This window comes from Tamandua tetradactyla, chromosome 1 (assembly GCF_023851605.1).
Source record: "Tamandua tetradactyla isolate mTamTet1 chromosome 1, mTamTet1.pri, whole genome shotgun sequence".
NCBI classification, from domain to species: domain Eukaryota; kingdom Metazoa; phylum Chordata; class Mammalia; order Pilosa; family Myrmecophagidae; genus Tamandua; species Tamandua tetradactyla.
The window spans coordinates 218123816-218267994 of NC_135327.1; the positions used below are offsets into that span (position 1 = coordinate 218123816).

At 38.3% G+C, this 144179-nt stretch overlaps 1 protein-coding gene and 1 pseudogene across 4 annotated transcripts; one reads left to right on the forward strand and one right to left on the reverse strand.

Annotated features, from left to right (window-relative positions):
* The first annotated feature begins 5263 nt into the window (after positions 1-5263).
* On the forward strand, positions 5264-120125 carry ITGB1 (integrin subunit beta 1). 4 transcript variants are annotated; one of them, XM_077152124.1, is made up of 17 exons: positions 5264-5288; positions 89050-89116; positions 94300-94385; positions 97162-97384; positions 100302-100472; positions 101335-101573; positions 104627-104782; positions 105592-105687; positions 105991-106080; positions 107498-107638; positions 107801-108000; positions 110411-110649; positions 110876-111098; positions 111707-111939; positions 113578-113744; positions 114578-114658; positions 118885-120125. In XM_077152124.1, the coding sequence occupies exons 2-16, from the start codon at positions 89050-89052 to the stop codon at positions 114650-114652; spliced, it is 2406 nt and encodes an 801-aa protein (XP_077008239.1). In that variant the 5' UTR covers positions 5264-5288; the 3' UTR covers positions 114653-114658; positions 118885-120125. The 4 variants fall into 4 exon arrangements, with proteins under 4 accessions (XP_077008239.1, XP_077008236.1, XP_077008240.1 ...); XM_077152121.1 differs by lacking the exon at positions 5264-5288 and adding an exon at positions 67110-67220; XM_077152123.1 differs by lacking the exon at positions 5264-5288 and adding an exon at positions 87052-87284.
* Positions 30342-30779, reverse strand: LOC143688130 (ubiquitin-conjugating enzyme E2 D3 pseudogene; annotated as a pseudogene).
* Positions 120126-144179: the final 24054 nt, after the last annotated feature.

Here is a 144179-nt window from a genome sequence, read left to right on the forward strand (position 1 = left end):
CAGCAAGAAATCTAATGTTCCAATGTTTCATAGGTTGGTATGCTGGTTTGAAAGGATTATGCACCCTAGAAGAGCCATGCTTTAATCCTGATCCATCTTGTGGTGGCAGGTTCTTTTCATCCCTATTCAATGCTGTAGGCTGAAAACTTGATTAGGTTATCTCCATAAGGATGTGACTTGTCCAATTGTGGGTATTAACCTTGGATTAGAGGGAGATGTGACCCCACCCATTCCAGGTAGGCTCTTGATTAGTTTAATGGAATCCTTTAAAAGAGGAAGCATTTTGGAGGGTGCATGGGTAGTTCAGTGGTTAGAATGCCCACCTTTCATGCAGGAGACCTGGGTTCAATTCCCGGACCATGGACGCCCCGCCTCCCCACCAAAAAGAAGCATTTTGGGAAAGTCTTGAGATTCCAAGAGAGTAAAGCCATGAGGTGAGAGCCTCATGCAGCCAGAGACCTTTGGAGATGAAGAAGGAAAATGCCCCAGGGAGGGAGGTGGGGAGTTTCATGAAACAAGAAGCCTGAAGAGAAAGCCTGCAGATGCTGCCATGTTCACATGTGCACTTCCAGTTGACAGAAAAACCCTGAACTTCATCGGCCTTTCTTGAGTGAAGTGAACCTTGGTGCCTTAATTTGGACATTTTTATAGATATACTTTAATTGGGACATTTTCATGGCCTTAGAACTGTAACTTAGCAACTTAATAAATTCCCCTTTTTAAAAGTCACTCCATTTCTGGTACGTCGCATTCTGGCAGCTAGCAAACTACAACAGTTGGGGAATACCATCCAGCAGCCCAAGTCTGACACTTTCAATGGAAAAAAAAAAACATGTTTTACATTTGGGACTTAAGGAAAATGATTTCTGATAAATTTGAGAAGAATCAAAGAAAAGCAATAACCTCTGATGTGCTTTTCACCCTCTTGTCTTGAGTATATTGTTTTGTGACATCGTGTCCAAGCTTTACTAAATAGACCTTCTCGCTCAGAGTCCCTGTGGTTCTGAGGTGCTACAATTAGGGGTTGCTCTGCAGATGCTGCCAGACAATAAAAAAGGTCAGAAGTCACAGACGTGATTTTGACCCTTTGTCTTCTTCATTTGCTAAACCATGTGTGAAACGGGTGAGAAGGAAGATTCATTATAACCGAACTAATTCACACACAATGAAACTGACAGCACAAGACATTTTAACGGATTCTTTCCCAAGGTGCTACATTAGAAACTTGTCCTGAAAACATTCAGATTTCCATAAGAGGAATTTTATGGGCCCTGTATCTTAACATGCTGGCATATGGACAGTTGGCTTCAGGTCACTGTCCCCCAGCTCCCCACCCACCCCCCGCCCACTCCAGCTATGGGACATGGAAAGGAGGAAAACCACTTGACTCTCTAAGCATTCAGCAAGGGTCGGAGGGCTGATCTGCCTTCCCACGGCCTGCTGGGAGGACAGAATGGAATGAGGTTTGGGTTCTTGCTTTTGGAAGCTGCAGAGGTGATGTCATTAACACTCGGGCAGACGTCAGCAGTAATAACTGCGGGCTCCTTTTGAGTATTCTGCAGCTGATTCATTATCTGACAAGTTCCTCAGGCAGTTCTAAATCTTATCTTAAAATTTCCTGCCACTACTATCATGAAATTTTTTGAAAGCTTGGTTGAAAACCAATCTTCTTTATATTTTTAATAGTACTATCTTAAAACTAATATCACTACATCCTGTGATGCTTTGAGCTGAGTTCCGATCATTTCAGTAGACATGCAATTATAAAAAGCCACTTGTTACAACTTGCATTTAGATTGTCTTTAAACAATCAAGCTGGAAGCCTTTCTCTACTGCTTTTTGTTCAATTAGCCCTCACAATTGTTCTAAATTAGTAGCATTGCATAAGAATCTTGTCAGCATCACTTGGACAACAAAAAAATGGAGGAAACTGGAGAACCAAGCCTGCGATGTTACCACTGGGATAACCTGAAACCTCTACTGGTAATCTCCAATCTTTTGAAAAAACCAGAAATGAGGAGTGTGCAGGGATGCTGAGTGTTTGGGAAAGAGAGGATGAGTGAGTGAGGCTTGGAAAGAGCCCACATTGAAAATCCAGCTGCAGCAGCAGCAGCGGCAGCCACCAACAAAACAGCAGTGCTGTTGGTGAGCTAAGTAAGCACTGCCTTCATAGAAACCATACCATCGGCCATCTTGGGAAAGAGAAAAACGATGGGTTTACCTGCTTTAAAAAGAAAAAGAAAGCCAACTCTTCCCAGAAGAGGCTAGCAGTAGATTTTCTGACTTTTGGCTGGTGCTGAGTGGAATGATGGGTTTGGGAGAGGAGGAGGGACCGGGTTCAGCTGTGGTGCTTTGTTGTAAAAGGCAGCTTGGCCTTTGCTAGTCTGAAGAAAGATGGAGCCTGGATTTCAGGCTCACTTTCGGTGAACCTTTGCCACACAGTACAGTCCACGTGCAGGCTAGAAGGAGGGGGAGGGATTCTCTTCAGTCTGAGAATGAGTGTGTGAGAGTGAGGTGGCATCCACATCCTCGACTTCAAGTCATTGCAGTTTCTTTTTTTTTTCCTAGAAACAAAAAAATGGGGTGTGTGGGGGTAAGACGTTGCATTTCATAAAACTGACTGAAATTCTGTCTACTGATGCAGTACAAGAGATGTTAAAAAAAAAAGGGGGGGGAAGATGCTCTTGAAGTTTTTTGGATTTCATTTCGTTTAGTTTCTAAATTATTATCTTTTAGGGATAACATTGACAAATGGTCAGAGCTCCCATCCTGATATTTTCATCGAGGCATCTTTCCTAAATATGGTTCAACTATGAATGTAGAATGTGGGTGGGGGGAGAGAAAAAGAAAACTCTGGAGTTCAAGGATATAGAAAAAATTAGAACACAATTGTTACAAATAAAGACTGCCGACTTCAAAAACAAAAGCCGCAACCCAAACAAAACAAAAGTTTAATGCTTAGAATTGGCAGCACAAAAGGAGATCTCTCTCCTGACTTTGTATGATGCATGGCAGTCTGAATGCTCACAGAAAATGGTGCCAAAGAGTTTAGGAAACAAATATAAAATAAAAGAAAATGTGCATATGCATAAGCAAAACAGCAAGTTTCAGGTAAGTATTTTGGATTGCAAACAAAGATAAATTTAATGTTCAAACCATCTGATAAAATAGCCATTTGGAAACCAAAAAAAAAAAAAAACAAGAACCTTGTAAACATCTAGTTTCTTGCTATTCAATAGGATTAATTTCAGTAATTTTGCTACCAAGTTGTCCCGCTGGCAACACAAAGCCATGGGGCCAACACCAGGCATGGATGGGAGAACAAATATACCAATGAAGGACTGGTCTTTATAAGTGTGCAACTGAATGAGGGCAAAAGGTACCCTGCTCCTTAGCTGGGGAGTCACCAAAGACACCCAGTGGAAAATAAATCCATCAAGTGGCCTGGGGAGAAAACTACCTGGAAAGCCTGCCCTACTCCCTGTAATTTCCTAAGGATTCTGTCGTGGTGTTTTTCATTGCACATTACACAGTGTGCCTCAGAATCCCCAATACCTTTCTGCAGGCGAGAAAGGACAGGCAGCAGTCAGACCCACAGTTGTTTAAATAACTATAAATGAGCCGGTTTAGTCATTTAAACAGAGAGCTGTGCTAAAGAATGTCATAATATCTGTCAGAACACCAGTTTGTGGTTTTCAAAAAGGACAGATGGGTGCGGGCTGAAAACATGGCATAGCCTCTCAGAAAGAACTGACATGGCCAGGCAGGCGGCACAACCACAAGTCCTGATGATTATCAGTTGCCTGGCCACTCCCTACAATATGAGCCAGTGTCTGTCCTCTAAGAGAATATCTGAAAATAAAGCAGCATTTAGTGTACGGCTTGAGAGTTCCCTCCGCACGGGACGGCTGCGGCAGTGTGCCAGGAGGACCACCCGTCAAGGATGGGAGGCCCCAGCCCAGCTCTGCCACTGGCTCACTTTCTGGGAGACAAGGGCACGTCCGGCAAATGCTCTGGGTCTCTGGGTCCTCATTCCTAACAGCAAGAACAATAGGAGCCCATCTGCCTTGCAGAATGGAGGAGAGGATGAAGAAATCCAATCCAAAAGTATGCACTGGGCTCACAGTGTCCCCAGAAGCATAGGTGAGTAGGTGGGGGTGGGGGGCGAGACGGAAGTGGGTAAGAAGTAGGGTCTGGCCTGGACCATTTCACAATCTATTTGGGAGGAGAGAGGGCATGTGAAATAATGGCAAACCATGTGACAGTATCTGGGCAAGCACTCAGCTATGAACTATAACCTACAATTCCTCCAGGACTTGACAGCAAGGGAGGGTGCCAGGGATCCTGAAGGGGGAGGAGGGTTTGGTTTGGCAAAGGAGGGAAGAAGGACAGATATTCCTCGCGAGAGCAGGTAGGTTGATGGAAACCTGAAGACAGCAATGAGCAGGGCTTGTTCATGAGGTAGGCAGAAAGCTCAAGAAGAGCCGTGCAAAGTTAAATACAAACGAAAAAAAAAGAAGAGCCATGGGAAATGATTGTAGAGGTCGGATGAAACCAGAAAGAGGCAACAATGAGACCAGACAGAGGAGGTGATCCAGGAACAAAAAGAAACTTTATTTTCTCTTTATTTCCTTATTTCTCATCCACAGGGTTCCAGGAGGTTTTCAAGGTGTGTAAGGAAGGTCAGTCTGGCAGTAGCATGAAAGCTGTTCAGATGACCCGCTGTGTCCAATTCGTCAAAAGTGTTTGAACCAGAGTGACTACGAGAACGTCTTCTCTGTTTGAAAGATGAATTTTACACTGATACATTTTTTTTTTTTTGCTTTTCTCTATTGGGGAGTCACGTCAAGAGCATTCTGAATGCAGTTGACTTTTAATAACTACTGTGATATTTTTACACTGTGCAGTTACTCACGAAGCCTGTATTTTGAGTGTAGTTTTCTTGATTCTTCTCATTTAGATAGGACATCCATTTCTGCTCTACATTTAGCAATAAATGTTCGACATTGGGTCCCCTTAATTGTTTTTTACACGTGAAGCTCTGAAGCTGGGAAGGCAGAAGTGGTTGTAGAGTTCATCCATCCTTATTTGAATCAATGCATTAGTTTTCTGAACTTTAGCTGTCGGTTCTTAGCCGCAAGGTGAAATTCCAGCTAAATACACTAGATGGCAGGCAATAACTACATTCTGCTCATTCCATTCTATATTAAAACAACAACAAAAAAACGAAAGCCTCAATATGGAAAACTAAGCACAGCGACCCACAGTCTTTTGTCCCCTGACCTCAGGTAAGAAAACTCAAATTTTTATGCCCAGCATCTGTCTGCACCGCACTGAAAAAGTGGGGGGCATATTTTCAGACTATTAAGACGGTAGTCTCCTTTTTTCTTTTTTTGTTTGCTTGTTTTCATGGGATTTTTTGTTGTTATTGTTTAATTGATTTTCTCTTTAGTGTTTTGTCCAAGGTAGAAAAGAAACCCAGAAATGTGGAGGGAACAGATAATGAAAGTGGAGATGATGGCATTATGAAGTGAGATTATACTGACTATAATGCACTAATTTTTTGTTTTTACAAGGTAGGGGTAGGTACATTGGGGATGAAAAAGGCAGTGGGACTTGGAACTAGAAAGTGTAAGGTATGATTAGGATGACTAGCAATGGCTAAAAGCCACACAGCATGATCACCAAAGAACCCTTGACAGGATCCCAGAAATCTCCTGGCAGTCCAGGGCTCAGAAACGCTACTAAAAGTTACTTTAAACATCTACTTTATGCCTCTGTATAGGACCATACTTAAATCAGATTAGTAGGGAAAAGCCCAAATTACACTTCAAACCTGCCTCCAATATTGAATTGCTTTGCATCGTGGATTATTATTTGTTTTAAATAACAAATCCACTGAGTGCCTATTTTGTGCACCATGCTCTACAGTGAGTTCCCTTATATTGAAGTAATAGAAATGTAATAACTATCATCTCCACCCTAAAGGAGTCTAAAACCTATGAAGCCCGTGAGACTTCTGCATATTTTTAATATTCTAACAATAGTCAATGTCCTTCTATTCATTCTCCAGTTATATTTCGAAAGTATCATAGTTTTATTTGAGCATGAAATTTGGGTGATATTCCGTTAACAATTCCCCTGATAAAGTCTCTGATATTTTTACACATCTAGTTTGAAATGTCACCAAGAAAGCTATCCATTTAAAGCTAGTTAGATCCTATTCCAAAGATTTCTTATTTCTGCACATTTCCTTAAATCTCTGGTCATTCCGAATAACCTGGAGGTTTTGAATGGCCATCTTCGCTAGGAAAAAACTGATGGATTTATTTAGAGTTATGTTTCTGCAAGATAGGCCATTGTATAGGTTTGCTCTCTCCCCGGAACTTCCTCTCCTCGTCGCGCTCTCCATATTTAAAGTGGGATGAACTGTTCCTTTGCGTAACAGCAGGCAGCGTTGGGTCCTAATAAACGAATCGCCGAGGGGCAGCATAGCGTGGTGGGCGCCCACTGCCCCTGCCATCCGCCCCATTCAGTGGCGCCTCGCTTGCTTGCTCTGTTTAAGTGCAGCCCAGCTCCTCGCAGTTTTGGGGACAATCACACGTGGTAGCGAAGCAGGGCTTCGGAGAACAGCCGCGGGACTACAGCGAGGGAGACCGCGCCGGCTGCGAGGCGGAGCCAGGCGGGCTGCTGGGCGGAGCTAGGCGGCGTTCCCGGGCTAAGCTGCCACGTCTCCCAGGCCGCGGCCACCCCCCTTCCCCCTTTCTGGGTCCCGGGGTCCGGCGAGGGAGGGAGGGGAGACCACTCTGTGAAGATCACGTCTTCCCTTAGGGGCTGAGTAAAAGCACCCTGAGGATGCAACCGCCTTAATCATTGCCTTTCACCATTTTCAGGACAGAAACTATAGCGGCCGCCAGGGGTATAAGGTTTTTGTTAGTGAAATTTCACTTTCCGGTGTTCCCGGGGAAGCCAGGCTTCTGTGTGAGCCCCATGACCATATATAGGTAGAAAACTGCAGGACGGGGGGATAAAAAAAAAAAAAAAAAAAAAAAAAAAGAGGACCCGAGGAGCAGCCTGAGTCAGTTGCCTTAAGGATGAGTGATTTTTGCAAGGGTGAGGATGAAATGCGCCTTCAACATACTTTGTTGCTAGCAGGGTTGAGTCTGCAGATGAATCAAGAGACAAATCAGAAAAAGGAAGTGTCGCAAATGCCAGCACACTCACGGAAATCCGAAGGCATAAGAGGTGTTAAACAGTTATTAAAATTCTGGAAGACTGATGAAAGACAGGCATTCCTCAAGCTGGAGGGATTTTTTTTTAAATAACTTACTGTCTGTTTCTATATTTACTTATTTTTTATTTCAAGAAAACAAAAAAAATATGCCGATAGAAACAAACTACCTTAGGATCTAGCACAAAATCTCTGAATCAGAAGCATTGTAGGTTAAAGAAATGCGAATATGGGTTCTAGGCATGAGGTGACCTTGCTGACAAGTCGAAATTATTATGTATGTGTACGATCATAGTTTTGATGTTTGTGACATATTAGTCACTGGCAGACTGAAAAATAGAATAATCAAGAATTTTAACTAGACAGATTTTAAGAGGAGGAAAAGCATGTTTAAAAAGAAGAGTTTCCTAGACTCTTGGATGAATATTTGGAAAAAGAGTTGGGAGCTTTTACGTCTATTTTTGACCCTTCCATTTTGCCAGTTTGAGTATAGCTCTTTCTACCTCATTTTTCCACTAATAAAATAGTAATCATATCTATAGCTACTTAGGTGTTGGTATTCTATTAACATTTTCTGTCGTCATGCCCATAAAGCATTTTGAATCTCTTGGAAGAAATGGATTATCATTTCTAAAAATTTTTCTGTCTCAGCCTATTATCATCTGATAATCAACATTATAAAGCTGTAACATGGAAAATTTAAACATTACAAAACAACCAAAGTGAGCCATAAGCATACTCTTGAATTTCATTTAAAATAACAACAAAAAAAGTAACTATTTTGTGCAAATTAACCAGGGGAGCACCTCTTTGGCAATGCTCTTTAAAACTATCTGAGCAAAATGATGTAAGAAACCAAATAATTACACAGTGAGTTTTTCCTTGTGTAACAGAGGGGAAATACATTTTTCCTCCAAAAAAAGAGTATTTTTCCACGAAATAGACTATCTTTAACTTTTTAATAGATATTCACATTATCCTTATGGAAAATTCAAACAATACAGGAATGCAGAAAGAAAAGCCCGAACAACCCTAAAAACCCACACTTCCCAGATATAATATCCTGCCAGGCCTCTTTCTTAGAATACACACACACATGCAATCATAATATAGATCAGCTTCTGCAATGTGCTTTCTTCACTTAAGGAATGTTGTGTAATTTTACAGATTAATGTGTATAGATCAACCTTATTCTTTTTATTAGCTGCAGCCATGGACTGAAATATAACAATTTATTTAACCCATGGCTTCTAGATGAACTCTATGGTGTTTTCCTATTACAGAAAACCCTGCAGTGAACAGCAGTGAATTTTTGCGTACATGAGCAAGGATTCCCATTAAATAAGTGCTTATACGAGGAATTTTCTGAGTCAAAATCTTACTTTTTTTTTTTTCAAAGTCTTACACTTCTAAAACATTGGTTTAGGTTTTCAAATTGTCCCCCTCCCCCCCCAAAAAAAAATCCTTAGCAGTGTAGGGGTCCACAACAGCCTGAGTGTCCAATGTATGTTGGTGGTAAGGTTTTTGCCAATGTAGTTATTAGAGTAGGTTTTGACATTTTAACCATTATGTTATTATGACCAGAAACAACCTCCTATCCCCTGCAAAAAATGACTCATTTAATCCAAACAATCAGTTCCCCTTCCCTTGGGCTTTCCACCGCAGAGGAATGAATGAGAAACAGTGCCCACTTTATTAACTACACAAGTACACAAGGATATGGAGAGGAGGTAGCATGGTATCGAGCATTTGAGGTAGAGGAGGTGCCGCCCACCCTGCTCAAGCCCAAAGCTAATCTCGCGATTCTCACACACCTTCTAACTGGTCCTGATGCAATGCGGAGCATGCTAGGTACCCCATGCAGAGAGGAAGCGGTCCAGGTCAGATGCAACAAAGAGGAAAGGTGGGCGGGGCGAGGTGGAGCCAATCGTGGGCTCATCCCTCTTACCACCCAGCGTTTCTGCCCACAAATATATATGAAGCAAATTCTCCCTCCCTGGAGGAGAGGCTAAGAAAGGCCAACGGGGCAGGGGGGGGGGGGGTGGAAATAAGTGGCAGAAATTTCCCCTCCCCTACTGTTGTTCCTGTCCATCTTCTCTTCATTATTTAAGTTTTCATGTGTTATTTTTTTCCCTTTATTCACTGGACAGTTCTGTATTATGTAATTCTACTTGTGGTAATTATTTCCTTTTAACAAGGAAATTTGAAACTGTATTTCTCTATGAGAATCAAAGTTCAAACTAGAACAATGCTCACACCTCACTACACCAGTTGGAACCTTTTGGAAACCTTTATTTTTCTCCCCCTCTGTGCTGGTTTGAAATTGCCATGTGCCCAGAAAAGCCATGCTCTTTAACTCTGATTCAGTATTGCTGGGTGGGATCTTTTGATTAAGTTGTTTCCATGGAGATGTGACCCACCCTGTGCTGGTTTGAAAGGATGTATGTCCCCTAGAAAAGCCATGTTTTAATCTAAATCCCCATTTCATAAAGGCAGAATAATCCCTATTCAATACTGTATGTTTGAAACTGTAATCAGATCATCTCCCTGGAGATGTGATTTAATCAAAAGTCGTTGTTAAACTGGTTTAGGTGATGACATGTCTCCACCCATTTGGGTGGGTCTTGATAAGTTTCTGGAATCCTATAAAAGAGGAAACATTTTGGAGCATGAAAGATGCAGAGAGAGCAGAGCAGAATGACATAACCATGAGAAGCAGAGTCCACCAGTCAGCGACCTTTGGAGATGAAGAAGGAACATGCCTCCCAGGGAGCTTCCTGAAACAAGAAGCCGGGAGAAGATGCTAGCAGATGATGCCGTGCTCGCCATATGCCCTCCCAGATGAGAGGGGAACTCTGACTGTGTTCACCATCTGCCTTTCCAGATGAGAGAGAAACCCTGACCATGTTCACCATGTGCCTTCTAATTTGAGAGAGGAACCCTGAACTTCACTGGCCTTCTTGAACCAAGGTGTGTTTCCCTGGATGCTTTAGATTGGACATTTCTATAGACTTGTTTTAACTGGGACATTTTCTTGCCTTAAAACTATAAACTAGCAACTTATTAAATTCCCCTTTTTAAAAGCCATTCTGTTTCAGGTATATTGCATTCCAGCAGCTAGCAAACTAGAACACACCCAAACCTTTTGATTAGGTGGTTTCCATGGAGATATGTCTTCACCCATTCAGGGGGTGTTGCTTATGGGAACCATTTTGGAAACAGCTTCAGTGCCGACAGTGCCCACACAGCCAGAGACCTCTGGACATGCAGAAGGAAAACACCCCTGGGGAAGCCTTACGAAACAAGAAGCCAGGAGAGAAAACTAGCAGACGTCACCATGTGCCTTCTCAGCTGACAGAAGTGTCCAGAAACCAAAGACTCCAGCAAACGCCAGTCACGTAATTTCCCAGATGACACGGGTGTTCCAGAAGGCATCAGCATTTCTTGAGGGAAGGTAATCTCTTGTTGGTGCCTTAATTTGGACATTTTCATGGTCTTAAAACTGTAAACTTGCAACTTAATAAATTCTCTTTTTGAAAGCCATTCTATTTCTGGTATATTGCATTCCAGAAGCGTTAACAAACTAATACATCCTCCTTGCCTCATTTCCTCAGTTTTATTTAAGAGTCAGTCTAATTTTCCAGATTCTTTAGTGGTTAGCTTCTTACAATGTGCTTCTCCTTTTGCATAATTATTTTCCAATCGCATTACAGTTCATTCATCAAGTCATTTATGTTTAATTCGAAGTTTTACTTGATTTTTACTACTAATTATATATATAATCTGTTTCTCATAATCTTTACTCTAATTAAGTTTTTATTTGGGTGGAATATTTTCATAAGCAGTTATCTAAAAAGCATACATGATATACTTTTACATTCAGAATCTTAGAATATCTAAGATTCTGATCCTTCTCACTAAGAGCATTATAAATACTACTTCATTGTCTTTTATCATCCATTTTTGAAAATTGTAAGTCTGATGGTCTGCATTTTTTCAACTTTAAGGAATTTGTTTTGTTTTGTTTTTCTACCTGGATGATCATAAATTGCTCTCATCCTTGTAACTGACCTAATTTTGCACGGGTATATTTAAATGTTAGGAGATTATCCCCAACGGCTCTCTCACATTTCTGCATGTCTTACAACATGTTTTTGTTCTATATCCTTTTTTTTTTTTCTTTTGGGTGCATGGGCCAGGAATTGAAACTGGGTCTCCCATGGCAGGCGAGCATTCTACCACTGAACCACCTGTGCACCCTTATAACATGTTTTGAAGGACGTTTGTATAGGAAGCAGTCTTAGAAGAAAGAGATGGTATTTCTTTCCCGGGCAGAGAGCAGAATTGTTTGCTGACCAGTATAGTAAAGATAATGTCTCCCTCTGAAGATTGGGCTAGTTTTTCTTGTAGCCTTTTTAAAAAATTGGGGTCTCCTCAGATTGGGGTTCCTTACTATGCTGCAAACTCACTCTGTGTGCAGCATCCACCTGTGTCATCTCCACAAGATCTGGTTGTCAAGAGGAATTGCCGCAAGCATGCATCTCATGCTGACTAGAGTGCCATGAGTAAGGAGTCCTTTGTCTCTGATCCAAGACTTTCATGTCTTCTGCCAAGATTCATGCAATATTCACCTGTAAGTAGGATAAATCTCACTCTTCATAGTTCTTGACATTAGAAATGACTTCAAAAAAATGATGCCGTCATTTCTTGGTGAATATTTTCAATCTGAAGACACAAACCTTTCCTCAGCTCTGAGGAATTATCTTCTATTATTTCATTGATTATTCATTCCCCATTTAGAACACTGACTATTTTAAAATTAGACTTCAAAATCTGTTCTCCAAGATTCTTATCTTTTCTCATGGTCTCTCTCTCCCTCTCTGTCTCACTCTGCCAAGACCATTCAATTTGTGTTAGTGTATCATGTATTATTCACTTGTTATTTAACTTTTATTGTGGCAATTATGGTTTACATTTTTTTCAAGAAATTATTTCTTCTTTATAGAGTGTTCCTTTCTCATGAAAGCCCAACTTTCTTATTAATACAGCATCTTCTCAAATGGCATTGTGAATATGAATTAGAATATTTTCTTCTAAAGTTTCTCTTCATTCTCATTTCAGAGAGATACATTTGCTCTGAATGTTCAGCTTAGTGCCCTCCTTTCAATCAGATGATTTTATTTATATAGTTAGGGATTTTTATTGTTACTGTCTAGTTTAATCAGTATTATTAGCTGGAGAGAGTCTCTTTGTCAATTGCTCCTCTCTGGCTTTAGGGTTTCCTAGGAGGAAATGGTCTGAGAATTGACAGGATGATTGAGTGTTCACATATGTAGTAGTTAGGTTCAGGTGTCAGCTTGGCCAGGTGATGGTGCCATGTTATTCTGTTGTTGTGACTTAAATCATTAACATGGGAATTTCATATATGGCTGATTACATCTGTGTTAAGCTAAGAAGAGTGTTTCCACAATCAGTGACATTTTAATTTGATCAGCTGGAGGTATAAAAGAAAGAGTCAGAAGAGAGAGAAGGAATTCAGCCCAGCCCAGCCTATCCACACCAGCTCAGAGCTTAGAGCCAATATAGATCCAGATGTTTGGAGATGCAGAGAGGAAATGCCCCAGGGAAAGCCATTTAAAACCAGAAACCAGGAGAGGAGGCCAACAGACATCACCATGTGCCTTCCTATGTGACAGAGGACCCCAGATGAAATGTAACTAAATAAATCCTTTTTATAAAAGCCAATCCATTTCTGATGTATTGCATTCCAGCAGCTTTAGCCAACTGAAACACCATGGGTGGTAAAGGGCAGGTGGAGGTGTGCCAGGGGAAATTTTTCCAACATGTCCATTCCACTCAATCAAATGGCACATGGATTTGGCCATGTGGTGGTTTGAAGCTGTTTTGTACTCCATACAAACATGTTCTTAAAATTAATTCATTCCCGTGGGTGTGAACCTATTGTAAATAGAAATTCTTGGTGAGGTTACATCAGTTAAGGTAGGGCCCACCTCAGTCAGGCTGGAGTCCTTTTTAAGGGGAATGAAATTCAGACTGAGAGAGAATGTCACAGAGAGAGCAGCTAGAAGTTGAACATCAATGGAACCCGGAAGAGAAGAAAGAGACCAGGGAATGCCACCAAGTGCCTTGCCATGTCACAGGCTAGCCCCAGAGTACCACAGTTGTCAGGGAGAAAGCATCGCCCTAATGGCGACTTAATTTGGACTTCTTTCTTAGCCTGAAAACTGTAAGCTAATATATTCCCATTGTTTGCCCCAACCCATTTTACGGTAATTGCTTGAGTAGCCCAAGAAAACTAAAACAGACCTCTGCCTCTGGAAGATGGTAGGTTTGGGCCAATGGACCACCCCCGCAAGCAAGGTTTCTGGCAAAGGAACCTCTCACCCAGGAGAGGGGAGCAATACCAGACTCTGCTGGACAACCTCAGTTTTAGTTTTCTCTTGCCACATAACAAATTACCACAAACTTATGACTTAAAACAACAAAGATTTATGATCTCATAGTTTCCATGGGTCACAAGTCCAGTCATGGCTTAGCTGGATCCTCTGCTCAGGTATCACAAGGCTGCAATCAAGCTCTGAGCCTCGATAAGCAGTTCTCATATGGGCTCTGAGTCTTTTTTTGGGGATTGAATCATGTATCCCACAAAAGATTTGCTAAAATCTTAATCTGTGCTCCTGTGGGTGTAAACCCATTTGTAAATATGACCTTTTGAAGATATTAGTCAAGTTATGGCCTTGCCCACCTCTTGATTTTGAACTTTTAGCATCCAAATTGCTAATAAGTTCTTGTTTAAGCCACTCCATTGTGCGGTATTTGTCATAGGAGCTCTGACAAACTAACACATCTTCCAAGCCTACTCAGTTTGTTGGCAGAATTTAGTTCCTGCAGCTAATGTTAGAAGTCCCTGTTTTCTTGCCGGGGACCTGTCTCAGTTCCTAAAAGCCACTTGCAGGTCCTGCAGCATTGTCCCCATTGCAGTTCATAGTAGGCCTACTTGCCATCTTCTAGGTCAGTAGGCATACATCTTGCTGGCTTCCAATCTCTTTCCAGTCTACTACAAGAAAATCTTATATAATGTAATATAATCACGGCAAGACTATATCCTCTTACCATCTGTGCTATGATGTAACCTGATCAAGAAAGTAACCATCCCAGCATAATCATGGGTTCTTCCCATACTTAAGGGGTAGAGTTAGGGGACAAGAATTAACCAAATCCTATGCAGTAGGGGCAGGGACTCTTAGGAGCCATCTTAGAACTCTGCTTACTGCAATCTCTGTGGAAGCCAAAAACCTCATCTATATGTAATAACACTCTCCAATTTCTAATAATGGGACAAAATTTTCCTCTCTATGTTAGTTGAGTCACTTTAGTTAAGAACTACACAGGGGATGGGGAGGAGGCAGAGTGTCAAAAGTATGCGTTTAAGATATTACACATTGAAATATTCAAATTATTTCAGCTTTCCACCTTAACGGCTTCATCAGCATTTATTAAACACCAGGTAGTACTTTAAGTATTGTTTTACCTTAAAAAAAATGCTCTTTAAACAACTCATCTAATGTGAAAATATAAATAAAACTACTTTATAAATTTGAGAAAGTGAGCTTTTTAAATGAAGAAATTATCTTTTAAGTTAATGTCTTTGTCTCACCATGGATCAACCATGTGACATTTTCACATAAATGTGGGGAATCTGGACAACCATTGATGTGGAATTAGGGTGTAACAGGGCTTTTTTGATTCAATAGAGTTTGACCTGAGAACCCATATATTCAATATTGGTATTAGGAGATGTTTTGGTCTGTTAATGCTGCTGGAATGCAATATACTGAAAAGTGAAACAGCTTTTAAAAGGGGAATTTTATTATGGGTTTACAATTCTAAGGCCATTAAAATGTCCAAATAAAGGCATCCAGAGAAAGATAGCTTGATTCAAGAAAAGCCAGTGGATCCAAAATACCTCTGTCACCTGAGAAGGCACATGGCTGGCATCTGCAAGTTTTTGGCTTGTCATATCCAACAGCCTCCTTGGGGGTGTTTTCTTTCTGCACTTACAAATATCTGGGTCCCCTGTTGGCTCTGTCTGCTATTTCCAAAATGATTTCCTCTTAAAGGGTCCCAGTAAGTGACCCACCTTGAATAGGTGGAGATGCATCTCCATGGAAACTGGCTAATCAAAAGGTCCCACCTGGAACTGGGTGGATCACATCTCCATTGAAAGAACTTAATAAAAAAGCTCCCTCCCAACAATATTGATTAGTATTAAAGAAAATGACATTTTGAGGGTTCACAACAGTTTCAAACTTGCACAGAAGGTCAGTGGCTCAATCTGCATAAGAAGAACATGGTCTTTGGAGCAGAAAGGACCTGTTATCCCCTCGATTTTTGCTTCCTGGAATCTTTTTTTAATCAAAATTACAATCATTTTAATGAAAAAAAAAATCAGTGTTCTTCTTTATGCATTAGCACCATGCCCCCAACAAATAGACCCAGTTCTAGGTTGCTTCCTGTGCTGTGGGCTTCATGAGGGCACAATCTGCTGATTCATGGTGGGATCCATGGCACAATATCTGGTATGTAACAGATGCTCAACAATGTTTGTTGAAGAAATGAATGAGTGAGTGAATAAATGAGAGCAAGTCATGTTTCTGGGCCCATAAGTCCAGAACTGTAGTAAATTCACATAGGTAAGTTGCCCTATACCTCTAGCCCAGTGACTTTCCCTGGGGATCACTAATCCCACTTAACCCTGGCACATTGTTCACTCCTGGGGGTGGGTGGGAGGGGTTTGAAGATGGGGCTGCTGGTACAGTCATTTAGTCACCAAACCAAGGCTCAAGTCATTATCACCAAATTTCCCAGGCTGTTGTCCTGAGTCACTTACAACCTGCTTTTGTTTCCTTTTAATTTGTAGGGAGACAGAAGTACTTTTTTTTTTATTTTCACCACTTCTAATTTCCAATATATAACATTCATTATGCTATACCAACCAATACTAGTAAACACCAGAGATTTGTTTCTGACATTCCGACATTCTGATTAGCAGGGAGTAGGTTATTGATCTTGATATACAGAAAACAGAATCAACTCTAGTTGTCTCCTCTGGAATGAGAGCTTTAGGTTAGACCACCAGCTGACCATCCTGCAACTGATACCAGATTAAAACGCTATAGCTAAACCTAAGAATGTTTTTTTCTTTTTTGTGAAAAATAACAAAATATACAAAACATCAGTAAATTTCTAAGCACATCGCAACAATGAGTTGTAGAACAGATTTCAGAGTTTGGTGTGGTTTACAATTCCACAATTTTAGGTTTTTACTTCTAGTTGCTCTAAGACACTGGAGACTAAAAGAAATATCAATATAATGATTCAGCAATCTTACTCATTTGTTCAACCCTACCTTCTCAGTATAGCTCCACTATAATTTTTTATCTCTCTTCCACTTTTTAGGGGTACTTGGGCAAAGTCCATTCTAATTTTTTCATGTTGAAAGGGGCTGTCGATAATATGGGATGGGGGATGGAACTACTTGATGTTCTGGAGAGGCTGATCCCTCTGCATTTCAGGACTTATCTGTTCTGGGGATCCGTCTGGAGGTTGTAGGTTTCTGGAAAATTACCCTAGTGCATGGAACCCTTGTAGAATCTTATATAATGCCCTAGGTGTTCTTTAGGATTGGCAGGGATGGTTTTGGTTTTGGTTTGGCAAGCTATGATAGGTAGCAATGTCTAACTGAGGCTTGCATAAGAGTGACCTCCAGAGTAGCCTCTCAACTGTATTTGAACTCTCTCTGCCACTGATGCCTTATTTGTTCTTTTCCCCCTGTTGGTCAGGGCAGCATTGTTGATCCCATGGTGGCAGGGCCAGGCTCATCCCTGGGAGTCATCTCCCATGCCACAAGAGAGACTTTCAACCCTGGATGTCATGTCCCACATAGCAGGGAGGACAATCGTTTCACTTGCAGAGTTGGGCTTAGAGAGAGTGAGGCCACATCTGAGCAACAAAAGAGATCCTCTGGAGGTGACTCTTAGGCATACCTCTAGGTAGGCTAAGCTTCTCTGCCACCTACATAAGCTTCACAAGAGTAAGCCTCAAGATCAGGTCTTGTCCTATTGATTTGATGCTCCTAAAGTCTGAAACAGTATCAGGGATTTCCCTGATGGTAGAGTTTAATAGTTCCATATTTTTTCTCCCATCCCTCAAGGGACTTTGCCAATACTTTTGGCAAATTATTTGCTTAATATACTCTAGCATGTATCCAGGCATTACATTAGGCTATACAGGATTAAAGGACCTCATTCTTATTCTGGGCTCCCTGTGTTGTTTTTTTTTTTTAATGTTTATTTTTACTTTTTATTTTTATTTTTTGTATTTTTCCCCTGTGTTTTGATTCTTTAAATGAGCTATCTAGACAGGTTGACTTAGAGTATGCACTACAGAAAATTTAGGTTCTGGACAAACTTGAACTTTCTTTCTTTGGTCTCAAAGAGTAGATGAGGTGCTAAAATACAGATAATGTCTTCCTTCACCCTGTATTCCAAATTACCTTAATCTTGACCTGATCAGCTTCATTCTTATCTCTAAATATCAGATTATACATATATCAAACAGCCTCTCAAAATCCAGAAATAACAATTGCTCCTCTGGACTGCCTATGACTGCTATAAGAGCTTACAATGTAGGCCTCTGTTTTCTTATGAATATTTTTAAAATGAGACCATACAACATTTGCTTTTTTGTTTCTGGTTTATTTTGCTTCACCAAATGTCCCACAGGTTCATTCACAATGTTGAATGCTTCACAATTGCATTCCTTTAGTAGCAGCACAATATTCAATCATATGTATACACCATCATTTGCCAATCTGCTTCTCAGTCAGGGCTTCCTTCAGCCACCTCCATTCGTTGGGGATCATGTATAATATCCAAAGTCAACTGTCCTTCAACACTCTCAATTTTAGATAATTTCATTATTCCTAAAAAAAAAGATAGCAAATAAACATACCCTCACCAAACAGAAAATCCAAACCTCCCCTTAACTCTTGTCCTTCCCTCCATTATTTACCTCTGGTGTTGCTGTGGTACTGTTGATGTTTTCCTATTAAACATAGCCCATAGCATGCAATAGCAATTTTCCCCCTATACCCAGAACTTACACACTATTGTACAAGATTCATATTTGCAGTAGTTCATGCAAAAACTTATTTACATTTGTAGTGTTAATCAGTGGGGACATATGGGTCTATGCATTTCAATCATGGTTGAAATGAAGTTCACCTTCAATATGGTAATATTACTTATAGACCCACTACTGACCTGCCTTCACTTCTATCTATTCCCTTACATTTAAGTTCAACCTCATTAGCTAAGCATTCACCCATCTCTAGCTTCTGTGTATCTCTAGGTCCCCTATATTCTGTATTATAATCCTCTGATTTTACCTTTACCATGGTCATAAAAGTGGAATCATACAGTATCTATCCCTTTGTGTCTGGCTTATTTCACTCAGAATTATGTCATCAAGGCTCATCCATCTTGTTATGTGCTTCAGGACATCATTTTGTCTTACTGCTGCATAATATTTCATCATATGTATATATTACATTTTGTTAACCCACTCATCTGTTGATGGGCCCTTGGACTCTTTCCATCCTTTGGTGATTGTGAATAGTACTGCTATGAACATCATTGTGAAAATGTCTATTTGTGTCACTGCTTTCAGCTCTTCTGGGTATATAGTAGTGGTATTGCCAGATCATAGGGCAACGTGATATTTAGTTTCCTAGTGGACTGCCAAACTGTCTTCTATAGTGGCTGTACCATTACACATTCCCACCAGCAGTGCATAAATGTCCCAATTTCTCCACATCCTCTCCAACATTTGTAGTTTCCTATTTGTTTAATAGGAGCCATTCCTATAGGTGTGAGGTGGTATCTCATTGTAGTCTTGATCTGTATTTCCCTCATTGCTAATGAAAATGAGCATCTCTTCATATGCTTTTTAGCCATTTTTATTTGTTCTTCAGAAAATGCCTATTCATATCTTTAGCCCATTTTATTTTGGGGCTGTTTTTTTCTTTTGTTGTTGAGTTGTATGATTTTTTTTATGTATAGAGGATATTGAACCTTTATCTGATGTGTGATTTCCACATATTTTCTCCAATTGAGTTGGCTGCCTCTTCACCTTTTTCACAAAGTCTTTTGAGGCACAAAAGCGTTTGATTTCGAGGAGTTTCCATTTTGTCTTTTTTATGTTTTGTTTTTCATTTGTTGCTTGTGCCTTAGGTGTAAAGTTTAGGAAGCTATCTCTTATTACCAGGTCTTGAAGATGTTTCCCTACATTTTCTTCAGAACTGACAGAGCCAACAGAATGGATAGAGTCCGAGGGAAGCTGTTGTAGAAGCCTTATGAGAAAGCTAGCATACATTGTCATGTGTCTTTCCATTAGAGAAAGAAACCCAAAATGTCACTGGCCTTCTTGAGCCAAGGTAATTTTCCCTAGATGCCTTAATTTGGACACTCTTATAGCCTTGCCTTAGTTTGGATATTTTCATGGCCTTAGAATTGTAAACTTGCAACTCATTAAATTCTCTATTTTAAAAGCCATTCCATTTCTGGTATAGTGCATTTGGCAGTTTGAAGACTAGAACACCCCCCCACCCCATCTTTTTTTTTCAGCCAAAGATCACCCTTTAATATTTCTTGTAGGGCTTGTCTCTTGTTGACAAATTCTCTCAGCATTTGTTGCCTATGAAAATTTTAATCCCTCCCTTAGTTTTGAAGGACAATTTGGTTGGGTAAAGAATTCTTGGCTGGAAGTCTTTCTCCTTCAGGATCTTCAATATATCATACCACTGCCTTCTCACCTCCATAGTGCCAGTTGAGTAGTCTGAACTCAGTCTCATGCCATTTCCCTTGTATGTAGTAGATTGTTTTTCTCTTGATGCTTTCAGGATTTTCTGCTTCTCTTCAACATTTGACAGACTGATTAGCATGTGTCTTATGGTAGGCCTATTTGTATTTATTTTATTTGAAGCTTGTTGGACTTCTTTGATTTGCATTATTTATGTCTTTTATAAGGATTGGGAAGTTTTCCCCCATTATATCCTCAACTAATCTTCCTAGCCCTTTACTCTTCTCTTCTCCTTCTGGGACACCAATGATTCTTATATTTATGTGTTTTGTTTGTCCATCATTTCCCTGACAGCCAAATCAAATTTTTCCATCTTTTTTGCCATTTGCTCTTTTGTGTTCAAAATCATTTGTCCTGTCCTCTAGTTTGCTTAGTTTTTCTTCTGCCTCTTCAAATCTGCTGTTGTGTGTCTCTAGTATCTTTTTTTATTTGGTCTACAGCATCTTTAGTCTGTGATATCTGCTATTTTTATATTTATTCTTTCAAATTCCTCTTTATGTTTTTCTAGTGTCTTCTTGTTCTCCTGTATGTCATTAGCCATCCTACTGATTTTATTTAGTAGAGTTATTGAATATCTTTAATTACTTTTCCTGAGTCTGTATCTCCTCTGGGGTTTTAATTTGGTCATTAGGCTGGGCTATGTCTGTCTGCATCTTCATATGCTTAGTGATCTTCTCTTGTCTTCGAGACATGTAAATATCTTGATAGGGTTACTTTGGAAGTTGATTTCCTTCAGTAGTCTAAAGCTTTGTATTTGTGGGCTGGATGTGGAGCAGGATGCAGGGCGTGGGGCAGGCACAACAATGTTTTGACGGGTCACAGTGCAGGTATAGGCACTGGTTGGGGTCATTACACTGGTACCTTTGAGCATGGAGTGCAGGTTGTGGGATTGTGGAGCTGTAGTATGAGGGCTATGGGGATGGGTTGCAGCTCTAGCAGGCCTTGGAGTACCGGAGCAGCATGCAGCATGGGGGACACAGAGGCAGGGCATAATGAGAGGTAGATTGTGGTGGCTGTACAGATGAACAGGGGCTGGTGTGCAGGCAGGATGTGGGTTGGTGCATGGAGTTTGTGGATTGTAGATATCAGGGTGTGAGGTACAAGGCACAGAGGTCAAGGCACAGGGACAGCAGGGCACAGGTGTGTCCTTACACAGGGGGCAGTGTCCAGGGAGGCCAAGATCCAGATAGGTGAGTGTGTAGGGGCAGGGCACAGGTCACGGGGGTTTTGGGGCATGGATCAGGGGTGGGTGATGTTGGGTGGGTGGGGATGGTACAAGTGCTCAGGTGCAAGGGGGGTTGCAGCAGGGGTGCACATGTGTGCAAGGCAGGGGCTATGTAGCACAAATGCACATGTGAGCACCTGCCAGGTGTGGGAGCAGGGCACTTATGCCGGGGGGTGGGGCAAGGGTGTGCACTTGTGTGGGGCAGGGGTCAAAATGTCAGTACACGGATGTGTGGGGACCCAGCAGGGAGGATGTGGCTCTGTACAGGTGTGGGTCTGGGGGCTGGAGCCCTGGTGTACATGTGTGTAGAGCTCAGGGGGCAGCTGGGCGGGGTTGCACCTGTGTGGGCTAGGGGTGAGTGTGGCCCAGATATGTAGGTCAGAGCTTGCCCTGAACTGGTGGGGGGGCGTTGGTGGATGTGTGCATGTGCATGTGTGCTGATCTGTGGGGGCTTTGGATGCTGATGTACGTGTACACAGAGCCTGGGGTTGGGGGAGGTGGTCTTGCACAACTATCTGGGCCGGGGGCCAGTGTGGCCCAGGCACAAAGGTGAGTGCCTGCAGCTGGATGCATGGGCGACTATCTGCAGGAGTCAGGGAGGGAGAGAGCAGTTGAGAGGCTGAGTGTTGGTGTGCTGGTCTTGGGAAGGATGGGGCGAAACAGGAGAGGTGAGTTGAGCTGGAGCAGGTGTATGTGTGTGTGCAGGGTGGGGTGTGGAGCGGGACTCATAGGGGGACAAGGGTCTGGGTAGGGGCACTTGGAGCATGGTGGGTGGGTGGATGACAGCGTTCAGATGTGTGGGGGTATGGGAGGTGTCATGGGTCATGGGGTGGGGCGGCACACATGAGTATAGTGCATCCAAGGACCATGGCTTGGCTTACTTCCTTGTCCCCATCTCCCTGTCCTTGCACTCCTGACAGCTCCTGGCTTCCCAAGAAACAAGTCTTGATAAGCAAAAGGCAATGTTCTCTAGTACTTTGCTACTTATGCTAAGTGTTGTCCATGAACCAGCAAAATTGACCTCACCTGGGAACTTCTAGAAATGCAAAATCGCAGGTTCCTACCAGACTTATGGAATTATAATCTGCATTTCAAAAAGATGCCCAGGGGATTTGTCTACATATCAAAGTGTGAGATTGCTGCCCCAGTGCAAATACCATGGAGAATATACAGCTTGGTCATCTCTAGAAGAAAATCCAGGGTTTAGGAGTTGCTACTTTTCCCCCACGCCAGTATGTGCATCCCAATATCTGACCCATTAGGACAGGGGTGCTCCAGGCATCTGCTGTGTTCTCGTTCCTTCTTGCTCTCTTTTCTCCCCTCTCCTTTTCTAAAACTCTTACGCTGTTCAGCAACTCTGCCTTTATTCATGATTATAATGAGAAACTTCTCTGCTGTTTTCAGATTGAAGTTGCATTTGTTTCCTTGAAAGAGAGTGATTTTAATCAAGGGAGTTGTTTAATGCACCTTATTACTGCTGTGAGTTTTATCAGCCCTTTGTTGCTTCCTGGTAGGAGCTGCCCCAAGCCCTGGCATGCATTTTCTGGAAGCCAAAGAGCAAACAGCAATTCTTAGACTTGCGCTTCCTGGAATCTTAAAACAGAGATAGGGCTTATGGTGTTATAGTATGGTCCAGACCAAAGCTCAGGGGCAGAGAAGGGCAATGAGTTTTCAGAAATAAAGTTATCACCTTGAGGAGAATGGGTGTACAAACTGGTAATCCAGGCTAAAGACAGGTGCTCAGAATTTGTGGAGGAGAGCTACTGTGACACTGTATGTGGCTAAAGCTCAAAGTTCTAAATCCAGCCATTCTGGCAGGCACCAACAACAAGGCTGCTTGTTCCCTAGAAGCAAGGCTGGGCATGGCCAAAGTAGCTGGAGGGTGAACCGGAGCATAGAGTATCATGATGGCTCTGTCTAGAGTCTGCTGGCTGGCAAGGCCAAGGAAATATTGTTGTGGAGTTGAACAGCCACATCTGTCATGGTAGCATGACAAAAATTCAGCAAAGCTCTATTTGACAGCAAGAAACAATGGCCATGTGAAATTTTTCAGATACAGATACTGCCCTTTCTTGGGTATAGGGTGTGCTTTGGAAGGACAGTGAAGATCCTAGGGGTTCTTAGGTGAATCAAGAAGGAAAGGTAAGAGAACACAAAGGAATAGTTAGACATTGGACTCCCAGCTAACCTCGGAATTGAGAGTTTCCATTTACAGTGGAGTAATGTAACATCAACTCAAACAATCCTAATCTTAGAATGCTTAAATTTTTCTATTTCCTTCTGAATCTCTGATCTTTTTTATGCTCTTAAATTGTATTTGGAACTCTAAAAATATACTTTGTGAAGAAGAAGGGTATGGAAAGTGGCCCATCCATCTTAAAGCTATACAAAGAAGGTGTTAGTCAACACCATATCTAAAGAAAATTTTGGAAGGATATTTCATCCAAAAGGTCTCCATAGAGCAATGGATTGAGGCAAAAATACATTCAGCATGTAATATATAATAACTATGTGTCTTTGCTTTCATATAGTTCGTCAAGATCTCACTGCCTTGGGAATATCCATCTTGGTGATATGGCAAGGAGATATTACAAAGTCTGAGTTGCTTTGCTTTTGTGTTAATGTTACTGGATTCTCATATTGATCTGCTCTCTCTTTTTTAATCATTTAAAAACTATTTAGATACAATCTTAAACTGTGTGCTGGTTTGAATCTGTGGTGGACCCCAGAAAAGCCTTGTCCTTTAATCCTTATTCAATATTGCCGTATGGGGACTCACAAGATTGTGGGTATTATCTTTTGATCAGAAGAGATATGACTCCACCCATTCCAGATAGGTCTTGATTACTTCACTGGAATCCTTCAAAAGAGGAAGCAATTTGAAGAAAGCTTGAGAATAAGAAGAGCAGCAGAGACCCAAGAACTACAGAGCCTACCAGCCAGCAACCTTTGGAGATGAAGGAAACACCTCTGGGGGAGCTTCATGAAACAAGAAGCCTAGAGAGGAAGCTAGAAGATGTTATGTTCACCACGTGCCTTCCCAGTTGAGAGAGTCAGCCTGAATGTCATCAGCCTTCTTGAACCAAGGTATCTTTCCCTGGATGCCTTAGATTGGACAGTTCTATAGACTTGCTTTAATTTGGACATTTTCATGACTTTGTAACTGTAAACTTGTAACTTATTAAATTCCCCTTTTTAAAAGCCATTCCAGTTCTGGTATATCACATTCTGGCAGCTAGCAAACTAGAACAAACAGGTTTTTAATTTCATATCTATTATTGGGCAAAAATATCTCCAAACTTAATAACAGCTACTTTATTATTTCCCCTCCACAGTAGGGAAAATATGGTGTTGATCCCTAGAATTTATTAACCCTCCATCTATTCACAGTTCAGTTTGCATTCCTCTGCTTCTTAATCAAATTTCCCTTGCAAATGCAAGGTTTTAAAACTTGAAATTTATATCCCCATTGGAAAAGTTTTATTAGTTTTAATTTTTTTATCTACATGCCTTGGTAAGGTTACTCCTCTTTTAGAACAAAAAGCACAAAACAGGTGTCAATAATTTATTTAAGATTGATTCCTTGAAGCAATCAATCAAAATAACTAAATAGAGTACACCTATATAAAACTCTGAAATGTCGTTGCTTTGACAGAGATTTTATTTTTTTAATGATACTTTTATAAAGCAATGGTAAGAATGACAAAAATCAGGGGTTTGCAACCAAAACCTGCAAACCAAATATGGCCAGCTTTCTGTTTTTGAAAATAGTTTTATTGGAACACAGCCATACTCGGTCATTTATATAGTGTCCTGACCACTTTTATAACACAATGGCAAAACTCAGTAGTGGCCACAAACAGCAAATAGCCTGCAAAGTCAAAAATGTTTACTATCTGGACAATTACAATAATAGTTTACTGATCCCTGATCTAGGGACTAAATACAGGAAAAAGAAAATTATTGCTCTCCTTTTCTGTAATAATCTTATAATCAGAATATTCTAACATATGAATATTCTGCACATAATTAGAAAACAGGTTTGGTTTGGTTTGCTAATGCTGCTGGAAATGCAATATACCAGAAATGGAACAGCTTCTATAAATGGAATTTATTAAGTCACAAGTTTACAGGTCTAAGGCTATTAAAATGTTCAAACTAAATCATCCAGAAAAAGATACCTTGACTCAAGAAATGGCCAATGATGTTTGGGTTTCTCTGTCAGCTGGGGAAGTCTGCTAGCTTTCTCTCCCAGCTTCCCCAAGGTATTTTCTTTCTACATCTCCAAAGGTCTCTCTCTGTGTCCGCAATCTGTCTTTTTCCAAAATGTTTCCCTCTTAAAGGACTCCTCAGGTAACTCCACCTTGAATGGGTGGGTCACATTTCCATGGAAGCAACTTAATCAAAAAGATCCCACCCAAGAATATTGAATTAGGATTAAAGAATATGGCTTTTCTGGGATACCCAACCATTTCAAAGTGTCACACAAGCCTTTAGCCTAGTGCTAATAAAAGTTTTCCAATTAAAAAGTCACCCTGTGGTCAATATTCTTTGCTGCTGGAAGGCAGGAAGTATGCGTTAGGATTCCCCTGTCTCTGAAAAAAAAAGAACGAATTCGCTGTGTGTAGATTTCTTAAGCATTATGATTTTCTTAATGACAAACAGTCATGATATATAAACAACAGATAACAAAATGACCCAGAACCTTTCTACAAGCTATTGGGTGAGTTTTCAGACCAAATTTACCTTAATTCCACTTTTACTTTGAGAAACTGATACTCTTTCCTCTTTGCAGCCTTGGGACACTGTCCTATAGAAGAAATGTTTAATCACTTCCTGTACAGGCCTCAGCCTGCACCTGTGGACCTAGTCAAGACTAATACTGGTTCTTTCCAGCTACACACACCAATAAATTCCTTTTTTCTTAAGTACTGCTTGAGTTCCTTGGCTGCTGTGGCAAATACCATACAATGAGTTAGCTTAAACAATGGGGATTTCTTGGCTTATAGTTTTAGAGACTAGAAGGCTTGCTTTCTCCCGAGGTAGGTAGTGTTCTGACTGACTGGCAATCCTTGAGTTGCTTGGCTTTCCCATCACATAGGGATGTGATCTCCTTCGTCTTTTCGGTTCTGTGGATTTCCTGCTTCCAGCTCCTCTCGGTGACTTTCTCTCTAAGGACCCCAGTAATGGGAGTGGGCCCATATTGATTCAGTTAGCCAGACTTTAAGAATAACATCTTCAAAGGGTCCTATTTATATTGGGTTCACACTCACAGAAATGTGGGTTAAGATTATGGACCTGTCATAATTCCACCTACCACCGGGATTTGAGGTAGGTTTCTGCCACTTACAATCATAATGGTTCTTTGTCTGTATGGTCTCTTCAGCTCCAACTCTCTAGGATTTTCACTCCCAGCAAGTTCATCTGAAAGGGGTACTGTGTGCGGTATTTAATGTTAGTTAGGCCTGTGTTAAAACCACAGTTCTGATATTTGTTCATTGTGTGTGGCTTTGAACTTCAGTTCCATCCTCTATAAAATGAAATAACACTGATTTCAATACCGCTGTGATGATGAAAGGAGATTATCTTTGTTAATCATCACACATAAAAGGGACAACGTATGTGGCCTTCATGTACCACCACCCCAGTCCTTCTCTGTCAATTGGGAACAACGGATTGAAAGTCCCCCTGTGCTGGTTTGAAAGGATATATGCCCCCTAAGAAAGTCATGTTTTAATATAAATCCCATTTCATAAAGGTAGAATAATCTCTATTCAATACTGTATGTTTGAAACTGTAATGAGATCATCTCCCTGGTTGATGTGATTTAGTTAAGAATGGTTGTTAAACTGGATTAGGGGATGACATGTCTCCACCCATTTGAGTGGGTCTTGATTAGTTTCTGAAGTCCTATAAAAGAGGAAACATTTTGGAGAATGAGAGACTCAGAGAGAGCAGAGAATGTTGCAGCACCACGAAGCAGAGAATCCACCAGTCAGTGACCTTTGGAGATGAAGGAAAACGCCTCCCGAGGAGCTTCATGAAATAGGAAGCCAGGAGAGAAAGCTAGCAGATGACACCGTACTCGCCATGTGCCCTTCCAGCTGAGAGAGAAGCCCTGACTGTGTTCACCATGTGCCTTCTCACTTGAGAGAGAAACCCTGAACTTCATCGGCCTTCTTGAACCAAGGTATCTTTCCCTGGATCCCTTTGATTGGACATTTCTATAGACTTGTTTTAATTGGGACATTTTCTCAGCTTGAGAACTGTAAACTTGCAACTCATTAAATTCTCCCTTTTACAAGCCATTCCATTTCTGGTATATTGCATTCCAGCAGCTAGCAAACCAGAACACCCCCTTTCCCCTAAGCCTCACTTCTTCCTACTCTCCTATGAGCATTCTCCTAGGATTGGTTCTCAAGGCAAACAGAACCAACAGAAGATACCTGTAAATATTATGAGATTTGAGAAAAGTGTCTCACACAACCATAGGGATGCATGAGTCCAAATTCCAAAGGGCAGGCTGCAAGCTGGAAACCAATGAAGGTTTTGGATGAATTCCTCAGGAGAAGCTGGCTGGCTGATGTAGAGATGAAAATCCTCTCTTCTGACTACTGAAGTCATCATCTCTTTTTAAAGCCTTCAGCTGATTGAATGAAAGACCTCTCATTGCTGAAGAAACTGTTCTTAGTTGATTGTAGATGTAGTCAGCCATAAATGCAACCAACTTACTGATGATTTAAGCCCATGTAATATCCTCATGGTAACAGGCCACTGCTTGCTTGACCAGACAACTGGGCACTTTTATCTGGCCAAGTTGACACATGACCTCAACAAATGAGTTCTCCTTTCAGAAGACTGCCCTGCCCACACACCCACTTTACTTAGCAGAAGAAGATGGCAATTCTCAATGCTCTTAGAGCCCTCTGCAATTAGCATTATTGCACTTAATCCAGTTTTTAAGAAAAATTGGAAAAGACAGAAAAGTACAAAATCGAATATAATAAATATAAAAACCAACCATATTCCCATCACCCAGAAATAAGTGGAATATGTATGTATATATTCCAAATTTGGAATTGGTCTCTCTATTTCTCTCTTTCTCATTCTACAAGTATCCATTACAATGCTTTTAGTTGCAAATAAGAGAAAACCAAGACTTAATATTCAATAGGCTTTAACAATAAGAAATACATTGATTCACATAAGTCCAGAAATAGAGAGGCTTTATAAGCAGAGAAATTCATCAAAAGTCAGTTTCCTGGACAGCAGCAGAGGACTGGGGCAGAGATAAATTAAATATTCCTTAAACGCCGTTATGCAATCAGCAACACCAACAGACTAGGTTTCTCTGTCCTGCTTTCTCCCAGTCTTGTCAGCTCAGCTCCAGGCCTGGCTCCAGGGTGGTTACCAGTTCTAAGTATCATGCACAGACTCAATAACATTAAATAAAGGCAGGATCTTTGTCCCCTTGGTTCTGATTTTAAGATAGAGGAAAACTTTTCCAGCAGCAGCCCTCCCCCCTTCATCTCCACCCCACCTCACCAGCCCAAACTGAATCACATACCCACTTCTCAACCTATCGCAAAGGCAATTCCTGGAGATCACTCCTGATCTGCCACCTAGCGCTGGGGCTGTGCTTGCACCTGCCTACCCTGAAACACATTTCTGGGCACAGGAGGACTGAAACCTCAATAAAATTGGAATCATATTAGGAAGGAGAAGGGAGGTATGGCTGTAGGAAATGGGTACGGGTGAGAAAACAATAGTTCTGCCTTCATAACTTTTTAACTTAACATATCATAAAAATTTCTCTATACCAATAGATAACTTTTGAAAACATAAGCTTAACTGAGAACATAATTGCAGGGAAGCATTATGGTTTACTTAACAAGTTCCCTATTGTTAGAGCTTTAGGCAATTCCAATATTCTACTCCTATAATACACCCAGTGTTTTGTCCTAAAACTGTCAAATTAATGTCCATAAGCCTGTTGCCTCTAGTAATTGTGTTTCTTTTTCTGAAAAACTTATGATCATTGCCAGTTAAAGATGACCGTATGTTTGCTGACATCATCAATGAATCAATAAATGATTACACAAGAAATGCTGAGCAAAATGTATGTATATATAAATGTTTGTGGGGTTTTTTTTGGTTTGTGCCACTTTACTGAAGAAAAATAAATCAGTTTCTAGCACAGCTATTAGTTGATCATTCATCCATTGACAACTTGCATCATTTACTCAGCACTATATTAAACAGTATATTGGAAGATAGATTAACTAATAGCTCCAAAGCTTCCTAACAATTTAAATGAAAATTACAAAATGTTTGCGACCCTATTTTGGAATACAAAGAGTGTTTGACTTCCAATTTCCATTCTCTGTAGAACAGGTAATTCCTTTATTGACATGCATAAAATGCATCAGATTTTCTCTTCACTGATGTTATAAATTCAATACCAATTTCCCAACCACATCAGTTATGAGCAAAAAGTGTATCATGTAACCTCAAATCTCTAACAGTGGAAGACTTGAACAAAAATGGGTGCTGCTACAGAGTAATGCTGTTTCCTTTGGTGTGACAACTGAACATCCATCTGACGACTTCTTAGCACGTTACAGCAGTGGGGAGCTGTTTGAGTCTCAAAACCAAGTTAGAGTGAAGACATTGGCCACATAATATACATGCTTCACTTAAAAAAAATTCTGAATCTTGGGCCACTTTCCTCATAACAACTTTACAGTAGTTATTGTTCTAAGCTTAAAGTACTTAAGCCTTCTCAGATAAGCATGTGAATGAATGGAAGGAGGTAAACAAAAAAACAGAATTAAAAAAGATGAAGTCTGACAGGGAAGCAGCCAGATAAGAAAGTCAAAACAGAAACAATAATTTAAAGTTCATTCAAGCTATAATGCAAGTTATTCTGACTTTAAGGTAGCATCACATGGCATATTTCTGAGTCCATTCCTGAGATAGTCTGTTGTACTTGTCTCTGTTTTATAGATCTGCACAATCTCTGGCAATAGGGATCATCTGGGTTCAGGTCATGTAGCAGTGAACAAATGCAAAAATGAACTGTGGAAATAATTAAAGGAGGAGACCACTGGGATCTTAGAATATCAAGAAAAATGCTGCCATTATTGTTAATATTTGGATAATAAATTCTTGTGTAAATACAACCCCAGGTGGCTTGAAATCTGTAGGAAAACAAATTGTCAAAAAGAATACGCCAGCTTGATATGGGATGTCATTAGGTCCCACAATTGCAGCTTGCCAATGAAACAGCTCATCCCCAACTGGACCTGCAGTGCATTGTGCTGGGAGGTCACGGGCCAAATCACTGAGTTCCTACACCTTATTAATTGTTTTGTGTGCCATAGTCTGTGCTTTCTGTCTGGGTCCGGTGTGCACCCAAAGGTCCAGCCAAAACTCTTGGTTATCAGGGTCATGGGGAAAGACTGTATCTTCATCTCATACCAGACGCAGGTGCCAGGGTGACCAGTGGGCCAGCCTGCCTTTCCCTAGCCATCCGCAAGGGGCTGACACCTGTATATGCATTTAACCTTTATTACCAACTCCTCTGTTGCCTTACCTCCCTCCCCCCACCCCCATTCCCTCGACTTTCAGAAGCTCGGCCAATTCATTTCAACAAATACTTGCTGGTAATTTTGCTGACAACTTACTGAATACTGTCTCTGCTTCCCAAGCCTACAGTTTAGTGGTTTTTTTCCATGAATCAACTCTCGGCAGAAAAAGATCTCCCTTAGACTACTAGAACTGCTGATTCATACATTTATTTAATATTTATTGAACACCTATTATGGGCCAGGATCCAGGGTATAATCCCTCATAGAATTTGGTAATGTCCTTAGGTGCTAAGAAAGAAATCCAAGCAGATCTTTCAAAGTGGTTCCTCCTGCTTTTGTTCGCAAGTCCTTCGTCACTTAGAAAGGAAACATCTGGTCCCCTGCCTTTTTTTCTGAATTGTTATGAGGGAATAAATCCATGTATGCTTTCTCTTCTTTGGCCTTGTCACTGATGTCACAGATAGTGTGGCTATTTCAACAAAGGGCTGGATAGAGCCAGAATAGATGATTTTATAAACTTTGTTTCCTGATGCAGTTTGTAGCTCTCAAACCAGGCAGGAAGTGCTGCCTACATTCAACTTTGCTGGCTGTGGCTGGAAATAAAATGGGACCATTCAAAGACTGCTGACCAAGCAACCATGTTCTCTCCCAGGGGCCCTGGCCCTACCAGGGCGTGAGAGCCCACGGAGTGCTGGCCTCTAAATTATGACTTTTGTTCCCTTTGGAATTTTTCAGGGTAGAATTTCATCCTTACAAATGGGAACTTAAAAGGAAGCCGTTCTGAAGTTGTCGCTGGATAAAAAAACACAAAGATATATACACATTTCATCTTTATTAAAATAAAATTATAAGAATCTTTCTACCCTTTTGTCTTTTGTCAAAACCAATACAATTAATAAGTTTTTCTTTTGGCTCGGACAAACACTGTTGGAAGAAAAGAGATGGTTGGAAGAAAAGAGTGTGATTCATAGAATTTTAGCATTAGAAGGATGTTCAAATCATTTTGTCCAATGGTGACTGGATTGTCCATCAAAACAACTGCCCACCCAGACCAGCCGAAATCAGATGGTCCGGGCAGCTGCCCCTGTGGGAAACACTGCTCCAAACCTCTCATTTTCGATGAGGAAATTTTGAGCCAATGAATTCAGAGATTTACCTAGAGTCACACGTCAGATTATATCAACCTGGATAACAAGCTATATTTACTCAAACATCCACTTCTTTCTTTAGTTTGTTACCCCCCAAACAACAACATCAACAAACAAACAAACAAACAAAACGCAGTGAGGCCCAAGTGGAGGCCCACTGAGAATCTTTTGAGTCCTTGGAAGGAGAAGCCAGACTCTGAACCTCAGAATCAGACAAGGTAGGATAGCCTGGGAGGGGTTCTGCAGAACTGCACCCGGAAGCCTCGGGAGGGAGAAAGCGGTAGTCCGAGCAGCAATGCTGCGTCCTTTCCCCTTCCTGGGAGGCGTCCCAGCCCCATAACCCCTCCTTTCCCGTCCTGGATGGGCAAGCACCGAAGACGCGCCTCAGCGTAGCAGTGGCATCGCTTTAGCACTCTCGAGTGGCGGCGACGCAGCCCCAACGAGTACGTGACTCAAGGGGAGGTAACAGTGACTCAGGACCGCACCTTCCTCCACGTGGAGCTCACTGCCCATTCTCGCACCCAAAGGTCGCGACAAACATGTAGATGCAAAGTCAGCCGCCGGCCGTGCAGAGAAGCTGGGTGCAGGAGGACACGCCTACCGCTGGCGCGCAGGCCAGTGGCCTCAGGCTGCTCCTTTCTCTTTAATGCTGGTAAAGACAGAAAGGTAGAATCCTTCCCTCCCCGCACCCCCAAGTGTATTATAGCTGTATAGTGAAAATACGGAGAGGTTAAATTTCTAAAAGTGTCCGTTTTTTTAAACGGCAGGTTAAATACAATTGAAAGGTGAGTGAGTTGCTATGACTGTGTTCTTCATTAAGATGCATTTATTCAGCAGATTTTTCTGGGAGTACCTTCTATTCTATGCCCTAAGCGCTGTTCCAGAGGCATTGGGGGACAAAACGTGCAAACATCCTTGCTCTCCTGGAGCTGACATTCTTACTACGGAAATCATAAATATCTGGGTAATAAATGAAACAAGTGCATAAATGAAGATTTTCTTTCCGTGGAGTAAGACTTTCTCCTTTTATTTAGGTCTGCTTATTTCGTTATTGAAAAGTACAGCAATTTAATCGAGGGGGGATTATCTGAAATAAGAAAGATTGTGGTATCCTAGCATATAGGAAGGACCAATTTGGTTTATAGCATATCAGACTGAGCTCCTTAAAAGCCATACATTATTGCAAAAAAGGGAAACTGGGAAAAGTCTATGACTGAGGGTCAAAATCCACAAACTATCACGTTCCACATTGCTTTTACTCTTGTGTTCTTTCTAAAGAATGACTGTTTTATGATTTTTAATAGTGATAATATTAGCAAGAGGAATAATTTATTTAACCTTAGTTATGTGCCAACGGCTGTACTAAATGTTTTATATGCATTTTTTAAAGGTAAATCCTCACCATAAACCTTTGAGGTAAGTCTTGTTATTCCCACTTTACAGGCATGATAATTGTAGCATAGAGAGCATAAGTACCATGTTGAAGATCACACAATTCCAAAAGCGAATTCAAACCCAGCCTGTCTGATTCCCAAAGACCTGCTATTAACCAATAAGCTCTGTATTTTCCCCCAAACATCCTTGTGAATCTTGTCATGCATTTTAAGTGGGAAAAGCAAAGCACAGTAGGTAAGAGCATGGGCCTTTGGCATGGGGCATGCCCCGTAGGCTTTCTGGCTGTGCTGCCCCATATCCCAATAGTACAGCTACATTGAGCTGCTTGGGGATTTGGGGTAATCTGTTTATGCACTTGGGGACAATTCCTGGCTCTTTAACTCTCAATCTGTGTTAACTGCTAACCATGGCCAAAAAGGTGGCAATGGTGGAATGGCAAAAAGTTCCTATGCAGGAACTTTTTATGAAGCCTCTCTTCTTATTTCAATCCCCCCAAATTCGGAAGTTTCAATGTTGGATCTCCTAGGAATAATGATAAATTGCGATCATTTGCAGGTGGGTTTTTTCCTTTACTCATCATCACCCATTATCAAATTGGGAGGCAGTAGAGTATCATGTTAACGATCAAGGGCTTTGATGCCAGGATGAGATTTAATTTCTTTTTGGTGTGCAAAATACAATGAAAATATCTCCATAATTCACATTGCTATAAAAGTTCCTAAATGCCAACTCTCAATTTCCACTTTAACGTTACGGGAAACAGTTGTTAGCTTGTGGAGTAGCATTTCTCAGGGCTTCTATTTCCTAATCTATAAAATCGGATTTACAATATTTATTTCACATAGTTGTGAAAAATCAGTTGAAATGATGTAAAGTGCTTAGCATGTTAGGTACCTGGAATATCATGAGTGCTGAAGAATTAGGAGCTCTCATTGCCGGCCTGTCCTTGAGCCATGGGTTCAGGCACCTAAGGAAGGCTTAGGAGACGTGGACACTCCGGTTCGTGGTTGAGCCCCATCGGGGTTAATTTTCTCATCCCCCTTTGGACAACTGAATTGCTGACTGGGAACATCTCCTGCTTGGGAGACAGATTCCACAACTGCCGCTTTATCAGAAAGGTTTTAAGTAGACTGTGACCAGCCCCTATCGAGCAGGGAGTCATTGAAAAAGTCCCGACATACATTCAGGACGCTCAGGCTGCCGTCCTGAGAATTGCATTTTGCTGACTATGACCTCAGAGCATCACTAAAAATAAGCAGAATAGACATAGAGCCATTTGTCAAAAAGAAGTCAGTGCATTATGATCAGGATTTCAATTGTGGCTCAGATGTTAAATCGCTCTCCCTGGATGCCCAGTCAAATCAGACTGAGCAAACACCATTAAAGAACATTTTACATAGCCGTGTAATCACTCCCTTGGTGTCGTTACCCATTTGACTTCAGGGGTGGGATGAGTAGAGAGCCCAGAGGGGCTGGGGGCGGGGGACGGGATGCCCTGTGATGATGCTCATCAGGGTAGTTCATATAACGTTCACTGCAGATTAATCAGAAAGAGCGGCTGAATCACAATGAGATTTTGCAGCCTCCGGGCAATAATTCAAAGGCTCAGTGAATACCACACTGTTTAAACCAGGGTGCTGACTTGAAACTGGGTGGGGCTCTCCCTCACCCCGGGTGATATTTACCTGATCCTGGCACAAACTGAAATTGAAGCACAAAAAAACTAATAGAGGAAGATGACAAATACCTCTAAGATATGTCTGATGACTTGAGCCCTGAGTAATATCCTTGAACTTATGAAGAAGGCTAGGCCTAATGGAAGTAACAGCCGAGGCATGTCTGAAACTCAGAGGGAGAATAAGCTCTCAGAATCCAGATTTATATTTAATTTAAGTTGATATCAAACTGCATCCAATAATAAGTACAAAAAACACATTCCCTAGGTTAGTTGTATTATAAACCAACAAATCCTAATGTAAATATTATTTTTCCTTTCATCTATGACATGGAAATCTAAAATACTGAAAAGTACCCGTGAAAGACAATTTCTCTAACAAATATCTAAAATTTAATGATAACAATAAAGTACCATTTATATTTTATTTCTAAAGCTGTATGGCCTTCTTTAAAAGGAGAAATTTTACAAGCAGAAAGCAGAGATAAATTTAATGAATTCTTACCAAGCGAATTTTCTTTTCATTCATAAATTAGAGTGAAATAAATACACCAAGGGCTAAATATTCATGTGAAGTAATAAAATCCTTTAGGACTCTTATTTAATATGGTAAGATATTGAGTCGTTTCTGAAACACTATATTACTATTTTGTTTTTAAACTATATACTTAAAAACAAAGTATATTACAAGATAACTGACCTAGTTTTTGCAAAAAGGAAAAAAAGAAATGGAGAAAGAGGCCTGTTTTGGATTACAAGAGACATAAAGGACAAAATAACCATAGGGAATTCAGTGGCTTTGTATGGCTCTGATTCAAACAAATATTAAAGACATTTTTGGAGATAATCAGGTCAATTCAATTATGGACTGAGTATTTGATAATGTTTATTTTGTTGGGTGCAATAACGACCTCATGGTTATGTAAAAAAATGCCCATTTTTAAAAATTTTTTATTACATGGGCAGGCTCCAGGCATCAAACCCGGGTCTCTGGCATGGCAGGTGAGAATTCTGCCACTGAGCCACCATTGCACCGTCCCAAAATGCCCATATTTTTAAAGATGGCGTACTGAAGAATGCAAGTGTGACATGGACATAATACAAAAAACAAGGGATAGATGAAGCAAGAATGGCAAAAGCATGGTAACTTGATAAATCTGGTGACCAATATAGAGAAGTTCACTGTAGTCTTCTCTGTGGGTTGAAATATGCTTGAAATTTAAAATAATAAGTAAATAAATCACATAAAGACAAGGATAATCTATCTCCTTGAACTAAAATAATAATAATAATAGACGTAAATGTGATTAAATTGTTTTCATTTCCAAGAATTGCCTTTAAAACACAGTGAGAAAAAATTAACTCTCTGTGTTTAAACATGTCTTCTCTGCATTATAACAAAAGAAATGTGATATAATGACCTGGAATTTACAATACTTGCAATATCAGAACCTCATTGTAATGAGTACAATTTCTCATTAACTATACAGAAACAGCTGTATTATCAAGAAATTTGGCTCATTAACAAGTTTATTTTACTTAATAGTGACATATCTAGTTGGCAGAACATGTTCTCCAATGCTTTTCCTTCAAGTAGAATAAATCAAACTACCCAATCAGTTTGTCTGGGTTAAATTTATTTTGTGCATCCATGGATCAAATTTATTTTACATATCCATGTATAAAAGAATGCAAAGGAGAAACTAGAAGCTAGCCTCCTAGATCTTACTTCTAATTTTACAACTTGGGAAAATCTCTTCTGTTGGGCTGGGGACAAAGCACCTTAACACTTTTCATAATTTCCATGTCCCTTCGTAGAAAGAAATCACCAGCAACTAGAAATGTCCTAGATTCTGCTTTTTTTTTTCTTGCTTATGCAACCCTTTGTTTTCAACCTGCATCTAGACCAAGTCATAACAACACACCTCAAGTCTTACTGGCTCTTTAAATGCACATTGCTTTTTCCTTGGTCCTTGCACACAGAAATATCTCCTTTCACCTCCCAGTTGTTTCACCTTTGCACCATCCTATATGTTTTCTTTTTTCTGCCTTCTGAGATTTGCCTGTTGCTTTCATTTCCTCTCTTTCGGAGTCTACCATACTCTTTTCCCTTCCTCTCCACCCTCGCTCAGGTATGCTTTTGCCACTCTAAGTGGGCTTTTGAATCTTCCTAATTGGGAAAGAGACTGGTTATCAGTCCTTGAAAGAAAACATTATTAGAAAACCTCTAAGGAGAAGAAAACTAGAATGATACTGCAGATTGTACTTTACAAGTGAAAACATGATAATATGCATTTTTAATAATCTTACAAAGATTTTTAAATAATTTTATAAATAACTATACACGCTTTGCACTAATAACCTGAACATGTTTGAGATCACATATTTGCTAGGAAAATACTACCTGCAACAAAATATATATTTTTTTAATTTAACAAAAGATTTTATAATGAAATTTAGAGCCAAAAGTTCTTCCAATTCTGTACTGGTAATGTAGCAAATTCAAAACCAAACTGAAAAAAGGCCTACCTGAAAATAATGGCAGTGTTGTGTTATTTTACAAACAGCATTAAGACTTAGAATTACAGAAAAAAGAAAAGAGAACTTTTTCAATGGATTTTAGAAAGTTCAGAATTTCAAAATGTAAGTGTAGGTATTTGACACTGTTACCTCTCAAGATCTAATCGAAATTGAATAGCAGCAGCAGCTATTTCCTTCCTACCTATTTTTACATAACATCCTGATTGACCAGCTGCAAGGTTTTTAATATGCTTGAGATGGTGGTGCTAATTTACATTGCAGCCCTGTTCTGATTAGTCATCCTGTTGAAAAAGCAGTGGCCTCAAATGTAGGTAGTCTTTATGCCAATATCATTAAGTATTTCTTGTAATGTCTGAAAAAAAAACTACATTCAGTTTTGCCAACCTAGTGTTAGCCAAAATATTTCTTTTTAATAACCTAAGTGAAAGATAGTTCTGAAAAATCAGAATGTCAAAGGAAGAGATAAAAAGTCAGTTAACATGGCCCTCGGGGCCTAATGTATGAATAGGCTAAAGTACTTAGTGGCAGATAAGAACACAGCCCATTTTTAAATATCTCCAGAGATGATTATTCACAACTTCAGTCACTAATTCTCTTATTAAATAATTCATTGTAAACCCTAACCAGACTCGAAGGGTGGGTTTAAAACTTTCTCCACTGAAAGGCAGCATAGCAGAACCTCACCTTGGCATAGTGTAGTAAACTTGATATTCATAAGGATATATGTCCTGGGCAGGTCTGAATCCTCATGTGTTCCAGGACAGCTAAAGCAGTAAATGGCCATCTATCTAGTGCCCCGGGTTTTCTGTGCACAGACACACAAAATAACCACCTGCTCAACTATTCCTAAAGATTTATCTCTCACCTGAGCGATTTTACACTGGCTGGAAGACTCACTTTTCCTTACTTCCCTCCCACACACCAACAATTGCACATTCGGATAATTATTATATTCTAAACTTCTCTCTTCTGTCTCAGAACTATCATTTTGAGACCTTTTCATTCTCATCTCCAGCACAAACAGTTGACTCCTTTTTTAGGAGAGGGAGATTTTTCACAGAAAAATAAGGTTTTTCACCTTTTATTCAAGGTGAAAACTTGTTTATTCAAGGTGAAAACTACTATTTTGGGGGACAAAAGCAGGACAATTCAATTAGGCTGTGCTGAGATGTGGCTGCAGTCAGAACTCTAAATTCTACACATGCCTCAGCAAAGGTTCAAATTATTCCAATTCCTGAATTTTCCAGAGTGCCAGTTTGAAAGGATTTATGTACTCTAGAAAAGCCATATTTTAATCCTAATTGATCTGTGGGAGCAACTGTTTCTTCAAATCCCTATTCAATAATGTAGGTTGGAAGCTTGATTAGGTTATCTCCATGGAGATGTGACTCAATTATGGGTATTAAACTTGAGTAGATGGAGACATGTCCCCAGCCATTCTACATGAGTCTTGATTAGTTTCCTGGAATCTTATAAAAGAAGTATTTTGGAGAAAACTTCAGAACGCTGCAGAACCACAAAGCAGAGAGTCCACCAGCCAGAGACTTTTGGAGATGAAGAAGGAAAACACCTCCTGGGGAGCGTCATGAAATAAGAGGCCTGGAGAGAAAGCTAGCAGATGCTGCTATGTTCACCATGTGCCCTTCCAGTTGAGAGAGAAATACTGAAAGCCATCAGCCTTCTTGAACCAAAGTTTCTTTCCCTGGATGCCTTGGATTGGACATTTCTATAGATTTGTTTCAATTGGGACATTTTCTCAGCCTTAGAACTGCAAACTAGCAACTTATTAAATTTCCCTTTTTAAAAGCCATTCTGTTCCTGTTATATTGCATTCCAGCAGCTAGCAAGCAAGAATATCCAGTTTATCTTAAATAACCCAAAAACTATAAATGATCAACTCTAGCGCCAATCAGTGACTTCTGGTATTTCTAGAGCCCAATTTTCATCACAGTTTAAGCCAGCTCCTAAACAGTGAAGATTTAGGACTGGACCTCTCATTTTAATTTGTTACCGTCTTCTCTCCTATTTTTAGCTTCTTAATTATATTAAAATTTAATCTCTTTAAAGACTTCTCCTCTATATCAGTTTTGCTCAGCAGGGTGTGGATCCCAAAAACACCATGACAGTTTTCCCATTTTTCAGAGGGCCAAGGTGGAAATGGTTGTGTGGTGCTCCTTTCCCTAATAGACACTTGGAGACTGTTACTGTACGCAGCCCCGGCTCCTCCTGGTTTAGTAGTCCCACTTTTTCTTTGCTTTTGCTCTTCCATCCTTGAATCTTCTCTGTGTCTCTCCTCTGAACTCTCACTAAGTTAAGACGGTCCCTTTCTTTTGAAACAATCAGTGCTTTACATAGCATTCTTTAAACGGTCTATTCAGTCCATTTGTACAATTACATGACAAAGAAAATAAAAACCTCTCGAGTGTGAGGGGCACGGAGCAAATCTTCAGAGGAGTTGCCAAAGCCCAACCAGGCCGGAGACTCATTCCTAGACCCAAGCTGTTCACACTTGTGGCATCCCAAGATATTTTAAAAGAAGGAAAGTAAAATATGCACTAATGCTACAATTTTCATCGTGAATAGTATCTCATTCAATTTTTGAATTTTATGTGTTGTCTCCTTTGACTATCTACAAAAACCTTGAGGAGGAAGTCAATATTACCTCTGTTTAACAGGAGAAAAGTTAAGGCTCAGAGGATTCCTGACTTCAGAGTTCAAACTTTTACAGTATATTATGATGTTTTTGAAAATACAGTGGGCAAGAAAAGACTCTTCAGACCTGGAAGCAGCCCTCAAGACTGTTTAGAGTCCTACTAAAATTAACAAAATGACATATTAATACCCAGATTTTGCAAAAACCAGGAGTTTCTAATTACCTCTCCTTCCCATACTGCCTTGGAGGCTGGGGTGGAGGTGGGGTCTTGAAAATATGAGAAAAGGCAGAGATAAAATGGATACAGTACCAAAGATAAAATGACACAGTACCAAGTCTAAAATAGATTTGGTGTATGAATGGGATTTCTAGAATGCTAGATTCATGATGACTTGTCCATGTAGTTTTAGGACTTAGGAATCTTCTTGATTCTCATAGAAAGCTTTGGCTGCAATTTTTATACCAATAGAGTCTATAAGCCTGACATTTTAGACTTAAAAATGGTTTATAATGGCTCTCCACTGTCATTGTTCACCTGGATCTGTCCAATCTCTAGATATATGATCCCTGTTTTGAATTTATGTAAACTATGTTAAAGTTGTCATTCATTCTTTCAGGATTTACATTCTTTCTTTCTTCTTTTCCTGGCCCCCTTTCTAGTATGCCAATATGATTTTGATGCAGATTGTTAGCTAGCCACACGGGTTACCTGCAAATTATGTCTGCTCTTACTGCCTAAGACTGACTGCTGTAAAACATTTACATCTCTCCAGTTGAATCAGAACCACCCCTTAAAAGGAAGAAACTCAACAATCTTAGAAGACAGTTTTCTAGTAAGTTGTGAAAACACCCCGCAGTTCTGTACTTTACCCAATATTTGTCTTAAAAAAACCAAAAACAAAAGATTTTATAAGCGTGCTAGTTTGCCCGAGCTGCTATGACAATAACACATGATGGTTTGGTGTAAACTACAAGCACTTATTGGCTCACAATTTCAGAGGTCAGAAGCCAACATCAAGATATCAGTAAGGCTTACTTTCTCCCTGAAGACTATGACACCCTTGTGCTGGCCCTGGGGTTCCTTGGGTTTCCTGTTGCGTTGCAATGTCCTCTCTTTTCATCTGATCTTCTGGGCTTTTTTTCTGACTTCCATCTTCTGGCTGTTGATAGAGCTTCCAATAATCCAGCGTAAGATCCACCTTCATTCTTTGGGCCACACCTAACTAAAGGTCACATCTTTAAGGGACCCTATTTACAATTAGTTCACACCTACAGAAATGTGATTAAGGACCTATATAAAATGGGGTACATAATTCATTAAGTTTCATTAATATTTCATACTATAATTATGGATAAATTGTAGTTAAAACACTTTAATTATTTAAAAATAATCAAATTGAAATAGCAAAAAATAAGTGCAGCAGACAAAACTACTCAAGGCATAAAATGAGAATAGCCTTAGAATGAAATCTAGGAATATGAAGGTAATTTTATTTTGGTGAAGTGTTGAGACTGTGGAGTAAGTACATTTTATTTTAATTTCTATAAATTTTTAATGCCGTATTTGTAATACATAATAATTTAAACTCCTTGCTATGAAAATTTGTAAACAAGCACAAAAGTAGAGGCTAATATATCAAACTCCAATGCGGCAATCACCCTGGTTCAACAATTATTAATCTTTTGTCATGCTTACTTCATCCATCTTTTTCTTTTTCTTTTCCTTAGTTATTTTAGTTCCCTAGGTTGCTCCAAGAAAATACCGTGAAATGGTTCTGCTTAAAAAAAATGGGAATTTATTCACTTACAGTTAGAGTCTGGGAAAATATCCAAATCAAGTCATCATCAAGGCAATGCTTTCTTCCCAAGGACTGGCTGCTGGTGATCCTTGTCTCCTCTGCCACATGGCAGCAACTGCTTGCCTTTCCCTTTTCTTACTGGTTTCATTGATTTCAGGTTCTTGCATCCCTGTCTTTCTCTCCCTTTCACTCTCTTAAAAAGGACTTCAAAAGTATACTTAAGAACTGTCCTGTTGGAGGTGGGACACAATTTAGCTTAAGTATCTTCATCAGAAGGTTCAACTTACAATGGGTTTATACCTACAGAAATGGATTAGATTTAAGAGCATGTTTCTCTAGGGTACGTATACTGATCACAGCTTTTGATTAGTGAATTTGAGTTGCTGTGTCCTGGCTCTGAGAGCAGGATTGTTTCAACCCTCCCAAGACAGGGGTAGAAGCAGTGGGGATTTAAAGATGCAGCACTTCCTCAGGGCTGTTAGCTGAAGGGGACAGTTAGCTGAAGGGCTGTATTTGCTCGGCAGACCAAGAAAGCTCAGCTTTGGGGAGCCATAGGAGAAACCTTTAACACCCTTCCTGATCCCCTCCACAGGGCACTTGGAGCTGGTTGCACCCTGTTTGTGGGTCCCTGGCCCTGTTGTGGCTGGGAAAGACTGCCTTGGGAAAGTCCTCCTAGGATTTGCCATCCAGAATAAAGCAGCATGAGACAATAAAAGGGGTGTGGAAAACTACACAGGTAGACAGTCTGGGAAAAAGGCCTGCTGGTATCAAATACATAGGAAAGGGAGGTTGTCTCTTGGGAAACACAAGAAACAACCAGACTCTTATAGATAGGGTGTTTTGGTTTGCTAAAACTGACAAAAAGCAATATGCCAGAGATGGACTGGCTTTTAACAATGGGGATTTGTTTGCTTACAAATTTACAGTTCTGAAGTTATGGAAAAGTTCCAATTAAATAGGCCAATACCTTCTCTGTAGACCAGGTACCAGTGAGCTTGGGCTCCTCTGTCAGATATAAAACAGAAGCCCATAAAGACAAAAACCCTGAACACTGCTTTTGCTTTGGGCAGAAATTCCTGATAGCAGGGCTAAGCTCAAGAAAATCTCTGTCTTACCACCAGCTGGTTGCAGAACCAGGAAAAATACATCCCAGGGAGTGAATCTCAGAGTTACCATTTTTAAATATTGAAATGTAAAGTATGCAACAAAAGAGTTCAAGACAAACAAAGAAATGGGAATTATAGCCCATCCAAAGGAAAAAGATAAAATTCCAGAAAACACAAATGAAGAAGATAGGAATGTGGACATACCAAAGCCTTTAAAAAATGATCTTAAAAATGCTCAAGGACTACGTATTCCACTGATTAACACTACAAATATAAGTTCCTGCATGAACTACTTCCAAGGTATAAATCTTGTACAAAGAGTAAATAATAGAGGGTATAGGGGGAAAACTACTATTGCATGCTATGGTCTGTATTTAACAGGAAGACATCAACAGTATCACAGCAATATCAGGGGTAAATAATTGGGGGATGGGGGAGGACTAGAGTTAAGGGAAGGTTTGGATTTTCTATTTGGTGAGGGTGTGTTTATTGGTTATTTTTCTCGTTGGAGCAATGAAAATGATCTAAAATTGAGATTGTTGATGATTGTACAAGTTAGTGAGGATAACATGAGACACGGATTGTTGACTCTGGACATTATACATGATACCCAGTGCAGGGAGGTGACTGAAGAATACATTGACTGAGAAGCAGAATGGCTAACTGTCATGTATACGCATGATGGAACACTGTGCAGCTACAAAAAGGAATGTAGTTGTAAGGCATGCAACAAGGTTCATGAACCTGGGGGATATTATGTGATGCAAATAAGCCAGAAACAAGTGAACAAATATTGTATGGTCTCTTTTAGAAAATACTTATAAGAAAATTGAAACCTAGATTATCAACTCTTATAGCAGTCACGTTTAATCCAGAGCCATAAGTGTTATTTCTAGATTTTAAGATGCTGTGCTATATGTATATAAGCTGGTATCTCCCTGGAATTTTGGCTACCCTTGTGACACCTAAGACTCAGAGCTGGAGTTCTGCAGCTCTGAAAGTCAGCATTGCTGCATATCACAGCTGTTAAAGAAACCCAAAAAGAGATCAAACCTCAATTAGAGATAAGGCCGAAGCCAATCAGGTTGGGACTAAGGTAAACCACACACCACAGTCCCAACCTGATGTCTGGATAACAGTAAGAGCATAAGGAGGACACTGTCTGTATTTTAGAACTTCACCAAAATATATATGCACCTAACACAGAGTAAACCCCACAGTACATGAAACAAAAGCTGTCATATTTGAAGGGGGAAATGGGCAGTTCTACATTAATAGTTAGGAGACTTTAAAATGCCACACTCAATCATGGATAGAACATCTAGTCAGATGATCAATGAGGAAATACAGGACCAACTAGACTTAGCAGACATAGATAGAACACTGCATCCAAGGAAAACATAATACACACTCTTCTTGAGTGCACATGGATCATTCTCCAAGACAGGCCATATCTCGGTCACAAAACAAGTCTCAGTAAATACAAAGATTTTGAAATCATGCAATGCCTATTCTCCAGCCACAATAACATGAAGGTAGAAATTAATAATATAAAGAGAAATGGAAAATTCACAAATACGTGGAAAATAACAAAATACTTTTAAACAACCAATGGGCTAATGAGGAAATCATAAGTGAAATTAGTAAATATCTTGAGGTGAAGGAAAATGAAAATACAGCATAGCAAAACTTGTGGAATGCAGGGAAGGCAATATAAAGCTCTCAATGCTTATATTAAAAAAGAAAGCAGACATCAAATCAGCAATCTAACTTCAAAACAGAAAGAACTAGAAAAATAAGGGCAAACTTGACCCAAAGTGAGCAGAAGGAAGGAACTAAAAATTCAAGGAACGGCAAATGAAATAGAAAACAGCAACAACAAAAAGCAATAGAGAGAATCAACACAACCAAACATTGGTTTTTCGAAAAGATCAATAAAATTGACAAACCTTATCTAGACTGACAAAGGAAAAAAAAGAGATGATACAAATAAAAATCAGAAATGAAATGGAGACGTTGCTACTAACCCCACTGAAATAAAAAGGACTATAAAAGCGTACAAAGAACAACTGTATGCCAATAAATTAGACAACGTAGATGAAACGGTCAAATTCTCAGAAATACCCAAATACTTACATTGACTCAAGAAGAAACAGAAGATCTCAACAAACCAATTACTGGTTGAGAGACTGAATCAATAATCAAACACCTTCCCATAAAGAAAAGCCCAGGACCAGATGTCTTCTTAGGTGAATTCTACCAAGCAATCCAAAAATATTTAACTCCATTTCTTCTCAAACGCTCCCCAAAAATTGATGAGGAGCGAGCACTCCCTAACTCATTCTATGAGGGCAACACGGCCCTAATACAAAGCCAGGTAAAGATACCACAAGAAAAGAAAACTACAAACCAATATCTCTTAAACATATAGATGCAATATGTTTAAGAGATATTGTAATATCCCTTAAACATATAGTATGTTTTCTCAACAAAATACTGGCAAACCAAATCCAGAAGCATTTTAAAAGAATTATACACCATGACCAAGGGGAATTTATCCCTGGTAGGCAAGGGCAGTTCAACATAAGAAAAACAATTTATGCAGTACTCCACATTAACAGAATGAAGGGGAAAAAGCCCACATAATCATCTCAATTGATCCTGAAAAGACATTTTACAAAATACAGCAAGCTCTCTTTCTTGATAAAAACACTTAGAATATTAGGAATTTAAGGAAACTTTCTCAGCATGATAAAGGACATATTTGAAAATCCCACAGCTAACATCCTACTTAATGGTAAAAGACTGAAAGCTTTCCCTCTGAGATCAGGAACAAAGATGCCAAATGAACCCTACGTTAATTAATTAATAGTAAAATTAGAAAAATGTACTCTCATCCATTGTAAGAAATGTTCCAAACCAACACAAGGTATTGGTGGTGGGTGACATATGGGAATTTTATATTTTATGTGATTTTTCTATAAATTCACAACTTACCTAATAAAAAAGAAAGGTATTGAGTTAAGTATAAATTTTACTTGTAATTTTTGGCTTTTGAGTATGGATTCCCTCAGGGTATGCAACTGCAAATCATGTGTTCTAAAGTTACCTGAAACAGTGGGTAACTGTTGTTCTCTATGGGGATATGTCACCAACTTTATATAAATTGTAACATTTCTTTCATTTTGTTTCTAAATTTTAAGAATTATTTTCCTTTTTCCTTTTTTTGATTTAACATTATTTTTGATGTGAAAAACATTTACATGATTCTAAAGCTTATTTTCTAACGCATTATTCAGGAAGTGCTCATAAAATAGTATTCTCTGAGTTCTTGAACCATCCTGATTATATCTGCAGAAAAGTTGGGTTGGACGTACAATCTTTGGCTCAAGTTTTTGTTCCTTACTAGCTAAAAAAAACTCCACTGGTTTCTGTCATAAAATATTGCTTTCAAGAAGACTGATACCAATATTATTTCCTTTCCTTTATAACTAACTAGTGCTTTCCCCTAAGAGCCCCCAATTATTTTCTTGGTCATTGAATTCCAGTGATCTGATAGTTTTCTGAATTGTGGACCTTACTGGGTCAATATTCCCAGGTACTAGCTGTGTCCTTTGAATTTGAAGATTTATGTAGCTTCTGTAATTTCTGACTCTCTCCGAAATGTTTCCTCTTTTGAAGGATTCCAGTAAACTAATCAAGATCCACCTGGAATGGGTGGAGTCCATTTCCATCTAATCAAAGGTGGAATCCACAATTGGGTGTGTCACATCTCCATAGAGATAATCTAATCAAAAGTTTCCAATTTACAGTATTGAATCAGGATTAGAAGAAACAGCTGCTCCCAATCCAGAAGATTAGATCAGGATTAAACATGGCTTTTCTTGGGTGCATAATATTTTCAAACCTTTGCCCAATTTTTAACTCAGTTGTTTGCTGTTTGGTTAGTGAATTGTAAAGAGTCTTTATATAGTGTGAATATTAGACTCTTACCAGATTCACTGTGTCTTCTCCCACTCTGTAGGTTATTTTTTCACCTTCTTGATAATGTCCTTTGATATGCAAACAATTCTGATGAGGTCCAATTTATCTATTTTTACTTTCACTGTACCTGTTTTTTGTGTCGTATCTAAGAATCTGTTGCTAAATCCAAGGTCATACAGATCTGTTTTCTTCAAAGAGCTTTGTGGTTTTTACCTCTTATATTTAGCTCATTAATCCATTTTGAGCTAATTTTTGTATATGGTCTGAGGAGGGGTCCAAGTTCATTTCTTTTATTTGTAAATATCCAGTTGTGCCAACAATGGTTGGCACCCTTGTCAAAAATCAATTGCATATATATATATATATATATATATATATATATATATATATACACATATTAGCTTTTGATAGGAATCACAAAATTTCTCTCCATAAAGGTTATGCTGCTTTGAAGCTATTATGTACCCCAGAGAAGCCATGTCCTTTAATACTCATTCAATATTGCTGGGTAGGATCTTTTTTTATTGTTTCCATGGGGATATGACCCACCTAATTATGAGTGGTAACTTTTGACTAGATGGTTTCCATGGAGATGTGTCTCCACCCATTCAAGGTGAGGTTGCCTACTGGAGTCCTTTAAGAGGGAGCCATTTTGGAAAAAGCTTTAGAACCATCCAAGCCAACAGAGCACACACAGCCAGAGACCTGTGGAGCAGAAGGAAAATGCCCCCAGGGAAGCCTTATGAAAGGAGGAGAGAAGCTAGCAGATGTCGCCAGGTGCTCTCCCAGCTGAGAAACTCTGAACATCATTGGCCTTCTCAAACTGAGGTATCTTTCCCTGGATACCTTAATTTGGACATTTTTATATCCTTGTCTTAAATTAGACATTTTCACAGCCTTAAAACTGTAAACTTGCAACTTAATAAATTCCCATTTTTAAAAGCCATTCTGTTTCTGGTATATTGCATTCTGGCAACTTACAAACTAAAACAGGGGTTGTAGTATTTTGCATGCTCATCAGCAATGTATGAGAGTGACTTTCCCCTAGAACCTCACCGACAGTGTATAGTGTCAGAATTTTTGTGTTGAGCTAATAGATAAAAATGGTATCTCAGTAATATTTAAATAAACTATTTTAATTGCAGTATAGAATACATAAAGAAAAACATGTAATGCCACCCAGATTCCAAAATAGAACATTTCCAGTACCCCAGAAATCCCGTCATATCACCCATCAGACAACAGCCACCCCAGTAACAACCCACTCCATCATATTTACTTCTAACAATGTAGATTGGTTTTGCCAATTTTTGAAATTAAATACATGAAATCACATCATACATACTCTTTTTAATGTCTGGCTAATTTCAGTCAGCATTATGCTTGTGATATTATCCATGCTGTAAGCTATAGCAGTAGTTCATTCATTTTAATTGCTGCATAGTATTTCTATGCATAAATAGACCAATAGAAAATAATATTTGGTCTATTGTTTATGGACATTAGGGTTGTTTCCAGTTTGAGTTTATGATAAAAAGCACTGACAAGCATTTGTAGATAGATGATAGATAGATAGATAAATAGATAAATAGATTTGGTGTATGTGTGTTTCATTTCTGTTGGCTATATACTTAGGGGCAGAATTGCTGGGCATGTGGACTTCCAAACAGTTTTCCCCATAGTTGCTCCAATTTGCAAATCTGCCAGTAGCATATGAAAATTCCAACACACAGTTTTATTAGTCATTTTGGATATTCTTTTTTGGGATGTGTTTGTTCAAGAAAAATTGAATTGTATTTTTCTTACTGTAGATAAGAATTCTTCCTATCTTCTTCATATGAGTATTCTGTGAAGTCAATCTATTCTACCATTTTGTGACTCACCCTTTTCACTCCCTTAATAGTACCTTTTGATGAAGAGATGCGCTTAGTTTTGAAATAGTCAAAAATATGTGTTCTGTTATTGTTAGTGCTTTTAACAGATGAACTGTTTGAAAAAATATTGCCTTACCTTTTTTATTTACATTTGTCTGGTATAATGTTGCCAAATCTTTTCACTTTTTTTAAAGTTTGTATTACTTTGAGTTTCTTCAATAGCCACAGTGTTGGATTCTACTTCATTGGACTTTCTAGTTTTTTTTAATTTTAATAATTGACCTAGTCACATTTTTATTTGCTGATACATTTTGTATGTCTGGTCTCATTTCTGATGCATAGTCTCATATAAATTTTCACTGTGTGATCTGTTTTTTACTTTTTAAAACTGGAGTCTAGGAATGTCAGCATTTTCTCCTAATGGTTATATTTATAGACCCTTATTCTTCATACTATAATCATTTTTACTCTTTTTTTTTTTAAGGTACTATCTATCTGTTGGTTCCCTTTGTTGTGCAGTAATGAAATGTTGGCAACCTATTCTTTTTCTGTCTCTTTCCTGTACCGCACAATCCAATTTTAGTCACCAGGATTCTGTTTGCTATCTTTGCACCAGGTATGCTTAAGCTTCTACAGCTTCAAGTCAAAACCTTGAACTCACAACTAACATCTATGATGCCATCAGTGAATTTATTCTTCTTTCCACTTATTCTTCCCTTTCTCCTCTTATCTTTTTGGGAAGCTATATTATTGCTACACTGTCAAAGCATATAGCACTCACATACTATTCCATCATCCTTTCTCACCGCCTTTTAGTCTCCGTTTTACAATTAAGCATAGTCAATGATTACCACCAGAAGTTGTGTCATAGCTCCTCTAATCAAATTTTGCTTTTCTGAGGCTTATTTTCTAACGCATTATTCGGGAAATGCTCATAAAACTGTATTCTGAGTTCTTGAACCACCCTGATTGTATCTGCAGAAAAGTTGGGTTGGACGTACAATCTTTGGCTCAAGTTTTTGTTCCTTACTAGCTAAAAAAAATCCACTGGTTTCTGTCATAAAATATTGCTTTCAAGTAGACTGATACCAATATTATTTTCTTTCCTTTATAACTAACTAGTGCTTTCCCCTAAGAGCCCCCAATTATTTTCTTGGTCATTGAATTCCAGTGATCTGATAGTTTTATGACCTACAGGGTCAATATTCCCAGGTACTAGCTGTGTCCTTTGAATTTGAAGATTTATGTTTTTCTTTGTTTTAATATCATAAAATGTTCCTATTCTAAGTATTCATTCTTTTCCATTGCTTTTATTTCTTCTTTGGAGATTTTGTTTTATGTGGTCAGGTTTTTTTTGTGCTTGTCTTATCTATCGATTACTCTTTCTTGGATTCTTTTTTATTTCTTCCTTTATTTCTGTTTAATTTCCTTCATTCTTTTTCTTCCTACCGCCCCTTTCTTTTATATTGCTTCCATTGTTTCTAATTTAGTTACCACTTCTGAGATATTTATTCTCATCTTTTTGAGTTCTGGCAGTATTCTTTGCAAAACTTCATGATGTCTAAATATTCTATTTTGATTTGGAATACACTTTGAAAATTTGATTATTTTTTTATACATATTTTTAGTTCATTTTGGAATTTTAGGTGAAGCTATCACCAGCTCTGAGGTTACATTTTTCTTGTGTATTTTTATTATTTGCCGGTATCACTCGGTTTATCTTCACCTTTCTCTACTACTAAATTTATCTTTTGAATTCTCCATATTCAAAAAAGATGAATTTGTACTATTAGGAGGATGTTCCTGTGGAGAGGGCTGGGGTATGCCAGGACAGCTTTTCCAGCTTTAGGGCTTGAGAGATTCATTTTCTTTCATTTCCTTGAAGTACCCGAAATTAAACCTCTCTCTGTAACTTCCCTAAGATAGGGTCAGAAAGGCATTCTGCCTCCAGCTCTTTATTTCCTAGAGCTCTAGAGCGATCTAGATTCGCTTCTCTAGCCATCATATTTTGTTATTTGTGCAACTTAGCATCTCTTGTCTCAATGTCCTTACCTATAAACTATTGATAATACTAATACTGCTTCATGGGATTGCTGTGTGAATTAAATGGATTAGTAGATAGAAAACACTAAGACCAGTGCTGGCATATGGTAAGGGCTATTTAAGCTTTTGCTGTTAATATTATGAACACATGCTTCCTGCAGGCAGCGGGCTCCCTAGCAGGAAGGAAGAAGAGGTTGGGTTACATATTCTCTATTTTTCTTCTAAAACCCCTGCAGAGAAATGAGTGAGATGGCTGAGAGATACCAAGGAACTGCTGGTGAGAAGCAGCACACTGGAGGAGCAGGAAAAGAAGCACTCTCTCACTAATAGTTGTGTTAAATAGTTAAGAATGGTAGAAGTGAAAATAATCATTTACATTTATAAACACTTTTGATACTTTAAAAAGCAATTAAAATGCTCAATTATCAAAATTAAATATTCAAAATACTATTAATTATGGAGCACTCAACATATTAAGTATTTAAAATTGGAAGCACATTTTAGAGGGAAATATTTAATTCAAACATGTTAGTTCAGCTATAAAATGTGTAAAGACAATAGATTCTATGCTGGAATATTTTGATAGCTTTGTGGCAGAGTATGAGATCTGATACAAAACATGTAATCAAATGATTAAGTATTAAAGGAAAATCCCCCACTAACTTTCTGATATAAATATAATCACAAAGTCATGCTATTATGAGAAGTTTACGAGAGTCTATTCTTTGGAAAATGTTGTTTGGAACATGAAATGTCTTGCTTTAGTCATCTTTCTCCCTGTTTACTATTTATTCGTATCTATTCACTGAAGTCTTCCACCTCAAGTAATTTCAAATATATTTCAGTGGATGGTTTCCAGAACTAGCAGTTTTAGTGTAATATCTTTTTAACCTTTGGGTTGAATATAGAAGAGTTTAGTAATTATTTTGTGTATTTATTTATTTATTTACCTTTTAAGGCCAAGAACCCTTGGAGTGTTCTATGGAAATTTCTGATGGCAATCATCCAGCATGAATTAAAATTTACAGAGCCAAGAGAGATACTTGCTATTGCTTAAGATATTATGAGTTCCTGTTACTGTTTGTGATGATACCAAGACAACTACATTTTCATCACTTCTCTGACCTAAATGAGAAGCTGTAGTGAAACAGTATGCATTTTCTTTCTATTTTGGTACACACCCCAGAAGTATAATTTTACTTAGACTAACTGCAGGTCATAAATTTATTGGCAGATAATGAAAGATAGATTGGTCAAATAGAAATTATACATGTACACAGTGAATATCAAATATAACAGAAAAGTAGAAAAAGAAATGCCCTTCTCATCAAGGCAATTCTATTTCTTTTGAGGATACATACTTCCTTCAAGGAAAAAAAAATGTATGTGTATATAAACACATTCATGTGTAATTACATAGATTTTTAAAAATTTACACATAAGGGGTTATACCATATGTTTCGTACCTCGTTCTTTTCAAAATAATATATATCAAATATCTTTCCAAATCAGTACATTCAGATCTATCTCATTCTTTTTTAAATGCTGTTGCTTACTCTATTTCATGGATGTAGTATAATTTATTTAACCCATTATTTAATCAGTGAACTAGAAATCAAGCAACTGCAACATTTACTGGTGAAATTTTTATTGAAATGTTTCACTTCCATAGTAAATGTTCTGGCTGTAAGAAAAAAAAAGTTTAGTTGATATTTTAGGCATGTGGAAGCTACTGGAGAAGTACAGATAATGATTTATTTGATCACAAAAGGAGAATGGTAGTTGAGGACTTCAGTATGAATTTAGTTCACAGGAATACAAATATAGAAAAGGACAAAAGTGTCAAAACTTTTCAGGCTAAGATGATTTCATTATAGCACAAGAAAACAACATAAAATGCCAAATTCCTTCAATTTAAAGCTTTACCCAGCTGGCAGCTAAAAGCAGTTCTAAATGGAGAATTCTTGTGATCACGGAGGAAAAAGCCTATGACATCAGCCAACAGCAATGCAGAAACCTTAAAGGAGAAGTGCTACAGGACTTGTTCTTCCAAATGCTAAGGGGAAAACATTGTTAGGAAATAGAATTAAAATGTATTTAAAGTCATTCTCAAATCAATTAAAAATGTATAATGGCTTTTAATCAGGGTGATTTTTAGGTATAATTTGAAGACATTTAAATCCTTATATGTAAACTGGAAATGTGAAATAAAATGTTCTTGTTTCTCTTTGAGGTGTAGTTTAGCCTTCAAAAGAAAACACAAATAGCACACTATTTAACTCTGTGGTTTAGACTTGAAAGATTGTAATTTTTTTTTCCTGTTCTACCTCCTGTGGGTCAAATAACATTGCAATGAAAATCTTTTTATAACCAAGTATTTGGAAGTACTATCTGATGTTTAAAAAAAATATTTATATAAGACTAATCAATATGCAACTCTACAGGATAACAGCAAAAATATTTGTTTAGGCACTTAGAATAGTCTGTAAAAGGGACTTCTCATCTGTGCTTAGAATAATGATTCTTAATGCTTTGGGGTTAGGATCCCATTGAAATCAGAAAAAAATATATATAAATGAAATTGTGTCTACAATTTTAGAGCGTTCATAAACTCAGTGTATCCTGTGCATAGACTCAGGTCAAGACCTCTGTCTTAAAATATGGTATGGGGGTTAGTTTAGGATGGGGAATCTATCTCTTAATCTACCAAATAAACATACTTTTTAAACTAACTTAGCCTCTCCTCTCCCTAATGTTGGCTCGTGAATTTTGCCTAACATCAAGCTGCTCCTAAGTCAATATTGCAACTGCTAGATTTTCTCAAGATTCTCAAAAGTAGTTAAATGAGGAGAGATATAATGTTTTCTGGTCATTAACCATAAGATGTCGGTAGCACCATCATTTCCTGTACTGAGTGACCCTGATTCCTAAAAATAGCTCCAGTGCTATTCAACTGCTTATATTTGGCATATTCTTCTTTCTTATTTGGGAAGGCACATTCCCTTCTCCAGCTGAAGAAACTCAGCTTTGAAAAGGGCTGCCTAAAAACACTGTTCTCTCTGGGCTGTTTGAAATGTTCTGCATCCAAACGCTGGCAAGGAATGCTCACACCCAATAGAGGAAAAACGGGCACACTATATATGGAAAACAGGAAACAGAACCAGTTGGGGTAGGTTTACTCATACAGAAGCCATAGTTGCAGTCATAAGCCAGCAACTCTTAACTATGTAGAAAAAGAAAATACTAAACGGCTAGCCTAAGCTCTAAGGACCAGGCCAGAGTCTTCTGCCATTGTCAACTTTACTTTTAAATAAACAAAAGAATGAGTTGCTAAATAAAACCTCAGGACAAGTTAATTTAAAAACACTGGCACATACCACATGTGCTCAGTTAGTAATTGCCTCGTATGAAAATGATACTCTTCCTCTATCTATAACAAGAGAATCGTGAGCAAATTTAATTTTTTTAAATTCCTCTGGTAATTGTAGCTGGTATTTTGAGGAGCATTCACAACATTGAAGTCCCCAAGCCAAAAAAAAAAGTTGCAAAATAAACAAACTTCCAGTTTCTCTGCATTGTATGACTATTTACATGTTAATTATATTTTTAGAGATAGACAAAGGAGGAACTGGAAGACCAGTCTCGCCCTTTCTTGATTTTTGAAATGTCATTAATTTCCAGGGCTGCTTTTTACCAAGACAGACAGATTTGCATTTTGAAAGACAGGCATTAGTTCCTTAGGAAGAGGAATGATTTATTTATGATTCAAAAACACTTGTACATTAGTATTACAGAAAGTTATCAACCTTTATTCTGTCTATACCCATTCCTTCATCTTTTTTTTTTTTTTTTTTTTTAATGTTAGAAAGACTTCCAAGTAGCTGGCTGTGGCAGAGGAGAAAAATATAACTGGGTCACTGTAGAAACAGTTCTTAGAAAAGTAGCTAAAGACTTGCTGAACCATTGTTAAGCAATTAGCTCCTGAAACCTTCACTTACTTTTACACTGATGTTTCAAAACCAAGTCAGGTTAATCATTAAGTCTATTTTCAAGGGTTTTTCCTAATTAAACCTCCCAGTCAGGCATTTTCACCACATGTGAACTGCTTAAATCTGTACCTGCTCCCCAGCAGCCTCCTTTACACACTTGTTTTCTTTACACTAATCAGTGTTGCAATTGGTCTTCACTTATAAACCTGGAACCTGATTTGGAGTGTGTCATTAGGTAAGTCCTTTGAATTTCTAAAATTACTCTTCCTGTTACTCAACTGTCAGGACACCCTGATTTATAGGATGACCATATAATTTATCATCCAAACCAGAATACACTTTAGAGAATGAAAAGGTGTACTATTACTAATTATGCTTGGACACAGGCAAACTGGGGCTATCTTGGCTATTCCAAGACCCAAGTTTACCCTGCTTACTTAAAAATGATCCGGTATGGATTGTGCCAGACTGTGCCAGTAAATGGCCATCACCCAGAATAATTTTGTTTACGGTTGTTCTTCTAGTCTCACAAATCAGATGTTCATCCAGTGTTCTAATCCACTTGCCCTCTGTTGGTTAGTGTACTTGGAAAGTGATTTATAAGTGAGTGTGTACTAAACTATTTGGCCATAAAAATCTATACTGTTTAGGGTTGTTTCAACTTCCTAAGATTAAGTCTTGGTGTTATTGGATCATTTGTGGCTTGCTGGAAAGTATACTAGTTGAGGGGTAAGTCCCAAGAGTGTTGAACTATCTATCTACTCCTGAAGCCAATCTTGACTTGTTTTCACTCCCAATCTTATATTCCATAATCATGTGGTTAAATATAACCCAATAGATCTAAAATTCAGTAATTTAACAGTGAACTCACAGTCTGAAGGAGATAATCAGGTTTCTAGAGAAGCCTTTAGTCTTGTTTTCATCTAACTGAATATAAGTGGCTCCTCTCATTTAGGTATGCCAAGCTTGTAAGGAGAAACAATAGGGAATAAATGTTGATTGAAGCAAACCTGGGCATCCCGTAAAGTCCTGACTATGTTCTATAAAATTGGGAACTTTACTTTGGAAAACAGAAGGTAAATAAAGATACATTTTGAAGAGTATGTAGTAATATGGTGCTAAACTAAGGCCAACACAATTTTATGACCCAATAATGACTTTAATAAGGTGGCAGATGATTTATAATAATTGGGAGATGTAAAGGTCGAGAATAGATTTGTCTTGAATTCAAGATACTAATTGATGTTCTATCATGCTATTATCTCGTGATGTCACTTGCACTGTTCCTACTTACTAGATTTCCTGCCTGGCATGGCATGACTGGCCAACTGTATTAGTCAGGATTCTCTAGAGAAACAGAACCAACAGAAAATATCTGTTAAATATGAGATTTATAAAGGTGTCTCAGGCAACTGTGGAATGGAAGAGTCCACAATCCATAGGATAGTCTGATGAAGGGTCTGGACAAACTCTATAGGAGATGTTTGCTGACTGAAGAAGCAGTGAAAAAGTCTCTCTTCTCCCTTAAAAAGCCTTCAACCGATTAGGTTATCTCATTGGTCCCTGCATATCATGCAGAACCATCTGTAAACCAGACTCGAGTTTTCTCTTCCTCAGTCAACTGACTGTAAGGAACTCCCCAAGAGACCATAGCTCTGGTCTGGGAAAGAGAAGGTAATGTAGCAGGAGTGGGGGCCATGGGCATTTGGGCCACTTCCTCATGTAACTTACTTGTGCCATCAGGACCTGCTCGAGCCCTATCTCATATACCATTTCCATTTTATGATGGAGTGCTGCTGTGCATGCCCAAACTTATGGCTTGGTGGGTCAGATAGCACCTAGTTCATGATAGGCAACTCAGGTCTCATGGTAACTCGATGGCCCATGGTTAAGAGTACAGTCTCTGTTAAGGCCCAATAGCAGGCTAAAAGCTGTTTCTCATAAGGAGAGTAGTTATCTGCACCAGATACTACAAAATTCTCAGGGTCTGGGTTTTGACTCTCCTATAGGGGCCTGCCAAAAGCTCCAGATAGCATCCCTATTTGTCATTGACACTTGCTGCGCCATTGGATCTGCTGAATCATATGGCCCAAGTGGCAGAACAGCTTGCACAGCAGCCTGGAAATGCTGCAGAGCCTCCTCTTGTTCCAGTCACCACTAAAACTAGAAGCTTTTTCTGGCAGTAAATAGGCCAGAGTAGCATGCCCAAATGAGAAATATGTTATCTCCAAAATCCAAAGAGGCCAGATAGGCACTGTGCTTCTTTTTTGGTCATAGCAGGGGCCAGAGGCAAGAGATTCTCCTGCACCTTAGAAGAGATATCTTGACATGCCCCACAACACTGGACACCTAGATATTTCTCTGAGGTAAATGGTCCCTCTATTTTTGTTGGATTTAGTTCCTATCCCCTGCCATGCAAATGCCTTACCAATAAGTTTAGAGTAGTTGCTACTTCTTGCATACTAGGTCCAGTCAACATGATCTCATCAATATAATGAACAACTATGATATCTTATGGGTGGGAGAAATGATCAAGGTCCCTATGGACAAGATACCAGGCCATGTGTTGATGTGCTCAAGCAATGATACCACATTGCAGCTGCAGTTGGAGTCATCACCTCGTTAATAGTAATTCACTGTCATCTTCCAAGACCCATCCGTTTTCTTCACAGGCCAAAAAGGAGAATTAAATGGGGATATGGTGGGAATTACCACCCCTACACCCTTCCAAAGTTCTTAAGAGTGGCACTAATCTCTGTAATCCCTCTAGGAATCCAGTATTGCTTCTCATTCACTATTTTGCTAGGTAGGGGCAGTTCTAGTGGTTTCCATTTAGCCTTTCCACTATAATAGCCCTCACTCCACATATCAGAGAACGAATGTGGGGATTCTACCAGTTTCTGAGTATGCTGATTCTAATTATGCATTCTGGAACTGGGGTAATGACCACAGAATGGGTCCGAGGAGCCACTGGACCCACTGTGAGATGGACCTGAGATAAAACTCCATTGATCTCTTGACTTCCATAAGCCCCTACTCTGACTGGTGGACCAGAGTGATGTTTTGGGTCTCCTGGAATTAGTGTCACTTCTGAGCCAATGTCTAATAATTCCCAAAATATCTGATCATTTCCTTTTCCCCAAGGCACAGTCACCCTGGTAAAAAGCCATAGGTCTCTTTGGGAAAGGCTGGGAGGAAGGGCAGTGTAAACGGGTCTTTCCCAAGGGTACTCAGCCCTACCCTCATTCAAGGGGCTCTGGGCCTATAAACTGTCTCAAGTCTGGGAATTGATTAATGGGCCATGACTCTGTTTTTGTAATTCAAGTTAAACTTCTATTCACTTGGCCTAGATTTCTGCTTATACAGCACAAACAAAAATTCAGTAGACTGCCCATCTATTTTACTTCTAGGTACTCCATAATCTACTAGCCAATATCACAATTCTCTGGGAGACAGATTATTTTGACTGCTGCTTTGAGTCTGCTGTCCATTATGGTGGCCACACGCACTTTATCTATGGTGATTAACTGTCACCACATGGCTTCTGTCAACTCGGGATCCAATCATCCCCACTGTGTTTAAGGATTCCTTCTCAGTGACAGCAGTTCCCATAGTAATGTCTAACCTACAGCAAAGGGCAACTACAGAGCTCTTCAGGATGATGGAGCTAGTCTCATGAATTTATTTCTCAAGGTTCTGGTGAAAGATGTGTCCTCTGGACTTTCTTGGGGTGTGTGAGCAGGTCTTTCGTGATAAATCCACTGTAACATTTCAATCTCTCTAAGCCTCTGCATCTCCTCATATACATTAATCCAGTGTAGCTCTGGCATTTTGACCTTAGGTAACATCAGCCATCTTTTGATCCATGTTTCAGTCAACCATTCAAACAAATGTCTAATGACCTTTTTTTTTTTAATTAAAAAAAAATTAACTAACACAACATTTAGAAATCATTCCATTCTACATATACAATCAGTAATTCTTAATATCATCACATAGATGTATGATCATCATTTCTTAGTACATTTGCATTGATTTAGAAAAAGAAATAGCAAATATAGCTGCATCTGAGCTATAGTTTTTTTGTTTTGTTTTTTGTTTTTTTATATATTTTTTGTATTTTTTTCTCTATATTATCATTTTATTTCTTTTTCTGTTGTCTTGCTATTTCTAATGACCTTTTTAACCCCTTGAAGCTACAACATTGAATGCAGAATCTTTGCTTAGCCCCTATCAATAAATTCAACTTGATCCAATTTTATATTCTTTCCACCATTATCCCACACTCTTAATATCCATTCCCACACATATTACTCTGATTTCTATATACACAGATTGGAAAACTCATGCAGTGCTTTGGGAGTATAGTGTATCTACTCATGGGCCACATTTTGTACCTCACCTGCTGAAAGTTTAGTCTAGTTAAAGGTCTTGAAGAAAAGAGGGGTGGTACGGGTGGGTCATGAAAAGAATAATCGTGTTTTTCAAGCCAATCACCTCAGGGCATCCTGTTGCAGTTTCATCTGATGAAATAGAATTAGCTGCTTCAGACAGAGGAGTGAGGGCTGTTTCCCCACGGGAGGTGGTTACAGGTTTAGCAGGCACTGAAGTGTTAATCTCATTAGGTGGAGGTCAGATGGCAGACTCCTGTGGGCAGACTGGAGGCTAGGAAGCTCTTTTCTCTAGGCAGGCTGGAGGGCCAAAAGCTCTTTCCTCAGGGCAGTCCATTACAGGTCTACCCAGCAAAGTCTCAGCAAATCCCAGGACTTCATCTCCCCATCACCATCATTACCAAGCTATATATCCCCATCCCACATTTTAGGATCCCATCCTTTTCCAATCAAAGCCCTTACTTTAACAGCAAAGACCCTGCCAGGTTGAGATTTTAGTTTATGTTGTAAATCTGCTACTCACACAATGAGACTCTGTGTCTGGTTTCAGAGATCTGAAGTCTGCAACCACAAGAAAATAAGATTTTTTTTTCAGGGCAAACATGGAAAATTTCCATCATTCTTATGGTATTTAAGTTGCAAATTTTTAAAAAACTTTTCTTATTGTATAACATACATATATATATATAAAACAAAGAAATAAAAAAGCAACAGTTTTTAAAGCACTCTTCAACAAGTGATTACAGGACAGATCCCAGAGATTGTCATGGGCTACTATACGATCCTCTCATATTTTTCAGGGTAGCTGCTCCAGAATACAGGAGGCTAGAGGGCTTAAATACTTTTTAATCACAATTGACTTTTTTTCCTTCTTTTTACATGAAAAATAACATGTATACAAACAAGCTATAAATTTCAAAGCACAGCACCACAATTAGTTGTAGAACATATTTCAGACTTTGACATGGGTTACAATTTCACAATTTTAGGTTTTTACTTTTAGTTGCTCTAAAATACTGGTTACTAAAAGAGATATCAATTTAATGTTTCAGCATTCATATTCATTAGTAAAATCCTATCATCTCTGTATAACTCCACCATCACCTTTGATCTTTCCATACCTCTCTTTAGGGGTGTTTGGGCTATGGCAAATCTAAATTTTTCATATTGGAAGGGTCTGTCACTAATATAGGGTAGGGAAATGGAGTTATCTGATGTTCTGGAGAGGCTGGGCTAGGTTTCAGGACTTATTTGGACCAGGGACCCATCTGGAGGTTGTAGGTTTCTGGAAAGTTACTCTAGTGGATGGAACCCTTGTGGAATCTTATATATTGCCCTAAGTGTTCTTTAGGATTGGCTGGAATGGTCTTGGTTGGGAATGGAAAGGTCATGATAGGTAGCAAGGTCTAACTGAAGCTTGCGTATGAGCAACCTCCAGAGTAGCCTCTCGACTCTATTTGAACTCTCTCTGCCACTGATGCTTTATTAATTACACTTCTTTTGGTTAGGATGGAATTGTTGATCCCATGGTGCCAAGTCTGGATTCATCCCTGGGAGTCCTCTCCCATGTTGCCAGGGAGACTTTCACCCCTGGAAGTCATGTCCCATGTAGGGGTGAGGGCCATGATTTCATTTGCGGAGGTGGGCTTAGAGAGACGGAGGCCACATCTGAGCAACAATAGAGGTCCTCCAGAAGTAACTCTTAGGCATGCCTATACGTAGTCTAAGCTTCTCCGCTACCTACATAAGCTTCACAAGAGTAAGCATTCTGATAAAGGGCATGGCCTATTGATTTGGGTGTCCCTAAAGTTTGACACAGTATCGGGATTCCCTGATAGTAAGGTTTAATAGTTCCATATTCCTTCTCCCACCCCCCACCCCCTTCAGGGGACTTTGCCAATGCTTTTTGATTATCTGCTTAATATACTCTAGGATGTTTCCAGGAATTACAATAATCTATACAGGATAAAAGGAACTCTTTCTTATTTGGTGTTCCCTGTGTTTCAATTGTTCAAATGAGCTATACGGATAGGTTGAATCTGGAAATTTCAGTTCCAGATCAAATAAACTTTTCTTCCATTGGTCTCAAAGAATATGTGTGGTTCTAAAATAAAGACACTGTCTTCCTTAACCCTATGTTCTGAATTACTTTAACCCCAAACTGTTTGGCTTTGTTCTTATCTCTAAATATCAGGTTATATATATAAAACAGCTTCTCAAAATCCAGAAATGATAATCACCACTCTGGACTTAATGTGTCTACTCTAAAAGCTTATAAGCATTTTCTAAAGGTGACCATACCATTGTTGTTCTTTTTGTTTCTTGCTTATTTTGTCTCACCAGATATCCCACATGTTCATTCACATCATTGCATGCCTCACGACTCTGTTCCTTTTTGTAGCATCACAACCTTCGTTCATATGTAAACAGCATCGTTCGCTGATCTACTTCTCCGTCAGTGCATTCATTGGGCATCACAGAGAAGGCTCAAAGTCCACAATTCATCAACAATTCTCAATTTTAGATAATTCCATTGTTCCCAAGAGAAAGAAAACAAATGAACATACCCTTGCCAAATAGGAAATCTAAACCTCCTCTTAACTCTTGTCCCTCACCCCATTATTTACCTCTGCTGTTGCCGTGGTAGTGCTGATGGTTTCCTTCTGAACATAGCTCATAGCATGCAATAGTGGTTTTCCCCCTGTACCCTGGACTTAAACACTCTTTATATAAGAATCATATCTTTGAAGCAATTCTTATGAGAACTCATTCATATTTCTAGTGTGAATCAGTGGGACATGTAGGTCTATATAACCCCTTTCAATCTTGTTCATCTTCAATATGGTAATATTACTTTTAGGCCCACTAGGAAATCACCTTCACTCCTATTATTCCCTTATATTGGAGTTCAACCTCATTAGCTAATGGTTCACCCATCTCTAGTTTCTATGTATCTCTAAGTCCCCTATATTCAGTATTATAAGCCTCTGATTATACCTTTATGCTGGTCATAAAAGTGGAATCATACAGTATCTATCCTTTTGTGTCTGGGTAATTTTGCTCAGCATTATGTCCTCAAGGCTCATTCATCTTGTTATGTGCTTCGGGACGTCATTTTGTCTTACTGCTGCATAATATTCCATCGTATGTATACACCACATTTTCTTGATCCACTCGTCTGTTGATGGGCATTGGTTTGTTTCCATCTTTTGGTGATTGTGAACAACGCTGCTATGAATATCAGAGTGCAAATGTCTGTTTGTGTCATTGCTTTCAGCTCTTTTGAGTATATACCAAATAGTGCTATTGCTGGGTCATAGGGCAACTCAATATTTAGTTTCCTAAGGAACTGCCAAACAGTCTTCCATAGTGGCTGCACCATTATACATTCCCACCAGCAGTGCATAAGTGTCCCAGTTTCTCCACAACCTTTCCAACATTTATAGCTTCCTGTTTAATAGCAGCCGTTCTTATAGGTGTAAGGTGGTATCTCATTGTAGTCTTGATCTGCATTTCCCTTATAGTCAAGGAAAATGAACATCTCTTCATGTGCTTTTGAACCATCTATATTTGCTCTTCAGAAAGATGCCTATTCATATCTTTAGCCCATTTTATAATTGGGCTGTTTGTTCTTTTGTTGTTGAGTTTTATGATTTCTTTGTATATACAGGAAATCAAACCTTTGCCTGATATGTGATTTCCAAATATTTTCTCCCATTGAGTTGGCTGTCTCTTCACCTTTTTGACAAAGTCTTTGGAGGTGCAGAAGCATTTGATTTTGAAGAGCTCCCATTTATCTAGTTTTTCTTTTGTTGTTTGTGCTTTGGGCATCAAGTTAGGAAGCTACCTCCTATTACTAGGTCTTGAAGATGTTCCCCTACATTTTATTCTGGAACTTTTATGGTACTATTTAGGTAATATTGTAATTATGGTAATATTTAGGTGTCTGATCCACTTTGAGTTGATTTTTGTGTAGTGTGTACGATAGGGGTCCTCTTTCATTCTCTTGGCTATTAATATCCAGTTCTTCCTTGCGCAGCTATTAAAAAGACTATTTTGTCCCAGTTCAGAGGATTTGGGGGCCTGGTCAAAAATCAGTTGACCATAGATCTGGTGGTCTATTTCTGCACTCTCGTTTGATATCATTGGTCAATGCTTCTGTCTTTGTGCCAGTACTATGCTCTTTTGACCACTGTGGCTTTATAATAGATTTTAAAGTCAGGGAGTGTTAATCCTCCCACTTCGTTCTTCCTTTTTAGGATGCTATTAGCTATTCGGGGTCTCTTTCCCTTCCAGATGAATTTGGTAGTTAGCTTTTCTTAAGTTGCAAATTTGAAGCCTTCAGCTCTTCCCTTTGCCTGGTCACCATATCTGGAATATCTAAAAACAACCAGCTAACATCATTATACCTCTTAATTCCACAGAACTCTGTTAAGGTGTCAAAAACATACTCACCCAGAGCCTTGCAGAGTCTAATGGTGGCATTTTGCCTATCTCTCTTGCCAACTCACCCTATGGAATGTCAGTGTCATCTTGATTATTGGAAATGTAACCATCACATCAACCTTGTTAGAAATATCATAAATTTTATAATTTGCTAACTATCCATCTATTAATATTATAGTTAATGAATATTTGCATGAAGTCACAAGTAGAGTAATATGTCCAACCAACTGCTGCTTTTTTTAGAGAATATATTTTTAAAATTTCTCTTTTCCTCTGAGTTTAATTAGAGTAGAAAACCAATTATAAATCTTAAAAACCATTTTTAAGATTCTGTTTCTCAAGAACCACTCCCGGTACCAAGCTGTATTAGTCAGAGTTCTCTAGAGAAACAGAACCAGTAGGGGATATCTGTATATATGAGATTTATGAAGATGTCTCATGCAACTGTGGAAGTCCAAAATCTGCAGGGCAGGCTATGTAGGTGGCAGCTCCGAAGAAGGGTCTGGATAAACTCCACAGGAGAGGCTCACTAACTGAAGAAGCAGTGAAAAAGTCTCTTCTTCCTTAAAAAGGCTTCAGCTGATTGAATTATCTAATTGGTGAGAGATGTGCCTTAGTTGATCACAGATGTAATCAGCCACAGACACAATCAACTGACTGATGATTTGATACACCAGCCTTCTATTTATCAACCAGCTATGAAATATCTTTGCAGCAATGGTTAGGCCAGTGCTTGTCTGATTAGACAACTGGGCATCATCAGTTGACCAAGTTGACACCAGAACATAACCATAGCATCAACCTGGTTAGAAATATCATAAATTTTATAATTTGCTAACTGTCCATCTATTAATATTATAGATAATTAATATTTGCATGAAGTCACAAGTAGAGTCATACATTTAACCAACTACTGCTGTTTTTTAGAGAATTTTAAAAAATTTCTTTTTTCCTCAAAATTCATGACATCTGTAAATTATTCCTCTTCCTTGAGTTTAGTTAAATGGGCTAGCCCAGTCCCAGGGGAGCAAAAGAATTCCTTTGCTCATTTATCAAACATTAGCTGAGCCCCTACTATGTGTCCTGGAACCATGAGTGACACTGGCGTTCCTGCCCAGAACAACTCCCAGACCAAAGAACATGCTGGACAGAAAATTACCCATGAATTTTAATTAGGGACTTAGGAACAGGAGGATAATTCTACCCAGTGGTGCTGTTGGGAAACGGAAGTCTACATCCCACCCAAAACCAAGAGAATGGAATGCCAAGGGTGTGATATAAGCAGACGCTGAGATTTGGTCACAACCAACTCTTGATAGATTTACCAGAGTCCAGAGAGAGCTGGTTACCAACAGTGACTAGGGGAGGGGAGTTTTACATTCTTCCACCTTTAACATTTGTCCTGGTCATGCAGGTGGCTGAGTGACTTGCCCTCAAAACAGAGGAAGGAGGGTGCAGGCTGGCCCTGGGTCCTTACACTGGAGTTTTAAATGATTAAGTCCCCCTCTTGAGGAACTTAAAGAGTTGTGTAAATGTAAACCTCTTTATGTTCTCGTGACAAAGGTTGCCAGTGCCTTCCCAAGTCACAAACAGGAAGACAATTCTGGAATATGTAGTGCAAACCAAGCACAGATCAATTAATCTTTATGCTTTGACCTATAGGTTCTCCTGTGCTGAGACTGGGCCAGTTCTGATGAATTCTAAACAGGAGTAAAACCATTACCTAAGATTCAAGAACTCTAGTGGAGCTTTACCATTGGGATATTATGAAGGAAATGTCATTCAGCCTCTTACCTTTGGTCATCAATTAAGTGAGGAAAATGCACGTTTGTCATAAGTCTTTAGAGACTGGCTAACCAAAAGGTTCAATTTTGCTGGTGAATAATGCACAATTTTTTCCTAGATGGGACTGCTTTATTTTTTCTTATATTGTTTACTACTGGCAGCCAAATAGGTATCTTGGCCTCTAATCTCCCACAACTGAAACAATCCTCAGTTTCATAAATCTGACCATTTGAGCTCTATTCCCAATAGCCTGCTGCAGCTCACCAGGTGGCAACTCATACCATTTTCTGCTAACAGGATGGCAGCTTGCCAGCAACAAGTTCTGAATTACTGGGTTTCAATATGATGCTGGTTGGTACAGGTTTCAGTCCTCTCATCAAAACGTGCCCAGCCATTCTCATAACTGAATGTTTCCCTTCTCTTTTCAATAGCCCTCCATTCCTCATCTCCAGCCTACTAAAAAGGTGGTGAAGAGAAGCAAAACTCTACTCTCAAGGATGAAATGTTTTTTCTCACCCGTTCTTCATAAATAGGCCTCCAGATAAACCTATCAAAAGCAACTAGCCAATGTTCACCCACCAGATACTTCCTCTTATCCCCATCTTCTTTGGCACCCACCTCCTTCCTGATCTCCACCTTTCTCATAGACACAGTCAAGCAAACTTGCTTCTTGGTTGAACTGTCACTCCAGAAACATACTATTGGCTTTAGCTCATTCGCTTCCACGAGGAGGACTTTGTTTTGGGTCCCACGGTGCCCCGTGGGTGGGTGACTACCGTCCTTATTTGCCTGGAACTTGGGGGCCCCCAGGACGCGGGACCCCAAGTGCTCAAAACGGGGCAGACCTGGGCTGTGAACTTTCAAAGGAGAGTCCAGCCCCAGGTTCCCTTGGGGCCTTGTCTCCTGCGAGGCTATTACAGCTGGCCAGGGCCGTGGGGGCCTCGGAGCACACCCACTCAAATCCCTCCCTCAGGAGAGGAGACCGAGGCACCGCGCAGGCCTCCGCCGAGTCCCTTTCCCCGCCCCCCGCGGCCACCCCAAGGCCCACTCGCGCCCAGGCTGCTCCTTTGACCCGGACCACGGCTTCCTTCCTCCTCCTTCTTCTCCACCCCCTCCTCCTTCCCGCTGCGGGCGCGGCCGACGGAGCCCGGGAGGAATGCGTTTCCGGAGGGAGAAGGCGGCGGCGGCGGCCGCGGCGCAGGAGGCGGTACCGGGGGCCGTTTCCTGCGGGGAGGCGGCTCCAGCCGTGGTGTCCCCTCCTCCCGCCCCCGAGGAGGAGGAGCCACCGCCCGCCGCCGCCCGAGACCCCGGAGGCCGCGCCAGCCCGCGGATAGGCCGAGCGGAGGCGCGGAGCAGCAGGCCCGACCCGACCGCGCCCCGGGCCCGGACGCCGCCCGGAGAAGGTAGGGCCGCCTCAGGGCTCCGAGCGGCGGTCGGGGGCCGCAGCCTCGGGCTCCACTGGGCGGCCGGACTTTGGACCGCCCGCCACGTCCAGGCCTGGACCTTTGTGTGGGGCGAGGGGGCAGCCGCGCTGGGGCAAGGGGGCCTGTGTGTGTCGGGGGGTGGGTCCTGCCTGTGCGCTCCAAAAGGCAGCCCCGGCGCCGCCGCTCTCCGCCCTCTTTTGCCCTTCGCGGACTTGGCGTCCGCTCCTGCGGCTCTTCAGCCCGGTTCCGACCCAGGTGTTCCCAGTCCCGCGCCCGCTGCGGTGACCCCGTCCTGCCCGGCGCCCGGGTCCTGAGCGGAGGGTCGCGGCTCTGAACGCTGTCAAGCCGGCGGGGTGGGGGTCCGCGACAAGCCGCGAAGCTCCTGTCCTTCCTAGCGCCCCTCTCCGGTTGGTGGCCTGAGCCCCCCGCGCTGAGCCGCGGAGTCCCGCGCGGTGCGGGGCGCGCGGTCCGGGAGTGCAGGTGAGGAGGCGGGTCGAGGCCTTCTGCGGGCGGGACGCGCCCCTCGCCAAATCCCTGGACTCTGGCCGGTCCGTGAAGACTCCTATAGCCCTTTGTCTTTATTTCCACCGCTCGCTGCTTTTACTCAGAGCAGCGTGGAGCCGAGTGATCAGCCCCGGCGACCGGGAGAGCAGTTTGTGCGTCCCTCTTCCAGGAGTTGAACCCTGGCACTGGGAAGAACTGTGGGCTAGGCCCCAGGGGAGACGTTGGCTCTTAGGGAAAGGCGGCGCGCTGGAGGCGTGTGCTTTTCACTTAACAGTATTTATAGGTATAAAGTACGCAAACCGCCCCTGGGCGCCCCTTCTTCGGCCCCTCCGCTACCCGCCAGGTCCATTGCCCGCCGCGTGCTCGATACCCTTCCTAAGGGCCATTTCCTGTGCTGGGTGCTGGTTGCTTACACAGGCTGGATTTATCAGAATCCCAAAATTTAACGCCTGTACAATTCTTATGACCTCATGTTTGTGCTTTGAGTCAACCCTCAGCGCTAGATCATCAGTTAAGTTACTCTAAGCTTTTACTTCCTGATCTGTAAAGTGGGAACAAGTATACCTACAATAATAAAAAATAATAATTATTACAAGATTGACAGCGAGCAAGTGCCCTGCCCGGCTCTTGGCACTTTACACACATCATCTCATTTACTCCTGGAAATAATCCTATGAGGTAGGTACTATTTTAAATTCCGTTTTACAGATGAAGAAACCGAGGCACAGGGAGCATAGTAATCGGCTTGTGGTCTCCCAGCCAGTTAGGGGAGACCCAAAGGAGTCCAGCCACAGAGCCCCTGTTTGAGCCTCAAGTGACCCTCCCTAATCTCAGAATCTTTGTGAATATCAAATGTAAAACACCTAGCTTATAGTAGATAATCAATAAATATTGACTCCTTTTCTACCGCTCTAGTTATATTAAAACACTTTTTAAAAATCTCAAAATGCAGTCAGTAAAGTCCTGAGTAAGATTTCTTTGGGTCTGTATTCCACATAGATATTTTGGTGGGTAGAATTACTGAGTTGTTAGTTACTTTTTAATTATTGTTTTGATGATGCTAAAATAATAAACGCTAAGTGAATTTTGAGCACCTTAACTTGCACATAGCATTTACAAAGGTTGTATAATAGATCCTTTTTAGCAATGATTTAGGAATTTTAGTTGGAATATTGGGACATCAAGGCCAAAAGGAAACAGGACTCCCACCACAGTGCTCATAATTTAAAATAATTTTGATTCATTGATCGATTTTAAAGGAATGACTGAAGATGAAGTAATAAATAGAAAACATCAGACAGATTGATATTTTGCTAAAGGCACTTGGGGAGAAAGCCATTTTATGTATCTAAAATTCAATATAAAATGGAAGATGTTATGAGAATGCCAGTAAAAAAAATACAGGCAATGTGGTTAATCCTTTGCTTCTGTAAACAGAAAGCAAATAAACTCCAAATTAAGTCATCTATGTTGACTTCATAGACCTAAAATCATAAGTGTTTGTGATGTTGATTTTTTTTTTAACAGAATGTTAAGATCTTTATTAAGGTTATTTCCTAATCCTCTCACCATTCTGCACATGAAAAATACAGAATTGAAAATTTTGAAAATCACTGGATTAGTAATTTTAACTATCAGATGGCTTTCTTTTTTACTTTCTGGCCCGTGTAATTTGTGTGCGCCCAAATTACCGTTACTACAAGAATACGCGGTTCTATGTTGGTGTTGATCGGTTCCTAACTCCAGAAGCAACTCTGGGGGAGGCTGATCACTTTATAATAATGAAAATTAGTCAAACAGTTTAATATGTGTTAGTATTCAAAAGAATGTTTGCCACCTAAATATCTTTTATAGTTTTTGGCTCCTTGTCAGATATATTATGGCTTATAGCGTATGGCGATAGCAGAGTAGTCTGTCTGAAGAAAATATTTTTTCTTTTATGTTGTGTTACGAGGACTGGTTTACTTTGTTAACTACACTTCTAGAGAGATTAATTGAGACATATCTTGTAACTGGTAAAAGTTTCAGAGAACTTTTGAGGTCTATAGAATTTAAATTTCTGAATGTGTGACAAGCTAAATTTATCTGAGAGAGAATTCAAGTGGACTGTTGTTAATTTTTAGATTTCCCCACTCTACTCTGCATGTCGGAATCTACCTGCTTAGAGGTGACTCTGCATGTCACTCAGTGCAGGTATTAACTGTTAAGTAAAGCACACTAATCTTACATTCATCTCATTTGAAAAACAAACAAAAATCTTTTTGAACATTAATATCTTATGTTAGAACGTGTTAATCAGTTGAATGGAGCAGTTTTTAGGAAGATGATTAAGCTCATTGCTTCCCATCAGTGACATTTACCTTAGCAGCAATTGACTCCGCTGTACGTCTTTCTAAAGCCTTTTGATTTCTGATGTTCACAGTGTGGATATTTGATGTTCTTGTTATATTCCAGTTGACTTTCAAGATGCATGTATCTTTGGAAGCCAGATTTGCCTTCCTCCTTCCCTGCGTAGGGACCATTTAGAAAGTTTTTACTGATTCAGAAAGAGAAAGTAGAAGCTGTCTTTATAATTTTTAATCTAGTTTGCTCTTTATTGTTTTTATGCTTTCTTCTGTAGACTGACCGTGCCTTATGCTTCGTTAACCCTAATAAGTTGAGTAACTCAGCTTGCCAAGGTCATTTTTAAATTTAGAGGCTGGAGGTGAAATATGCATTTAATATAAATGTGTTATAGTGGAATCTTAGAGGATTATAATAACATTGTCTATTTTAACTTTGGTTATATGTTGTGGGATTTTGTCTTTTTTTTTTTTTTTGGCAGCGTGGGAGTCATAGTATAGAGGGAATAGATTGGCAGGAATAAGGGTGGAGAATAGTAAATTAGTCTTCTGGATCCTGACATGGCAGCGTATCTTCTGCTGTCAAAGACAGAAAGAATGTGTTATAGAGTGTACCTAGATGAAAGGAGGTATAGTCCATAAAACCCAAGCTATTAGCAACCTTTGAATCTTTCAGTAGTTAGGTGAAAAAAATGTGTTGTCTTCTACAGAAGCTGTATGCAACCAAAGCCAAATATAGTTTGTAAATTTCTAATCTTTTTAAAAATAGATAATGTTAAGACTTAGACAGAGTTAGGTTTTATTTGTAAAACAATATAGTGTGATTTCTTAGAAGTCAGCTACCTTTAAACTTTAATTTGGTTTGTGGCTTTATAAGATAGATGAACTATATTTAGCAATATGTTAAAGTATGTTTACATCAACTTTTGAAATAGATGTGTATATGTGCATGTGAAAAGATGTACATATTTGTGTGTGTGTGTATATAGATACATATACATGGTATATATACACACACATGCATATTATATAAATATAACCCTCTATATTTTTTACCTGTAAGGATCAGTCTCCACTGGAACCCACTAGAGGGCAGGATGAAAATATTTGTAAAGTTCAAAATTTTTGTTGACTTCATAATATTAGAAGTACATGAATTTTAATTTATAAATAAATGTGCATAAATTTTGGGTATGTGTGCTCAAAATTTCTTTAGTGATAAAGATGATCACTAAAAAATTTTGGCAGTCCCTGGAGGAGGGGATGATTTGGGTGGTGTGTAAGAACTATATCTGGAGGTAGAATTGATAGGACTAGGTGTGTGAGAAATAGGAAGGAATCTGATGTTCACAGGCTTCTGCCAGGGGCTTCTAGGTGGTGCCATTCACCTAGGTAGACAGTGTAGCTGAGGGGGTGGTGCTGGTTGGGACTGGAGGGAAGGGAAATGATGGATAGAGAATGTTGGGATTCCCCCACCCCCCCCCGGCGTGGGCAGGTATGGGGAGTTGAACCCTGGCCTCCGGCATGGCAGGCAAGAATTCTGCTGCTACTTCCGGAGAAGATGGCGGCTTAGTAAGACGCGCGGGTCTTGGTTCCTCCTCCAGAACAGCAACTAAAGAAACAGAAACAATGCGAAACAGCTCCCGGAGCCATGACAGAGACCAAAAAGACAGCGTACCCCATTCTGCAACGGCTGAACGGGCAGGGAGAATCCGCTGCGGTGAGATACCCGAGGGGTGCGCTCTTTCCTGGGCCAGGGCGGCTGGCGACCTGGGTTCCTTCCACACACGTGGCTTCCCGGTCCGACTGGGAACGTTGGATAGCGGGGCCCTCCCACCACACTTGGCATCTCGGGCCAGCTGGGCAGTTTGGACCGGTACTCCCCCAAGCCGCGGTGGCTGGCAACCCCCCTCCATGCGCGGTTTCCCGGGCCGACTGCGAGATTCGGATTGGCAAGTTAAAGGAGCCATAGCATCTTTTACTGGTGGGACCCGCAGACAGACGAGCACCACGAGCGCCACCTACTGGGCAGGAAAAGAAAAACAGAGCCCAGAGATTTCACAGAAAAACCTTTCAACCAGCCGGGTCCCACACCCAGGGAAATCTGATCAAATGCCCAGACACCAGCAGAAAATAATGGATCACGCTCGGAAAATTGAAGATATGGCCCAGTCAAAGGAACAAACCAATAGTTCAAATGAGATACAGGAGGTGAGACAACTAATGCTGAATATACGAACAGAAATAGAAAACCTCTTCAAAAACCAAATCAATAAATTGAGGGAGGACATGAAGAAGACATGGGCTGAACAAAAAGAAGAAATAGAAAATCTGAAAAAACAAATCACAGAACTTATGGGAGTGAAGGACAAAGTAGAAAAGATGGAATAAACAATGGATACCTACAATGGTAGATCTAAAGAGACAGAAGTTACAATTAGTGAACTGGAGGATGGAACATCTGAATTCCAAAAAGAAACAGAAACTATAGGGAAAAGAATGGAAAAACTTGAGCAGGGGATCAGGGAACTGAATGACAATATGAAGTGCACAAATACACGTGTTGTGGGTGTCCCAGAAGGAGAAGAGAAGGGAAAAGGAGGAGAAAAACTAATGGAAGAAATTATCACTGAAAATTTCCCAACTCTTATGAAAGACCTAAAATTACAGATCCAAGAAGTGCAGCGCACCCCAAAGAGAATAGACCCAAATACGCGTTCTCCAAGACACTTACTAGTTAGAATGTCAGAGGTCAAAGAGAAAGAGAGGATCTTGAAAGCAACAAGAGAAAAACAATCTGTCACATACAAGGGAAACCCAATAAGACTGTGTGTAGATTTCTCAGCAGGGACCATGGAAGCTAGAAGACAGTGGGATGATATATTTAAAATACTAAAAGAGAAAAACTGCCAACCAAGACTCCTATATCCAGCAAAATTGTCCTTCAAAAATGAAGGAGAAATTAAAACATTTATAGACAAAAAGTCACTGAAAGAATTTGTGACCAAAAGACCAGCTCTGCAAGAAATACTAAAGGGAGCACTAGAGTCAGATACGAAAAGACAGAAGAGAGAGGTATGGAGTAAAGTGTAGAAAGAAGGAAAATCAGATATGATATATATAATACAAAAGCCAAAATGGTAGAGGAAAATATTATCCAAACAGTAATAACACTAAAAGTTAATGGACTGAATTCCCCAATCAAAAGACATAGACTGGCAGAATGGATTACGACCCAGCAATACCACTGCTAGGTATCTACTCAAAGGACTTAAGGGCAAAGACACAGACAGACATTTGCACACCAGTGTTTATAGCAGCATTGTTTACAGTTGCAAAGAGATGGAGATGGCCAAAGTGTCCGTCCACGGACGAGTGGCTAAGCGAACTGTGGTGTGAACCTACGATGGAATATTATGCAGCTTTAAGACAGACTAAACTTATGAAGCATGTAATAACATGGATGGACCTAGAGAACATTATGCTGAGTGAGTCTAGCCAAAAACTAAAGGACAAATACTGTATGGTCCCACTGATGTGAACTGACATTCGAGAATCAACTTGGAATATATCATTGGTAACAGAGACCAGCAGGAGTTAGAAACAGGGTAAGATAATGGGTAATTGAAGCTGAAGGGATACAGACTGTGCAACAGGATTAGATACAAAAACTCAAAAATGGACAGCACAATAATACCTAATTGTAATGTAACTATGTTAAAACACTGAATGAAGCTGCACCTGAACTATAGTTTTTTTGTTTGTTTGTTTGTATCTTTTGTTTTTGTTTTTTTCTTTTTCTTTTTATATATATATGTATTTTTTATTATTATTATTATTTTAATTTTCTTCTTTATATTGACATTCTATATCTTTTTCTGCTGTTTTGCTAGTTCTTTTCCTAAATCGATGCAAATGTACTAGGAAATGATGATCATGCATCTATGTGATGATACTAAGAATTACTGAGTGCATATGTAGAATGGAATGATTTCTAAATGTTGTGTTAATTTCTTTTCTTTTTTTTAATTAATTAAAAAAAATACACACACACACAAAAAAAATAAAATAAAAGAATTCTGCTGCTGAGCCACCATCATACCGCTCTCTCCTTTTTTTTTTTAGGGTGACAGTGGGACATAGAGATGCCTAGAAGGCAGTTGAATACTTGAATACACAGATTGGGAGTTCAAAAAAGAAATCTGGTTTGGAAATTTAGATGTGATGATTCTTACTCTATAAGTGCTGGTGGAAGCTATAAGCCATGTATGAAACACAAGGAGATTTGTAGCATGAGAAAGGGGCCAGACAGAGAACCTAGGAACATTTAACAGTCAAGGTGGGGCTGGAGGAAGAGGAGTCTGGAAAAGCATTTTCCTTTCCCAGTTTGTCCTCTGAACTTCAGTTCTTTTGAGTGACATTTTAGAGGATTACTTCAGTATTTATGGGGTTTTCCTCTGAGGCATGTTTGAGGTAAGGTAAAAATGCTAATAGTTCACATCCTTTTGTGGTAATTTATTTTTTGATGCATTATTGGAGAAGCAGTTTGATGTAATAGAACTTTTCAGCTGGGAAATGGGAAGCCTGGGTTTCATTGCAGGCACTGAAAATGAGGATGACCTTTGTCAGAATACTTCCCCTTCTACGGCTTTGCTTTCTGCATCTACGGTGTGAATTGGTCGCTCAGTTTCCCACATTCTTTTATTCTAAGACTTGAGGATAGCTGCTGGTTGATCTAAGTGTAGAGTGCACTTCTCTTTTTCCCATGAGCAACCATTTTCTTATATCATGACTAGGGAAAATAAGTGCTCTGCTAAATTATCCCTTGAAGAAGACCTGCCAGTGCTGACCAACCAGATCTGTTACTGTCTGTTCTTTGTTGCTCCATAGTACCTTACATTTTAGTTTGTGTATTAAAATAGACCCATTTACCTGACAAATGCCATGCTGAGTGCATGTAGGTCAAGAAGTTGAGATGGTTTGCATGTATTGTCTAGTTGGGACAATTTATGTTCGATTCAGGGAAACGTATAAGAAATATTAAAGCATGTTTTGCATAATGCACTGTACCAGATAATATACTCGGATGGTTCTTTTTAAAAAGATCAGTGTTTGCCATATGTGGTTTTGGAAGGCTTTGTAGAGGAAATGGGGTCTGAGCCTGGTGTCTTATGAACAAAAATATAAATGACAGATGGTTGACATAGTTAAAGGACTGTATAGTTCCAAGGCAGGATGAGAATCTAATTTAGCAAATATTGTTTGGCCACTTTTGCCGTCTATTAAGCACTATATATATATGTAAATAAAGAGTATTAAAAGGAAGGACTGGATTCTTGCCCTAAACTCTAGTCTGGTGAGGGATACAATTAGTTGTAATGGAAGTTTGAATAAAAACACCACTATATTGTTGAGCATCACTGAAAGCTTGTCAATAAATGTGCTAGGCATTATCAAGAATATATTTTGGGACCACAAGAAGTGGAGTAGCTATTTTTTCTTATTGTAGTTGGTTGCAGTTGGTTAAGAGATAAAGAGATGATGAAGGGCCAAAAAAAAAAGAAGAAAGTTAAGAGAAAATTTAGTAATCTATTTTGTTGTAGAGGCCTAGGGAATGTAGTAGGTGAGAATTTATATGCAACATTTGTTGGATATATGTTGTTAGTACAGAGGTCCCATTTCACATTTCAATAAGTGTTGTTTATTGAATTAATATTGAATTAGTACTTGAATAATATAAGCTTTCATACTTATTTTGAAATTAGGAATAGTAAAGTATTAGCTCTTTCCCCTTTATCCAATATTTTATTGTTTCTCTTTGATTTATTTTATGATGTCAGTGCTTCTTAAAGAGGTGGGAGTGATAGATTATTGGAGGAGGGAGACTGTAGTTTGAAAAAGCATTTTCAGTATTATAATTTTATATTTAGAAAACAAAACAAAAAATAGGAAATGAGGTTTATGCTTATTAAAGAAGTATTTATTAAATAGTCACTCAGGTTCTTATGTTAGAAACCAGTGGCTACTGAATGAATCTGAAAGCAAATTTTGTCATCAAGTGAATGTTGTGCGTTAGAGCACTCTGAAGATGTGTTGCTAAATATTTTCACGTTCATAATCACATTCTATCCTACCAACAGTTCTGAGGTAGATACTACTTCCAGCTTACTGATGAGCAAAACAAATGATGTTTAGTTTAGTTTTAAACCATATGTGTATAAATTATACCCAGAACTATGCTTGTTCCACTACACTGCAGGCAGAAGAGATAAGACAGAAGTTATTTAATGGTCCAGATTTATTAAAGTTTTGGTCAGGTAAAAAGTTTGGAGTGATTTACCTAAAAGATAGATGAAATTAAGCGATTTGAGAATTGTGATGGTGAATTTCATGTGTCATCTTGACAAGATTATGGTGTCCAGGTGTTTGGTCAAGTAAACACCGGCCTAATTTTTGTTGTGAGGATATTTAGTAGGTGAATTTAAATCAGTAGTCAGCTGAATTGCATCTACAATTTACAAAGGAGCTTGTCTCCCGCAGTGAGAAGAGTTGCATTCAATCAGTTGTAAGCCTTAAAGTGAGAGTCAAGAATTTAGCAGATAGAAAGTAACTTCTTTCTCACAGCCAGCTTCTGGGGGATTTGTCACCTTCATTGGCATTTCCAGCCTGTGGCCTGCCCTATGAAGTTTTGGATTTGCCAATCCCCACAGTTGCATGAGCCAGTACTTTAATAAGTTTCTTGATATTTATGTCTGTCTGTCTGTCTGTCTGTCTGTCTATCTATCTATCTATCTATCTATCTGTCTATCTATCTGTCTATCTATCTATATCTATCTAAACTGTCTATTCTGTTTCTCTGGAGTACCATGACTAATACAAGAATATAAATCACAATTCCCCTTACTTGAACTTTGTAGAAAAAAATCTTGCTTTCAAGTGCTTATTGATGCCATTAATTAGGACAGTTAACTTCTTTTGCTACCTGTATTCACAATTACTTTTTAAAGGCTTTCTCAAACAAAGCAGTTGCTAACTGGTTCTTCTTTTTCCCATGCTGGCAAAGTCACAATCTACAAGTGTGAAGAAGGAACTGCTCCCTAGTTGGTTTGAAAAGATCAGATACTGTCCTATCTTTGGAGTAGAATGAGGAGCTGGGAAGAATTTAAAGTTCAGGCAACTTTTCATGCACCTTTTAGATTAGCCCTTCATAGTATGGCTTAATTACAGTGTTTAAAGTATTTTTCTGCTTGTATTTTAAGTCCTTCCTTCTGTAGTCCCCGAATTGATTTTTATGTCTCCCCCTGGCCTCTAATTTTTTTTAAAATTTAATGCTTAATTCCCCTTTTTTTTCATTCTCACATAAGGCCATCATGTATATGTGGGAAGGGGATCATACCAGTTATTTATTTCTAGGATCACCATTTCACCTTTGCCAGGCTCTATTATTGCCTTTCTGATTACATTGAATTATTATTTTGAATTCTGTGTGATTTTTCTTAAGCTCCTCTTCCTGTTAATGCTGATTCTGTTCTGCATATTTATTAGTTCTGTAGAGGATTTTGTCCTAAATTTCTTTCATTACTCTGTACACTTTTCCTAGTTTTTGTCATCTCACTGTTTTTAATCACTGTAAATAAATTCTATTTGAGATTCTATAAATTCCTCTAAGAGCATAATGAATTTGCCTCAGTTTTTTATTTCTAGAGAAGATTCTTTACTTTCTTTTTTCACTTTTTTGTCCTATAGAGTTTTTTCTTTTCCCATGCCCCTACCTCCTCCACCCCCAGCAAATTTACCTTTGGGTTATTTGCACCCATGCAGCCTGGCCATGCTTTATCTGTGGACGAGTAGTGGTAATTGTTCATCTTCTGTATTCTTATATTCTTTTGGAAAAGTTGGACAGTACTAGTGATCAGTTTTGTCTTCGGTCTGTTATTCTGTAATTTTCTTGAAGTATCTGGCCCCATTGTGCGCTGTCTCAGATTTCAAAGCCTTACACTTTTCCCTTGAGAGCCCAGAGCCTTGGAGCCGCCAAGCCCCTGATGTTGGAGCGCATTATTATATTATTATAATATTATCCTTGGATATGAAGGGACCACAAGTCCTTCTTTCCCTCGGTGGAAGTAGTGAATTTTAGGAGGTTTTTCAGTTCAGGCTACCGTTCTGTTTATCCATAGGCGGGAAAGAGCACTTCATATCGGTGCCATTTTGCCCTTTGCCCTGGTATGCTGTCCCTCTGTTCTCTTGATTTTTTTTCCCAGTTCCCTATCCTCCCTGCTAAGTTGTAAATCACTACTCTAGCTCTCTGTTTGGCCCCTAAACACCTCCAGAGTCAGCACCACACCTCTTCCTGCCAGACAGAGAGAAAAAATGGTTGAATTCTGTGTGTTTTTCCTTGGGCAGGAAAAGCACTCGTCCTGGGATCAGTTCATTCCAGACTCCTCTTACTCAGGTTACACAGGGGAGAGAGCCGTCAGGGTTCCTTCCTCCCACTATCTCTTCCCACTTTAGCTTTATTACACCCAAAAAGGGAGAAAGTGGAATACCTCATGCTAATTCATAGAGTCTTTAAGTTTGGCTCTGTGTTCTTTTTCTGAAATACACTGACTTGTGAACATTAATCTCTCATGTTGGCCTGTTTATTTTTTCCCTTTTAAAAGCAGGTACAGAAAAAATGATGGTGGAATGGACTTGGGATGAATTCAACTTTATACCTCAATATAGACAGCAGAATCTTTTCCCCCATGAAGGTGAAACGATTTTCAAATGAAATGACAGAAAAGGAAGCAGATTGTGTTTCCTGCAAGAGAATATTTGTGTGTTGATAACTTTAACCTTTTTTATTAGAAACCTATTTATCCAAGATTGTATAATGATTGAAAGCTTGGGTTTTAGTGTCAAACTGTGTTTATATCCCAGCTGTATGGTCACTTATATATCTGGTACATGGTTGACATATGATAAATATTGTTGACTTGAATTTAATTAGCTGTATTGAACATTTTTGTTCCCATGTACACATTTTTTGTGCCCATGTACAGAGATTTTAAAGAAAGAAATCTTTTATTGATTACTTCTTTTGGTACCAGGTAGCTTTTGGGCACCTTATTTTAAATATCTGAAATTGATGTGTCTATTTTTATCACTGCATAGTTTTTTTATAAGTAATTTTTCTCTAAAGTATAACTGCTTAATGTCTGCCAATGTAGTACATGTAAAGTACCTAAAGATTTTATTTGTAAATGTAAAAGGAAATTTCAAATGATTTATTTGTAATATTGTTAAAACATAATTAAATAATGAGTGTGTATTTAAAAGTTTGAGCAGGACATAAACAAACCTATACAAATAAAGATGATATGCAGTGGAGATTAAAATAATTATGCACACTGTTTGACAGTGAGAACAATTGTATATATTTGGAGTTCTTAATCACTAAATTGAGATTGTTTGGGAGAGGTGTTTAACATTATTTATTGCTCAGTGAATGGAAATATGATCCCTTATAGGTAAAATTGAATATCATAAAAAATGATCTTATGTTTTTGTTGAAATAAGACACAAAATCTGTATCCATATACATGAAATACAACATTCCAGTAACTTTTGTTGGCCTCCATTCAGTTTGAAGGCTGGAGAAATGAAACCACTGCACATTGTAAGCCTCTTCCATTTCTGTATTCTGAGTCAGTTCTGACACTAAAGGAATGTTCTTTCTTTTTAAAATAGTGAGGAAGTAGGCATTCAAAAAATAGGTTAATAAAGACCAAAGTTAGGTCACAGCCTCTGGCTTCTGATGGCCTAGCTTCAGTTCTACCTGGGCAACTTTGGAGAATTATTTAACCTCTCTGTGGCTTGGTTTCCTTATCTGTAAAACAAGAAGTTATCATTCCCGACTTCATAGGGTTACTTGGAAGATTAAGTACCTAGAATAGCTCCTGATAGGTAGTTAGTTCCTATTATTTTTATCATCATTATTGTCATTGTTATAGTCATTTGAAAGTGTTGAAAAAAAGAACATAATTTTTTAAAGTTGTTAATAAGGTAACACTATTACACGTCTTAAATCGTCAAAACTGAGTATATTGCACAATTCTTTTCATGCCTCATGTCTTAAGATGAGATGGTGAGATGGTTTTCCCTCTAACTGAGCAAATTGTCCATTTTTGAGCAGTGGGCAGCAATCTCTGAGTGAAATCAAACTAGTAATTTCAGTTGGGTAATATAACACAGAATTCTAAGTCTCTAATAGTAAGATGTCTTTTTAGGTCAGTTCACTTCTTTTAACCTCTTTTAGGTTTGTTTCCCCATGACAGAGGCCTCAAGTTGTTCTTCCCTATTTCTGTTTTTATTAAGTATGTTATTTCCTACCCTGATCTTTTTTCTAAAGGTGATTCATGATTTTAACTTTCAGAAGTATCTATATTTTATTTCACCTGATGGTCAAAAGCACTGTAATGTTTTTCTGCTTTCATTACTTTATGTACGAAGTGTTAGAAACTAATGGTTAGAAGGCAGATTAACTAGAATGATCCTCCTTAGATGTGGAATCTAAAAATGGTATCATAAGGTCTCAATATTGAAGTTGTCAAGTTGAAAATAAGTATCTGCATGGCTACATTAAACTGTATTTTGCAGTTGCATTATGTTGTTTCTAATCCTTAACCCTTTGTCCTTTTTTCCCTATCTTATGTCTCCCCTAACCTGGATCTGTCTAAAGTTTTCTGCTTATATTTATAACTAAGAAAAGCCAAGGCTTCAAACATGGTTACATTCGCTTGTTACTGTGCTCTAGCTATGTTGTTATTATTAATAATGATAGCAGCAAGTAACCCTTAGGTATGCTTACAAGTGCTAGACATTGTTCTAAATGCTTTAAATGCATCAGCCTATTTAAACTTCACAAAACCTTTATAAGATAGGTACTGCTGTCACCATTTTATAAATGGGGAATATGAGAACAGATTAAATGACTTTCCATTACCAATGACCTTGTTGATGGTTAAGTGGGGATTTGAATTCGGGCATCCTGACTTCTCAGTCCATGCCCCTGGCTCTGTACTTAGCATTGGTTTACAATCATGGACATATTAAATTACCTGCCCCATAAAGCTTACTTTTTTTTTCTTCCAATACCTTAGAGTATCTCCAATTATCTTTATCATAGTTTGAACACTATGCAGGATCCAGAGGACTCTAGGGAATTACTTTAGGAGATGACGTTCATTAGGCAAGTCAGTCACTCACATCCATAGTAGATCGGTAAGAGATACGTCTTAATTGTTAAATCTTTTAAATAAAAATAACTTACATTTGTTTTACTAAATATCTGTATGTGAATCACCTGTCTTAGTCTTTCCTTTCCAGTTCTTGTGATCATTAGGGGACCTCGAGAGTCCTTGAAGATGATACTTCTCACACCCTGGTCCAATGGCTTTCTTTACTCTTTCAAGGTCTTTGATCACTGTTAGTAGAAGCTTTTCCTACCCATCTCACATAGGATGTGTGGCAGCTCCTACCACTGGGAACAGTTCTGTGACTTTCTGTTGACTGCATCTTTTTTAAAAAATATTTTTATTGCCAAATCTTCACACTTATATATTCCATACATGGTGTGCAATCAGTGGCTCACAGTATCATCACATAGTTGTGTATTCACACCATGATCATTTTTTAGAACATTTGCATCACTCCAAGAAAAGAAAAAACTCATACATACCATACCGCTTACCTCTCCTTCTCAATGGCCACTAGTATTTCCACCTACCCAATTTATTTTACCCTTTATCTCCCCTATTATTTATTTATTTTTTATCCATATCTTTTTACTCATCTGTCCATACTCTGGATAAAAGGAGCATCAGACACAAGGTTTTCACGATCACCCAGTCACATTGTAAAAGTTATATCTTTATACAGTCTTCTTTGAGAAGCAAGGCCACTAAAACACAGCTCATCACTTTCAGGTACTTTCCTCCAGCCATTCCAATACACCATAAACTGCAGAGGTATATCTATATAATGCCTAAGAATAACCTCCAGAATAAGGTCTTGACTCTGTTTGAAATCTCTCAGCCACTGAAACTTTATTTAGTCTCATTTCTCTCTGTCCCCTTTTGGTCAAGAAGGCTTTTTCAATCTCTTGATACAACGTCCAGGCTCATCCCAGGAGTTCTATCCAACACTGCCAGGGAAATTTACATGCCAGGGAGTCATATCCCACATAATGGGGAGGACAGTGAGTTCAGCTGCTGAGTTGGCTTAGAAAGTGAGGCCACCCCGAGAGAGAGGCCACAGCTGAGCAACAAAAGAGGGTGACTCTTAGGCCTAATTTTAAGTAGGCTTAGCCTTTCCTTTGCAGGAATAAGTTTCATAGGGGCAGACCCCAAGAGCAAGGGCTCAGCCTATTGAATTGGTTTCCCCACTGCTTATGAGAATATCAGAAATTCTCCAAATGGGTAAATTGAATATTTCCTCCTTTCTCCCCAGCCCCCTAAGAGGACTTTGCAGATACTTCTTTATTCATTGCCCAGAGTACTCTGGGATATATTGGGGCATTACTCTAACCTGGGCAAACCAACAAAATCTGAAGCCCTGTTCAAGATTCTATGTACTTAAAGGGTTCACGTAAACTGACCATGCAAGTTAAATTAGGTAATGCACTACCCAAAATATAAATCTTTCATCAAATAAACATCTCTCCCTTAGGTTTCACATAGAAGTTGAAGTTTTAAAATATGGACGGCATCATCCTTAACCGTGTATTCTGCTCTACCTTAGCCCTATCCAGGTCAGCTTCCTTCGTACTGTTGACTGCATCTTACCTTAAGTGCCTTAGGCTTTCACTTTCTCCCTTGTGGCTTCTCCAACAAGCCCTCTTGTCCATTCGTGGTATGAGAAGCTGGCAGCCACCTTCTGGGCATGTCTAGGGAGTTAATGTTCCTTGGACAGTCTTTTGCTCGTGGGAGACTGGGGTTGATGAATTTACTTTTCTCTCTTGATCCTGCTGTGGACAGCCTATAAACTCCTCCATAGCCCAAACAGAGGCCCCAGCACCCATTACGGTAAACAGAGTATCCCTGTATTCGCTTTTCCCCTTGGTTTAGCTTTGTTCTATTTAGTTACTCCAGCTTTCTTAGAATCACCTTCCAAATAAACCACGTACACACAAGTCCTTGTGTCAGGTCCTGTTTTAGGGAAGAATCCTGGTTAAAACAATCCTCTGTTGTTTTGTACTTACTTAGCCCTATTCATCCAAGACTTTCTGTCTCTGAATTTTAAACTCTAAACTGTCATAATCTCTAGCTCTTTTCCCTTATTTACATTATCCCTTTTGCTTTCACCTACCCGTTGTGATCTTGAATTCTCTTATTTTTTCCTCTATTTTATTGTGACTTTTGTTAACACTCCAACTTCCTTCGCCCCCTCTTTTTTCCTTCTGTACCTGCCCTGCAAACCAGTGTATTAATGCAGTTATTTCGGATTGCAGTCTGAGTGCACACAGGGTGTTCTGTGATTTGAGCATTTCTACAAGAATTTTTTACTTGTTTATTCATGTTAATGATGATAAAACAACATCTGGATTATCTGATTGGTCACCTTATAACTGATTACTGCTTTGTATTTAATTTATAGTTTAATTTTGATGTTACCCTGTATAAAAGCTATAAGCATAATGCATTTTATACCTAACTCTCTGTTGTATGTAATTTAAAATTGTTATCACTAGGGATCTATAGTAACTTTTTGTATTTAAATACAGTCTGGGTGTTGACTAATTTTAAAAAGTTCTTCTTTCTTGGACTTCTGAATATTGTAGGAGGAAAAAAAGCCATACAATTTAATATAATTCAGGAAAAGATTTCTACCTTCTACTTGCCAAGCACTTCTAGGTGTTGTAGCTGTGAATAAGATCACCCAAAGCTCCGTCCTTTTGAGGATTAGAACCCACCAGGGAAGAGAGGTATTAAACAAGTAGTTATAAATGAGATAATTGTTATAGATGTGCAGTTATAAATCAGGGCTGGGGAGGTGGCAATACCTGCTGAACTCTCAGAATTGTTCTGCGATCAAATTTTCTTCCACTCCCTAGTCCTACCTCCTTCTCCCAACAGCTGATCTTGCTGCCTGTTTCAGCAAAAAAACAAAAACAAAATCAGGCTGTTGTGCAGAAACTCCCTAAGTTCTTACTCCGATGCCCTGACTTAGAGAAAAGATGTTATCCCTCCTGCTCAGGGTAATGTACTCACTCGTGGCTCTGTCAGTTCACTTTTCTCTTTGCCCTGGTTCCCCTCTTCAAATCCTTATCTCCTTTTTCTTTCCAAGTATTTTTTCCTTCAGCACCTGACCCACTTTTGTAACTTTTTTTTTTATATCTCTAACCTTTTTTTTTTTGTATCTCGAACCCTGGCCTAGCTCCCGAGATCCAGGCTCTTATGCCTTAACTGCCCAGTGGGTCTCTTTCCCATGTTTCACCCAGGCAGCTCACACTCCACATTTCTAAATAAAACTCACCACTTCCTTCCCTACCTTCATTCTCCTCCCTATGACTTCTTTCTTTGAAGATAATGGTTCTTGTAGATTCCTTTCTTTCTCTCCCTCGCTTATTCAAGCAACCATCAGATTTCTCCTTTCTACCTCCTGATTACTCAGGTTTGTCTTCTTGTCCATCACTCCTACCTGAACTCTGACATTTGCCACCTTTTACATGAACCTTTGCAGAAAATTCCATACTTGTCTCCTAGCTCCTGTCTTGCCACCCATTTTCTAACCCATGAATTTTGTCCTATGTGTATGTAGTCATGTAAGTACCCTGTCCGATTTTTTTCAGTTTCCCTATTTTTTATAGAATAAAATCTAAATTTTCCACTCTTTAGCACAGATGGCATTTAAGGCTCCCTGTAACCTAGCCCGTCCCTGCTTGTTTGGTCTCGGTTCTTATTATTTCCAACTCACACTGAGAGTCTCAGAAATGCTTAAGTATTTTAAGATTGTTTAGTCCATTCTGATATTTTAAGATTCTGAAATAATATAATTTATACTTATGGCAGAAAAATATAGGGATAAAATAATCACTCATAATCCTGCCAGTCAGATGTGGCTACAAATAATATAAATATTTATTTTTTCTAGTCTTTTTATCTGTAAAGAGAAAGAAAGCAAGAGAGAGAACTCCCATTTGGGGGAGAGGCACCCAAACATACATGTTATATGATTAGAAAGAAGTTGTTGTTTCAGGACTTTGCATGTGGAGGCCTCTTGTCTCGAGTATCTTCTCTCCACTTCTCAGTCTACTCATCTCCTACTCCTTTTCAATTCCAGTTGAAACACAACCATCTCTATAAAGTCTAGGAAGTATCACATCCTATTGAAATTATTTGTGTTTGTCTTTGTACTGAACAGAAAGTTCCCTGAGGCAGAGATCTTTGTATCTCCAGGTCTGGCAGAAGAAAACCTGACATGATGGAGAAAGAACTTCCAGAGAGGTGGGGGGGAAACCAGTGGAGTCCAAGGGAATGTGTTAGAAAGGAAGGTGAATAGCACTGCTTTGCGTAAATTCTCGTGAGTGGTTGACTGAAGTATCCCAAGTGTATTGTAGGCATTCAGGAGTTTTTCAAATGAATAAATGCAGAGACTAAAATAAGGCCTGGAAAGTATGTGCTTGCAGGAGCAGTTTCACATGCATCATAGGGAGTGGACGCCAGTTATAGTGGGTTAGGAATACTAGGAGGTTAGGAAATAGAGAAAAGCAGTGTAAACAGCTCTTTCTAGACCTTCGATTATGAAGAAGTGAGGAAGGGGGACTAGGACAGTAGCTGAAAGGCATCTCTCCCTGCTTCCCTATATGAGCTGTTGTGTGTGGAGTGCCATTGGTAGAAAACTGGGGGCACCATTTCTCAGCTTAAGAGTCACCTGGAGTCTAGGTAACTCCTCTGAAGCCTGGTATTAGATTGGATGCAGCTGTTCCCAGACCACACTGAGTCCTGCCTTTCAGGCTTTGAGATGCAGGAAGCTGTTGACGCTGTCTTCTTCCCCGTTCCCATACACATGACATGCGAGGGGTGGGGGTGTCCATGTCCAGTACCTTTACAGACTTAAGACCAATAAGGGAGGCTGTCTTGTCTTCTCTGTCGCCTTAGCTTTACTGTGCAGTTCGGCTGCTTGTTTTCCCCATGGTCATTTCTCACTGGTTTCTTCCAAGCCTCACCGTCTTCATGCTTCTCTTGTTTCTCCGTTGCTGTCTTCTGTCTGCTGTGGCTCCTGTCTGGCCCTGAAGGGGCGTCTCACCTTTTATAGACATCCCTAGCCAATGACTGTGCTGCTCTGTTTCTGGTCAGCGAGCTGACCAGTCAGAGGCGAGTTCAAGTCTGTACTGAAGCAGTTCCCAGCTGTTCTCCTTCTTCTTCTCAGCTGTTCTCCAACACTAAGGCCTTGTTTTGCCTGCTTCTGGATTTGGAACTGTTCCAACGTGGGAGGGTTTCAGAAGGCTGATCTTCAACTTGCCAGTATTTGTGGAAGGAAAAGCACAGTGACATTTAAAGTAGTATTTCAAAACTAAATAGCCCCAGAATATTAGGAAATCTATTTTCTGTTATCTAATAACTTTATTTTAGTGATATGTCTGTGAATTGAAGGCTATTTTAAAAGGCTCTTAAGGCAGTCTCATAGTCGTTGAAGATCTGAGTAGTATCCTGATGAACATGTATCAATCCATTTATGGAGTAAATATTTGTTCTGTTCACTCTGTGTAGAAACTGCCCAGATACTCCATTCTTCACAGTGATGCATTCCTTCAGGGGTTTTAATGTTCCAGGCCCTTTTAGTCATAGCTTTGGAATTGATAACATTATTTGAATTGCTTAGCATTGGTCTAAGTGGATTCATTACACATTGAAGCTTTTAGGAAGGCCTTAAAAGGTGAACTGCTAGGCCTTGCACACTCTGACACTCATCTTCCGTTGGTCTCTTGAATGCAGTCACAACTGACTAGTGAGCAGAACCGTAATCTTGGGGCACCAGCTGGCAGCCTCACAGAACTTGCTGGTCTGATCCCCAGTGCAAAGTGGATGACTCTGCCTGTTGTGCTCACAGCTCTCCTCTGGGAAGCCCTATTGAGCAGAGGAAAGCAAGGATCCTAGGGGTATTCCCTGAAGCACAAGGAAGAGTACTTCCTCAGAACTCTGGAAATAGCTTCCTGGTGGGTGAGCTCTCGAACATGGAGGCTTGTAAGAGAAATACTGCATTAATGCGGAGTTCGGTTAACTTTTTTCTTGTTAAAGGAAATTTACCAAGAGAAAAACTGGGCAGCTACATCCTGCCATAATTGTTTTCACTAAGAAAGTAAAGGAAGGAAGAAAACACTGTAACAATTAAAAAACAAACAAAACCTTATCCTTAATTCACATAATTCTTCATCCCAGGTCTCTTTGGTTGCCTTATGTTTGTATACTTTTATTTTTACATATGTGTCGTAATAATGTGTCCTCTGTATCCAAAATTATTCCATAAATGTTGTAATGTTGCAGCATTTTATTATTTTTATGACTACCTAATAGTGCATCAGGTTAATGCAGTTACCTGTTACCCTATTATTAGTTATGGGATACTTCCACTTTTTTTAGTTATAAATGTGCTAGGGTACTATACTGAACCTGTGTGTATGTGTTTATCAACTGTGTCCTTCGAACAAACTGAGTAGCTAGGTTGTTAAGTCAGAGGGCGGAAACATTTTTTTTCCTGGTTCTTGATATAGGTTGTCAAATTATTTTCCCCAAAGTTGTACCAGTTTACAGAGCTATCTACCAGCCATCTCTGCTGTAGGTCTTCATGGTTTAAAGAGCCCCCCCCCCTTTTGGGGGGCCAGTTTACCTTATGTTGCTTTAATTATATTTCTTTGATAACTAGTAAAGCGAAACTTTTTTTTTTGGTATATTTTTACTTATCTTTTGTATTTTTTACTTGTGGGGAGACAGATATTTATGCCAACTTTTTAGACTGGCTGGTAGTCCAAGAGTATTAGTCAAGTATAGGGACAGCACCCCATGGTGTCGCTGTCTCTGACCCTGTCTGCTAAGGTATAGAGTAATATCTTGACATCTTTGTGCAGAAAACAGGTATATAAAGATGGTTGGGTGTTGGGTGTTCTGCTTAATATAATTTTTGATTCTTTAAGAGTTATCAGATATTATTAGTGTATCTTACCCATTTTCAAAGACTTAGAGTCAAGTGTAATTCATTGAATCAAATTATACAGAATATTAAGTTTTCTTTCTATTATATTTCTTTATATTCAGGAAAGGACTCAAGGCTCAGGGTCTTTTTATATATATAAACTTTAAAAACTTTATTTTCTTGGTTTAGTTTGTAAATCCAGGAAATGTATGGAATTGAGCTGAATCTTCTACTAATTCCATGCATAAAAGTTGATTTCGTTAAAAAAGGAGAAACAGTAATAGGAGCTCAAACTCAGAAATTCTGAGTCAGGGCCTTGTGCAGGATATTGGTCTTAACGTAAGAGAAATAAAAACTGTTGATGGATTGGAAGCAGAGGGATGCTTGGTGAGAGCATCACTGGAAATGCCCCGGGTGGGGTACAGGAGGATAGGGCTGGAGCGAGTCTCCAAGGGGCAGAGATAGCTGAGAACTTTTAGGGTGGTATGGAATACCTGATACCAGTATTCATTTTGAGCACCCTTAATTAAATGGTGAAATATATTTGATTTGGGGAAAAGGGGGATCTGGTCTGGATGCTATTTTAAAAGTGCAGGTGGAAGGTGAGATACCAGGCTGGGGAGGAGAGGTGGCTGAGGAGAATGTGGCAGTGGGATGGGAGGGAAATGGTTCAAAAGGAATTATATGTATTAATCAACAGAAGATAAAGTGGGGCACATTTTATATTTAATATATTTTCTTATTTTATTTTTTTATTATGTTCTTAAGATGATGTACGCTTTATATTTCAGATGAATTTACAACTGATTTTCTGGATTGGACTGATCAGCTCAACTTGCTGTGTATTTGGCCAAACAGGTAAAAAAAAAAAAAAAAAAAGTGTTTATATGTTTATAGCTGTCTTTCATTTTGGGATCTCTGCATTACTTTTTGGCCAGTTAGATTTCTGGGCAAAGCTAAGTCAGATCATGTAGCTCCTGAGCCCTGCAGCCACCCCTCCTCCCTCAAACTGAAGTGCCTACAGAGTCCTATGGGATCAGGCTCCCCTGACCCTCTGCCACCCAGTTGCTCTCACCTGCTCTCTTATTCTGGCCTGAATGCCCCCGGCTTCTGCTCAGAGATACCAGGCAGCTTCTACCCTGAGAGCCTTCCTTGGATGTGGCTGCGCCCTCAGCCAGGACTATTTTCCCCCTTCAGCTCTTGGCTCCAGTGTTGTCTTCTCAGTGAGGCCCTTGCTTTCTACCGTGATTATAACCACATCGCCCATCCACCACACACACATACTTCCTATTCTCACCCCTTTATTGTTTTTTTTCTTAGCATTTACAACTTTCTAACAGACCCTGCTTTTTCTTTATCTGTCTTATTTGTCTGTCTCCTGTAATAGACTGTAAGCTCCATGAGGATAGAGATTTTTATTGTTTTATTTTCACTGCTATATTGCTTAGAAAAGTGCCTCGCAGATAAAAAGCTTTAAATAAATATTTGCTGAATGAATGAGCAAGACTGCCAGTGTTCCCACACAGTGATCTTCAACCCTTTAAAGTTATTTCTGCTCAGCCCTTATGTCCTGACAGCCCTGCTCACTTTGAGTCCCTCTGTCTTTGGTCTCCTTTTAGTGGCTCTTGAGGTCGCTGACCAATTTACAGCCAATCTTATTGTCTTCCATTTTCTTTGGTCTTAAGACAGCTCTTCCTATCTCTTGATGACTCAAAACCCCCATATATTGACTTGATGCAGTCATATTCTGGCCTCTTAAATGTAGCCGAATACCTGCGAGGCCAGTAATGTTAGGACCAACCTACCTGCCACCCACTAGTCCCCATCTGAGTTTAAATGACTTTGCTGTCTCTGCGCTGACCCCGTTTCCCTGTCATCCTGTCCTGGGTTCATAAACTGAAAAGGCATTGCCTTTTTATGGTACCTGGTTCTGTCACTCTTCCAGCCATTTTCTGTGTCTGTGCAGTTAAGTTGGAATAGTAGGAAGCTCTGTAGATGTGAGCAGTAGCAGTTGTCTGTTCAGCTGCACTTAGTTTATGAGTCCTGGGTGACACGAGTGATATGATTGTGTTTTGAAAAATTTGCACATGTAATACAGGAAAGTTGTATGCACAAGAAGAGCTTATATTTTAGAGTATGTGTTATGAAGAGAATTCTATGTGAGAAGAGGTAGAGAGTAAAGAATTACCTGTGCTGCAAAAATTAAAATACAAATTTAAGTTTGAGAAAGATTGGAAAGTAAACTACAAGGCCAAACTTGTATATTATATTAGAAAAGGGGCACATAGCAGGGAAGAAATGAGCAAGAATAAATTTGACAGAAGATAAATAATAAGTAGGTGTGTATATGCTTATTGTGTGAAAAATGTTATTTTTAATGGTGTTTTTAATATAACATATATTAGGATTAAGTGCAAAGAAATACAAAAAAGAAAAAAAAAATGGCTTATAATGTTCCTGTCCAGATAATCCCTGTTGACATTAAAACAAACAAAAATACATGAGAGAGAGAGAGTACCCATACATATAAGTAAATGTAGAAAATGGAAATGGCATAGTACAGAAATACAATAAATAGGGAGTCTTTTTTCTACTTCCTTTTTTCTTCTCTAATATGTAACAGTATCTTTTGACTTCTTCCAGAAAAAAAAAATTATTATTATTTTCACATATAGTGTGAATAGTATCTATATATAATTCATTTGCATATATAAATGTACCCATAAGACAGTGATTTTACTGTTCTTACACTATATATCCTTTCACATTTTGTCTTTTCATTTATATTTATCTAGATCTTTATATATCAAGAAATAGAGATCTGCCTCTTTTTAATAGCTGCATAGTATTTCATAGTTTGGGTGCACTACAATTTATCACTCCACTTATTTGAAAAAGACACTTTGAGTATCTGCAGTATTTTGTTTTGATTTTACAAAAAAGGCTTCAGTGAGCTGTTTATCTGCTCTACATTTATCTTGGTGAAATTTTTTGCTTGAACCTGTAATATTAATTTCTAGCAGTGAGATTATTGGGCTAAATGCATGTATATTTTTATTTTTAATAGCTATTCCCAAATTGTAGTGACAGAGGGAAATTTATTTTTCCAAAGAAATATTATTGATAGTCAAAAGCGCAAAATATACTAGATAAATTGGTACTATATAATAAAGGATAGAGTTACTAGACCTTTAAAAATATATAACTTGTGGGTATTGAAACAAATAGTTAAAACTTGAACCTGACCAATCCATTAGAATGCTTAGATAGGTAAATATTCATTCAACAAATATTTATTCTTCTAGGTGCCGGACATTACTTGAGCACTTGGGATATATCAGGGAACGAAATGAACCGAAAATCTTTGCCCTCTGAAAGCTTACTTTCTACCAAGGGGGAATAGAAAAAAAAGTAAAATAAATAAATAAATTATAGAATTTATTTAAAAAAGAAGAAAGAAAAAAATACAGCAGATTGAGGGAGTTCAGGATTATGGCTTTGTAGTTCTTATGGTTTTAAGTAATCAAGGTATAACTGGTTGAAGAGCTGCCTTTTAAAAGATGAAGGCAGTGTCCCTCTTGGGAAGAGAGTTTCATGTGGAGGGAACAGCCAGTGCAAACTTCCTAAGAGTGAAGTATGTTGGGGTATCCAGGAAACAGCACGTCAGTGTGGCTGTGCAGCGTGAGTGAGGAGGAGAGAAGTCAGAGACAGAGAGAGTATGGGATGTTGGGGGCAGGGGGCGGGCTGAGTGTGCAGATCCTATAGGTACTTAAAAGACCTCTGACAACTTTGACGTGACTCTCAGAGAGCAGAGGACTGTGACATGATCTGTCTTATAGTTTTGAAATAGGTTGGGGTGGGGGTTGAAGTGCAGAGAGCTGGGTAGACAAACCAGATAGAAGGCTTTGCCATAATCCAGTAAGATAGGACGGTTGTCTGGTCAGGGTGGTAGCAGTGCAGATAGTGAGAGGCTGTTGATTGATTTTTGGATAGACCTTATTCTGTTAAATCTAAGATGCCACTGTAAGAGCTTTGACTTACTCAGAAAGAAAAAATGCTGCCCCCCCAAAGTAGGATGTACTATCGATTATAAGATACGTATCAATTTCAGAAGTGTAAAAATTTCAAAATAAGCATGTCTCTGTATTATTATTTTCTTTTAATGGCATGGGCAGGGTCTGGGAATTGAACCTGGGTCTCTGGCATGGCAGTCGAAGAATACTGCCACTGAGCCACCATTGCACTGCCTGTGTCTGTATTTTTAAGTGAAGTAGTTATGGGGTATGAAAGGAAGCCAAGGAGCAGTTGGAAGGAATGGGTTACCATCAGCTAAAGTGAAGACTATTCCAGGTGGAACTGATTCTGTGGGAAGAATCACAAATTCAGATTTGTACATGTTAATTGTGGTATCCAATAACTCCAAATGTGGTAAGAGCAGAACACCAATTAAGAAAAAAGACTAGTGAAGAAAATCTAGAGGAAAACCACAAGTGTAAGATTACAGATGAGTTGGCTAGTAAAATTCTAAACTGATAGGAAAAGACCGCAGAAAAGAGCTGAGAGTTTGAGGCTTCAAATGAGCAGAGAAGAAGCAAAGGCCAGGGCAATGGGAAATATTTAAAGAAAATAATAAAAGTAAATGTACAGAACGGTGAACTCGGGACATACCCATGACTGTTTAAACAGTAAAACCAAGAGTAATTGGCTTTCTTGATATTTTTACTCTTTGATCAAAAAGTCTCACAAAATGCTGGTATTATCCACAAGGAGAAATAAAGCTGGAAATATATTTATCCAAATGGATAAAATAAAAGAAACCTTAAATAACTAACAGTTTAATTGATATTCTATGAGCAAAGATTTTTAAAATTAAAAAGTTTCCAGTGTTATTATTGAAGATATGCTGCTGGTGGGAGTATAAATTAGTATGTTACTTCTGGATAGGAATTAGTGTCTATCGAGAATCTTAAAAGCAGCAGGACTCTTCAACTTGGTATTTCTTTTTCTTTTGGAGTTTGTTACAAGGAAACAATCAGATACGTACTAAGGCTTGTATAAGGATGTTCATTAGAATGGGCTGTCAGGGGCTGTGTTTGTCTGTGCTTGGAGTGACTGGGTGTGCACGGAGTGTGTGAAATGTGCACGTGTGCAATCGAAAACTAAATTTAATCACTAATAAATATGGATACATTCATAGAGTGAAATTGTGTGTGATCATTAAAAGCAATTTTTTTTTTTAAGAATGTGTAATCATGAAGGGAACGCTTAGGATAAGGAATAAAAAAAGCAGTAAAAAAAATCCTGTATACATAAGTAGGCCTTCAGTTTCATTTGAGTATTATTTCTATAAATGCTTGCTTCCTTGTTATTTCTTGATGTATCTGCTTAGAAAAAAGACTGGAAAGAAATTATACTAAAAAGTTAGCATTTATTTCTTAGAGTGGATTATGGTAGTTTTTAGTTTGTTCCATATGCTTTTATGTAGTTTCCAATTTTTTTATAATGATCAATATGTTACATTTATAATCAGAAAAGATACATTTAGTGCTTACCATACGAAAGGCATGGATTTAAAAAATTTAAGACAGTTTGAACACAGGCTGAAAAATCATGGGATTTTAGACTACATGAATATGGACTTTTCAAATAATTCACATAATAAAATTGAAGGGAAAGCCACTGAAAATGTTTGTGGGGGTGGGGAGTATGCTAGTGTAAGGAAATAACACTTTACCCATGGGTAAGAAAGCTCATCACATTTATGACCATTCAAATAATAGATTCTAAAATTATGCCTTTGGAAATAAGGATGTATACTTAGTTAAATAGTACCTAGTATTTGGTACAGAAGGTGAGAAAGATAACTGTGTCCTGTGGCTTCCTGTGGTCTTTACTGAATCATGTTTTTGGGGGGATAGATTGGGATCAGCTTAGTAACTGGGTTCATAACATTCTCGTTGAACAGTCCTATAAATTGTTTTTCATTATTTTCTCTTTTAAAACTTGAAGTAAAGTGGTGTATTCTTTCTTTTTCCTGATAGATGAAAATAGATGTTTAAAAGCAAATGCAAAATCATGTGGGGAATGTATACAAGCAGGGCCAAATTGTGGATGGTGCACAAATTCAGTAAGTAAGATTGTCTTTTGCATTTATTCTCTAGTAATTTAATTTGCCCCATGCCATGTCCTTGGGAGGTGCTAGATAAGAATTTCCACTTAAATTAGTGTTTCTTGAGTAAGTATTAGTGATGTGCAAAAAACCATGATGGCCTCAAGACTAGTTAATTTTTTCTAACACAGTGCCTCTAGCCACATGTGGCTATTGAGCCTTTGAAATGTGAATAGTCCCAATTGGGAATTGTTGTAAGTCTCAAATAGATACCATATTTGCAAGTATTATTTAAAAAAATCAATAATTTTTTATATTGATTTCATGTTGATAATATTTTAGGTATATTTTTAAAATTGATTTCTCCTGTTTCTTTAACTTTTTTTAGTGTGGCTGTTAGATGATTTTTTTTTTTTTTTTTTTGCGTGGACAGGCACCGGGAATTGAACCTGGGTTTCTGGCATGGCAGGCGAGAATTCTACCACTGAGCCACCATGGCCTACCACTCTAGAAGATTTTTAATTATATTTGTGGCTTGTACTTTATTTCTGTTTGACAGCTTCCCCCTAAAAGATGAGGTGTTTAGTTTTCAACTGTTTTAGATTTTTTCCCTTATTCTGAGAGGGAAGTACAGTTAACCTTTCCAATTATGTTTGATTTAAACTAATATAGAATTGATTTGCATTCTGATATAAGCTAATTGAGATTAGGCTTTGAGTTTTGTTAACTTTTGTAGCCTAAACTGATGCCTTCCACAAAGCTTACTAGATGTTGATTGAATAAACTGATTGAATGAGTCAGTAGGAAGTAAGGACAAGTCATCTTGAAGTTAATTACTACAGAGTAGTAGTAATAATAAATAATACCAGAAGGTCAAAAGTTTATTGTTTATGCTTTCAGCTGAACATTTGTCCCAGATTTCAATCATCTGGCTGTTTTATTAGTGTAACTGGTGAAGAATCAGATATTTCATAATGCTTGATCATATGAAAGAGGAAATGAAAGGTTTTGGTTTTGGTATTCCAAAATGTCCCTAAGGGCAATTCCATTCTCCTAAAAATGGCATACTGGAATTAAACTGGAGGCAGTTGGGGGGCGGGGTGCTGGGAGTTTCTCTTATTCAGGACTAACTGAAATTCTCAGTTTACTTATCTGTGAAATGAGAATAATGCCTGCTTTATGTTGTTACAGGAATCAGAACTGATGAACATAAAGTAGTTTTATTTAGGGGGTTCTGAAAAGTGTAGCTGCTGTTATCATCAACAACACTCACTTTATGGGGACAATAGTTTGTCATGAAGGTTATCCTAGCCAAACTGTTCTTTCAGTAATTGAACCTTTGATGCTATAAGACATATTTCGTAAATTATTGAAGGCTATTTTGGTATATGTTTAGTGAAATTTTATTTGGGTGTTGATTATGATCTTAAAGTTTTCTGGATTGGCTAATAGTTAGAAATGGATAATTCACTAGTAGCTTGTGCTTTGGTGGTATCTTAGGTTTGATAATATATAAAAATAGTGCAGCTTTGAATCATCTGACCTGTGGTATGTTCCTTTCCAGTTGTTTCTCTAATTACATAGATGCTGTGATCAGTGTTTATGTTTCCATTTTAAAAAACAGCTGATAAAAACCACTGTGTCATCTTTATATTTAAATAACCTTACTTTTGCACTGAACAGTCCCATGAAACTGATAGGTAATAAATAGCATATATGACTGAACATAAAGTGACCCCCATCAAAGGAAGTGCCCCTTTTCCAACGTCAGGATTCAAAATAAATTTTTTTAACCAACTGAATATATTATTTTAAAGGATATATGTAAATAATCATGTCTACTTATAATTTATTTACACATACATATTTTTAAATGAAACACATACATAAATACTTGTTATTCCCCCCCCATTTCTTTAAAAAAGTTTTATTCAAAAATCTTTGCATACATATCTTTAACAGTGCTGTTTTTGTTTCCACCAAGGCACTTTTTCAGTCATTTGATAACATTTTTACTTCCATCTAAGTTGTTTGAGGTACAGTACATTTCAAATTCATGTTATTACTGGAAATTTTACCCCAAGCCATAAGTAGCCACTCACCTACCATTAGGACCTTTATTTTGTTTTCCTAAATTCACCTTATGGAAATATATTCATGACACTAGTCATATAATCATTTACTGTAGTCTCTTTTTGTATTGCTTTTTAAAATACATTTTAAAAGGATTATTAACAATATTAGCCAATGCTTGAAATTTTGAGGTCAAACCTTCGGGAATACTTATTACTAAATCTGTGCTAAATATCTTGATCTCCTTTTTAAAATTGCCATCATTAATCAGAATGCTTCTTGTCTTTTAAGTTTTCCCTAAATGTAGGGTTTTTCAAATTATTGTGATGGAGAGAGCTATATAATTATAAGACTTTGCATGGACTTTTCTAAGGAAAATTTTGGGAAAAATATATTATCTAGTTTAGGGTATATATGTTATTAGTGGCAATTAACCATATTGTATATGTATCATAAGAAATTTCTTATAATTTGGTAGTCTGAATTAGGAGTTAGGACAGTTAGAATCTACTCTTAGGTGAGTCCTGGAAATGGTGTTGCCTTCTAGGAAATGATTTGTTTTGTTTTTAAATAGGAGCACTCTTGAATGTTCTTAGATGAAGAAAATATTTTGTTTAAAATCCAGAATACTTCAGGTGTTGTTTTATTTTGCAATTGTGATTATGCAGAAGTCTTGATCATTCCACTTTTTGTTCATATCTACATTTTATATGTCATTCAGACATTTTTACAAGAAGGAATGCCTACCTCTGCCCGATGTGATGATTTGGAAGCCTTAAAAAAGAAGGGTTGCCATCCAGACGACATAGAAAATCCCAGAGGCTCCAAAGATATAAAGAAAAATAAAAATGTCACAAACCGTAGCAAAGGGACAGCAGAGAAGCTGCAGCCTGAAGATATTACTCAGATCCAACCACAGCAGTTGGTTTTGCAGTTACGATCAGGTACAGAAATGCAACTCTTTTAATATCTTCATTTCTACTTCAGTGTTTTCCATGATTTTTAAGCCTCTTACCATTTTTTGTTTGAGGGTTCATTTTCATTTGTAGTCTGGCACACAGATAAAAGGAAGGAATAGGTTAAATTTCAGAAAATTTTTGCAGATACAGCCATTTGTAAAACGTGTTTGGAATGGCATTAAATGTTGCCTAATGTCCAAAGTAAATTCTGCTAAAGAACCAGAAAATACTAATTGAATAATGATAACTTAAAAGTATCCATCCTTTAGTATTGTTACTTTATATAAAATTGAGGTTAGACAACATTTTAAACTATTCATTTGTATTTGTTTAGTATTTTTAAAATATTAAGTTTTTTATAAGTATCTTTGAAGTCCATCCTTAAAAAAGGAAAATCCCTGTATTTATCCTTTGTAGTTTCCTTCCTCCCTCTCTTTCCGAGCTCCTTGGAAGAATGATATGTGCTCCTTATTTTCTTGTCTTTATTTCCCTTCTGTTTTCTACCTACTCAACTGGGTTTCCGCTTCTAAATCTTCTGGGAAAGCTCCACCCTCACCTTGGAACCACGAAATCTAATGAACTTTGTCGGAGCACCTTTTTTTTCCCAGCCTTTTTGTACCAAGTGACTCTTTGAACTTCTTTAAATGTGCCCCTTTTGTCTTCCAGTATCATTCTTAGTTTTTTTCTTATGTCTTATTTCTTTTTCGTCCTTTCAGTTCCTCCCCATTTTAGTTTGCTAATGCTGCCCCAATGCAATATATCAGAAATGGGGAGGTTTTTATAAAGGGAGTTCATTAGGTTGCAAGTTTACAGTTCTAAGGCCACAAAAATGTCCAAAGTAAGACATCCAGAGAAAGACACCTTGACTCAAACAAGACTGATCTGGTAAAGCACATGGCTGGTGTCTGCTGGTCCTTTGGCTTCTTGTTCAAACAGCTTCAGTCTGGGTTTCTTATTGGCTCTGAAGCTTTTCCCAGAATGGTTCCCTCTAAAGCACTCCCTCTTATGGTAACCCCATCTTGAATGGGTGGACACACATCTTCATGGAAACCACCAAAATCCAAGGTCTCACCCACAACTGGGTTGGTCACATCTTCATAGAAACAACTTAATAAAAAAGATCCAACCCAGCAATATGTATATATATTTTTATTGAGAAATCCTCATACACATACAATCTAAACATGTACAATCAGTGGCTCATAGTATCATTACATAGCTGTATAATCACCATGATCATTCCTTAGAACATTTGCATTACCCCAGAAAAAGAAACAGAAAGAAAAGACTCATATATACCATACACCCTAACCTCTCATTGACCACCAGTGTTTCTATCCACCCAGTCTATTTTACCCTTTGCTTTCCCTATTCTTCATTCATTTTTTAATCCTTCTTTTTTACTCATCTGACCACACCCCAGACATAAGAAGCATCAGACACAAGGCTTTCACAATCACACGTTCACATTGTAAATGTTTCATCTTTATACAGTCCTCTTCCAGAATCTAGGCTACTGGAACACAGCTCAACAGCCCCAGGCACCTCCCCCCAGCAACTCTAATACACCATGAACTAAAGAGAGACATCCACACAATGCATAAGAATAACCTCCAGGACAACTTCCTTACTCTGCCCAAAACCTCCCAGCCACTGAAACTCTATTTTGTCTCATCTCTCACTTTCCCCCTCCAGCCAAGAAGTCCCTCTCAGTCCCCTGATACTGGGTCCTGGCTCATCCTGGGATCTCCATCCCACACAGCCAGGATGATCCACACCCCCGGGGAGCCATACCCCACACAGGAGGGAGGGGAGTGAGCTTACCTGCTGAGCTGGCCCAGAGAGAGAGGCCACAGCTGAGCAATAAAAGGTTCCCTGGGGGTGATTCTTAGGCAGGGTTTCAAGTAGGCCTAGCCCATCTTCGGCAGGAACAAGCCTCACAGGGGCGAACCCTGACGATTGAGGGCTTGGCACACTGAATTGGCTGTTCAAAAATTGCCCAAAAGAATATCAGAAATTCTCCAAATGGGGAAGTTGCACACTTCCTACCCTCTCCCCCATTACCCCAAGGGGACCCTGCAAACACCTCTCTGTTCACTGCTGAAGTTGCTCTGGGATCCATTGCCACCCAGCAGTATTGAATGAGGATTAAAGAACATGACTTTTCTGGGGTACACAACAGTTTCAAGCCAGCACATCCCTCTGTGCAGTCCACTTAAATGTTGGTTTTCCTTTTATGGCTTTAAAAAACATTTGTATGCAAATACCTCACAAACCTTTATCAGCTGACACACTTCTTCTGCACTCCAAACACTTTTATTTACCTGTCTACTAAAAATCTGTACAGAAAAATCCACATGTGCAAAATTTAATGATTTTCACTCAGACCTCTTCTCTGTTTCCTAACTCTGTTATAAATCGACTGTCTGTCTCTCTTGCCCACCGTGGATTAGAGATGTTGTCTTTTTCATTATTGTATCACTAGGTTTCAAATGGTGTTTGTTGAATGAAATTGAGTGGGTCTGTTAGAGTTCCCTGTGGTATTCCCAGTTTTGTATAATTTATAGCATTTAATGTATGTCATTCTGCAGTGTTAACCATGTAAGTTAGAGTCACTTGGTTTTTCTCCTTTGTTTTTTTTTTTTTTTAAAGGAAAGACAGAGAGAAGGAAGGAAGGATAGAAGGAAGGAAAGGAGGAAGAAAGGGAAACATCTTTTAAACATTTTCTTGTTTTATTGTATTTTGTTTCTCCGTTTTTGTTACATGGGCTGGGGCCGGGAATCGAACCGAGGTCCTCCGGCATAGCAGGCAAGCACTTTGCCCGCTGAGCCACCGCGGCCCGCCCTTCTCCTTTGTTTTTAATCACTGGCAAGCTCATTTCATTACCTGACTGTTTAATTAGGAGAGCCGCAGACATTTACATTGAAATTCAAGAGAGCTGAGGACTACCCCATCGACCTCTACTACCTCATGGATCTCTCCTACTCGATGAAAGATGACTTGGAGAATGTGAAAAGTCTCGGAACCGATCTGATGAATGAAATGAGGAGGATTACTTCAGACTTCCGAATTGGTAGGCATGTCGGGAGAATTTGTGAATTTTTGTGTGTAAGTCTTGGCAGTTCTTTGAGCCCTTTCGTATTTTTTACTCCTTTGTTCTCCACAAGTAATTTGTAAGTAAATAGGCCAGGTTTTGGAATTTTATTTCTGAGAGGAAACTGATATTGTAGTCACACAGCTCACAGGCTTCTCCTGTTCCATTCTTGATTCTGTTGCTGTCATGTTGGATGCAGATTATACCTTATAGATCATGAAGAGCATGCTTGTTTTCATAGAATTTATCCAATCCTGTGTTGATTTTGTAAACATGGGCTTATTTCACTCTAATTATTATGACCACACCTGTATGTACAACCTAGTCTCACTTTAGACCTAAATCTTTCATTTTATTATCTCCTTTCCAAAGGATTTTTTCCTGTTTTATGCATTCTTTTCTGCCTGCTTCTTTCCACTCTTGGGCCAGCAGAGGTTTAAATGCAGACTGTTGGAAAGATTTGACAGTCTTCTTGAGACCTAAAAGCTACCTTTTAAAAATGAATTCTGTTTTAGTGGAAACAGTAAAAAAAAGTAGACTCCCACTTACTTAAAATGACTTTTATTCAGTAAGCATAATTTAAATACAAAAAAGGTAGGCTTTTAATAAGTTAGTCTTTTTGAAGTTGTTAGGATTCCAGAATGTTTATTTGTTCTTTCATTCAATTTGCAGTTATCGGGAGCTGTATGCTAGGAAAATGAATGTGAATTATTTTTCAAGTGCAGTAGACAAAAGAAAAGGGTTGACTTGCGTATGGTAACATGCTTTTTAAAACTGCGACTTTACATGCACTTGCATGTATATATATGTTTATACAAATATACATTTTTTTCCTTCACAGGGTTTGGCTCCTTTGTAGAAAAAACTGTGATGCCTTATATTAGTACAACACCAGCTAAGCTCAGGAACCCTTGCACAAGTGAACAGAACTGTACCAGCCCATTTAGCTACAAAAATGTACTGAGTCTTACTGATAAAGGGGAAGTATTTAACGAACTTGTTGGTAAACAGCGTATATCTGGAAATTTGGATTCTCCAGAAGGTGGTTTTGATGCCATCATGCAAGTTGCAGTTTGTGGAGTAAGTACATTTATTTTCTACAAGGGGATACTTTTTGTCTGAATTTTAAGTGTGATTTTACTCTTACTTAGTAGGAAAAAATTCCTTAATTCCCATGGCATGTGTGTTTATCCCAGAGAAGTTACAGGTTTTAATCCATTAAGTTCTCTCCTACTTCAGGTGCTTTATAAAAACATATGTAATCATTAAGTCCTTATTTAAACAGACAGTTAATTCATTTATACAGGATTTTAAAAGCCAGTTTGAAACAATGGTTCAACTTTGCTGAACTTTAGCTGGTGTTCTGGGTATTTAGAACCAGACCCAGGTGTCCTAACACTCTGACTTTGTATCTAGAGATGGAATTGATATTATTGGAGGCATCACCAGGAACCTTAAAAATGTTCAAATAGGATAGTTTCTCAGATATCATTTTCTTTTGGTCAGATTTTTCTGCTCATAGTGTTTGAAAAGGGGATAGAACTTTTGTGTTTTAGTAGTTCAAAATGAAAGAACATTTAATTCCTAATTTGTAAGCAGTATAAGAACAGGTATTTTGAAAAGTCATAAATTACTTGTAATTTTGATGGCGAATTTTTCAGTAGTCATAAGCATGTCTGTATTGTACCAGTAATTAGCGTGTTTGAGACATTTACCAGCTGAAGATTTTGATACGACTTTTTTTTAAGTGGTGTAGCTGAGGTTGACACTAGAAGACTTTGACAAGTAGATCGTTTGTCTTAAGTGCCTTACTACTATCTTATTTTTTTTTCTTCTTTTTCCTATTCCCTAGAAGACCGTCCTTGATTCCACATTCCTCTTAAGGATTATTTGTCAGTTAATTTTTCCTACAGTGCTAACTGATATTCAAGATAATAAGTGAAGCAGCATAGTACAGTGATTAAAAGAACAGAATAATAGTATTTACCTCTAGGGTTATGTTGGAGTTTAAATGCAATAATTCATATAAAGTGCCAGCAAACACTCTGCAGATATTAGCTACTATGTTATTATTACTTTTGACTTCTCACTGTGGTGCTTGCAATATAATGTCAGTCTCTGCTTTTAAAGCTGAAGAGAAAGTAGTATTCCAAGTAGTGCCTTGCCTGACATCTGTTTTCTTTCCAGTCATTCATTTGTAATCCTGTTAGCAGCTCCCTGAGGGAAGAATATTTTCTGGGCTAGATCTCTCTATTCCTCAGGCAATCAGATGAAGACAAGTCATAGCATAGGTCCACTGCTCTATTCCTCCTCAGTGCTGAATGGGAGTTAACTCTTCCACCTACTTCTCTAGATGCAAGAGAGACAGACAGTTTGCTTTTAAAAGATCGCCAACATTAACAAACCTAATTCCACCTTAAATGCAGTTATGAAGTTAGATATTTAATTCCAGTGGGCCTTCAAGGAATTTACAGTCTTAGGAAGATGTAGAAACATGTACTAAGTATAGACAAATACAATCACAAAATTACTACAGAGAAAAGATGAGTATTAGGAATTTTGCTGCTGCCTTAACTTCTTTGTTGAATAAGGAGGAGGATAAATAAATGAATAAATAAACACTACATATGAATTAGAATGATTGGAATTAACCAGGGCAAGTTCTTGAAGGAGATAGCTTTTTCTATAATTAAAAAGGAAGGCCTGCATCAATATGTAATTTGTGATAAAAACTATATAAAGGTGGTAAGGAGGCAGGGGTATAGGAACATAGTTTTTACATATTGTTGAAGTTAAGTTCGTATCAAAGCAAATGAGATGTTACAGATCTGGAATGTTAAATTTGGGAAAGAAAATATCAGAGAATTTGCAAGCTCATGGAGATGGAAATTAAGAGTACGGATTGCCTGGGTCAGGGAACCGAGGAAGTGGGGAGTTAATGCAAAATGGGTGCAGGGTTTCTGTTTGGGGAGATTTTGAAATGCTTTCAAACTTATAGGAAAGCAAAAGTGTGAGTGATTGAAGGTGGTGAGGGTACCAAACAGAGTGAAGGGCAGGCTTGGGAGTGGTTGGGATGGGAAAGTGGATGGTATATAATGTTCCCACAATAAAAAAAAAAATGCAATTAAAGAAACAGTGACAAAGACAATACATGATTTTGGATGGGCTCTAACTAGGGATGAGAGAAGGCTCAAAAGGACATTAATGGGACATATGAAAAAATGTGAAAAACTGGAATATAGACTGTAAGCTTTATATTAATGTTAAATATCTAACTTGATGACGGCACTTAAAGTAGATATATAAGTGAATATTCTAATTCTTTGGAAATATATGCAGCAGTATTAAGTATTCAGAGAATATGTATACATCGTGTTCTCAAGTGTTGAGAAAATGGATTGATAGATGAATAGATAGGTAGCTTGATTGACAGACTGATGTTTAGATAGAATAATACAATAAATGTGGCAAAATGTTAAAATTGTATGGTTTTGGTATCTGGGGATAGGGTGTAGTGGGATATGTTGGAGTTTTCTGTATGGGGTTTGTATTTTTGTAACTATCCTATAAGTTTGAAAACATTTCAAAATAAAAAGTTAAAAAAAAAAAAAAGCAGGGAGAGAGAAAACAAAAAGGAAGCCCTAATATGGATAGCCATAAAAGAATAAATAGTATGAAAGATAGAGCAAGGCTGGATAGCTGGATGGCTGGGAGCAAGGCAGCAGCAATAGAGTAAGGTAAATGGGCTGAACTGAGACACCCATTTAATTCAGCAAATATTGATGGGGCACGTATGATGTGCTTAAGATACGATGATGAATAAAAACAAATGCCGTCCTTCACACGCAACTTTAGTGTACAGTCTAGCGGGGAAGATAGACAAGTTTTTGAAGGTACAATTTTTTAAAAGAGTCCAAGAAATGGACAGCCACGTAAGATATAGTAGTGCGTTGGGGTGGGGGAGCTTCATTCAATGGGCTCTGTGCATTGATCAGCAAGATTGTTATTAGCATTGGGAAAAGAGAAGGCCAGAGTTTATCATATTAGGTTAAAAGTACTATGGTAGATTGTATGAAGATTCAGAGATTTAGGTTGAATGAGTGTTTCAAAATTGAAATCTTTTTCTTTCTAAGTCATTGATTGGCTGGAGGAATGTTACACGGCTGCTGGTATTTTCCACGGATGCTGGGTTTCACTTTGCTGGAGATGGGAAACTTGGTGGCATTGTTTTACCAAATGATGGACAGTGTCACCTGGAAAATGATGTTTACACAATGAGTCATTATTATGTAAGTGCTTAATTCCTTACGTGTTGTGTGGGTTTATGTTAAATTTTAGTGCTTGCTGTAAGAGTATTGTAGGTGATGGGCTTGTGGGTTTTTTTCCAGGTTTGTGGTTTTATTTGGTAAGTGTGAACTCTAACCCACTGTGGAGGAAAATTGGTATTGCTGTTTTCTAAAGATGTGGCTTCGTGTTGCTTCCTTCCGTTTAGACAAGGGCCTTCCTTGCTGGGCAAAAGAAACAGCCTCAGACCTCAAACTACCTCCGTATTACCCATGCCTGAGTTTCCTCTCACTTGCGTACTTCCATTTAGTAGCAAATTTGATATAATTTCTAAACAAGTAATTTGTCTAGGCTTATACTCTTTATCTTATTTTATGTGATTTTACAAGTGGGCAGCCTATCTACAGTAGAGACTAAAGATGGGCAAATTATTCAAGTTTTAGTAGAAATCCTTGATAAATCTTGGTCTGTTTCTTAAGTAGTAGAAATACAACTTTTAGTTACTGGCAATTTTTTTCATTTTGTTCTTACATAATATACACAGATAATCTTGCTTTTTAAAAATATATTATGGGAAAAAAAAACCAAAATAAAAATCTCTTATGGAATTTTTCATACATAGATAAGATTGGGGAGGATTAGGAACATGCATGCTGCCCACTTCAACAATTATTTACATTTGATACTCTTCAGAGCAGACTTGTCGTAATCCAATTATATACGTAAATCATTCTTATTTTCAAAAAGTCTTGAAGAACTTGAATACATTGGAAGGGTGTAATTGCATATTAAATGTTATTATTTGATTTCTTAGGATTATCCTTCTATTGCTCACCTTGTCCAGAAACTCAGTGAAAATAACATTCAGACAATTTTTGCGGTTACTGAAGAATTCCAGCCTGTTTACAAGGTAAATATACATGAGATAAAGAGGGACATATTTCTTGATCTTTTTTGTTTAGTTATTAGAAACAAAATAATATGTCTGACTTGAAGGTTGGGAAAATGCCACCAGGTAGCCAGCATTAATTTTACAAAAGTGCTTATATTAATTTTTAATCACATAGTATGAAGTTAGTTGTTTATTTCAGTTCTGTCTCCTTAAATTATTTAAGCAATGTATAGGGAACTAGTATTTAAAAATAAAAGATGCTAATTGGTTAAAATGAAGAAACAGTTTTTGTATTTTCCATGTTTTATCTTTTAATTGCAGGAACTGAAAAATTTGATCCCTAAGTCAGCAGTAGGAACATTATCTGCAAATTCTAGCAATGTAATTCAGCTGATCATTGATGCCTACAATGTAAGTACACTTTAAAGGAGATCAGTTCTGGATATACACTGTTCCAAGAAAATAAAACTCCTTTTATACACACGTTAGCAAGTCTGGAGGACAACATAAAATTTAAATTCTGTAAGTCTGGAGGGAAAACTATTATCTTATGAAAGTGTCATTACTCGCATAGCCTAAACAAAGCAAAAATATGAAAAAGGGCATGTGGGGAAAATTTTAAATATCTATAAGTCATTAAGCAAAAGGTCTCCTTGCAGTAGAACCAGTGCAAAACATACTTACATTTAGATTTGTAGGGTTCCCTCAATCCTCATTTTTTCCCCCAAAGTGTCTTTTAGAGATTCATTTATTTTAATGAATTGTGCTAGAAAAGCTTTTTTTCTAATTCTTTTCTTGCCATATATTCAGAGGATATAGTTTTCTAAAGATATCTATGTGCACACAAACACTGATACATGCATACACTATATAAATATAAATATGTATGTATATAACAACTATTTTTAACCAGATTTTCAAGATTTCTTTTCCCTACACATGGAAGGAAGTTAAGTCAAAAATCAAAGACGAATTGCTTTCTCATTCCAGGGCTTACTTTATGCCTTAATTCAGATTATCTTTAATGATACCCATTAAACTTTGTTAGTAATCATTTTAAGCAATCTGAAGGCATGTTTGTATATTATGGTAACCATTGTGTGCTACATACACCACTGCTACCCTTAACCCTTTGGCAGGTTGAATTTTAGATGTTATTTTACCTCATGCCATGGGAGTCCAAAAATGTTTTGGAAAGTCCTGACTCAGAGGAGAGACATTTGTATTTTTAAGATTTCAGTTCTTTGTCTTCCTCACAGTTCTCTATCTCAGCAGACCATTATTGTATCTCCTGTCCTTGCAAGGGTGTGAATAAAAGATCACGTTCCCACTTCTCCTTTTGTCCTGAGTGATCTGATCCCGTAGATGGCACTGGCTTGATTCCTTCCTTCTTGGGTGTGTGTGTTTGTGTTTGGCCAGGGTACCATTGGCTCCTAAGCATATTTGTTCCCAGAATGCACAGTAGAGCATTTCTCCTTGTCTGACACAAGAGCCATATTGCTTCATGGGGCAAAAAAGAAAGTTCTTGTGCATCCACATAATTTTTATCAGGCTTCTGTGCTGAATTTATCATTATGATGGTGTATGATCATTAATACTTCCATTCAATAGTTAAAACAGGACTGCTCTCAATTGTGTACATTATTTTGAAGATTCATTCCTTATTAATTAGAGCCTGGGTTCTGTGTTTTATATAGTCACTGAGTTGTATTTGGCTTGAAAATGTTTTATTTAAATGATATGTTATTTTAACAGTTCATTTTATGCAGTCACCTTATCTTACAGGATTTCATTTGATTTCTCTATGTATAACTAGTCTTTCTTTTAGTCCCTTTCTTCAGAAGTCATTTTGGAAAACAGCAAATTGCCAGAAGGAGTAACAATAAATTACAAATCTTACTGCAAGAATGGGGTGAATGGAACAGGGGAAAATGGAAGAAAGTGCTCCAATATTTCCATTGGAGATGAGGTATGTTGTATAAACATTTGCTGAAGAAAAGAAAAAAGTTGCTTGTTTATAAGCTGTTTAGTTTATAATTTAAGACGTTTTAAAAATGAGTACCTTTTTGAACTATTTCTTTGCAGATTTAAATTGCTTAGTTGTTAAAACTTAATCTTTCTTTCTTGCAAGGTTCAATTTGAAATTAGCATAACTTCAAATAAATGTCCAAATAAGAATTCTGAAACCATTAAAATTAAGCCTCTGGGCTTCACTGAGGAAGTAGAGATTATTCTTCAGTTCATCTGTGAATGTGAATGCCAAAGCGAAGGCATCGCTGACAGTCCAAAGTGTCACGAAGGAAATGGGACATTTGAGTGTGGAGCCTGCAGGTAAGCGGGGATCAGAGGTTGGCAGATGAGTATATTGGCTTAGAACGTTATAGGCAGGCTGGGTTTTGTTACATCCAGAGAAAAGCTCTTTGGAACAAATACATTTTTTGCTCATCACAAGGTCAATTTGATGATAATTGTGTATAATCTTTACAGAAAGTCCTTATCTGACTTTGTGTTTTAAGAAAAGTCTTTATTCTAAAGTGAAGGCTTTTATAACCATGCAAGAAGTATATTTCACAGATTATTACAGTAGGAACTTTTTTCATGCAATACCAGTCTGAATTTTCTCATGCTAAATTAGGTTATGAAAAATATGTTTAATGAAAAATATTTTGGGAAAACATCAAACTGAAAGATTTTATGTGGGAATTAGCATTAGGAAGCAATAAAGGGTATTTATTTACTTTCTACTTCATGTAGTCTATACTGTTGGAATTTTTTTTTTAAATGTATTTTATAAAAAGAAAAATATATTTTTAGAAAGTAAAATCTATTAACAAAACTTGAACCAAATTATCTTACCTTTTATTTTCACACTGTAGTTACTTTTTAAATTAAAAAATGAAACTGATTACATGTTAAAAATGGCTTTCTCCTTAGAATAGGAGATGGGAGAGCATTTTAATCAAATGACTGAGTTTAAAAAGGATTATTAACCTGAAGAAAATAAATGGCTATACATCACCCTCAGTTATTAAATGTCATAAATAACAGTTTAAATGTGATCATTTTATTTTCATGCTGTACATGAAATGTTTGAGTCATGTAGATCCATTTTTTTTTTTTTTAGGGAGTCCAAATTTATAGTTATATTTTATTTCTGTTTAAAATACAGAATATGAATTATGATGAAATTTCAAAATGTGAATGAATCAATAAATGAAAGATAGGGTTTTTTTTAATGTATAATCCTGGAAAAGAAATAGCCAATCTCTCTGATTACATCTAATATATAATACTCACCCTAGATTTGAGCATTTTATTCAATTTTTTACAATTTTACATATTTTTTAAATAGCTATTAAATCCACATGGCATAAAATCCAAATGGTACCAATGTTACTACAGTGAAAATTAAACCTTCCTTCCTTTTCTGCCCACTCAGCCATCTAGTACATAGGTACTTTTTAAAACTTTATTTTATTTATTAAATGTACCAGCATACAAACAAACATTCTTACCATATGATCATTCCGTTCTACATATATAGTCAATAATTCACAATATCATCACATAGTTGTATATTCATCATCATGATCATTTCTTAGAACATTTGCATCAATTCAGAAAAAGAAATTAAAAGAAAACAGAAGAAAATTCATACATACCATACCCCATACCCCTCCCTTTCATTGATCACTAGCATTTCAGTCTACTAAATTTATTTTAACATTTGTTCCCCCATTGTTTATTTATTTTTAATTCGTGTGTTTTACTATCTGTCCATAAGGTAGATAAAAGAAGCATCAGACACAAGGTTTTCACAGTCACACAGTCACATTGTGAAAGCTGTATCATTATACAATCATCTTCAAGAAACATGGCTACTGGAACACAGCTCCACATTTTCAGGCAGTTCCCTCCAGCCTCTCCATTACACCTTAACTAAAAAGTGCTATCTATTTAATGCATAAGAATAACCTCCAGGATAGCCTCTTGACTCTGTTTGGAATCTCTCAGCCATTGACACTTTATTTTGTCTCATTTCTCTCTCCCCCCTTTCCGCTGAGAAAGTTTTCTCAATATGTAGATCCATTTTTAATATCATTTAACCAAAAAGATTAGCTTGAAAACATTTTGTCTCTCTTCTCTTTATATATTTACCTGAGAGATAGAACAGGTATATTCCATGAGCGTTGGGTCCTCTAAGAGTACAGGGGTGTCGACAAACACAGGGTGACCCCATAGGATATGTTTATTTTTAAACAGTATGTTTTTAAATTATATGATCAATATATTTTTCTTCAATCTCCATACCCTTTTCTAGGTATGTGTGTTGTATTTTTTTCAGATTAAGAGTTGAGTCATTGCTTTAAACTTGAGGCATTTCACGTGTTTCAAGGTTAAAGTAAAATATATTAGCATATTGTTTGAAAATATAGCTAACATACTGTTTAAAAATGAGTTCATCCTGTTTCCAGATGTTTTGTTCCCTTATTCAGTGCTTGACTGTATTTTCATGTTAATCGAGATGATTACTTCCCTGAAAAGAGATTTTTCCTGGCCCCTGCACATGGGCTGTGTGACCTGGAATGGCTCATGTGTGCAGGTGCTCTGCTGCATGCTTCTGTGCTGTCTGTGGCATGAACACTTACATGTAATGTGCTTGCCATTCATTCTGTGGCAGCATGGTCTGTTCTTTTAAGTTTATTTTTATTTTATATAATTGCAATTTTGGAATTTTTAGGTGCAACGAGGGACGTGTTGGTAGACATTGTGAATGTAGCACAGATGAAGTAAACAGTGAAGACATGGATGCTTACTGCAGGAAAGAAAACAGTTCAGAAATCTGCAGTAATAATGGAGAGTGCGTCTGTGGACAGTGTGTTTGTAGAAAGAGGGACAATACAAATGAAATTTATTCTGGCAAATTCTGCGAGTGTGATAATTTCAATTGTGACAGATCCAATGGCTTAATTTGTGGAGGTGAGAATGGGGTCTGAAAATGGTTATAAAAATGTGACTTCCTCTAATATAATGAAAAATGTTAAAAGTTTTCCTAGTGAATATAAATAAACAGGGCAGCATTGATAGTCAGTCCATCCGTGGGGTACATTTTCTTCTGTATTGTTGCTTAGTTTACTTTTAAATCAATGCTGCGGTTTTATATATTTTTTTTACCAGTGTTAATGAGAAATACTTTTATTTGCAGGCAATGGTGTCTGCAAGTGTCGTGTGTGTGAATGCAACCCCAACTACACTGGCAGTGCTTGTGACTGCTCTTTGGATATTACTTCGTGCAAGGCCACAAATGGACAGATCTGCAATGGACGGGGAATCTGTGAGTGTGGTGCATGTAAATGTACAGATCCGAAATTTCAAGGACCAACCTGTGAGATGTGTCAGACCTGCCTTGGTGTCTGTGCTGAACACAAGTAAGCATTTCCTAATTGCTTGATTGATTTTTAATTTTCTACTGACCTAAGTATGCATTATCACTAGGACCAGAACTATGCCAATATCAGCTTACACTATATATAAAAAAAAAATGCACTGAAGCCCACTGTGTAATTCTTAAAAATCCTTTCTCAGTAGCTAGTGTGTATGTTACATGATATTGCAGTGTCATATGCGAATTGTAGCATTATTTTGAGTTTGTTATATTGTTAAATTGGTATTACCAATTAATTACTATCTTTTGATCAAACTAAACAAAATAGGTTTTCTCCTTGAAGAACTATTATCATACCATTAAGTACCACATTGTCTTAATTATTTTTTTTCATTTAGCTGCTCTTATTTCTTTGTTGGGATTTTAATTTGCACCACTGCAAATCTATAATTTCATTTGGGAAATAGCATCTTTATACTTAATTTTATCATCCAGAAATGTAGTATGCCTCTCCGTTTAGTCCAGTCTTCTTTCATAGTTCTTGGTTCAGCTGGTCACATGGGTCTAGCCCACAAAATAATTTTTAAGCAAATATTTATTTTAAATATTTAAAAAATTATCTTTTAATTCAAATGATTTGTGTTTTAACAGAGAATGTGTACAGTGCAGAGCCTTCAATAAAGGAGAAAAGAAAGACACATGTGCACAGGAATGTTCACATTTCAACATTACTAAGGTAGAAAACCGGGACAAATTACCCCAGCCGGGCCAAGTTGATCCTCTGTCCCATTGTAAGGAGAAGGACGTTGATGACTGTTGGTTCTATTTCACATATTCTGTGAATGGAAACAATGAGGCTATTGTTCATGTTGTAGAGACTCCAGGTATAAATCTAATAATTTCAAATATTCTTTTCATTTTCTTTCATGTCTTGGTATTACCTCTGATGCCTGAATTATTTAAGGTTCAAGTTGGGAAAATTTTCATCTCTTAAAGCTGAAAGCTAATTTCCATACAAGAAATAAAAGAGAAAATAAGTTTATTAAATATTATGGGTACAGAGTGAAGATTATGAACTCAATCCATAGAAGGCACTTAGGAGATGCTTAATAGATGTCATCATTGATATTACTAAAATTTGAGCTTGATTTAGGATTAGATACTGAAAAGGGGATTTGTTAAAGGGTTTTAGAAAGCATTTGGTTTGTTCAATTTCTCAGAAGATGGAACATTTTTATCTTGGCTTTACTTGTAGCTTTTTTGTAGATTCTTTGAAATTTTGTACATTCATATACAGGGTTTTTTTTCATTTCTCCTGAGTAAATACTATAAGTGGGATCTGGGAACATGTGGCATATGTTTATAAGAAACTGCCGAACTGTTTTTTAAGTCTCTGTACTGCTTTGCATTATCTGACATGTAATTTGCAAATATTGTCTCCTAGTCTGTGCCTCTTTGTCTTTCATTTTCTTAAGTCTTTAGAAAGTTTTAAATTTTGATGAAGTCTAATATATCAGTTTTTTCTTTTATGGATTTTTCTTTTAATATTATGTCTGAGAAATCTTTGGCTAACCCAAGATCATAAGGATTTTTCTTCTAGCAGTTTTATACCTTCTAGTTTTACACTTAGGTATCTAATCCATTTTGAATCTTTGCATTTGGAGTTAGGCATGGGTTGCGATACATTTTTTGCCTGTGGATGTCTCACTGTTAGCTGAAAAGACTATGCTTTCTCCACCTTTATTGAAGGTCTGGTGTCTCTGGCTCTCTTTTCTGTTCCACTGATTTGTGTGTCTGTCCTTCAGTCAGTACCACATTGCCTAGATATGGTAGCTTTATACCAAGTCTTGAAATCAGGTAGTGCGAGTCCTCCAAATGTGTTCTTCACTTTTTGAAACACTTTTCTAGTTCCTTTGCCTTTCCAAGTAAATTTTAGAATTAGCTTATCAATTTCTACAAAAACCCTGCTAGGATTTTATTGTGATTATTTTGAGTTTATAGATCAAATTGGGGAGCACTGAGTCTTCCAATCAATGACCAGGGTATCTCTCTCCATATTTTAAGACTTTTCTGGTTTCTTTCATTAGTGCTCAGTAATTTTTAGCATTTATATCCTGCCCATATTGTTAGGTTTATACATAGGTATTTCATGATTTCTTGATGCTATTCTAAATGGTACTGTTTTTAGATTTCAATTTCCAATATGTAGAAATGTATAGAAATTTCAACATGTATAGGAGTTATATATATAGAATTTTCTTTATATATAGACTATATAGAAATTTCAATTCCTTATAGATTTGATTTTTTAGAGAGTTGATTTTTGTTTATTGACCTTACAAACTCATTTATCAGTTCTTGCAGCTTTTTAATGCATTTTTTGGGACAGTCTGCATTCACGTGGGTTTGGGTTTTTATTCCAGTATTTTTTAATAAGGTACTGCCCCATTGTTTTGTGGTTATGAGTGTACTTGGTATAGATGAGTCTCTCGTGTGCTTATTCTTTCCTTTTTGTTTTCCAGAGTGTCCCACTGGTCCAGACATCATTCCAATTGTAGCAGGTGTGGTTGCTGGAATAGTTCTTATTGGCCTTGCATTGCTGCTGATTTGGAAGCTTTTAATGATAATTCATGACAGGAGGGAATTTGCTAAATTTGAAAAGGAAAAAATGAATGCCAAATGGGATACGGTAAGTTGAAAAAAGAAAAAGCAGAAAAAAGATGATTTATAAAGTAAATATAACACTCAAAGACTTCTTATTAACTCTAAAACTGATTATTAGAGTCCTCTTTTAATCTTTTATTTCCCCAGCAGTTCAGTATTCAGAGATCTAACATTTAATGAAAACAAATAGCATCTTTTAGATATATCCCATTGAAACAAAACATTATAACAATGTATCTTTTGTCTACTGTGGATACTATACTTATTTCTTTACAGTTTTGGTCCTAAAGGCTATAGAATATATGATTCCATTTGCACGACATTCTGGAAAATTAGAATCTATAGGACAAAAATTGAAACAGTGGTTGCCAGGGGAAGCCTTGACTACAAAGGGGATGAGAGATCTTTTGGGGATGATCTGATTACACTTGAAAACATTCCAATTCTATACTTAAAAAGGATATATGTTACAAATTATATCTCAAAAAGCCTTTCTTTATAAAGGTTTTTAAAAGATTTAAGTGACTTAAAATTTGTGCTAGCATTTAATCTTCAAATATGGAGTAAGAGGGTCAGGTAGGCAAATGTTGACCGCTGTGTATTTATCCTTTGCTACAAGCTGGTGTAATCATCAATTTTTTGACAATCATCAATATATTTAAATCATAAATGAATTTTATTTGCATTTGTCTACAATTAGTTTGAGTTGTTTTATTTATTTATTTATTTTTAATTATTTCTGTTTAGTTTAAGTTATAAATTTCAGAGGTGTAGAAATAGATCTTTTATAGTGGTTAAGCACTATAAATGTCAGTTTTCTTTCCGATGAAATTATTGGAAACTTTCTTTTAACTTTAGCAAGAAAATCCGATTTACAAGAGTCCTATTAATAATTTCAAGAATCCAAACTATGGACGTAAAGCTGGTCTCTAAGTTGCCGTTCGTATTTTCTTTCATTTTCTGTCTTTGCATGTGAACTTTTATCCTTTTTACTGCACTGTGTGTCCTTTATCACTTTTGCTATCTTTAAAAGTCTGGCTTTATTTATATGGCTCTCTTGTGCCTTTTCTTTTTGTGTGTTGAGTTAGTGTCTAGCAGGGCTTTAACATACATTATATGGTATAAAAGCAGCAGCTTTGGTTTAACAGAAAGAATGTGCTCTGAGGTCAGAAAGACCAAAGTCAGACCCCAGCTCCTCCACTTTGTAAGCGTGATGACATTGTGTCGCTTTGCTCCCCTGAGCTTTAGGTTTCACACATACAGCAATGTCAGTAAGATCTGTTGTATGGGGCGTGTATTTTTGGCAAATCAACTTCAGTATATTAAGTCAGTCTCACTACAGTCCTGTGCATTAGGTGGTATTATTCCTGTATAACCGATTGCTACGTGTAAATTTTAGGATTGACTAGTGAAAATTGAATATCAAATCCACACTGAAAATAGAAAATTAAATGTAACCTGGTATAACTTTTATATAAATAAATAACTGCAATATCATTGTTATTGGTTCTAGAAAGCTTTTGAGATTCATTTAAAAAAATTTTTTGTTGCATGGGCAGGCACCGGGAATTGAACCTGGGTCTCTGACATGATAAGAGAGAATTCTGCCTGCTGAGCCACTGTGGCCCACCCTGAGATTCATTTTTTTAAAAGATATTTTTATTGAGAAATCTCCACACACATACAGTCCAGCCATATTCTATAATCAGCAGCTCACAATATCATCACATAGGTGTGTATTCTTCACCATGATCATTTTTAGAACATTTGCATCACTCCAGAAAAAGAAATAAATAAAAACTCATATATCCCATACTCCTTACCCCTCTCTCATTGACTCATCAGTATTTCAATCTCCCAATTTTTACCCTTTATCTCCCCCATTATTTATTGACTAATCCTTTTTTTTTTTAACTCATCTGTTTGTACTCTGGATAAAAGGAGCATCAGACACAAGGTTTTCATAATCACCCAGTCACATTGTAAAAGCTTTATAGTTATACGATCTTTTTCAAGAATCAAGTCTCCTGGACACAGTTCAATAGCTTCAGGTACTTCCCTCCAACCACTCCAATACACCATAAACTAAAAAAGGGTAGCTATATATGCATAAGAATAACCACCTTGATGACCTCTCGACTCTGAAATCTCTCAGCTGCTGAGACTTGATTTTGTCTCATTTACTGGGTCCTGGTTCATCCCCAAGAGTCAAGTCCCATGTTGCCAGGGAGATTTACACCCCTGGGAATCATGTCCCATGTAGGGGATCGGGGCAGTGAGCTATCGAGTTGGCTTAGAGAGAGAGAGGCCACATCTGAGTAACCAAAAAAGGTACTCTGGGGGTAACTCTAAGGCATAATTACTACTTAGTGGGAGAGATGAGATTCAAACACAGGCAGTCCAGCTAACGTTATACTGGTAGTGTTTATACATATTTAAGTCCTCTGACTGGATTAAGGATAGGTAGTCAGAGAGTTGTTTTTAGGGAAGAACTAATGAAAAATAAAATTGGATTTTTTTCTTTTTCTTTTTTATATCAAAAACAGCCAGATACTGGCAATTTCACATGGCTCCTTCTCATGAGAAAAAAAATTCCATTTATTTGTACTACTCAAAGATGAAGTTTTCACCCTTGCTATACATTTAATTGTACTTTAAAGGAAGTTATCAATACTTATTGATATCGTTTATATTATTTAACTTAGTTTTTGGCTATAATGTTACTTCTTCAGAGTTTTAAAGCATTTTATGTTATTTAAGAGGCAAACATTTCCTTATTCATAAGTGAAATTCAGACAAATTATTCTAAGGTGTTTTCTCAAGAAAAATTAAAGTAGGAATTAATAGAAGTTAACGAATGAACATCAAGAAAGTGAAACAAATCTTGGATTATAAAGCATTTTTGTGATTTAGAATAGAGGCTTCCTGGTCAGTTAATTACATAATTAACATGTTTGGGACAGCTGGCAATCATTGTAATTATTTTAGCACCTAAATTATCAATTTAGAACACCTAAAGTATTAAGAAACAGTCACCTAATTCCTCCTCCCCAGTTCATGTACTGGGTGTTGTAAATTTTATGTCTGGTGCCTTGAAATGATGGCTCAGCCACCATTATCAGCTCACTCCACGATGGGCTGGAGGATGGCAGTTTTCTGAGTATGGGGGGCCTCATTTCAGACTACAACACTGTTCTTTTAATTTAAGCTTTGCTTATTGTTGGGATTGTGGGGGACGAGTGCACTCTGTACAGTGGAAACTAATATGAATCATTTTAGTTTTCTTCCATTTAAAATGGTGCCTAATGCAGATAGCAAGTTTAATTTTACCTCTAACCTTGCATGTTAAACTTTTGTTTGGATTGACTGAAATAATAACTGTAAATATTTGTGTAAATGAAAAGGCAAACTTTTCTTCAAGGGTAAGTTCTTCTATATACATTATACTTTGGACTTATCAGTAATGTGGGGGTTTTGGTTTATTTTGTCCCTCTTGAAATTCTTAAGTATTCATATGTTAGATTTATCTAATACATTCTTTTAAAGAAACTAATGTGATATTTTCCCAACGTTAAAAGAATGGGCAATACCAGCTAGCCTTATGTGCAGATGAGAGAATGGAAATAAAGAATATAACCTATTTGCCCTCTTTATTTTGTTACGAATTTAATTGCTAGGATCCAGTTTCCTGAATTCCATTCTGAAATGTTATATAGTTCCTGTACTTCAGTTAGGTGTAGAGCTCAGTATTTGTTCTGTACAAACTTATCACCCAGGTTTTACAGAGTTGGTCTTGAGGGAATAAATAACCAATCAAGTTGTTTCTTTCTGGAGGAAGGGCCTACTGGCATGTCTGGTAAACTAATTGCTGAACTGAAGTCACAGTAGTTTATTTGGTGTATCTCAGGACATATTCTTTCCCTTAATGGTTTCTCACCTACTGAATAAAATTTATACTTCTCAGGACAGATAAGACATGGTGTGATTTTTCACTGCCTTTCTCTCGTCTTCTTTCCCTTCCCCACACCCTAAAACACACACACTCAACACACACATAAACACTTCTGATACATTGAGCTACGTGTTCCTATGTGTGACATTTTCCCCTACATCTTGACTTTGCATATGGTTCTATTTACTTTTCAGTAGTTTATCATCAATTTTGCTATGGAAACATCCCTAATCTTCTCATTTTCATTTATATATATATATATTTCCATATTATGTACATAATTTTTACTATATCAGAGTGCCTTTATTTTCATATCTCCCATCCACCAAACTGCACCCTCCCTTTGAAGACAGAAATATCCAAAAATATTCTAGTGATGTGTGAATGTAACATTTTTTTTAAGTTTACTTTTTAGATGCTTTTTATAAATCTGTTTTTAAAAAATCGCCTGCCAGTAGTACTGTAGTAAACAATAAAACTAAACAGCATTTCAAAATCTCTTATTGCCTGATAGTTAAACATTTGATTAGATTTGTACCCTGTATAAATTTCTTGTGATAGGGTTTTATGGCCACATTTCTCATTTGACTTTCAGCTTTCTTCAAGATTATAAGAACAGGAGGGAAAAAGAATGCTATGGCAAATATTTGAATGTAGCAGTTTGCATCGGAGAATTTTTTTAAGGAAACGGAATTGGGGTAGTATTTCCTACTAAAAATTAACATCACTGTCAACATGTATTTTGAGGTCTTGAAAGATCATTCGTGTTATGGCTGGTAGTTACTTGCCAGACTTGATTTCAGTCTTAAGTATAGTATTACAAAAAGAACATGATGTTGGTGATGGGTGGTAATTTTATGAGGGATGATGCTTTGCTTAGCATGCTAAGCATGTTTGGCAGTGTGACAGCATCTCCCCAGAGCCTTTAAATCAGTACCTTTGTGGAAGAGCCCCAGGGGAGCATCTCCTTACTGAGATGGAAGCCAAGGATCCCCAATGGTGATCAAGTACCATCTGTGCACAAGAGGACTAAGAGCCAGGCAAGTGACTGCAGGAGAGTTAATGCGACCTTAAGCCATGCATCAAACACTAGCTCAAAGGAGGGGTGCTTGGCACCACCACTGCCGCCGCCGCCTAACTTTAGTAATTACTAAAGTAATGTCATATGGTTTAAGTAGAATAACTGATCGTTTTTTCTCACTTTATTTTTTAGGGTGAAAATCCTATTTATAAGAGTGCTGTGACAACTGTGGTTAATCCGAAGTATGAGGGAAAATGAGCACTGCTTGTGCAGATTTCACAACACTGAATGCAAAGTAGCAATTTTCATAGTCACCATAAGATAGTTTTAGGGTAACATTGCCATGGTTTTACTCATGTGCAGGTTTTGAAAATGTACAATATGTATAATTTTTTTATTTTATTATTTGGAAAATAATGTTATAATCAATGCCAGGGACTGAAAAAAAACTTTTGAGACAAGATGGTTATCCTTGTCAGCTAAGGTCACATTGTGCCTTTTTGACCTTTTCCTCCTGGACTATTGAAATCAAGCTCTTATTGGATTAAGTGATATTTCTAGAGTTTGAAGGGACAATAGTTAAGGGAAGCAGCATGATGAGAGTTTCTGTTAATCAAGTATTAAAACTGAGTTTAGCTTTACAGATATGTAAGGACTTGTTTTCAGTTATGCAGAATCCAAAGTAAATGTCCTGCTAGTTAGTTTAGAATTGCTTTAAATTTATTATTTTGCTTGTTGCCTGTTAAGACATGACTGATGACATATCTTAAAGATATGTGTTTCGGGAATAAACAAGTATCAAATAGTTTTTAAATATTTGAGCTACAAAGGCTAAGAATTCAGAAAGTTAGGAAGGAAAAAACAAATAGCTTTAAAACCTGTGTGCCATTTCAAGAGTTACTTAATCTTGATAACTTTTATGCCTTCTCTTTATAAACTCAAGCCTTGGATAAAAGACTAGGAAATTTTCTGCAAAAAAGTCCTTGATTTACCATTATTTACATAAAGGCCTTAATTGACATGGTATTTGCTGAATGGGGACATTTTGGATTAATTTTATTGTACTATTTTTATTTTGTTTAAAGCCTGGTGCTTTTTATCACCTCTTCTAATCCTTTAATGTACGTGTTGCAGTTGGGGAGTAACACATTTTATCAGTGCATTTTCTTTGAAGGTTTAGCTGTAAATTTGCCTTCTTAATGAACATGTGACATTGTACTGTGGCTTTATGCAACAGCTCTCACTTAAGCAAGCCTTCCTTTTAGTTAGTGCCATAACAGACCATTGTATATTGCCTTTCACTGTTTGAGTTGCCCATGTTGTTTCATACTAGTCACATTCTTATTTTAAGTGCCTTTAATTTTAATAGTTCACTTTTTACAATGCTGTTTGTTAAAGTTATTTATTAAATAAAAATGCCAAAAATACTTAAATGGGGTGTTTGGGCTCTGTATTGATTTTTTTGTCAGTTTGTATACCTAAAGTTTTTATAGGCTAAAGAGGTTGGGGAAAAACATTTCTGGTTGGCGGGATATTTCATTAAGCAGTGAAAACATATTTCACCTACACATACAAAAGAAAGATGTGCTGGAGATATAAGAACAGTGGTGTGGTGAAATACAGCCTTGACGATTATCTTCTGGCTCTCGAAACACTATGGCGAGATCCTCACCCTGCTCCACTTGCAGGTGGGGTAGGTTTCACCCTACAATAAGCAGAGCTAACTCGATGACTATCATCCTAGAGCTGTTATTAGAAGCCAGAACTGATATAATTTTATTTAGGCTAAGTAGGGATTGTCACTTCTGTGATAAAAAGTTAAGGAAAATTGTTTTCATCTGACTTTGGTTTATTTCAATTAGAAAACAAACATCCATTGAAAATACCTGGATAAAGCTTATTAAAAGAAATATATTTCTTCTAGAGCATACAACAAATGTTAGAAAGATGCAAGGGAAAGACTATCTTAAAAGTTACAACCTTATCAGCTTTTCCGATTTTATATGCCTCCTTATTTGTTGATATTTGTTTTAGTCATTCCACTTAGATGTATTTTCTAGCTTAGACTAGAGCATCTTTGAGGTGAGAACTAGATTTTTATAGTATGTGAGCCCCATTAGAAAAATGATCATTTCTCCCATTTTTACCCTGCTTCTTCCATTTCCTGTCACCCACACTCCTTACCCTCCTGCGTAGCTCATCTCATCGCCTTATGTATCAGTCATCACTGACTGACCAGAATTACGTATCTCTGCTCCTGTTCTTTACAAGGAGATCCTTATACAAATTTAAGAATGAAGTCTTATTTTCTGTATATGCGATTATTTTTCCTGACATGTCTCTGAGGCTGTCATATGGTATATTTTAGTTTTTATATTACCATTTAGAAACAAAAAGATTTTCTGACTAAATCTCTTTATTTGGAAGCTAGAGGAATTGTATAGAATTTATTTCTCATGCTAACTTACCATTTGAAAAATTTTAGTCTTAAACAACTGGCAATTCCATAATACAGTCTAATATTGATAAGTTTATATATGTAATTATATATATACACACACAACACATACCATATTGAGATGCTTTTTGATTGAAACCACGTAGAACTTTGCCAGTAAAACAGATTTTTTAATTTTCCTTTTAACTCATTTTGTTTTCCAGTGAAATGATTTCCAAAAAATGGGAGTGCTGAAAGTAACAAATTATATTCAAACTCTATGAATATTAAGTATCCTGCATACATTATTTGTTCAGTGGCATATTTTACAGTGATACCCTGCCATTTTGCAATGTCGTTTTTTTGCAAAGGGTAACCCTATGAATATCCTTGATAAAGATGCTCAGTAAGGCCCTTGAGCCACAAGAAGAGTTCATACTACTGAAAACATCAAAATGGTCATTTTTTTATTTTAACCTGGAATTGGCATTTACCCCTTTTGTTCCCTACTAGAGTTTCAGACGAACTTTCGAGTAGAGGCCATTTGTCTTCAGTTTAATTGCTTATGTCCTTGAAGGTCTGGATATTCCTGACCTAGTATACTCAAAAGGGGTTCAGAAACAGAGTATTTCCAGGACTCTTGGAGCCTATAAAAATAATTCAGTGGTGCCTTATAATAGCCCTCAGTTCCCCAGGATTTTTCTGAGAACTTAAGGAGAGAGGGTAAGCGGTCTCAGTGATCAAAGGGAGCAAGCTGGATTAGGTCAAGGGTAAATGGCCTGTAAGGCTCCTGCCTCTATGGTGGTGATGTGTTATCTGAACTAGAACCTTTGGGGTACAAAAAGGCTCAGATGAAGCATGAAAGAAATATTTCACAGTTAAGCCCACTCCCTGAAAATACACATTTTTGTTACCTCCTACAATTTCTGTCTTCAGTGGATTTTAACTATGTTAGGACCTTATATGAATTTTTCAAGGGTGTAGAGTTTCCATAAAAGATCATTAATCTTTAATGTTTACTGACTTTTATTCTGGGCTATGGTCTTATTAAGATTAATTCTAAAACAAATTGCCATGTTAAACCAGAGTTAACTATATTCTGTGAGTGACAACTATTCAGAAGACAGAAATCTGTAATTAAACCATTGCTTTATTCCATAGTTTGTAGAAGGCAGAGTTGCTTTCAGATTTTATGTGCAGTGGTTAACTACATATTGAAAACAATGTTATATTAATGTTGCTTACAAACCAAAATTATTCCTGGGGAAATAAATAACCAACATTGAGGTCTCCTGCAGCAGCAAACTAACTGGCCCCTTCAAAAGCCATTTAAAACAAGTTTGATCATATCCCAACACTAGCCATACTTTCAGATCATCACACATACCTCACACAGCCTTTGGACTTCATGTTTGTTTTATTCTTAGATTTTATATTTCCATCAGGACAGAGATATACATGTTTTGACTCACTGTTGTATCCTTAGAGCAATTTATAGCACAGAGTAAGTAGGTGACCAATAAGTATTTGTTGAATAAGTGAATTAGTTTCCATAATGTCCACTCCAAAAATGTCCAAACTAAGGCTCCATATGTCTATGTACTTAGTAGCAACTGCAGTCATTACTCTGCTGTCCTGTCAATTATATACATGAACTCTGCCCTCCTAAGGTCAGACCTTCCACTTATATCCTAGATTCCCATCCCTACTTGCTTACTGCCTTAGTTTACCAGGGCTACTGTAACGAAATACTACATATCCGTTGGCTTAAACAGGGCTTAAACAGTAGGAATTTATTGCCCCATGGTTTTGGAGGTTAGAAGCCCAAAAATGAAGGTGTTGGCAGGATTGTGCTTTCTCCAAAATCTGAAGAATTCTGGAGAAAATAAAGGTAATCCATAATTCAATCTTTGCCTCCACCATATGGCCATCTGTCTCCTTTACATTGTGTCCACTTTTCTTTGCTTATAAGGACTTTAGTCATATTGGATTCAGGCCCACACTCTTTCAATTTGGCCTCATTTTAGCTAAAAACATCCTCAAAGATCCTATTTACAAATGAATTCACATCCACAGGACCTGTGTTAGGACTTGACAATGTCTTTGTGGGAAATGCAATTTAATTCATTATACCTTAACAGAAGCAATTTCCCTCTTGTGCATCATCCATACTCCTCTCCCTTCTGGATCATTCCCATTAGTAACAAACTTACTGTTGTTACCACCTCCATTACTCTCTTCTCTTTCACAACTCTAAGGACTTGTTTATATATCTTTATCTTTTCTCCTTCACTCTTCAACCCATTTGAGCAACCAGCTTTTGTTGTCAAGGTCACCAGTTACTTCCCTGTATTAAATTCAGTGGAGATATTTGTCTTTATCTTATTTGACCTCTCAGAAGCATTTAATATGGTTGATGACTCCCCCTTTCTTAAAGCACTTCTTTCACTTGGATTCTAGGATAGCACACATTCTTGGTTTTCTCTTACTCACACACTGCTCCTTTTGGTTCATCTTTGCATATCCAGCTTCAGAGTCAATGGAGTGAGCTTAGTCCTTGGATCTCTTCTCTTAGCTGTACTGACTCTTGGTAATTAAATTCACTTTCATGACTTGAAATACTATATGCTAACAATTCCCAGATTGATACCTCCAGCTGAGACCTTTCTCCTCAAATCTAAACACATTCTATTGCCTTTTAGGCACCTCCACTTAGACATCTAATAGGCATCTCAAACTTACTTTCCTTAACTGTACTCTTCATCTCCCCCTAAATCTGTTGCAAATAGAACAAAAACTAAACAGTCCCTTCTCTTACCCCAGTCTTTTCCATGTCAGTAAATGGGACTTCCACCCTAGTTGATTAGGTAAAATACCTTAGAAGAAGCAAAGAGAAGAAAATAATCATAACAACTAATATTTCCTAAGCACTTATAATATGCCAGGTTTGTACCTACATTACACAAATGGGCAAATACATATTTTCCTTTAAATCTCACAACAATCCTAAGAGGTAATGATTTATAGATGAAGAAACTCAGGAACAGAGAGATTAATGACATACAGGTGGTAAGTCAGGATATGAACTCATACTGTTTCTTTCCTATCCCACATCTATTTAATCAGCAAATTCTCTTAGTTCTACCTTTAAAATGTAGCCAGAATGCCAATACTTTCTTCCTACATGTTTTAGTTTGCTAATGCTTCTGGAATGCAATATACCAGAAATGGGTTAGCTTTTATAAAGGAAATTTATTAATTTACAAGTTTACAATTCTAAGACCAAAAAAATGTCTAACACTTAAGGCATCTAGAGAAAGATACCTTGACTCAAGAAAGGCCACTGGTGTCCAGAAGACCTCTGTCAGCTGGAAAAGCACATAGCTAGTATCTGTTGGTCCTTTGGCTTCTGGTTTCAAACATTTTCCCCGGGGGCATTTTCTTTCTGTATCTCCAAAAATCTGTGTTTGAAGCAACTGTGACTTCTCCAAAATGTTTCCCCTTTTAAAGGACTCCAGTAAACTAGTCACCTTGAATGGGCAGAGTCACATCTCCATCTAATAAAAAAGTCATACCCACAATTGGGTGTGTCACATCTCCATGGAAGTAATCTGATCAAAATGTCACACTCACAAGTGAATGGGTCAGTCTCCATGGAAACAATCTAGTCAAAGTTTCCACCCTACAATATTGAATCAGGATTAGAAGAACAAGACTTTTCTGGGGTATATAACGTTTTCAAACCACACTACCTCATTGGTTGTACCTTCTCAGTTGCTTTTGCTATATTCTCCTTTTCTATCATTTGAGCCTCAGGAAGAGCTCATCTACTGTCACGGCTTTAAATACCACCTGTGTGCTGCCAGCACCCAAATTTATGAATTGGCATGTCTCTCTCCTGAATTCTAGACTTATCCAAGAACCTATTCAACATCTCCAGTTGGGTATTAATAAAACATCTGAAATTTATCATGAAACTTACTATGTCCACAACAGGAATTCTCATTTCCTTTCTCTCAAACCTGTTTCCCTCCCACCCCTGCCTTCCTTATCTTGATTTATAGCAACCACATTGCTCTAGTTGTTCAGGTCTAAAAACCCTGACTCCTCTTAACATTCCATGTCCAGTTGGTAAGCAAGCCAGTTGGCTCTACCAACAGAATGTATCTACCATTGCTATTGTGGTAACTGGTGTGCCTGGACTACCTCAGCAGCCTCCTAACTGGTCTCCCTGCCTCTGCCCTTGACCCTGCCTCTGCCCTTGACCCTGATGGTAGCTGGAATAATTATTTTAAAACGTAAGTCAGATTATGGGGGCACTTTTGTTTAAACCTTTTTTAGTTTACTAAAGCTGATGAAATGCAGTATACCAGAAATGAGTTGGCCTTTTCAATGGGGATTTATTAACTTACAAGTTTATAGTTCTGAGCTTTGAAAAATGTCCAAATTAAGGTATCAAGAGTATGATACCTATCACGTGGCCAGGCACATGGCAACATCTGCTGGTCTCTCCCAGGTTTCGTTGCGTTCGGCTGCTGGCTTCAACGTCTTCCTCTTTCAGCTTCTCTGGGTTTTTTTTCTGTGTGCTCCTCTGGATTTCATTCCTGTGGTAGTTAGATTCAGTTGTCAATTTGGCCAGGTGAAAGCACCTAGTTCTGTTGCTGTGGACATGAGCCAATGGTAGGTGAATCTCATCTGTTGCTAATTACATCCGCAGTCGGCTAGGAGGCGTGTCTGCTGCAATGAGTGACGTTTACCTTAATTGGCTTGTGCTTAAATGAGAGAACGCAATGTAGCACAGTCTAGCAGCTTGGCATTCCTCATCTCAGCACTTGCAGCTCAGCCCGGGCCCTTGGAGATGGAGAAAGAAATCACCCCGGGGAAAGTTGTTGGAACCCAGGGGCCTGGAGAGAAGACCAGCATGAGACCATCCTGTGCCTTCCACGTAAGAAAGAACCTCAGTGGAAAGTTAGCTGCCTTTCCTCTGAAGAACCAACAAAATAAATTCCCTTTTATTAAAAGCCAGTCCGTCTCTGGTGTGTTGCATTCCGGCAGCTAGCAAACTAGAACAATTCCTTAGCTTCTGGGGGGCTCTTTTCAGTGTCTTTTCTCCTCTAATAAAGGACTCCAGTAAGAGGATTAAGACCCACCCTGAAGCAAGCCTGAACGGTAATAACCTGATGAAAAGGTCCCACCTGCAAAAGGTCCAGACCTACAGGAATGGATTAAAAGAAGATCTTTTCTGGGGTACATAACAGCTCTAAACCATCACAGCTTTAATTGGCTCATTTCCCTCAGATCCTACATGATCTGACTTGATTGACCTCATATCCCTGACTCAGCTTCAGCCTCACTCACCGCCTGGTTATGCCCTTAACATACCGGGTATACTTCCCCACTTGGGATTTTTGCACCGACTGCTTCCTCTGCCTGTAATGCTCACCCCAGAGGCCTGCATGACTCACTTGTTCACCTTCAAGTCTTTACTGAAATGTCACTTTTAAAACCTCACACTCCCCCTTCATCCCCAAATGTCATAATTTACCTGAACTTCTATCACAAATACCACAAACTGGTTTGGGCTCAACAATAGGAATTTATTGTCTCAGTCTTGAGGCTAAAAGAAGTCCAAAATGAGATCTCAGCAAGACTTGCTTTCTCCCCAAAGATTGTAGCCTTCTGGTGCCAGCTGCTGACAGTCCATGGGGTTCTTTGACTTCTATTTCTCTCTCCCCTCACATGGTAATGTCCTCTTATTTCTCCTCTGGGTTCCTTCTGACTTCCAATTTCTGAGTTCCTCCTGTATGGGTTTCTCCTTATAAGGCCTCTAGTAATCTGAATTAAGACACATGTCATTCAGTTGGATCAAACTTTAACTAAAAATATCTCCTAAAAGTCCTATTTACAGTGGGTTCAGACCCATGGGAATGTGGATTAAGTTTAAGAACATGCCTTTGTTGAGGTTCATAAGTCAATCTACATGTACACTGTGCCTTCCTAATCCTTTTTACTTGACTTTATCTTCTTTCTATAGCATGTTTTGCTATTTCATTTTTCACTATTGTATTAGTTAGGGTTCTCTAGATCATGATCACGTCAGCTGCATCCACAGCTGATTCTACTTGTAATCAGCCAAAACCACTGGTCAATTTTGCCAGATTATCTGCCATTTTAAAACAAGGATCACCTTCCTTCCAGTTTGTAATAACCCACACCTCATTTCCATCTACAGCCTCATCAGAGGTATCTTTAGAGTCTACATTTCTGCCAACAATCTCTTCAAAGCATTCTAGACCTTCCCTATCAAGCTCCTCACAACTCTTCCAGAAACTTCCTCTTATCCATTTAAAAACCCATTCTAAAATGTTTGATATTCACAAACTGCAGCAGCACCCACTTCCCTGGTACCAAAATCTTTTCTAGTTTGTAAGCTTCCAGAATGCAATATACCAGAAGCAGAATGGCTTTTAAAAAGGAAAATCTATTAAGTTCTAAGTTTACAGTTCTAAGGCTGAGAAAATGTCCAAATTAAGGCAACGCTTTAAAAATATCCATTTAAGGCATCCACAGAAAGATGCCTGGTTCAAGAAGGCCAATAATGTTCAAGGTTTCTCTCTCAGCTGGAAAGGCAAATGGTGGCCTCTGTAAGCTTTCTCTCCAAGTATCTTCAATAGCTTCCCTGGGGTCCTGTCCATTCTGTTGGATCTGTCAGTTCTGGTGGCTCTTGTGGCTCTTCCCATTCATATTTTTACACAGATCAGTGAAAATGTAGATAGCATATCATTTCAGAATGATTAGACATTTAGAAAATCAAAATATCACAAGGGAAATAAAAGGAAATCACTTCTTGCAAGTCAGTTTTATGCCATTGCCTGGCATATCTACTAAGTAAATGCCGAAAATGTTAACCTGTTAATGAGTTGGGTATTTTTACGCACTTCAGTTCTAAAGTTGGTGTCTACGCATTCCATGGAACCATTAGTGTACTTATCTTAAGGACTCTGAGGCTGTCTCGCACTTCTCAGGAAGTCTGCCCACTTGCGGCTGTGCTGCTGGTGTTTTTTTTTTTTTCCCCAAGCCCACAAAAGGATTGGAATTTGGTGAAACACACAGCCAAGGAGAATCTTCTCACCCTGGTCTCATCATGTCTCCTTTCCCCACATAGGGCCAATTTTATTTATGGAATGAGGTCGATAGTTGCAAAGAAATTTTCAGATAACTGGCAAAAAAAGTTTTAATATGAGTTGTTAAAACAGTTGCCTGAATTTTCCATTTATTAATGTAAGGTCGACATATTATTTAGAGTCCAGTTACATATACTCCACTTTCATTGATCTGGTTAATTATTTTTGTTACTAATATTGTAAAGCATCTCTAATGCTGATCAGTGCTGAGAAGGAACATAACCTGCTTGAATTGAACTGAAATCTATTGCAACGAGTGTCTAAAAATTAAGCTTTATCATAAATAAGCAAAAACACTACTTTAGATAGAATCTAGGTGGTGGATACATAAGTGTTCCCTGTAAACTTTTTTCAGCTTTCCTGTGCATATGATAATTTACATAATAAAAGGTTGGGGAAAAACACTAGACTTGTCAGATATGATCTCGCCAACTTTCCCATTAAAATACCCAAGAAGTTACAAAAAGGACAAAAACTGGGAACAATAGTGGAAACTAAATGAAAAAAAGAAATCCCTGCAAAATTCAGAGCATTTCCATTAGTACCTCCCCAGGGGTGGGCTCAGGCATGCATTCTGGGTCTGGATGTGTCTGCTAAGCTAGAGCAGGAGGGGCAGCAGTGATAAAGAAACAACAAGCCTCTGACTCACAACTGCCTGCTCCCCTGGAATAAAGCATCAAAAAGGCGTTCAACCGTCTCCCTTCTATGGGCTGCCACAAGCTGGTCAGTTGGCATTGCTCTCCATTCCCCCCGCCCGGCCCCCCAACAACCACGCTTATTTTTTACATCTATTCACGTTCTAAAACTCCCGTCACACAGCTGGCAGGTCAGTGATATGTTTTAATAATCAAATTATTTTTTATTATTATTCAGCAAAAGACCTGCAGTCAGGAGAAGGAAAGGAAGAAGAAATAGCCTTTTATCAAAAGGGAGCTACATATGGCATCCAACTCTTTATCACATCCTCTAGGAGCAAAAGGTCACCACTGCACATACCACTTCCCTTGGATAAGGAATTGGTGATTGTGACTCAGTGTCAAGGCTTTTATGTGGGGCTAGTCTCAACCCACGTATTTAGCCCTTCTGGTGCTTTTAATTTTATCCTGCAGATCCTTGCTTCCATTTGGTATGATTTCCCTTCAGCCTAAAACCTTCTGTTAGCATTTCTTGCAGTGATGGCCTTTTGGCAATAACTTCTCTCAGCCTTTTTCTGCTTGCAAATGTTTTTTGCCATGTCTTCGTTTTTTAAAAAATATTTTTATTGACACATCTTTGCACATATAGAGTCCATACATGGTGAACAACCAGTGGCTCATAATATCATCACATAGTTGTATGTTTATCACCATGATCATTTTTTAGAACATTTGAATCACTCCAGAAAAAGAAATAAAAAGAAAAAAGAAAAAACTCATACCTCCCATATCCTTTGCCCCTCCGTCTCACTGACCACTAATATTTTCATCTACCCAATTTATTTTATCCCTTATCCCCCCTATTATTCATTAATGTTTTATCCATATTTTTTTACTTATCTGTCCATACCCTGGATATAAGAAGCATCAGACACAAAATTTTTACAATTTCATAGTCACATTGTAAAAGTGATTATCTTTATACAGTTGTCTTCAAGAATCAAGGCTGCTGGAATACAGCTCAACAGTTTCAGGTATTTGCTTCCAGCCTCTCCAATGCACCATAAAGTAAAAAGGGATATCTATATAGTGCATAAGAATAACCTACAGGGTAACCTCTTGACTGTGTTTGAAATCTCTCAGCCACTGAAACCTTATTTTGTCTCAATTCTTTCTCCCCCTTTTTGGTCAAGAAAGCTTTTTCAATCTCTTGATGCCAGGTCCTGACTCATCCCAGGAGTTCTGTCCCTCATTATCAGGGAGTCATGTCCCACTTAGAGGAGAGGGCAGTGCGTTCATCTGCTGAATTGGTTTAGAGAGAGCTAGGCCACGTCTGAGCAATAAAAGAGGTTCTCTGGGGTGACTCTTAGGCATAATTATCAGCAGGCTTAGCCCAGTCGGGACTGGAAGGGGCAGGAAAGGGACACATTGGAGGAAAATGGCTTCAGAGGCAGAACTATGGAGGCTAGTGTTCAGCTAGGCATCCTTTCATGCAAAGATTGTGAATAAATTCTTTTCTTCTCCACCATCGGATAAGTGTTTATTCGCTTTCAAGTATGGCATTTTTTTCTAATAATTTCTCACAAAAATAGATTCTGCACCAAATAAACATCTCTCCCCTTTCGTCTCACACAGAAGTTGAAGTTTTAAAATATGGACCATATCATCCTTTATCCTGTATTCTGATCTGCCTTAGTCCTGTCCAGATCAGCTTCATTCATATCTCTACTTGAAGTCAGATCCCTTTTTCAACTGTTTGAACAGTTCCTGTATGGGATAGTGCTGACTTTCATAGCTTCAGAGCTCTAACTCTGAGTCTCAGGTGTCACATAAATACCTGAAGTTTCTGGGAATGACAGGTTATATAAAAACAGCTCAGTATCTCAGAATTTATAAATATAAGTTACAACTGCTGAAAATATGTGACTGCTGTAAGAGCTCATAATCTAGGACCATTTATGGTAGGCACCAACCTGATAACCCATGCTCTCAACTTCAATTCACCAAGTTTTTATATTATAAGTTAGTTCAGATGAGTGAGGCATGATAATATTTGTCTTTTTGTTTCTGCCAATTCATTCAACATACAGTCCTTAAGTTTATTCACCTAGTTGCCTGCCTCACAACTTCATTCCTTCTGGAGGCCGCTTAGTAGTCCATTGTGTGTATATCTTGTCTTCATTTTTGAAGGCTGTTTTCACTGGATATAGAATTTTAGCTTATCAGGTTTCTTTCCTTTTTCAGGACTCAGAATATGTTCAGTTGTTTTCTGTTGTTTACTGGTTTCCTTTGTTTCTGACAGAATTCGTTGTTCACATTATCATTTCCCTGATGGTTTCCCTGGATGGTTTTAAGATCTGCTCATTATCTTCGGTGCTTAGCAATTTGATTCTGTAATATCTAGAAGCAGTTTTATTTATATTTTTCTGGTTTGAGATCCACTGAGATTCTTGAATCTCTGGGTCAATATTGTTAACTTATTTTAAGAAATTCTCAGCTATCTCTTCAAACTTTCACTCTGCCTGTCTTTTGCTTCTGGATCTCTATTACATGCACGTTAGGCCGTTAGTGTTGTTCCAGAGAACACCAGACATTTTTCAACCTCTTTTTCCTGTCTGTTTACTTCAATTTGGGTAATTTCATTGATTTGTCTGCAAGCTCACTAATTTTTTTCCCCTCTGTGATGTCCAGTCTGCCACTAAGTCCATTGAATGACTCTCACATCTGTTATTGTATTTTTTATTCATAATACCTCTATTTGTTTACTTTAAAATGATTTGCAGCTCACTGTGGATATTGCCCATCTATTTGTACATGTCATTCACCTTTTTTCTATCAGCTCTTTCAACATATTTATCGTACTTATTTTAAAGGCCCTAACTGATAAATCCAGCACCTGAGCCCTCTCTGGGTTTGTTTTTTTTTTTTTGTAAAACACTTCACAGGCAGTTAATGTTTCTTTTTTCTTTTTTTTTTATTAATTAACGGAAAAAAAGAAATTAACCCAACATTTAGAAATCATATCATTCTACATATGCAATCAGTAATTCTTAACATCATCACATAGATGCATGATCATCGTTTCTTAGTACATTTGCATCGGTTTAGAAGAACTAGCAACATAACAGAAAAAGATATAGAATGTTAATATAGAGAAAAAAATAAAAGTAATAATAATAGTAAAAAAAAAGAAAACAAACTTATACCTCAGATGCAGCTTCATTCAGTGTTTTAACATGATTACTTTACAATTAAGTGTTATTGTGCTGTCCATTTTTGAGTTTTTGTATCTAGTCCTGTTGCACAGTCTGCATCCCTTCAGCTCCAATTACCCATTATCTTACCCTATTTCTAACTCCTGCTGGACTCTGTTATCAATGACATATTCCAAGTTTATTCTCGAATGTTGGTTCACCTCAGTGGGACCATACAGTATTTGTCCTTTAGTTTTTGGCTAGACTCACTCAGCATAATGTTCTCTAGGTCCATCCATGTTATTACATGCTTCGTAAGTTTATCCTGTCTTAAAGCTGCATAATATTCCATCATATGTATATACCACAGTTTGTTTAGCCACTCGTCTGTTGATGGAGATTTTGGCTGTTGCCATCTCTTTGCAATTGTAAATAACGCTGCTATAAACATTGGTGTGCAAATGTCCGTTTGTGTCTTTGCCCTTAAGTCCTTTGAGTAGATTCCCAGCAATGGTATTGCTGGGTCATATGGCAATTCTATATTCAGCTTTTTGAGGAACCGCCAAACTGCCTTCCACAGTGGTTGCACCATTTGACATTCCCACCAACAGTGGATAAGTGTGCCTCTTTCTCCGCATCATCTCTAGCACTTGTCATTTTCTGTTTTGTTGATAATGGCCATTCTGGTGGGTGTGAGATGATATGTCATTGTGGTTTTGATTTGCATTTCTCTAATGGCCAGGGACATTGAGCATCTCTTCATGTGCCTTTTGGCCATTTGTATTTCCTCCTCTGAGAGGTGTCTGGTCAAGTCTTTTTCCCATTTTGTAATTCGGTTGGCTGTCTTTTTGTTGTTGTTGAGTTGAACAATCTCTTTATAAATTCTGGATACTAGACCTTTATCTGATATGTCATTTCCAAATATTGTCTCCCATTGTGTAGGCTGTCTTTCTACTTTCTTGATGAAGTTCTTTGATGCACAAAAGTGTTTAATTTTGAGGAGCTCCCATTTATTTATTTCCTTCTTCAGTGCTCTTGCTTTAGGTTTAAGGTCCATAAAACCGCCTCCAGTTGTAAGTTTCATAAGATATCTCCCAACATTTTCCTCTAACTGTTTTATGGTCTTAGACCTAATGTTTAGACCTTTGATCCATTTTTAATTAACTTTCATATAGGGTGTGAGATATGGGTCTTCTTTCATTCTTTTGCATATGGATATCCAGTTCTCTAGGCACCATTTATTGAAGAGACTGTTCTGTCCCAGGTGAGTTGGCTTGACTGCCTTATCAAAGATCAAATGTCCGTAGATGAGAGGGTCTATATCTGAGCACTCTATTCGATTCCATTGGTCGATATATCTATCTTTATGCCAGTACCATGCTGTTTTGACCACTGTGGCTTCATAATATGCATTAAAGTCAGGCAGCGCGAGACCTCCAGCTTCATTTTTTTTCCTCAAGATGATTTTAGCAATTCGGGGCACCCTGCCCTTCCAGATAAATTTGCTTATTGGTTTTTCTATTTCTGAAAAATAAGTTGTTGGGATTTTGATTGATATTGCATTGAATCTGTAAATCAATTTAGGTAGGATTGACATCTTAACTATATTTAGTCTTCCAATCCATGAACACGGTATGCCCTTCCATCTATTTAGGTCTTCTGTGATTTCTTTTAGCAGTTTTTTGTAGTTTTCTTTATATAGATTTTTTGTCTCTTTAGTTAAATTTATTCCTAGGTACTTTATTCTTTTAGTTGCAGTTGTAAATGGGATTCGTTTCTTGATTCCCCCCTCCACTTGTTCATTACTAGTGTATAGAAACGCTACAGATTTTTGAATGTTGATCTTGTAACCTGCTACTTTGCTGTACTCATTTATTAGCTCTAGTAGTTTTGTTGTGAATATTTCCGGGTTTTCGACGTATAGTATCATATCGTCTGCAAACAGTGATAGTTTTACTTCTTCCTTTCCAATTTTGATGCCTTGTATTACTTTTTCTTGTCTAATTGCTCTGGCTAGAACCTCCAACACAATGTTGAATAATAGTGGTGATAGTGGACATCCTTGTCTTGTTCCTGATCTTAGGGGGAAAGTTTTCAATTTTTCCCCATTGAGGATGATATTAGCTGTGGGTTTTTCATATATTCCCTCTATCATTTTAAGGAAGTTCCCTTGTATTCCTATCTTTTGAAGTGTTTTCAACAGGAAAGGATGTTGAATCTTGTCGAATGCCTTCTCTGCATCAATTGAGATGATCATGTGATTTTTCTACTTTGATTTGTTGATATGGTGTATTACATTATTTGATTTTCTTATGTTGAACCATCCTTGCAAAACTGGGATGAATCCTACTTGGTCATGATGTATAATTCTTTTAATGTGTTGTTGGATACGATTTGCTATAATTTTATTGAGGATTTTTGCATCTATATTCATTAGAGAGATTGGTCTGTAGTTTTATTTTTTTGTAGTATCTTTGCCTGGTTTTGGTATGAGGGTGATGTTGGCTTCATAGAATGAATTAGGTAGTTTTCCCTCCACTTTGATTATTTTGAAGAGTTTGAGGAGAGTTGGTACTAATTCTTTCTGGAATGTTTGGTAGAATTCACGTGTGAAGCCGTCTGGTCCTGGACTTTTCTTTTTAGGAAGCTTTTGGATGACTAATTCAATTTCTTTACTTGTGATTGGTTTGTTGAGGTCATCTACTTCTTCTTGAGTCAAAGTTGGTTGTTCATGTCTTTCCAGGACCCTGTCCATTTCATCTAAATTGCTGTATTTATAAGCGTAAAGTTGTTCATAGTATCCTGTTATTACCTCCTTTATTTCTGTGAGGTCAGTAGTTATGTCTCCTCTTCCATTTCTGATCTTATTTATTTGCATCCTCTCTCTTCTTCTTTTTGTCAGTCTTGATAAGGGCCCATCAATCTTATTGATTTTCTCATAGAACCAACTTCTGGTCTTATTGATTTTCTCTATTGTTTTCATGTTTTCAATTTCATTTATTTCTGCTCTAATCTTTGTTATTTCTTTCCTTTGCTTGCTTTGGGATTAGTTTGCTGTTCTTTCTCCAGTTCTTCCAAGTGGACAGTTAATTCCTGCATTTTTGCCTTTTCTTCTTTTTCTGATATAGGCATTTAGGGCAATAAATGTCCCTCTTAGCACTGCCTTTGCTGCGTCCCATAAGTTTTGATATGTTGTGTTTTCATTTTCATTCGCCTCTAGGTATTTACTAATTTCTCTTGCAATTTCTTCTTTGACCCACTCGTTGTTTAAGAGTGTGTTGTTGAGCCTCCACGTATTTGTGGATTTTCTGGCACTCTGCCTATTATTGATTTCCAACTTCATTCCTTTATGATCCCAGAAAGTGTTGTGTATGATTTCAATCTTTTTAAATTTGTTAAGACTTGCTTTGTGACCCAGCATATGGTCTATCTTTGAGAATGATCCATGAACACTTGAGAAAAAGGTGTATCCTGCTGTTGTGGGATGTAATGTCCTATAAATGTCTGTTAAGTCTAGCTCATTTATAGTAATATTCAGATTCTCTATTTCTTTATTGATCCTCTGTCTAGATGTTCTGTCCATTGATAAGAGTGGGGAATTGAAGTCTCCAACTATTATGGTATATGTGTCTATTTCCCTTTTCAGTGTTTGCAGTGTATTCCTTACATATTTTGGGGCATTCTGGTTCGGTGCGTAAATATTTATGATTGTTATGTCTTCTTGTTGAATTGTTCCTTTTGTTAGTAGATAGTGTCCTTCTTTGTCTCTTTTAACTGTTTTACATTTGAAGTCTAATTTGTTGGATATTAGTATAGCCACTCCTGCTCTTTTCTGGTTGTTATTTGCATGAAATATCTTTTCTCAACCTTTCACTTTTAACCTATGTTTATCTTTGGGTCTAAGATGTGTTTCCTGTAGTCAGCATATAGAAGGAATCTGTTTTTTAATCCATTCTGCCAGTCTGTGTCTTTTGATTGGGGAATTCAGTCCATTAACATTTAGTGTTATTACTGTTTGGTTAATATTTTCCTCTACCATTTTGCTTTTTGTATTATATATATCATATCTGACTTTCCTTCTTTCTACACTCTTCTCCATACCTCTCTCTTCTGTCTTTTTGTATCTGACTCTAGTGCTCCCTTTAGTATTTCTTGCAGAGCTGGTCTCTTGGTCACAAATTCTCTCAGTGATTTTTTGTCTGAGAATGTTTTAATTTCTCCCTCATTTTTGAAGGACAATTTTGCTGGATATAGGAGTCTTGGTTGGCAGTTTTTCTCTTTTAGTAATTTAAATATATCATCCCACTGTCTTCTAGCTTCCATGGTTTCTGCTGGGAAATCTACACATAGTCTTATTGGGTTTCCCTTGTATGTGATGGATTGTTTTTCTCTTGCTGCTTTCAAGATCCTCTCTTTCTCTTTGACCTCTGACATTCTAACTAGTAAGTGTCTTGGAGAATGCCTATTTGTGTCTAATCTCTTTGGGGTGCGCTGCACTTCTTGGATCTGTAATTTTAGGTCTTTCATAAGAGTTGGGAATTTTTCAGTGATAATTTCTTCCATTAGTTTTTCTCCTCCTTTTCCCTTCTCTTCTCCTTCTGGGACACCCACAACACATATATTTGTGCGGTTCATATTGTCCTTGAGTTCCCTGATACCCTGTTCAAATTTTTCTGTTCTTTTCCCGATAGTTTCTGTTTCCTTTTGGAATTCAGATGTTCCGTCCTCCAAATCACTAATTCTATCTTCTGTCTCTTTAAATCTATCATTGTATGTATCCACTGTTTTTTTTCCATCTTTTCTACTTTATCCTTCACTTCCATAAGTTTTTCCAATTCTTCTTTTTGTTCAGCCCATGTCTTCTTCATGTCCTCCCTCAATTTATCGATTTCGTTTTTGAAGAGGTTTTCCATTTCTGTTCGTATATTCAGCATTAGTTGTTTCAGCTCCTGTATCTCATTTGAACTATTGGTTTGTTCCTTTCACTGGGCCATATTTTCAATTTTCTGAGCATGATCCATTATCTTCTGCTGGCGTCTGGGCATTTAGTCAGTATTCCCTGGGTATTGGACCCAACAGGTTGAAAGATTTTTCTGTGAAATCTCTGGGTTCTGTTTTTCTTATGCTGCCCAGTAGGTGGCGCTCATGGCACACGTTTATCTGTGTGTCCCACCAGTAAAAGGTGCTGTGGGTCCTTTAAGTTTGGAAAACTCTCGCCGTCAGGGAAGTTCGCCAGCCGAAGCGGCTTGGAAGAGTGCCAGCCAGCCCAGGGGTCCGAACATGGGGAGGGTCGCCGGCCGCCGCAGCCTGGGAGAATGCCCGTCCGAATTTCCTAGTCAGCCCGGGGCGCCAAGCGTGGCGGGAGGGCGCCAGCCGCCGCGGCCCGGGAGAGTGCACCGTTCCCAGCCGGACCGGGGAGTCACGTGTTTGGAAGGGACCCCCCCCGGTCACCGTTCTCCGCGGCCTGGGGATTTCCGATCCAATTCTCTCAGTTGGTCCGGGGGACCGCGTGTGGTGGGGGCGCCAGCCACTGCAGCTTGAGGGGACCGCCTGCCCAATTCTGCTAGCTGGCCCGGGAAAGAGGGTGGGAGGGACTCCGGCCGCTTGCCGCCCTGCCCGGGGAAGCTCGCACCCCTCGGCGTTCTCACCGGAGCGGGTTCTCCCAGCCAGTCAGCCGTTCCAGGATGGGGTACACTGTCTTTTTGATGTCTGTCGTGGCTCCGGGAGCTGTTCTGTATCGTTTCTACTCCCCTAGTAGCTGTTCTGGAGGAGGAAAGGTGAGGATGGCAAGGCTATCGAGGACGGTGGTGGAGGAGCCGGTGAACGCGGAAGAGGGCACGGTGGTGGTTGGAGAGCCGCTGGAGTAGGAGGAGAAAGGGAAGGATAAGATGGCGGCGGGAGCGCCGCTGGCGGAGGAAGAGGAAGAGGAGGGCTAGATGGCGGCGGGAGCGCCGTCGGAGAAAGAGGAAGAGGAAGGCTAGATGGCGGCGGGAGCGCCAGTGGAGAAGGGGGAAGAGGAAGGCTACATGGCGGCGGGAGCACCGCCGGCGGAGAAAGAGGAAGAGGAGGGCTAGATGGCGGCAGGAGCGCCGGCGGAGAAGGGGGAAGAGGAAGGCTACATGGCGGCGGGAGCGCCGCTGGCGGAGAAAGAGTCTGAGTTTGTTTTTATTGACTGTTTCTTATTTCAACCACAGTTCACAGTTTCTTGCTTCTTTGCATGTTTAACTTTTAAATAGGTCAGATTTTTAATGTAGTAGAACAATGAAGAAGGAAGTAAATCATATTTACATCCAGGAAAGTGCAATCCTGTTCTTCTGGCAGGCCGCTGGTGTCAGGTTTGGATTAATCTCCTCTGTAGTAGAGCTGGATCTGGGCATTCTTGCAACTTTTTAGAGTCACATCATCACGGCCTTCAAATGTTTTTTTTTTTAATCAGAATAAGGACTTTCCTTTTAGCTGAGCTTGAGGACTGAGAATCAGCAAGACCCTACAGATCTCTTTATGCTTTCTGAGCGAAGGGAGATCTTGCTCCATGCTAGCTGCCAGCTTTCTGGACCCGTGGAAAGTTCTCTTTGCTCTTCAATTATAACCCCTACTCGGGGGCGTCGGGAGGTCTCCCCATGCCCATTGCAGGCTTAGAAGGGCCTCTGCAGTGCACTCGGCCTAGGCTCATAGAACCTAGGGATAGTTCTTTCAGCTCTTTGTCCTGCCCCCAGCTTAGGCACCTGCCGGCTGCTGCCTTGCACGAGGAGAATCAGAGAATTTTCTCCCAGTCCTTCTGATCTGCTTCCAGATTTTACGTGTTGTTCTTGTGAACTCGGTAAAAGCTCATGGAATAGAGTTGGTGGGTGCATATTTATTTGTGGATACGGCTCATGTGAGTGTGATTGGATGAAGCTAAAGTAGCCTTACAAGGAATGCCTTAAGTGAATACCATAGAAAAGAAGGATTACTGAAAATCAATGAGTTAAGCCTCCATTGAAAGAAGATAGAAAAAGAGCATCAAAATAAACCCAAACAAATAGAAATAAGGAAATAAAAAAATAATGCAACAGATACTCAACTGGTAATAGAGAGAATTTTAAAAGCCCAAAGAGAGTAACAAATTTGACAAGTTTCTGGTAACACTTATCAGGAAAAAAGAGAAAATGCATAAACAGTCAGTAATGGGAATGAAAGACACCTCATGTTAAAGAAATTAAACAGCTAAAAGGGTTATAAAATAAAACTTTTTATACCCCCCAAATGGTGAGTTTAATTGAAATTAAATTAAATTAAATTTAATTTAAAAAACTTAAAAAGAAATAGAAAACTTTAGTCATCATTAAACAAACAAATAAGAATTAAAGAAATTATATCAGTAGTCAAATAACTATACAAAAACAAAACTCCAGACACAGTTGGCTAGGCAAGGTCTACCAAGCATTTAAGGAAGAAATAACATTAATCTTACACAAAGACTTCCAAATAATAAGCCAAAGATGGGGAGGGCTTATTCTGTGAGACTAGCAGAATTATGATTCAAAATCTGGCAATGACAGTGCAGGAAAAGAAAATCACAAGCCAGTCTTACTCATGAACTTAGAGGCAAGAATTCTAAAAACATAAGCAAATCAAATCCAGTAATATGTAGAAATTATAATTCATCATTACCAAGTAGGATTTATATGAAGAAAATGCAAGTTTAACATTAAAAGATCAGTGGAATTGATTGATAAAAGGGAGAAATCTATGATAATCTCAATAGATTCTGAAAAAGTGTCTTATACGATTAAATTTTATAAAATTTTAACATTTAAATTATCTAGACATGTTCATTGCCATTCATTCTGAAAAACTCTGAGCATCTGTGGAATAGAAGGGAAATAATTGCACAGCCTACAGCAGATCTCCCATAAATCTCATCTATAATGAGAAATCACTGAGCTTTACCTTGGAGTCCAAGAGAACAGGAATTCTACTGGTGGTCCTAGGCATAGCAAATAAACAGGGAAAAAAGGTTTAAGGATTGGAAAGAAAGAAAACTGCCGTTCTCTCACATACAATACCATTGTGTTCTTAGAAAAGCATTGTAATACACGATAAAGTATTAGAGTTGATAAGAGAGTTTAGCAAATAGCTCTACATAAAATCAATAAATAAATTTCAATTGCATTTTTATAAACCAGCAAAGGATTAGAAAAGAAAATTCTTAAAATCATACCACTCACAATAGCATCCAGAAATATCTATTATCTAGGAATAAGTTCAACTAAAGATGTACAAAACCTCTATAGGAAAAACTGTAAAACTTTCGAGAGTTAAATAAATGAAGAGAAATACCATGTTCACAGGTTAAAAGACACAATAAAGGAAAAAAAAATATTTAGTTCTTCACAAATTGACTTATAGATTTAAAGTAATCTGAATAACAATTTTTCAGTGAAATCTCAAGAAAAATCCCAAAGGCTTGCGACTGTGTGTTTGTGTCTATGACACTGGACAAATTGATTCCAAAATTTATACAGAAAAGAAAAAAGCCTAAAATTAAAATTTATATGGAATTTAGGAAGCTCAAAAGTGGCCAAGGCATTCTTGAAGAAGAAATACAGGTGAGAGGATTTCCTTTACGAGGTATTAAGACAATTTCTAAAGTTCCAGTAATCAGGACAGCGTGAGATGGGGGCAGCAGCGGACAACTAGCAAATGGAGAAGACTAGAGGCCTTATGCAGACCCTCGCTCTGTGACCTTCTTATACGACATCAGAGGTGGGCAGAAGAGTAGCCAAGGACAGGTGTTCAGCTCCACTGGCCGCTCAGGCAAATACCATGCAATGGGCTGGCTTAAACAACGGGAATTGATTTGCTCACGGTTTTGAGGCTAAGAGAACATCCAAATCGAGGCGTTAGCAAGGCGATGCTTTCTGCCCGAAGATTGTGGAGTTCTGGGACAGGCTGCCGGATGTCCCTGGACCTTAGTTTGTCACATGGCAAGGCACATGGTGGCATCTCTTGGTATCCCCCTTCTCTTCCAGGTTCCGTGGCTGCCCCCCGCCGAAGTAACTGAGTAGCCAAAGTGGCCTCACCAGAGCATCCTGCTGACAATGTGTCCACACCCACAGGAAGGCACCGAATTTAGGAATGTGTTTTTCTGGGATCCATACAGCTCCGAACCAAGATAGAAGTTTCTTTCAGTGAAAGTGTTGAGATATTTGGATGTCCATATGGGGAAAAAATGATATTGAATCTGTAACCTCACATTATACAAAAATGAAACTCAGTTTTAAGACTTTTGTACTTCCAAAGCAGAGTTACAAATGAAAAGATTAAGTAGAAAAAAAAAATCAAACTCGGTAAGATTAAGGCAGGAAAAGGTAAAACCATAGAGTTTTAGAAGATAATCAAGGAGAGTACCTTCATTACCTCAGGAAAGGGAAGACTATCTTAAAAATGACTGCTCCCCCCGCCGCCCCGAAAAATCAGTACCAACTATAAAGAAATATGTATGAATTCAGTTACATTGAAATTAACAATTCCATTTAAAAACACTATAAAAGGAGTGAAAAGACAAACCGTAGTGTGAAAGAAGGTATTTTCAACTATATAAATGCCAGAGAACATTTAGAAATTTAGAATATTTAGAGAGCTTCTATAATGAGAAAAAGACTGTACTAAAAATGGGCAAAAGACTTGAAAAGGTAATTCACCAAAGGGGAAATCCCAATGATCAATAAACATAGGAGAAGGCACTCAATCTCTTTAGTAATCAGGGAAATGCAGAGTAAAACCACGAGGAGCTATGACTCCATCATCATCAGGTAGGTGGGCTTTAAATGCCACTGTTGATTAGCTTCACTTGTGTCTTTAAAATATCTAGCCCTGTTCTCTGTGGGGCCCCACTTGTTGAAGATGTTAGCTGGGATTGAGTCGAAGCATTGAGGACTTTGTTGAAAAATAATTTCGAACTTGTAGAGGAGTTGCAAGAATGGTACCAAGAATTTGTTTTTCCTTTAATTATTTGGTTGCAACATTTTAAGTTGCCACATGATTGACAAAAAACAAAAAGTCTCCCAATACTCTTGTAGAGCCACAAGAGTCCACGTGTTACAATGGATGAGAGTTTAATTGGGAGTGCCTTGGGAGATGGCTTGGCACTTCCTGGAAATGCTGACAATGTGCCTACCCTGTGACCTAGAAATTTCACTCCATGGTTTACCCTAGATACAGAGACAGAATGTTCACGGCAGTCTTGTTGATAAAATTGCCCCAAACTGGACACAACTCAAATGATAATCAGTAACCAAAAAAGATAAATAAATTTGTATTTTCATAAAATAGAATAGTATACAATGGTAAAATTGGATGAACTACAGCTACACATATAATATATCATCTTATAAACAAGTTAGGAAAAAATGCAGGACAAAATATATTATTCCACTTAGGAAATTTAGAAACAGGCAGAACTAGACGATATTATTTATGGATGTGTGCATGCACTGTACAATTGTAAAGAAAACAGGGGTGATTAGATTAAAGGTCGGGGTCATGGCTGCCCCTCTGGGGAAGCAGAGCCTGGGAGCAGGCAGGGCTGGGTGCTGGGAATTTTCTATTTTGCAACCAACGTGGTAGCACTGGCAAATGGTTTCTAATTATACATGTAACATTTTATATGTAGGTAATATTTCTTTTTAAAGAAAAGGAGGGAGAGAGGGAGGGAGAAAAAGAGAGACACAGAGATAGAGAGAGATAGAGAGAGAGAGATGCTTGGTTTGCGTGGTCCCAAAAAACTTGTTGACTGAAGCAAGAATTTGTCAGCAGCAATCAACCTTCTACTGCGTTTTTAAAAAATGGCTTAAAGGTGAGAACATAACTATTCAGTTGTAAGAACAGAGGTTGGTTCAAAGAAAGACAGGAACTAAACTGGTGAAGAGCTGCTGAACTGAAGCAAATCACCTTCCTTCCATGGCATCCTGGCTTCTCTTGATGCTAGATTATTGTGAGTTTGTAGGGATTCCTAAAATAGCCATCTCCCTGTTCTCTCTTAGAAGTAGAAGATGCTAGAACAGAATATTTCTGTTTCCAGACAAAGTTGTGGTGGAAGAAGGTGGATGAGTCACATCTACTCACGCAGAGTGTGGTTTTGTCTTTGAAGTTGTGGATTTTCAAGGTACAACAGCAAAAAGGAATAACAGAATAACTGTGGGGTGTGTCTGCAGACGGTAGGTGGTGTATACTCCTAACTGAGGGCCTATAAACTGCTGCAGGAATACTATGTTCTTGGTTTTCGTCCTTCATAATTATAAAGATGCTGTAATTGTATAGCTTTATATATAAATAATATTCCTAACATTAAATAGTACTAAGACTTAGCTGTGAAACTTTTAACTCCTCTTAAAACAAATGTAAAACTGAAATAGTCTCCCTACACGTTCTCTCTCTCTCTCTCTCTCACACACACACACACACACACACACACACACACACACAGGCCCGTCATCAAAACAGTTTCCTATAAACTGGAACAAGTATGCCTTTATATTCTCAGAAAAAAAGAAAAAGATTTTTGTGTTCTGTAAGAAGGTGATTACAATGAGTATTCAAGTAAGAGGAAGTTAAGGGGACCAAAGGAAGCTTTCAGGGCAGAATGAATAGCTGTAGAGTTAATGAAGGGAATAAATATATGTTTTTAAGACGTGACATTGCTAATTTGGAACAAGCTGCCTTCAAATGTTTAAAATAATCATCATGAAGAAAAGCACATTAAATCAGAGGAATATGGTTTAAATTAGAGTAATGGGGTAAAATTAGGCAAGAGTAAATAAAAGCTAATTTTGAAAACTCCTTCCAGCATGATTCATTATGGTATAAAAATGACTTTTTAGGAAATGGATGATTTTGTCCAAGGCCTTTTCGTAGGGCTGATCCTCTTGGCTTGGAGAGTACCAGGGAGCTAAGATGTGCCACCTGGGAAGGCCTCCTGCGCCTGCCTCACGTGGGCCAGCACAGGACCAGGGCCCCGGCTCACTGCAGCCCTGCCCTTGAGACAGTGAATCGA

What these genes read in the sequence shown, in the direction of transcription:
- ITGB1 (XM_077152124.1), top strand. Translation starts at nt 89,050, where the DNA reads ATGAATTTACAACTGATTTTCTGGATTGGACTGATCAGCTCAACTTGC. An exon ending in TGCAAGTTGCAGTTTGTGGA is followed by an intron (nt 101,574 to 104,626) that starts GTAAGTACATTT and finishes TTTCTTTCTAAG; the next exon opens with TCATTGATTGGCTGGAGGAA. An exon ending in CAATGGCTTAATTTGTGGAG is followed by an intron (nt 110,650 to 110,875) that starts GTGAGAATGGGG and finishes TTTTATTTGCAG; the next exon opens with GCAATGGTGTCTGCAAGTGT.